Raw genomic sequence first — 144,179 nt, forward strand, 5'->3', positions numbered from 1 at the left:
GAATAGTACCTACATAAAACACACACGCGGTATCTGTCTGCAGGGGAAGTGTTAGATGAAATGAACTGAGAACGGCCAACGTGTTGCCAGGCAGATTGTTCCCGAGAGGATTGAAACAAAAGTTCAATCAGGTAAGCTATGAAGCTATAAAAAAATAAAAGTTCCAAAACGGGATTTTACAGCAATGCTATAGAAGAACCATTTGGATTTCCCCAAATAACCTTTCAGTGAATACCTCTTAAAAGAAAAAAAAATTCTTAGTGTGAACAAATATTTTAATTATCTAAATAACCCTTTTCCACTATAAAGAAATTTTTGTGGAATGGAAAAGTTCCATGGATGTTTAAGGTTCTTCATGGAACCACAGATTCCATAAAGAACTTTTTATTTTTTTAAGATACATTTTTGCAGATTTTTGCCTTTATTATGATAGGATAGTATAGAGTTGACAGAAAGCGAGTTTGGGAGAGAGAGAGGAATCCCGACAGGATCAGGAAAGGTCCACGAGCCGAGACTCAAACTCAGGTCGCTCGAAGTGCACAGGCGCTATATATGTCGGCACTCTTCCCACGAGGCTATTGGCGCCAAGCAGAACTTTTATTTTTAAGAGTGATATCATGATACCACATAATCGCAATTAATAATGAGAAATGAGAAGAATGACGAAATAAATATTGGTCTGTTCATCACACAAAATTTTGGAGCTTGATATCTTGGAAACATCTACTTTTGTGTTCCATGGGTTTGGAACCACATGTAAGTAAATAATGACAAAATGTTCATTTTAGAGTGAACTGTCCTTTAAATTCCCTCCTCTCATAGGCATAAGCACAAGCTGACATTGAGGACAGATGGTAAGAATTAGAGAGATCTCCAGTGGATGTCAAGAGACCCTTGAGTGTCGCACACAATCAACACTTCACACTGATCACCACTGGAGACTCATCCCTATAGCAAGATGAGCTGACTAATGCAGTCCTGGCACATGGTTTGCAATACAATCAACTCTCAAACTATCATATAATGTATCAGAATTATGCATTAGCCTATGACGGTTTAAAAACCCAGTACAATGCTAAATAAATAAATGTAAATGTAAACTATCATACACTGTGCTTCGGTGTTTGTCAAGGCTGTTTATGCTTTGGTACAGCTTGTTTGTCATCTTCTCACCTTTCACCTCTGCAAACTGTGACAGATCCATCCCTTCCTACACACACGCAACTAGAAGAAAAAAAAAGTTCAGCATATATTCACCACCAGATGCCAGTCAAGAGTCAAAGAACTACATTAGAATCCCAAAAAAATGAATAGACGGCAAATAGAATTGAACAGAGACTTTTAAGAGCTATTAAGCTGTTTTTCTTGATTACTTGTCATCCTAATGTTTAAGTTGGTGTGTATATTGTTGGGGACAAAGACATTTCAGTCATCATTTACTCACCATAATCTCATTCCAAATCTGCTTGACATTATTTCTTGTGTGGAACACAAAAGGAGACATTCTGAGGAATGCCCTAGTTCCTCGTTTTCATGCAATTACAATGAACGGGGACTGATATTCACAAGTGCACACCTATCCATCCATCCATTCATCCATCCATCCTGTAAATAAGCATGATAAACTCTACAGAAGTCAGCACAAGACATTCATGCTTTATTAAAAACACAACAAAGAGATATAAAACGAACATCTTTTGCCTCACACATGTCGATATACAATCGTGGCAGGAATGTTTTACATGGTAGCACTTTGGCACAAGCAGCTGTTTACTATAGCTGTCTTTACTATGGAACAAATATCATTCAAATCTACAGTTTAGCAACAGTTAGAACATTTCCGATATATTACTGTATATATAAATATGGAGAAACCGGTATTCAACATTAAAGTATCTGAGCAATATTTTGATCAAAGCAACGAAGATTATGGAGGAAATACAAACATAAATTGATGTTGAATGTTATTTAACATCACATTATGTAAAGCTGAATGAAAGAATGGAAAAATTAAAGATTCTGCTGGAATGCTCCAAACTTGCCAAACATTCAATGAGTCTACAATCATTTTTTTGAATGAAATTTGAAAACATGGCAGTGTACGCAAGGGTGAACCTCACAAAAAATGTCAAGAAACATCCAGGTCATGCGTCTACTCCAAATTCAAAAAGAAAGGGAAAAAAGCCTACTTCTAGGAACATTGCATTTTATTTTGAATTGAGACATTATTTTCATGACAGTTAGGAGCATCTTTATTTCATTATCAATACTGCAAAGAAAAATAAACTACTGAAATTAGGCACGATATTAAAACTATTATTTTTACTATTAAAACTTAATAATTTTCATGTTATGGTCGATAACCGATAAATGACTGATATTTAAATTCTAAATTCTAAAAAATAGAAACAAAACATTTTAGATACTACAAGTCATTTTAGGCATCAAAACATTGTAAACAATTATAAAGTACACTGTGGAAAAAAAATTGATATTTAGAGATTTGCTGATGATTACATTTAACAGTGTTATTAACATTTAGTGTTTAAATAGTGTTTTTAAAAAATATAACTTTTGGTAAGCATCAAAAACAATAAAGGTAAACCAATAACCGATATATAGTATAATGCATCCATAATTTAAAATTGTAAAGTATTTTTAAAGTGCAATAGTAAGTGTCGGTAATGGTAGCATTCACTACCAAAAAATAATAATAATTGGGTTCTGGGCAATTTTGTCATAAAAATAATGTAACAATGTCTTAATGGTCGATTTGGGGTAAAATATGACCCAGGCATTTCTCCATGAGATTCACCTGTAAAATCCACCTTTGTCCCAGCAGCTTCATAAAAAGAAATCCCTATCTCTTTCTGTCGTTCTGCTGATCACCTGATTTATCTTTGTCACGCCATCCGTCTGCACACTTCCTGTGCCCATTAACCTCTGTTGATTACACCCTGGATATTTCTTCCCTCAATCTTCCTCTCTCTGGTTGAATTGCACTGATTGGCACCTCAGTTTCTCCAGGTAATTAGCTGCATCCACTCGAGATGTGCGGAAGACTCCGAGTGCGCCGGTGTTCCTGCACAGGCATCTGTTTTTTCTGCCACACGTAACTACTTATTAGCTCCTTTCATAATCGGGCACAAATTAGAAAATATTTACACACTCAAAAGTGTGCCGGCGCAACTAGTTCAGCCAGTGAGAAAATGAAATATATATATATATATATTGGCCCAAGAATCTACGTGAAATACAAAGATGATGTGTGATGTTAAAGGTGACCTGTGCATGCGTGTTTGGGTATTACGGCATACAGCACAGCCTGCCAACCACTCGCTTGCTCTGTCCCTCGAGTGTGAGAGCACAGAGACTCATTTTCCTAGGTAAATTTCATTAAGAAATGTCCAGATGATGTTTCAAGACAAAATATAGAAGAAAAAACTACAGTAAGTAAAATCTGTTTTAAGGGCAATTTTTTTTCTGCATAGTGACAATCCTCAAATTCTCATTAGTCTACTCATAATTGCATTTATAAATTTACTATATAACTTCAGTAAATAAGTTAAAGTAAAGTATTTTTTAGGGTAACAAGAGATTTAGGAATGAGAAAATAATGTCTCAATGCAATAAATCTCAATTTATATTGTCTCAATTTATTTCATTTAATTCATATGAATTGTATTTTATGTAAAATTTGATGTATATTTTATTGTTTTCTCATCTTTAGATTTTTGGGTGAAAAATGACCCAGACATTTCTTTTTAGGAAATTCAACCTCTTTTTATGTCCACATCTTCCATTCCAAGCGAACAAAAACTGCTTTGAATGATCACTGGCTGATTATAAAGTATTACACCACACACTTACATTAACGCGTTCCTGATTTCATTTGATTATTATTGTAACTACATAATGTGCTACTGCTAACCGATGTGGAAAGTAAAAATGTGCATCCCCAGTGACGGAACCGGGGGGGTTCAGACGTGAACATAGAGCTGTGTTTGAGGGAGAGTATAAAATACTGCTCTGGGATCAGAGGTGGACTTTTATCTGTGGTGTAGGAGAGGGGGAGAGGGCTGGTCTGGGTTCAACGCCTCTGCTCTTCATGAACGACAGCAGCTGGTCAGGGATCTCGGCCAGGACATCTTTGGCCAGTCGAGCCATGCTGAGTACCTGGTTCCCGGATCGGTCAATGTAGTCCCGGAACGGCACAAACTAAATCAGAGAAACAGAGATGAATCTCATGAATAATGTCTTTCTGACTTCTGGAAAAAAATAAAATATATATTATATTATATAATTTAATATGATATTTAACAATCATACATATTTAACAATTTAATTATTTCACAATTTCTTTTTAATTTATCTCTAAAGCTTTAAACAGTTATGGGAACCAAAAGTGTGCCATATTTGTGGAATGTGTCGCATATCAAAACCACTTATTTTTTATTATGGTAATACTTTACAATAAGGTTCCATTTGTTAGCTACATTACTTAACACTAACTAATGATTAAAAACACTTCTAAAGCATCTTATTATTAGTCTTAGTTGAATTTAATATCGATATTTACTAATCCATTATTAAAATCAATAGTTGTATCTGTTAATATTATTAAATGGACCTGAACTAACATGAACTAACAATCAACAGTTGTATTTTTATTAAATGACGTTGTTATTATTATTTATCCTAACATGATCTAAATTATTCAAATGAGAAAAGTGTATAATGTTAAATTTACTCAGGGACAAATAGACTTTTTCAATGATGTAAATTTAAAAAATGATAATAATAATAATCTCAAATAGGTAACATTATGTACCTGGACAATGTCTCTCTCAGCAACACGTCCCCTGGAGGACACCCTAACCTCATCTCCATCCAACTCCTCCATAGCTGTTACATTAACAAGAGAATAGTTACATCACATCTCTTATTCTCGTTTTGAGACCATCTCTGTTTTTGCAGTGCCATAATCTCACCATCAAATTCAGCAGGGCCGACTCCCACGATTATGATTGACATGGGCAGGGACGCCGCCTGAAAAAAAGAGAGGTAGTATGTGATCGGTGCCCTGCTAAAAAGATTATTGTATTTACAGAACATCATGAAGGTCTAATAAGCAAAAATGACTCACGGTGACCACGGCTTCTCTAGTCTGCACCATGTCGGAAATGACACCGTCAGTGATGATCAGCAACACAAAGTACTGAGAGCCATCTGTCACCTCAGATGCGCACCTGAGGATTTAACAGTACAGTTAGACTTAAGAGCATCTATATTCAAAAAAAAATTTACTTCTCAGAAACTAAAAATGCTTCCGGAGAAAAATATTTAATATGTCTCGCTGCAATAAAACAAGTGCACTGCTACGCGGTTGCTATGGTATTATGGGTGACTGCAAACTGGACCAAGTCAAAACAAGTCCCTATGATATTCTGATTCCTTGAAATGGGTTTGAGTTACGCACACACACAAATACTATAATACTTATTATTATTAAATTATTAATAATACTTATTCATTCTTAATAATTTGGAGATAATGATTTTGTGTTACAGCATATCACTGGAAATATCCGATGAAATCCTCCTTATTTTATCTAAGTTCTTTTCTCAGGTTTTTTTTATTATTAAATCTGTCTGTTCCTTCCAGTCCATTGACCCTAATAACCGCCTCCAGATATTGTCTCATTCACGATACGCAAGAAGTGGCGAGCCCAGAGAGGAGACTCATACCAAGTTGAAAAGTTGACCACTCCAGCAGCGGGCGATCAATATCTGCCTCTTAAAGCACCTCTGCCGTTCTGGGAGTTTGATTTTCTTTAGATTGAGAGATTTAGCTGGATCTGAAGAAGCCTTGAAACTGACAAGGGCAATTAAAAGCTTCTTCACATGTGTGTGAAAAGTTTAGTTTTATTTGTCATGTTGTGTGATGACCGGTGTACTGATATGACACGATATACGTGACATTTAAAGCAGACCAGAGATTAAAGGTGCAATGTGTAATATTTCTGAGGATCTATTGACAAAAATGCAATATAAGATCCATAACTATGTTTTCAGTGGTGTATATAGACCTTGCATAATGAACCATTATGTTTTTAATACCTTAGAATGCGACATTTATATCTCCATAACCGCGGGCACCCCCTTCTATGGAGGTCGACATATTGTGTCGTCATGTTTCTACCGTAGCCGGCAGCGAAATAACAGCGCTACAGAGCGCGTTTCGTCACTACCTTGAAAAAGAAGTTTTCAGTGGTGTATTAAGACCTTAAAATATGCAGTTTCTATCTACAAACTTCGTGCAAGGAAGCAAACTTAGTTCAGCGAATAAAACACTGACACAATGATGAACAAGTAACAATAATATTCACAATAACATATAGTTTTACTGAATAATTAAGTAAACATAGTATCTTAATTTATCCTCATTCCTGAACTGGCTACTCTCTGCTGTCTCAGACGATGACATATTTTCCTGTCGGCCACTGTAACTTTTGTTGGTTGCAATTCGTAACCTCACCACTAGATCCCGCTAAAAACCACATACTCCACTTTTAAGTTTTCAACTGAAACACAACATTCTTCTGTGGCAAGTTTGAAGAATACGAATTATCTATGTTTTTCTGCTTTATTTTATCGCCCTTATTATGTCATGACTTTCAGGGCAAAACTTTTAATAAATTATCAAAATTTAAATTATTCATGTATATTTCATGAATGAGGTCCAATGTTTTTGCTAAATTTATATTATCGGACTTAATTTAATTATTAAATGAATGTTCTGTTAATGTCCTATAAGTGTATTTTATTTATAAAAAAAAAGATGTATTACTATTAATAATAATAATAATTAGTAGTATTAGTATATTCTATATAATAATATATAATATTTTGTATAATACTTTTAATAAAATTTTTGTTAAATATTGGCTTTTAATATGAAAATTCAACAATTGTCTACCACTATCAGACCCTTAGAAATAAACGGCTTGTTTTTGCTACTGTACTTTTGACACTACATATAAATGCCCTTGTTGTAAAAGGCTAACCTTTTCGTATTTGAAATAGTCTATTACATTTAAATTTAAAATGTTATGGTGCTCATGGCTTCACATCACAATAACACTGATTTTTAAATGACCCATTTTTGTAGCTCAGTTTCAATAAATAATCGGTGACTGGAGAGGCCGCTTTGTGCTGTGATCGGAGCCTGCATAGTACATCAAAGTCCCTTATTCCAAGCCAGCAAGAAAAATCCTGTTTTCCATGATAAGTCCCTTTTAAAAAGTTTCTGCGTGGTAAACATCAGACCTCGGCTGCATCTGAGCAGCAGGTACACTGTGTGAAGTGTTAGTCAAGCACAGGATTCTGGAGGAGTCTTCGGAGAGCGTGTGTGCGCGTAAGTGCATTTGTGTGGAGCGAGAGGACATGCTTTAGAGTGAATAACAAGTGGATAGCGACAGGAAGGAGTTCAGCTCATAGGGGAGACAGAAAAAAGACCAGGGCAGAGAGACAGAAAGAGAGCTCAACCTCGTGTCAATTGCAGGAGGACTGTTTAGCTTACTGTGCCACCTGGTTGATGACAGGGGCAAAGTTGGTGGGGCCGTAGAGCTGCACTTTACGAAGACAGTCATAGTACGCCTCCAGCACGCCTTCGATGCCGACGCAGTTTGCATTCTCACAGTCGGAGTTCTACGAGGTCAGAAATACACATGCATTGGAGAAAACCTCCACAAGTTCATATTTAATACATGAGGATGTATGTAGTGTATAGAAGAGAAAAAAAAACATTTTGAGAATCAATCAAAGGAAAAATAAGTCATATCGGTTTAAAACGACATGAGTGCAAGTAAATGATTTTCATCTGAATTTTCACTAATCTTGAACCATCCAACATTACTGTGGAGTTGTGTGTGCATTTTTAATGATGGCTCTTTTTGAGCCGTTACTCACCAGGGGAAAAGCATGAGAGATCTTGCCATCAGGAGGGAGTTTAGCTCCAAAGCCGTAGGCAGGGAAGAGTTTGTCACTGTCATAATCCTGGACGATTTCCCCAACGGCTTTAAGGGCCATGGCGTACGCGTTCAGCTGATACGGGTTCATGTAGTGGAGCGATGTCGGCTGTGATGGGTTTCCTGCATTCAGGTATCAATCAATACAAGTTTAGACACAAGTGCAAAGACATTGATAGCAAATTCTAAATCTAAAATGGACATGTGACCATTGCATGCCACACAAACACAAATGGTTGTATTTCAGTCAATGAAGATGGTCTTACCATTAGAGGCGGTGAAGTCTATTGCTACAGTGAAGTTCAGCTGTGTTCTGTTTTAACATTGAAGAGTCACAGTCAAAAGATGTAACCAATACAGCATATAATCATATGGGTACTTGACATGATTTGCCTAATTTACGTGTTTGAAATTTTGGGGTCAGTAAGAAATTAATACTTTTATTTAGCAAGGGTGGATTAAATTTGTATTCATCAAAGAATCTTGACATTAATCATAATACCAAATGTTTCATGAGCAGCAAATCAACATATTAGAATGATTTCAGAAGGATCATGTGACACTGAAAGTTGGAGTAATGATGCTTAAAAAAATCAGCTTTGCATCACAGGAATAAATTAAATTTAATTTTTTTTTACAAAAACAGTCGTTAAATTGCAGAAATAATTCACGATATTTCTCTTTTTACTGTATTTTTGACCAAATAAAAGCAGCCTTTGTGAGCATAAGATACTTAATATAAGAGAACTAGACCACTAGTGAAAATGCTTTTTTTTCACATTACAAATATTATTATCAGTGTAATGGAGGCCAGCTAGTAACAGCTGTGAGAGTAAACCTCCCTCTCCGGCCTCAAGAGGCACACTTGAGACTGACTCTTTAGCATCCTTGTTAGTGTGCCTTCCTCCCATGCCGGTTCGAAATCCCGCTCAGGTGTGCATTTCCCAAAAGCATTGTTAACCAACTATGGTTGCAAGATCCATCAATATCAGCATAGTTCAATGAGTCGGTGTTTCACGAAACCATAGTTCCAATGAACTTGCGCAAACAGAATCGCAAAAGTTTTGTGGTTGGAACGACAGCTCTCGACCTGTGGTTAGAAGCATAGTTTCTTGTTCGAATGACATGTGGACTTAAGTCCTTATCTTGAGCAGATGTATGAGCCCAACTGCTGGGCATTTCTGCCTGACACACCTCTCCCAGTACCACAGAGATGGCTGCAGGGTCATCAGCCGGGGACCACCCTTCACTAATGTTTCACTCCTTTAATCCCGGAACATCTCAAGGTGGCGGAACAGCGAGAAGGGACGTATCCCAACCACTCCCTGCAGCCAGCTCTAGGATCCTTGCTTTCCCCATGCTCTAATCCTTCCTTCGAAGCTAAACCCAAAAGCTCCCATGTTCTGCCTCCTCCTTTATAAGGAGCCTCCTGCCAGGTATTTGAGAGCCTTCCAAGTGACTACAGCAACCGCTGGGTAGATGTTCCAGTGTAGCCTCTACAACCCACTTCCAGCAAAATACGCAAGCTGACATCCATTACAATTCTATATCTTTTATTTCAAATATAAACAGATTTCATTTACGTATTTTAGTCTGTCAAGAGATTTAAAGCAGCTCTTTTGAAGAGTGCGCATGTGCATATATGCTCTAGTACGTAAGAACGAGCCTATGATTGAATCTGGTATCTGGATATAAAGCAAAATAACTGAGAAAAATGAGAATTTTACAACTGCTAGTTAAGCAGTGAGTCCCCCTTTTGTTTTAATAACAGCAGCAGTTGAGCTGACACGAACAAAATCTGATCCATATTATCCATGCTTCGAAGGAAGCAAGACATCTGACCTTTAGTACAAAGGAGTTCACATGCTCTATGTCACAAATTTGATTAGTAACCTAGAGATAGTTCAGAATCCAAATATTCCAGTTTTTCTGAATTGCTAAAACATATTTCTCAAAATCATCACCCACTTTCTCAAAACCTACAACACAAAACCAAATCTTCAAACTACATTCAGAGAACATCTGACAACACTCTCCACTCCAGGCTCTTTCTCGTCCTCATCCTCTTCCACCTCGTCCACCACCTCTTACACATACTTTTCCTCCTCTCCTTTTCAGATTGTTCCCATCTATTGTTCGTATCAACATTCAGTGCATCTGTGCCACCTGTGCACTCTGAACTGGCATATTTTGCACAGTTGATTTGATCACATCATTAGAAAAAAGTGAACAGTTTTGAGTCGATGTGTGTAAATGATGACAACTGTGTTTTAGTTGCATTTAACCTTTTCCTGCCTGTGTTTAGCGTTTTGCAACACAAGTGCATCACAGTGCCATATGTGAGTGAGAATAGAGTTTTGAAAAAAGAGTACATTGTACATTTGCAAATGGTGTCTAGCTGCCTGGACTTGTTGAAGGATTTACAGAAAGAGTTATTTATTCAACAAATTGGTTTAGGATATGTTGAGAATTTTGTTCAGAGAAACACGGTTTAGTGTTTTAACGAATCAGTAAAACTGTACATAGATTTCCATTCATTTGAATAATTTCTTTGTTTTAAAATGTTTAAAATTTTAATACTTTATTTATTTGCAGGTTTAAATTCAACAGATTTTCAATGGGGACTCTTTTAACTTTTGGATGCCACATATATACAATTGTATAAATGCATATTTATATTGCTAATTAAAGTACACTAGTAGAATATGCTGAAACTATGAGATAATTCAGACTTCTACTTAAACTTACATTTTTATGATGCAAAATTCTGAGCAAGTTATCAAAATGCTTCTAACCTGGACATATCAAATGAATAAATTAATAAATAAATATTCTTGTTTTTTTTTTTTTAAATATACAGTACATATGTTTTTTATTAAGTCAATGCATAATTAAAGGTTTAGTTGTAATTAAAAGGCAAGCATGTGATATTACATACTGGTATAGTGAATCATTGCCTTGATTTCAGTTGTTTTGAAATGAGTATGTGATGTTGGCTTTAGCAAAAATGTTTCTACATTTTTATTAGAGCTGTCAATTGATTAAAAATGGGCTCCTCATTTATTTTTGCTATCTGCTCTCAGTAAGCAAGGTTTGGTGATGCAGTTTTCCTTTATAAAACATGAAGGTTTTACTTCAAGCTTGAATGGCACTCCAGTTATGGAATTTAAGGGACATTGTGTGTATTTTTAGCATTTAAAAATTTAAAGCATCAAATTGACAGCCCTAATTTTTATTTGATCCGTCAAACTATTTGACTATTACTGGGTTACAGGGCACAAAAAACGTATATTCCTATAGTGCATTTCATTAACATTTGTATCAGTATTCAACACACATGCTGGTAATACCTGAAAAAAAAATGATGGTAACTAAACTGTCCTGAAAGCTCAATGACGATAAGATCCACTTCTAGTTTACTGGTATTGTCTCGAACGAAAAAATATTCAGATTGACTAACTATAAGTCCACCAATGGTTTACATGCATGCCTGATACAGCTGCTCTCTAACCAGTTAATCTGCATCTTTCTCCAGACTAATTTATCCAGGGACTTTTTAAGGGCCACTCACCCGCCCCGAATGAAGTCCACAAATGTGTACTCCGATTCCACTTTGAAGGACAAAAGTGTTACCTAGAGAGAATAAAAAAAGAAAGAGAGAGGAGAGATAATGGAAGTCATTATGAAAATAAATCAGAAGAGGAGAGCGCTTGACAGGTAATTCATTCACACGTACCGTGCCAGAGTTGACGTATTTCTTTTTCCGGCCTTTCTTCTTAGGATTCAGAACCTGAAAGAAACAAAAAGACACCCATCAAGCATGGCTGAATGGAATATGACATATTACTGAAGTGTCCTCATATGTTTGTTTTTTTTCTTTTATGATCCATTAAACATTTTTGGCACTTTCATGAATACGGCCCACGTTGCTGTCCCATTACTTGTTAAGAGCCATTAGAGGAACATGTTTAGAACTTTTAGATATGTTAGATAAAATATTATCTAACAAAAAATTATCCTGACATGAAAAGAAGCTAGTTTTCAACACATTAAATGTCTGTATTCCTCCTCTTATCCTGTCTTCACCTTTTTGGTTGTATCTAACAATGAAAATAAAATCATAAAAATGAACTCTTTTTTGTAATTAAAACAATATTAAGCTGTGTCCCACATTTTCAGCACAACCCTGTAACTGCATAATATATACATAAACAATTAAAAACAAAAAAATGCTTAATATTTTTGACACTATTTTTCACTATTTATGTTTTTTAAACCAGTCAAAATAACTAAAATGTGTTAAAGTGTTGTGTTTTGCCAGAATTCCGAAATCAATTGATCAAAATGAATTTGTAAAAAAATATGTTTTTACCTCATAAACATTGAATTGGCTCTGTCCACGAGACAGCTCTCTATAGCTGGTTGTAAACTCGCCGATGAAGTCATGACTGAAGAAAAATTAAAGTGTTTACTCATCTGAGGAATATTTAATGAACATGGCATGAGCACGCAGACAAGAAATTATTTTGGCTAATGAAAATTTGACTTGATTTATTCTTGTTATGCGGGGTAATTTATGTGTTTGAAAACTAAATATTTACTACCCACAAATGGAACACCAGCCACGAAGAACAACGTACCTTCCATCTCTGTCCCAGTCATAAACATCAATCTTCACTGTTCTGGAGAGATCACAAACAAATCAAACCTCACAGCAAGTCAATATCTAAAATTAAGAGCAGACAGCCTGAATTTTCTCAAAAGGTCAGAGTATAACAGGAGCCTGGTGAGTCCACAGAGCCAGTCCAAAATAACACGAGCACCGGCCGCTGTCTCACTCCAGCTGACTGCTGGGATTATTCCCACTGCCACAGTGACACAGCTGCCTGTTTCCACAGCTCACGGAACCAGCCGTGTTTCGTTTCAACACCTCAGAGCTCAGTACACAAGTCTGAGGGATGCTTTAAAGGTGCAACAAAAAATCTATTCCTCTCAAAAATCTGACTCCAATCAAAAAAAGTCAAAGATTATTTAAATGTTGGGGACATTGATAGAAAAGGTACTGGCTCTCAGAATGCACCCAATAATCTAATGCATAAAATCAATACTGATCTTTACTCATATCATATATTTACTGTATCAGGGTTGTCAAAATTATGCACTAACAAAAATTGAAATATGCTTAATGCTGTTTTTTTTCGAATTGTTATTCTTATGAAGACTTCGGATGCCCAAACACCTGTGAAGAGAGAACGCCAGCTGCTGCAATGACTCCAAATCAAGAAAGATCTGAATTCAATATGCACCAATGCTACATTTTTCTATAAATCCTAATCATTTGTTAACAAACATGTATTCATTACTTCAATGAGCTCTTTCTTTCTGCCTTAAATTAAAACATTGTTTAAATTAATATATTATTGGCTAACTGTGTGATTTGTATATGTACATTTCAGAAATACATAACTTGGACACAGTCACCTCTGATACTGTAACAGATCACTCTAAATTGTAATGTAGACATGCATTTTCTGTAAAGCTACTTTGAAACAATATGTATTGAGAAAAGCGCTATACAAATAAATGTGAATTGAATTTAAAAAAACTTTTTTAACATTGTTAATGAATTTATCGAATGTGGTATCATAACTGTACAGTTCTTTTCTGTGTGATTTCAACAATCTGTATTTCTCATTAAATGAAGAAAGACATTCTGTATGGTATTGATATTTATTAATCAAACCCAGATGAAAAGCTTAACTAAAAACGGGTAGAGGACCAATGCACATGAAAAAAACTTCTTAATGTCTATAAAGTGGAAAATGTATAAGGTTTTAGAATTGAATGCTTTCAGTTTTTAATGCAGTTGTATCGGAGTAAAGAGTACAAAAATTACATATTTTGTTTTCTTTCATTAAAAAGGAATTAAATGTGTTGACTAGGAAAAACATTATGAGTTTTATTACAATTAAATATTTAACTGACAGCCAAAATATTTTCATGTTTAGTGAAATGAGTGAATATTTAATAACCAGTATTCTATTTGGAATAACATGCATCAATTAGTAGTTTGGGAACAAGACCGGGAACATGTATTAAGACAGGTCAATTTTGTTTTCAAATCATCTTAAAGTAGCCATGCAGCAGGATTATACTCTTCGGTTTTAGAGAGCCTCACCTGTCATAGTCTCCATTACAGAGAGCTCGCACTGGGATGGTGAAGGGCTGCCAAACAGGGTTCAAAGTATTCTTTACCACCTCTGTTTTGTGACAGATAGTGAACCTACAAAAGAGCCAAATCAAAAAGGAAATCTTATTTAAAGACTTGCTATGACAGCTGTATGGTTTTCTTTGAAGGAATATGTTTGAAAATGAATACCAACCAACTACAGGGGAGCATCAATACAAGTGGTTAACATCAAGAGCAGCTCATGGTGGGCATGAAGAGACTCTTGGGTTTCATAAAACTACCACCCATCACCCTCTGTTATCAGTCAATTGAGCTAACACTTAGGGATCATTTTGTTTTTTATGGGTTTTTATGTTCAGTCTGGAAACATTAAGCTGAAACCATTTCCAATTCTGGCATGAAATTAAGAGGAAAGAAGAGATAAATCTTTGTTTTTACCATGCTCCTTCTAGAACAGTTTCCTAAAAAGATGCAACCTTAATTTCTGTTTTGCTGTTTATTAATCCTGAAATATGTTCTGATTGCTTTAAATTTGCTTTAACCGTCAATGACAACAACAAAAAATGCATGGGAGGCAGTGCCTCCTCAAAAAAATAGGATGAGAAAATTGGTTTTCTAAAGTAACACGTAGGTAAAGTTACAGTGGGAGTCTGCATCTCTCTTGCCTCCCCTGAGGCCATTGACTTTTCACAGCCCTCTAAAGCGTGCGGTGGGTTTAGTGGGGGGTAATTGAGAATTAATGACGGAAAGTCATGTGAGAGGAGGCAATGCCTCCATTGTGCTATGATTGGTTATGATTAGCTATGATTGGTTCACACGATAAATCCCGCCTCTTGTTTACGTGCATGTTCGCGAATCAGTCTGAATGATCAAAATGATGGTGTTAATGGGAAGACTAATTAAAAAGTAAGTAAACAGCCCGGCCACTTAGATACCACCGTTTTATGTCACGTCAAAAACAAACTCGGAATGACCTGAAAACATGATGAAAGTGTTTTTTTTAGTGCAATCAGCTTGGTGAAACTAAAGACACATCTTCGTGTCTGATACCAGTGTTTACCGAGCATGATGACTGATGATCCGAAAAAAATGTTGACTATTAAAAAGAACAGCTGTATGTAAGTTTACAAATAAAATATACAGTTCTACAGATCTGTGTACTGTTGTTATTATTCTACTGTTTTGATACCGTTTCTTATAGACAATATCATGATCAAGCTTTAGTTTGGAATATGAAAAATTTACAGAGGTCTGGACTTCAGTGACCTCGTAGCTTGCTAGGGTCATGCTTCACCGTTGGCAAAATAAGCTTTCAATAAAACTTGGCTGCCTATACAGTATAATGTCGAAATCGGTGCTACCTGACTAGAAAAAACAGAGGGGAAAAGGCTGTTGGCTTCCCTTTGGGCCAAATAGTTAGGGAAAACTTCAACAACCACAATGCAATGGTTATATTGCAGTCGAAGGCCACTCCTACCAGTCTGCTTTGGATACACTTACCAGAGTCAAATACCGCCTTGCTCTAGTAGGAAATACTTTGCAAACTTTTAGTCATAATGGTGTCGACATGTATTGTTCCCAGGTGCAAGAATTCAAAGAGTAAACTTTTAGCTGGAGTGAGTAACTTTTAGCGGGAGTGAGTTACTTTTGGTTTCCAGCGAAGGATGCGGAAAGATATAAGTAGTGGCTAAAGGCTGCAAATAATCATAAATATGGAAAGAACTACCGATAAAGAACATCGGAAAAATATCTGTGCTTGTAGTCAACATTTTAAACTGGATGACCATGGACACAGTGTTTTAGGCCAAACGGGGGTGGAAAACTGAGAAAAAAAGAAAAAAAACACTGCCATTCAGTCAGTTCTGCCCAAAGCAAAATGCCTTCGGGTACAGGTAAGAAAGCTGTTGCCATAGTGTTCCATTTTTACCGTAATGCTTTTTAAAGAGTAGACATAGTATGGTAAAGTTTTCAGTGATAATACAACACTTTCAATAAACCTACACTTGCAATTTGTTCTATTAATAACCCTCTGTTGATCCGACTGTCAGTGGGCGGGGATACAAAAATGCGGAAGTATAATCCGTAGTTTTCACGAAAGCCCTGAAGCTGTCAACATTTTTGCTGACAAATTAATGTGAATTTCTCGGTCCAGGTAACACAGAGAAAGAGTAAACATTGTTCTTTTACATTTACTATCGACATTGTAACAATACAATCTGGGATAAAGAAATGGTTATACTTTTTATCATACCTGGTAAGGACACATTGTTAAGATGATGTTCATTAGTAATAGAAAGCACACTGAATATTCCTTTAAGCACTCATACTCACGTCCCATCTTCATTGCTGCGGTAAAACACCAGGAAGGGGTCGGACTTCCCGAAGAAATCCTTTTTATCCAACTTGTTAGCACAGAGTTGCATGGTTGCAATGTCCTGTTATAAAAAACTTTGATTACTTTTGGATAGATGGGAATAGAATAATCATAGAGCTACCTAAAACAAACAAGGTGTACAAACAAGCAAACAAAGCACATGCACTCCTGACTCAGAGTCTTCGATACTGGCACTATTATATCCAACAATGCATTTTAATTGCTGGCCTCAGTTAACATCTCTCAAGAGCAGGAGTTCAGGACACAACAAAGGCAAAATACTAGGACAAGAAATCAATTCCACAGAGAGGACACACTTGTGTTAGAGGAGAACAGCAATTGATTCATACATATTAATGTTGAGCGGAGGTCTCCAGTGTTTAGCTATTTATTGGTGCTGTTCTCTTCAGAATACCAGATCTCTGGGGAGACCCTCAAGACCAGGAGGGAAGTCACACATGCAACAGATTTAATTGGATCTTGATAGAGAGAGAGAGTCTAGGGAGCACTCGAGGAACTACGGTCTGTGTGACACACTGGACAGACAGCTCATCTGCCTTTTAAAACGGCCCGTCCCTCTTGGGGAGGAAGAAGCTGTATTTGAGGTGAACTGTCACAGCTTTCTGCCAAACACTCCCTGTAGCTACATACTATTACAAGGACACAGAGGGACGAAATTGTATATATATACATAATTTGTGCCATCTGAAATGATGGTTTTAGGGACTGGCCCAAGGCACTAACAGACAATTTGTGAGTAGAATGACTGAAAAGAGATGGACGGGGTATTAACAAGGATGGGACAAAATAGTGAGCCAAATGCTGCACTTGGAATGATTTTGCGGTCTTGCCTTGATCGTCGTAAATCTTCAAGGGTGGAGGATTAAATGTGTGTGGGGGAATCTCAAAAAAATATGTCCAGGTCACTGATATCTTTTTTTCTTTCTAACTTTTTTTTTTTTTTTGGACATCGTGACATTATTTTCAGGACCATTAAGGACATTTTCCCCTCAATACCCTCGATAAAATAAAGATATTCTACCGTTCAAAAGTTTGGGCTCTGTAAAAAATGTTTTTTTTAATAACTTCTACTTTAATTAATGTTAAAATGTTATTTATTCCTGTGATGCAAAGCTGAGTATCATTTCTCCAGTCTTTAGTGCCACATGATCCTTCAGAAATCATGTTTATATGCTGATTTGCTGCTTAAGAAACATTTCTTATTATTATCAATATTGAAAACAGTTGTGCTGCTTAATATTTGTTTGTGGAAACCGTAATATATATATTTTTTAGGATTCTTCAATGAATAGAAAGTTAAAAAGAACTGCAAATATTTGAAATAGAATAAACTTATAAACTTTTGTAAACTTATAAATGTATTTAATGTAATTTAATGGATCCTTGCAGAAATCTTACTGACCACAAGCAGTGTAAACTGTATATATATGATCATTCTAATTTCTGTAAAAACATATATTTACTGTACTTTTATTTAAATTTAACATACAGTAAAATGTTATTTTATTTATTAATTTTGCATAGTACTAATGTGAATTTGGGAAAGAAATGTGCAAAATAAATATATATATATATATATGTGTATATATATATATATATATATATATATATATATATTTACATTTAATTTATTTTATTTTTTCTTAGCAGTAATGTAAATAAGGGAAGGAAATGTGCTAGTTACTATAAAAAAAATAATGTTGTAATTAAAAACAAATCTTAATGGTCATATGAGCTTCCTTTTAGTTCCTTTTCAGTTAACCAGTTCTCCCATTATGTATGAATACTTAAATATATGAAAAAATATATAATCTATTATTTTTTCAAAATATTTATTTTATTTTATTTTAGTTTAGATTTTGCATTGCAGGATTGCATTGGGAAGGGAAATCTGCTAATTACTATAAATATTCTGTAATGCAAAACAAATCTTAATGGTACTACAAGCTTTCTTTCCATTAAACAAATGAAATTATTAAGAATTTGTTTTTATCAATTTTTGTTTTGGTTTATTTCTTTAGATTTTTTTTAGATTAAATATGGCACGTTAAGAAATATGATGCATTATTGACAGGTTTCATGAGATTCACCTGCTCCTTCATGAGTGACTAGAGACATCCACAATGGATTAACTTGAAAAATCTAGATATTATTTAGCTTTTTCTGTCTCTCAGTACCCAACATTAGCAACAAAAAAAAGGCACTTCACCTCTGATATTTAAATACAATGCTTTAGGCATTCAGCTTGATGAAAGACAGTAGACGATGTGTGTGTGTGTGCATGTGCGTTAGTTTTGTACTGACCCGGCAATTGCTGAGTTCCTCAGCTGTGAAGATAATGTTCCCGCATTTCTTCCCTGGAATGCCCCTGAGAAAAGATAGATAAATGTTTTTAAACTTTCAATAAAATGTGAGCTAACGGTTTAAAGAAAAGAGTTCAAGTTAAACCCTCGTGAAGACTGGCAGAGTTATAAGCACTCTGCGAGCCCACTCAAAATCAGGACAAATAAGACGACTCCATTTTTGTGTGCTTTTCACAGAGTTGCTGGAGCTCTTTTTGCTGCTAAGAGCTTTCGGCGGAACAATTCAATTGCACTGGCGGTAATGGTGGGCCACTTCAGGCGCTGAATAGCCCACATCGAACCTCTGAAAAGAACATGATTCACCTGAAAAGAGGGAAAGTGTAGGGAATGAGGGGGAAAAGGTGATGAGGGTTAGCTAGAAAAAAGATTAAAGGCTGAGGGTGAGAACTGAAAGACTGTTTGAGGGAAAGGTGAGAGATTCTGTGAGGGGAAAGTGATGGAACATTATAAACACAAAGACAGACATTGTACGCACATTGATTTTGTATCTTAATACATGAAGTTCGCAAACTTATAAATTTTAACTGACATACTTCTGATTGAAAGAGGATATTTAATGAAAAAAATTGAGATTTTATCTATAAATTGACTGGTTTGTGCAAATGAAGCACTGAAAAATAAATGGGTTTGGTGATGTAGACAAAAGAGGAAAGTCATTTCAGAGGTAGAGAAAGTTATTATATTACACTTTGATGAAAGACATTTTTTTCTTTAGAATAGCATCGTTCAAAATTATCGTTCAATAGGGTCAATTTTGATTTCATACTGACTCTAAGTGGAAATGATGCACAAAAACGATTCAATAGCATATACTGTAGTCTGGGTAGTCTACAGTATATTTTGTCATAAAATTATAAAATGAGATGATTGAATCCAGCTCCAAAGTTCTGTCTCCATGGCCACAGACTCTCTTTCATCAATTTAAAACCCCATTCTGTGGTCTCATGTCATCTTTGCATTTAATTGGCTATAACGGGATTCCCATGGGAACAAATACCACCGCAACAGCTGAATGGCAGGTTAGTCTGATACTTTAGTGCAGCCTTTGACCCTCTATCTATTCACACATACACACTCTTGCATAAACTCACAATGGTATGCACACATCGACCTCCTGACCACCTGCAGGGAAGAAATCCAGTTAAAGCTCAATGATGCCAAATAGAAATTTTGTCTGAGGGACATGTTAGACAGGCAAGCGTCCCACCACGCTTCTCATCTCCCCCCTCCTGAGACACATGTCAGATCTAGACATGCAGGTAAGACTCAGTGAGGCGGATCTGCCATGGAGAAGGCTAGAGGTGGCATGGAGGCTGTAAATGACTCTTGCAGTGGGAAGTGTTTTATCAAGTTATCTTCAGTTGGCTGGGCAGTAATGAATACAATTATATAATAGTTTTTAAAAATACATTGCTGTATATTACTTTCTTGAAAATTTCACAGTGCATTATGAAGAAATAAAAAAAGAACTCCAAGAGTGCCATTCTAAAAAAAAAAGGGTGCCTTTTGTTTCCCTAACTATTAATGTGTACATAAGGAGATTAGCTGATGCCAACTTTGATAATGTGCCATTAAACATTTTTATAAACACACAAACAAAAATATAGTAACTTTCGTATATATTAAATTAAAAAAAAAATCAGAAAGGATGCATTCAATTGGTCAAAAGTGACAGTAAATGCTTTTACATACAGTCGTTACAAAAGTTGTACTTTTGAATTTTTTATTCATCAAAGGATCCTGAACAAAATCTATCATGGTTCCTACAAAAATGTTAGGCAGCAGCACAACTGTCTTGAACATTGATAATAAGAAATGTTTCAGAAGGATCATGTGACACTGAAGACTGAAGTAATGATGCTGAAAATTCTGCTTTTCCATCACAGGAAGAAATTGCAGTTAATGAATGTTGTGAAATAGTCTTACAATTTACATGTTTTTATTGTATTTTCTGATCAAATAAATGCAGCTTTGGTAAGAGACCGATTTATATATATATATAAAAGTATATATACATTTTAGTGGCAGAGGACTGTAAAACTGTTAAACACTATTACTATTAAGTATTATCACAACAAATAGAAAAGAAATTTCAAAAGTAGTTTTAAAATGGAACAGCTTCATAAAATGACCCAAGATCACAAATGCAACATCCAAAGTTAAGAATAAATACCAGACTCGAAAAACACAAGCTACTTAGGGGAGTTTGGGAGTCCAAGGACACCACTAGAGGATTTTTTTCTGCACAAGTACAAAGACCAAGTAGGAGAGGGTTCAGCATGTCTGAAGAGTTCACGTCTTGCCCCAGGCATCAACTCATCATGCTCAAGGTCACACGTGGCTCAGTATAACCATAGATTCTCTCATTACTCAGTACCAACCAATGTATACCTCAAGACAGCTGTCAGTGTCACTAACTCTCTGCATTCAATTTCCTGCTGCTATGGAAACAACTTATAAAGGTGAGCCGAGGAGGTTTTCAATCCCAACTTCTGCTGCGAAAGAGGGCTTCATCGCTGCTACCGAACACAAGAGAACAGGAAGTGCCACTAGTTAAGTATACTGGAGCCTACAGAGAGTAAAAGAATGAAAGAAAAAAAAAGAAAGAAAAATGATTGACAGGAGGGATATGAATGAGGGAATAAATTAATAACATTTAATGAATGACATTTAACATTTCAAGAAGAAATGTCTTTGGATTAAGAGTTATTGCACTCAAATACCTTGCTTTCATTTAAACCACATTGTGAAATGAAACTATTCATGGTCACAGGCGAAGAATACACTCTTTTCCAGCTGGGCTGTCACCTCTCTAACACAGCATATCTGACAGACAGAACAATAGCATCTCAAGATTTTATCGGAGAGCTTCAAACCCCCCACCACCCCCCATTTTACTGTGTCAGTGCCAAAAACATCCTCCCTGCATGTTTAATCAGAGTCCTCGGCAGACAGGATAAATCCGGGCGCCGTTAGAACCGAGACGCTGGAGACGTCTCTTACAGGACCCAGACATCCAACACTGCTGTATTTATGTCACAAACGCATCTTAAAAAGCACAAAAATATCATTCCACTTCAAATTAGTAATAGCTGACAAACTTGAAACTGTACCCACATATCAATTGTATTCACATTTAACATCAATATACTTGTGTTGAAAAAAATATTTATATATATTTAATATAACAAAATGTATTATTCATTAATAAAATAGTATAATTATTATTAATATGGTTATAAATGATTAAATATGTATTATATTGTTAATTATTATTATTAAATATGTATATAAGTATTATATTAAAAGTTCCTAATTATGTTTTGGAGGTGTCCTACAATAGGTTTAAATGCATCCAAGGTAAATAAAAAACACTTTCATTTTCTCATTATACATTTGCAGTATCTCCTTTCTGAGAGCCCTGCTCTGATTGGTCAGATGGCCCAGTCGGTTGTCATTGGTTTACTCTGATTAGTCAGATGGCCCAGTCTTTTGTGACTGGTCAGATGGCCAAGACTGTTGTGATTGGTCTACTCTGATTGGTCAGACAGCCCAGTCTGTTGTGATTGGTCTACTGCTTACAGCATGTGTCAGAAATCAAACTCCCATATTCTGAATTTCAGCTCCAGATGTTTTCTCAGCACTTGTGCACACAGTGCTATGAACAATAACAATGGTGTGACTCCTTATGCTTTGGAAGTGCATGCAAAGTAGATTTGTTTCCAAAGCGCAGAAAACAACATCTTCTCGACATGTTGACAACATAAACTAAATGGTATCATAAATTATACTTTAACTAGATTTTTAACTAGATTTTTACATTTTCTACGCAAAATTTGACTGTGCTTACCCATGTTAAATTCACCGCCACAATGGCTTGAACTCGCTCTCACAGTGTTTTGAACGGTTTCTTCATTGTTGCTAAATGGTTGCTATGTGGTCCAAGTCAAAAGAGCAAGACTATGATATTCTGGTCTCTAGATAGATGCAACTGGAGTATTATATTTTTCTCTATTTTATCATTCAACAGACACATATGTACTTAGAAAAGTTATAAAACACCTCTCCAAAACGAGCTCAACAATCTAAACTCTCATTTATGGCACAAACAGTACAGCACAACTTATAATACTTACATTTATTGGTTTGTTCATAGAGCATATACCGTTAATTATTTACTGAACATCAGTGTATTTTATCATATTGCTGTTGTCGCTTCGTGTCATGAATAAAAATGGCCCTCAGCTGTTATAAAAAAAAATAATAAAAAAAAAACATAGCCCTTGGGGCTTATTACTTTCATTTGTCATACAGCTCTTCCACGGGCATGTAAATGTGACAAAATCATGCAGCTAAGCTTTGTTGTTCTTGTACATAAAATGGTATCATCAATATAATGGTGCCTCATAAAGGTGAATTACATGAATTTTAAAATACTCGAGCTTCTAAAAATACAGTTCGAGAGACCAGGACGTTGTGTTGCTGAAGTACGCTGCAGGTTCAGCCGTGGGAACAGACTGTAGAGAATGAGTAAGCCGCCCAATTAGGCAATGATGGTGGGGATTTAGTGAGCATGCATTAACTGATCTCACTGTAGGAGAGATACTGTTCGGTCAGGGCAGGTTAATAGCTGTCAAAAATGCCCTGCTCCAAACAGCACTCAAAACACAGATTGTAGAAGTGCATATCAGAGCAATTAAGCAGCAGATAAATGTCTGTCGGAAAGGAAGTATTGCAGCGAAATGCAAATATATTCTGTATCTGAAGTGCCGGATCCAGATAAGGACGGTGATCATGTGACCGTTAACTTGATTATGCATAATGAATTTTAAAGGCCACACTGTGTTTACAGGTCTCTGGCTTACGGATTCGGCGCACACTCATCTGGCGTAGGAGTCAGGAACTGTGCTTAAGTTCTAAGCCCATGGTTCCCTGACTGAGCCCTCCTAATAAGCCAGAGATTCATTTGAAGGTCAAACGCAACAGCTGTGTCCACGGATAAAAAAGATCTTGAGATGCGCATAACCTCACACACTAAAATAGCATCACCAGAATACAAAGTAAACACAGATATTCATGTGATTTTGCACTTTTTTTATTTACTTATATGGGGATTTCAACCAGAAATGCAAATTCTGTCATGCATTTCTTTCTTCTGCAGAAAAGATTTTAAACTGTACTTTTCATTGTACTTTTAAAAAAAATCTTCTACATATAATACATATACAAGTTTAGACTGACATGGGGTAGAGTACATTAAAAGATGTTCATGTTTGGATGAACAATCCCTTAAAGCTGCTAAAAATATGAGGAAATTGATCTTGGTGCACCAAGTTTGAATACGCAAATAAGATTTGAACAAAAGTAGAGAGGAATATTTTTGGGGAGTGATGACTTTGTGTGGCTTTGAATATACAGTAGTGCACGAATCACATGGGCTTTTCTTAGAATATTGAATTTTGTTTTCCACCAAAAAATAGTCATACAGTTCTAAAGCAACATTAGCGTGAAGAATTCAAGACAGAATTGTAATTTTTAAGTGAACTATTTATTTACTCACAGTTACTGGTAGCAATTTACAATAAGGTCACTTGTTTACATTAGTTCATGCATTAGTTAAAATGAACTAACTATGAGCAATATATTTTATACAGCATTACTGACCTTTTAACTTAACTAATATTAACAGATACAACTTTTGATTTTTGAAAACTGATATTTTCACGACAGAACATATGTCTCAAGGTGTCAAAGTGTGTAGAGTACAAAAAATTTAATTGTTTTCAACGCAAAAATCCATTTCAGCTACTGATGTCTGTGATAGCCATCATCAGTACACTGACTGTGATGTGTTTGGCAGTTTATCTGGACACACTTCACCCTCATACATCTCAGTGTAAGCCTGTGACAGCGCTGCTACTATGATGAATGTCTCGAACGCTGAGGGTATTTTCACAGAAAATGTCATGCTTTCTTTTTAGCTAATTAGAACCTCAGTTTGTGTGTGCGCACGTGTGGCAGGGGTAGAGAGTTAAATTGCGAATTGTGTATGAAATAGATTGATCGAGTGTGTATAAAAACACATGGGCGTAACATTAGGTAATTTGTTTTTCAGCAGTGACCAATGACAAATTACCCACCTTCTGATGGAGTAATTCTTCCTACCTGTGTGGCGAGACATATTTTTGGAGCTTATTTGAAATATTTTCAATACTCATACATAGCAAACAGATTGCATTCTGCGACAATTTAAAGCCCTGAGCCGAAATATTGACACCCAGTCCTGTTATTGTACACCATTTTACATTCTCTCATCTCAAATATTCCTGGACCAAAACCAGGTTGTCTATAAATATTTTGCTCAGCCTGACAGTATATGGCTCTCTCCTATCCACGCACATTTTCTCCACAAATCCACCACGCTCACATGTGGAAATGAGGCCGGAGAAAAATCAAGCCCGAAGGGCCCCGAATGTGTGGCGGAACCTCAAATCCCCATCTCTGAGAATCCCGTGGCATCTCTTATCCTTAGGACTCCCTTGGCCTTATCTTGCGAAAACAGAGGGAATTAGATGTATTTGCCCAAATGCAGTGCTATGTAATTGAAAAGCCACTAGTCTTGGTGGGTTGCCATAGAAACCAGCAGGTAATAGAGTAGTACCTCTTCCTCCACACTTCCACCCCAGTGTGTTACAGTATCTGCCCACTAGCTCTTTAGAGAGACAGGCTGACCTACTAAAATATGCCTATTGCCGCCAACCTTTTTCCTAATCCGCAGCTCCTCGCTTACACAGCACAGCAGAAAGCGTGACACAAAGGCCAAAAGGAGATGGCCCATTTAATATTTTTTGCCCCATGCCGTGTCGCCATCAGACGCATTTGCAAAAAGCTCGCTGTCTACCATGCTGTGATACAGAGCGCGTGCACAGCGACCGCCGTGTTCTTCGAGGAAGAAAATCAGCTGTTAAAGAGGACTTACAAACTATTTTTCATGTCATTCAGGGGTTTAGTCACACAGTCTAGCCATATCTTCAATATTTTTGATTTTTCTTGTTAAAGTTGCTTAAAAAAGCTTATATTCCGATTATTAAGGAAAAGCATGTGAATTTCACATCTGAACGCACTAATCACGTGTTTTTGCTTCATATGTCATCCATTATTATTGTTAACTAAAATTAAAACTGTTATAATCGTTTTTCTAGGTAATGTAATATAAACTAAATTTAGCTTTATTTCAATGAAAAACCTAAACTTTGAGTTTAAACTATAAGTTGAAGTACTAAAATTACTGAAACTGAAATAATAGAATTATTTAAAAAAAATCTAAATAAAAATAAAATAAAAACTGCAAATATGAAAATAAAATCCAATTTAAATTATTAATACATATTATAATAGTTATTTTTCATGAGCTGAACTCCTGTGTTCGTTGTCCATAACATACGCCTGCCCATACCATAACCTCACCGCCACCATGGGCCACTCGATCCAAAACGTTGACATCAGCAAACTGCTCACCCACACGACGCCATACACGCTGTCTGCCATCTGCCCTGTACAGTGAAAACCGGGATTTATCCGTGAAGAAAACACCTCTCCAAAGTGCCAGACGCCATCGAATGTGAGCATTTGCCCACTCAAGTCGGTTACGATCACGAACTGCAGTCAGGTCGAGACCCCGATGAGGACGACGAGCATGCAGATGAGCTTCCATGAGACGGTTTCTGACAGTTTGTTCAGAAATTCTTTGGTTATGCGAACCGATTGTTGCAGAAGCTGTCCAGGTGGCTGGTCTCAGACGATCTTAGAGGTGAAGATGCTGGATGTGGAGGTCCTGGGATGGTGTGGTTACACGTGGTCTGCAGTTGAGAGGCCGGTTGGATGTACTGCCAAATTCTCTGAAACGCCTTTGGAGACGGCTTATGGTAGAGAAATGAACATTCAATTCACGGGCAACGGCTCTGGTGGACATTCCTGGAGTCAGCATGCCAATTGCACGCTCCCTCAAAACTTGCGACATCTTTGGCATTGTGGTGTGCGATAAAACATTTTATTGGACATTTTATTTAGTGCACATCTTAGAGTGGCCTTTTATTGTGGCATGCCTAAGGCACACCTGTGCAACAATCATGCTGTCTAATCAGCATCTTGATATGCCACACCTATGAGGTGGATGGATTTTCTTGGAAAAGGAGAAATGCTCACTAACACATATTTAGACAGATTTGTGAACAATATTTGAGAGAAATAGGCCTTTAGTGTACATAGAAAAAGTCTTAGATCTTTGAGTTCAGCTCATGAAAAATGGAGGCAAAAACAAAAAAGTGTTGCGTTTATAAATTTGTTCAGTATATGAATAGTTTAAAACCTTGAATTGTGTGATTGTTATATTATTAGAAAAAGATAAATGTTAAATAGACAGATTTTAGTGTGTGTGTGTGTGTGTGTGTGTGTGTGTGTGTGTGTGTGTGTGTGTGTGTGTGTGTGTGTGTGTGTGTGTGTGTGTGTGTGACAGGGTTGATCAATTTATATTTACCATAACTTAAAAAAATCTTTATTATTTTGACAGTTTAAGAAATGTATATATAAAAAATTAAACAATCAAACCTATTTTAAAATATCAATAGATACTAAGTATATAAATTATGCTAAAATGACTGCATTTGAGGATTTTTTTGACAATTGCATGTAATTCACAAAATCATATGATTCTGTAAAATTTCATATGGTTCTTCAGTAAGGCCAAATGCAAGCACAAATCCATTTGAAGGCAGCATCCAGACATCCTATTTTGTGCTGCTGAAATAGATCATTGATGTGACCCAGATATGCTGGACAGTGGTAGCCTGTAATATTAGCATTAAAATGCCACAGTCTCTAGATACAGAGTGTCATCGTTCCTTAAGTCGTAGCTTAATTAGTTTCACTTTTTAACCCCCCGCCAAAGCTTCGGGATCTATTCGTACGCAGAAATGCTCTGGATTGATATAGAAGGTTAGCTTTTGAGAGACCCCAAACAAGCACCTCGACCGCGATTAAAAGCATTGATTTTCGAAGTGGCGTTTTTCAAAGAGCTGGAGACCATAAAGGATTTTGATTCACGAGCTGCTCGAAAAAGACCAATTTATCAAGCCCTTTCTCTTATAATCGTGGTGGGAGGACTTGCTATATAAATGAGCTCAGTTGGACCATGTGGGCTAGATGAACTTATGTCTTCCATGTGGTTAAATCTGTGGCCTGAATAGAGACCCCATAGGATTTTGAGAATTTTTACAGTACTGTTTCCATGGTACTATTTCTTCTTCAACGTCGTATCAAGGGTGAAAAATAATCAAAGACTTACGAAAGCACCCGCTCGAGTCTTGACCCAGAGGACCCAATAATCTCTCCTAGAGTGCAGAAAGTCTGGCCGAGGAAGGACTGTGAGAGACAAAACAATGAAGGTACATCATAGTTATGTCGGTTCCCTGCTCCACAGACACAAATCAGCAGTGACAGTCCTGTCTGGAAAATCTCAGAAAGATGGTACGAGGACTCACCTTGGATACTGTATGTCACTGAGTATAAAGACAGGTGAGGCCTGGCTGATGAAACTCTAAGCAATGGAAGGGGTGAATCAATGACATGGAAATGCATACAAAAAAGCGAGCAAAAAAAAAAAAAAAAACAGGACGAGACTTTGAGAACTACGACAGACTGTTTTTCATGCAGTTTTAAAGGACACAGAGGGTCTGGGCTTTGAACATGACAACACTTTTTCTTTTTCAAAGAATGAGAACTGAAAAAGAAATCGCATTCCCTTTGTAACTATTTCTGACATGACGGCAAACAAGCAATGGATAAATTACACTCATTTACAGCTTGTACCTTCTGTTATCCATATCCATCGTAGCAGGAAAGAGATCAAATCAACAGAGTAAAACTAGCAGGCATTGCATCGTGGTTCTTGTCTATTCATTAGAATGCAGGAAATGACATGTGAGACAATAAAGTTTGCTTACATGTTTTGAGATGTTTGAGCTTCTTGAATCCACATTGTATCTATGTCAAATAAGCAAAATAATTGAAAATGAACTGGAAGATCATTTCTGGTATATTATCAAGGGATTTTTTCCCCGAAACTAAGGGCAGAAAAGTTCCGTCATACACTTACACGTCAAACCGAAGGTTCTGCTTTTCTTCGAAGTAGTAATCCAAGACAAACTTCCTTACAAAGTCTGGGTTGAGAGTGTTGTCAATTACTTCTGTTCGGCCAAACTAAACAAGAATAAAAGATGCATCATTAGTTAAAAAATGTTCATGGCAAGATAATGAAACAACATCTTTAGAAACAAACTACTATAATATTGCAAAGTATTGTCTATCTATCTATCTAAAAAAAAAATCAACATCCTTTCACCTTCCCAAGTACAAACATGTTACATAAAAGTCATGCTCTACAAATTGGGTAGAAGTAATTTTTTACCACCCCAAAATATTAGTGAAAGAAAATGCTTAATCATCTCAGAAGGTCAAACTTAATATTCTCATGTTATTTTTTTTGTGTGTGCAATATTTCTAACCCTGTTGCCAAAATGCCAATATGCATGCAGTTTAAAACCCTGAATTGTGTCATTTTGTTTTATTATTAGAAAAAAAGTATTTTTTTAAAGAGTACTTATTTTAAGAATATCTTATTTTGAAAAAAAATCTTCTTTACATTTAAAGAAGAATATATATTTTGCCATTTAAAAACACCACTATTCCTCCATTGAAACATGATGGTTGAGATTCTGAATAGAACAGAAAACCGTAAATGAAGTTAATATTATTCACTCATCTGCATGTAAAATCTGCACAGAAGGAATCACTGATGTACCAAAGCATAATAACAGTTGCTATGATCATATTTTCATGATCAGAAGCAAAATCAGCCCTCCTACATCCCTTCTCTCCGCAGACTCAACAGCAGCCTGAGCTCTGCATGAATGTGGGGCAGGAATAGCAGCTCAGTGTGAGCTCGTACAGCTTCCTGCCAACGTACACATCCCTGAAGCAATCAGACAGTGATTCCCATTGGGCAGGAGTCCTCGGCGGAGCTCACCGACGGCACAGAGTAATGAACTATTGATTCCTAACTCAGATTCAGACCCAAGATCATGTTCTCTACACCCCAGACACATAATCCCACCTATCAACTTAGTATCCACGCTTTCCATTATCTGCTCCTGGAGAAGTTCCTGGAGCCGATCGGTCCTTGACTAAAGGTTCAGAGACCGCTGGTCGCTGCATTATCTGTTTAGGGGAGCGGGCTGTTTATAATGCAGTTGCTATGCTTGCTTTTGGAGGTACTTGTAATGTGAGTGGGCACTTGAGTGTTGATATGCATGCAGAGAAAGCCACTGGTCCAGATACACGCTAGCTATTTAAAAGTACAGTGAATATTTCATGATGCCATCTGGAAAGCGATATATCTCTAGAGAAGTCCAGAGCGCTCGCTGCATTCCTCGAGTTTTCAATGGCAAACTACTGTTTTTTTAGACTGGCGATTCTTTGAACAATTAGTCGTTGCATTTACAATTCTGCCAAAAGGGTCATCTTAGGATGATTTTAAAACACTGAGAAGCAATCTAAAAATCACATTGAACTGTACAGAAACAGAATTGTGTTGTCATTATTTTTTTCCCCATTATTTTATAACAACTTCTTTTCAACTGAGTTTTGAAACTTTATTATTTCCATCCAGCTGAATTTACTTCTTTGGTAAATTCAAAGTGGTCAAAAAATGCAATGAACTTCAAAAAAAATGTTTTGTGTGTTTAAAGCTTATATGGTTTATATGCTTATATGGCTAAACAAACTATGTTCAAAAATTTCTCCCAGAATTAGATGTTCATTCACATTTTTAAAAGTTTTTCTTATACTGACCAAGGCTGCATTTATTTGCTCAAAAATACAAAAAAAACAGCAATATTGTGATTTATTTTATTATTGTGAAATATTTTAAAATGCAATTTATTCCTGTGATGCAAAATCAGCATCATAACTCCAGTCTTTAGTGTCACATAATCCTTCAGAAATCATTCTAATATGCTGATTTGCTGCTAATGAAGCATTCTTATTATTATGTAGAAAACAGCTGTGCTATATTTGTGGAAACCATGATACAGGTTTTTTAAGGATTATTTGATTAATAGAAAGTTCAAAAGAAAAGTATTTATTTTAAATAGAAATCTGTATATCATTACAAATGTCTTTACTGTCACATTTGATCACTTTAATGTGTCCTTCCTTTATAAAAGTAAAATCCAATTTAGTAGATAGTCCTAGTAATATTGAATGTTTGCATATTTGTTATTAAAAGGTTCTGTAAGTTTATGGATACTGTTTCTAAAAGAAATATTCTCATGAGATGTATCTGGAAGGCAAATAATAGAATGCACATCATAAAAAGAAAAGAAGAACAGAGCATCCACACAAGCGCAGACAAGAGGAGGATGGAGGAGAATATCGACTGATGGACACAACAATCTGATAATAAACCGAATTGAAAAAAAAACATGCTAGATACAAAAGTACAACAATGAATCGCATCAACAAAACTGCAAATTGTGTCCTGATTGTAGCTTGTGTAGTCGTGGCCAATGGACCATGTTAATTGATAATACAGTTTTTCAAGAGGCTAAAACACAGCATGCTGAGCACTATGTTCTGTTCATGTATAAAAAGCATACTAACCTCTCTCCACTCTTTAGTACCAATTCCTTGAACATACAACACAACCACTGTGAAGAGAAAATGGAAAAATAAAGGTCAAACACAGAAAGAAACAATCAATAAATAGATAAAAAAAGAAACAGTCTGTTTCCTTAAATGAAGCTAATGGAGGTGCTTCACTGAGAGCTTATTAGTCCCAAATCCAGGTCCTTTAACTGAAAGTGTGCAGCAGCAGCTGTGAGAATCTAATTCATCAATAACTTCCCTGACTCATTCAAGAGGAGTCCAAACAGGAAATACCCTGACCAACAAACAGACTGCAGCTCTATGGGTGGTCATTCAGAAACTGACAGACCTCATTCTCAGAGAAACTGTGATATTTGTGTCTGAATATTTCAGGATTTACTTGTTTGTTGGATGGATGGATAAATGGATGGGTGGGTGGGTGGATGGATGGATGAATGGATGGATGGATGGGTGGGTGGGTGGGTGGGTGGATGGATGGATGGGTGGATGGATGGGTGGATGGGTGGGTGGATGGATGAATGGATGGATGGATGGGTGGATGGATGGATGGGTGAATGGATGGATGGAAGGGTGGATGGGTGAATGGATGGATGGATGGATGGGTGGGTGGATGGGTGAATGGATGGATGAATGGATGGATGGATGGATGGATGGATGGATGGATGGGTGGATGGATGGATGGGTGAATGGATGGATGGAAGGGTGGATGGGTGAATGGATGGATGAATGGATGGATGGATGGATGGATGGATGGATGGATGGATGGATGGGTGAATGGATGGATGGATGGATGGATGATAACCATAAACGTATAACATTGGAAATGACCTTCTATCTATTTTGCATTACTAAATTAGGTCAAATAATGTAAACAAGTTCAGTATCCTGTTAATTATGTCACTTAACACTCATTCCACCCCAATGGATTTTTTTCCTAAGAATAGCCCTGGAATTTAATCACTCTGAAATAAGTCCAAAATAACATTTCTTGTTTTACATGATGCAAATGTTGGCATGTTGTTCGAAACAAGGCATTATGAATGCATCTCTCTGTTGCACTGAACAAGATTAGACTGACCACATTCATTATTTTCAACTCCTCGAAAAATCTGCAGTAACAACACTGGGGCGGCGATTTCACATAAATTACATGGAACAATCATCAGAGCACAAAAAACATTTCAGGAAGAGTAGAGACACCTATTCAGGTATGACCTTTGCCAGATCAACCGAGGAACTGATTTAGAATAAATCTCAGTGCAAATTATGGCAACTCAGATGTCAGTCAAGCGTTTGATTGCTGTGAGCATTAGGGTGAAGGATTAATAAATGTTATAATTTGGGCTTCTCTGACTAAGGCGGGTTTTAAAAGGCAAGTTGGAATAAGAGGTTTTTTTCTCCTTTTTCAACTTTCCTTCCGAAGTAGTCCCTTTGATACGTCTTGAAAAAGCAGAGGGGGGAAAAAGATTTGTCCTAGGGGTACAACACGTTCAGCAATGGCCTCACATACCAAATAGCCATGAATAACTCATCCGAAACCTTCACACTTGTTTTCAAGGCAACAGAAAAATAATTCATGTGAATAGCATTCACAGCTACGCTATTGACATCAGTTGGGAAGAGAAAATGCTTCGTATTTCTGCTTAGTGGTTGACCCTCTGAGAAAAAAAAAACTCTGAATAATGCAATATTAAAATACAGCCACGTTTAGATTATCATGCAGGACGACCATTTTATTACCCTTAAGAATAGTAAATACAACTCAGTCAGAATTATTATATGCTCATTAGTCAATCAAGAAGGTCTAAATGAATATGTAAATGCAGAATATTAAATGCTATCTGTATTAAAGCTTTTTGCATGCAGTCTTTTGAGCCAAATTTGAAATAAAATAGCTTCCTAAATACTGGGCAGTAAACAATGTGTTCTGTCTATTATTTCTAAAAAATAGTATGAACACATTATATCGCAGTAATAAAACCATAATAAAAACCATAATGAAATCCAATTTTGTGTAGTTATGGAAGGGATTTTAAATATACACTGATATATATACACATCGTTTGAAATCAAATACTTCCCTATAATATGCGAAAAAACAGTATGCCAAAAGAGTTGTATAAAAGTACAGGAGTAGTTCGTCCGAATTTAATTCATACTATCCATATTCATACTAAATAGAACATACTTTTTTAACAGTAAGTAAATTCAAATTCAAATGTAGCACCTACTCAGACAGTTTGCGGTTTCGGACGCACCAGTAGTTTCAGTTCATCACACTGGAAATGGAAGCGTATTGCATTGTGAAACACTGCGCCCTTTGTTGTATGCATCAATGTTTTGGCCAAAGTAATAGGTTATAAAAGGTATTCCATGCATACAGAAAAAAATGCATTCTGTCCATAATATCCAATGCAGAAATCGTAGTAGTATGATGGACTGCTTTGGACATAACAAGGACCACCACTAAGGGCCTGTTCACTCCTGGTATCAAGAAACGTTTTGAACGATCGGATGACAAGTGGACGACGCTAAATAAAGGTGTAAACTGGGTCTAAAACGTTTTGAGCTTGTCCACATTCGACCACTTCTAGAAGAAGCAGTCGAAAACGCATTCAACCAGATTACTTTCATAGAGGTTTTTCGAGCGCATTCGACCACATGAGCGTTTACAGATGTGAACATTATAGGAAGCGGGCTAGCCAGACGGGATTTAAAAACGGCCGAAGATAAAAAACGTAACAAGCACAATGTTTCTCAAGACTCCTGATTTCTAACACTCACTAACATCGTTCGACGTGGTCTTGTGGTGGTCAGAGCAGAAATAAAAAAGCTGCTGCTCTCTGTATGTTTTTTCCCCATCATCTTCTTTCACATTCATATGTAAATTGCTTGAGCTTATTTCGTCCATTAGATCGAAAGATCTGAAAAAGCACATACATTTGCCCATTCACCCATAGACACTCCCTTTGAAGAAATCAGGTTGAAAGTGGACAAGAGAGACGGATTATAACACCAGGTGTAAACAGGAATGTGACTCCCTCGTCTACTTGTGATCAGATCGACCAAAACGCATCGTCAAACCAGGTGTAAACAAGGCCTAAGATCAAGACTCACCTGGTGCTGACCTTGAGAATGTGTCGACATCCAGCAAACTCCTGGAGAAACAGAAAAACAGAGATGCTAAAGCACAAAACAGACAACAAAATAATTGCTGGCAATAAAAAGCCAAGAAAACCAATCTAGTTGATCATTTTTTGTACTGTTTTATTGAACAGATGGTTGCACAGAAACAAAAGCAGCTTCTATGTTTGTCCTATATGAACAAAGAACATATGAACTCATTGATGCTCAGGTCAGAGCAGGCTTGAATTTTCTCCTGCCGAACATCAATAATGAAGGTCATGAACATCAAAATGAGTCATCATTCAAATCAAAATTGACCCCTATTTACTTTATTATTCTTTTTAGAACACAGTTTCCTTGTGTCCATTGAGTGGAAAACCACATTTTTAATAGACATGATAATGATGGTTATCGGATACATAAATAACACACTTTTAAGACATTTTAGAGAAAATTATCATCCACAAAAATAACGAATGATAAATAATTTTTTTTGTCAGCAATAGCTTACCCTTGCTTTTTTTAATGCATGTTCCTGGTCATGCATGATTCATTGGGCATGTTATATAAAGAAAAATATGTCTTCATAATCTTTTACCAAAATGTAATAACTTGCTCTTCTTCTAAAATGACTTTACAGATAAATTCATGAATTTCTTACTTTAAACACTTGACTTCATTCTAGTACATAACAGCCAGCTTTCACAATCTTAACAATTTTCACTTGATAAAATCAAGTCTCATCCTACATTTTTCACATTGCGTATCTTGTTTTAATTCAAACTGCAACACACTACAGAAGTTAAATGGTTTGTGAAAAGAAATGTTTCACATTGACCTTATCTCTGTCAACTAAAAGATATTTCAACAAGGACTATTGATTTAAAGTAATGTTTCATAACTGCTCCGATGGCAACAACATCTATTTAAGGTTTGAGTTTCCATCTATCAGTCTGTTATTGGTCTCTGACGGTGCATTTAAATTTAAAGACCAGACTGTTTTAAGACGGGCATGATGGATGACCAGTAAAAGGAACCCATAGATATTCTCTCAATGGAGAATTGTGTTTGTGGAATAAATAGATAGAGGAATAGAAGAAAAGGCTAGGGAAGTAGAGCAGAGAGCACATTAATCCATCCGACCGAGCAGAGAATCGATTCCATCTCTAGTCTGCAGGATGCGGCTCTGAGCAACAGGAGGTATTGCCTGACATCTGGTGTGACGCCAGCTGTGACGTTTTAAGCCCGAATAAACGGGTCCTGAAGCTCTGGCATCTCAACAGGGAGCGCTTTCACGTGCGCCGTACTGAGGGGGATCCCTTGACATACCGTGTGGCTTGGGTTCTTGGACGACCTTGATCAGAATAACACCGGAATAACATACTGCAAGCTTCCTACTTTGTTTTGCATTTATGCTTCTTTATGGTTGGGCATATTAGTCGACAGTCTCGACACACGTCACATTAGTTGAACACATGAACTTTATTACTGGATGTAATAAAATCACCAAGAAATTCAGCAACCTCCAAATCAGGTTATGACGATCAGCTGATACATAATTCAAAGTTTGACACATGCAAAAAGAGCCCGGTAGACCTATATCTGTATTCTGCTCACTTCGTTTTAAACAAGACATCATGAACAGACTGACAGTACAGTACAGCATTTTCCTTTCTGATGCTGCCAGGTTTGAGTCATACGTTCAATTAAACAGAGTAAATAGTTTCCTTTGCTTCTCAAAATATGATCCCAAACATTTACAAGCTTACAAATCTACAAGGAATTTACAAGCTTTCCCTGACAAAAGCAACAGATCCTTTAAGATCTCCGGGTCTGAGAGTCTTCAACACGTTCCCTCTGGTTTCCATCCAGGCTTTCCCTTATCGAGTGACACAACGGCATCTGCTGCAATCTGTGTTGACAGTGACAAACAACCTTGATGAATTGGCTTCCCTTGTGAACAGCTTCCACAATTTGCCAGCATTATGCAGAGACAGAAAGACACTCTTTCACTAACTTGTTGCTGTGCAGAGTGGAATCCGTTTTAAATGCTCTTATGAGACTTCATAAAAGATTAAAGTTTCCCTTTGGAGTTTTGCAGATGGGTAACTAACTACTCGAAGTCATCAAAAATCTAATTGCTGGTTGCTTTCTATTGTAATTCCAAGATAGAAGAACAATTGGTATGCATAACAGTAATTAACCATGGACAGACCCGGAGTGGGTAATCGGGAGAATTCCCGGTGGGCCGCTTCACTTTTGGGCCGGTCGAGGATTTTTTAATTTTTTAACATTTGTCACGTTAGTCTATCTTCTTTTAAATTAGGCTACACACATTCCGCATTCTGACAACGCAGCACGCAGCCTCTGCAAGGGTTGTACCATATCATGGAGTTCTTCCTCTCTGATCTGTGTATGCAGTAAAATGACCTCTTAATTATTTTTTTGTAGCTTCTGAGCAGCACATAAGCCACTCCCCTGCTGAAAATGAGGAGGCCATGACTACAGGGACAGGTAAAGAGGATACCAGAGTAAACAATATGAATTAAAGTTATTTATGTAAGAAAGAGCAGTATGCTTTTGTTAATTTATTAACCTATCCTTGTGGAACAGTGGAATATAGTGGAAAGCTTAAGTGAATTATTATTTAACCTTTACATTATTTGTTGAACCATGGTATTAATAAAAACTACACAATAGTAAGAGCTGAACTGTTGCTTTTATTAATCCAATTTCCACCACCAACCATGGAAAAAGATGGCCGGTCTTAGGCCTGAAACTCCCGGGCTGAAAAGTGGCCCCACTCCGGCCCTGAACATGGACAATGTATGTGGGCACCAAAAACAAAGCGTTGATTGATACTAAAATGCACAGGGTGCGGGATACATTTTTAGGCAGCGGCTATTTGCACTAAGTGTAAACAGCAACTAGATAGGGAAAATAGATTATTTTCATAATGATAAATGCTATTTACACAGAGTACAAATAGCAATAGATTATATTTACATGGTGTAAAAATAGCAGTATTTTCTTTGCAATAAGTATGAATACTAGTTAGATGGTATTTATACTTATAAATAGTGGCACATACTATTTGCACTTCAGTTTTGATGTACATTAATGGTATGCAATAATAACAGAGTGTAAATGATTATATTTATTACAATTATTAAAACTGATGCCGCCTTATTGGGACGATACAGCCCTCCCTAAAATCTAACCCTAACAGATAACACTTTATTATTAAACAAACGTTAGACACATTATTTCCACTTTTCGAACATATTCTTCATTTGTATTGAAAATACACATAACCTTTCCGATCTGATATGTATGGAGCCCCGCACATAACATACACGAAAAAACTAAATTGTGCGCATGATTTACTATTTCGTTCCCTCGATTTGCTAAATTGTGTGGACGATTTAATAATTTGTTCCCTTGATTTATAAATCGTCCGCATGATTTAGCCTACTATTTTTTTCCTGCATGTCATGTGTGGGGCTCCGTAGATTTGTGATGGGAAAAGGAGTAGAGCGAAAAAAAGAAGAAGGAAAAAATAGGCAAAAGGTGGATTCGAACTCCACTGAATTTGAGGGCCCGTCCACACGAAGACGCTTTTCGCTGTATACGTATACATTTTTTATCGTATTGGCGTTTCGTCCACATGGATCCGGCGTTTTGGGAGAGTGAAACCGCTATTTTTTGAAACCAGGTCCCAAAGCGGATAAATCTGAAAACGACGCCCTTGCGATTTCGTGTGTACAGCCAATCCGTATATTTTGTGAAACGATGATGTCATCACCCCACGTGTCGACTAGTCAGACACGCTAAATCAGTAGCCATAACAGCAACAACTGCGACTACTTGCTTGAGTTCATGCTTCAGAAGCTACTGAGCCTCTTTTATTTATTTATTTATTTATTTATTTATTTATAATTTAGGCCTACTTTAATGTATTTTTATTTTATTTATTTATATTTCGTTCTTATGCTATGATGCTTGTATTTTGTCTGATTAAGACATTTCGTATTTTGTAGAGATGGGCATGTCAAGCAAACATAATATTCGACGATCGCTGGGAATTATTTTATTATTATTCAGAAAACGCACCTCTGCCCCTCATGCTCACCAGTGACACGGCGTTCGCTCCGACATTACATTTCTCTGTACTGTAGGCCTATGTTGTAGCCATTAAAGAAAAGTTAGTTTCATATTTATGTTTTAATGGTATTTTTTCCATTTCATATATGTTGATTAGGCCAAGTGAACAGCGTGAGTAAGATGCGCAATATCGAGACACATCAATTTGACCACTTCATTAAGTTTTGTTTTGTATAAAGCCTTTCTTTAAAGTGAATTTCGTTTTGTATAAATTGTATCTTAATTTTAATCAATGTTTCATTAACAAATTGCCTGGAAATATAGCAGACAATAGCCTATAATCAGGACATGGAGGCGCCGACGCGATATAACTTGCATCGCACTTGAACTGGAGCTCGTCTCATAAATGAACATAAACTCAGAAATATATCTAAGCTTGAAATGTCTACTTTTAAACAAAACAATTCAAAACGAAAAGAAACAGACAACTCTCTTATAATCCATATGAAGTGTGCATTTATCTCTATAGGCACCTTCACCTACTGCGAGTCAGCATCGTCACAGAAAACACTAGTTTATTAATAAACAATTAAAATGTCTCCTTGCTATATTTGACACATTCATAATGATTAGGCTATTTGCCAGTTCTTTGTGGCAAGCTTTAGCTAACTAATCGACTATCGTGACTCATCCCTATTTTGTAGCCTACCATTTATAGTTTTTCATATTGTTCAATAAAGTTCTTGGTAAAAAAGAAAAGAAAAGAAGCTACTGTGCCTAATATTACTGTATATTATTGTATACAGCGCGCAAGGTTTATGCGCAAGTCGAATTACATCGTCTCGTACTGGTCTGGCATGTATAGGCTACTACACCGTTTTCAGTCGGTTTCAGTGGTTTCGTGTGTACGCAGATATTTCTTGAGACGACGCCGTGTTTACGGAATTTTTTTTTAGAACGAGGAAAAAAAAAGATCGGATATTGAACGCACCGGCTTCGTGTGGACGTGGCCTGAGTCAAAACTTTCTGCCATGCACCTCACCCCTACACTATTGCTACTGTTGACAATCCAGCGTCTTCCATAATTTTGTCTGGCCAAACCAGTAGGCGAAGTTAGTGTAAATAGCCTCTGCCAACAAGGTGGGCTATTTGCACTAAGTGTAAAAAGACACTCCAAAATTTTGATGAGTGGGACCTCTCTTTGAGAGGTGAGTGTTTTGAGGTCATCTCAAAAAGTCTTTTAATTGACTTCCACCCTGTAATCATAATAAAAGTTGTTGTTTTTTTTACTTCCTGTAGTGTCTATTATCTGAAAACTACAGTGAATTTTAGGTATGGCCTATGTTTTTGCAAAAAGGAAATTGCAAAAATGTAGGCGAGCCTAGGTTGTAAAATTAATTATTTTACCCAAAATTAAAACTATCATATTTACTCACCCTCATTTTATTCCAAACCAGTATGATTTTCGACTATTTATGAAATTCAACTGTTTCACTTACTTTCATGTTCAATGAAAGTAAGTGGGGTCTAAAACAAAACTGGAAACTACTGACTTTCAATGTTTGGATGAAAAAAAAAAATCACATTTTGCAGAAGTCACACCAGTTTAGAACAACATGAAGCGGAATAAAATCTGACAGAATTTTAATTGTTTTGGTGAACTATCCCTTTAAGACTTCACTTAGAATCTGACCATGACACTTTTATTTACTTTCAGCCATGTAATGTATTAAGTCCACAAACTCATAGCCATTTGTACCCTGTCCTGCTCCACTTTTTTTTTTACCACAGAGATGTCATGCCACGAGGCGCTGCCTCAAAGTGAAGCAGAAACCCACTGGGCACCTAGAAGTTGTGCATATTTTGTTGCTGTATTTCGTTTTTCATAAATCCTGATCTGTTGCATTCATATCCCAGCAAGCTACAATGAAATATGTACCATGAGGTACCACTTGCTCCATTTTCTTGCACCCGTCTTCCACCTTAGCCAAATTACTGTTGAAGGCTCAGCGGGCAGAGCCTGGCGGCCACAGATGTGTCTCATGTATAAAGAGACCTCCCTAGGATATCTGGGCAAGCAGTGTCTGAAGTGAAGGCTTTATGCAAACACACAGACAGCATCAGCAGTCAACACATTCATTATTCAGGAAAGAGTCTGTGCTTTTGTTTGTTGCCAGTGGTGTCTGTCCAACAAGGAGAAAACGGTCCAGAGGGACAGTGAGGAAAGAGGTCAGCCAGGCATTAAAAAAACGTTGACCTTTATAAACACAGATTAGACTGTGTTTGATTAAGTTATTTTTTATTTATTTTTAAAGCAACAAATCATACAAGCATGTGAGTAATGCAAAATACTCAAAACATGCAGCTAAACATAACCATTTCTTAAAGACTTCATTTTTGTGTAAAAAGTATAGGTCATGTGTGTGAAGCACAAATAGACATTAAACATAGACATTTAACATAAACTAAGACTGAAAGATCAACATAATAATATCTAGATCCTTCCAGACATCACGTACGAACAAGAAAATGGTCCAACGCACCTATGATGCCCAAAAATGCTGTCTAGGCAGGGAACTCGCTTGATTTTGAGACACAAACTGCAAGTCATGAATGCTAATAGAAAACACCATAGAAGATATGAGATTTCCCCCACAACCCTTACAAAAAAGTACTGTGGTAATACCATGGTACCATGATGCTGTCAAAAAAACAATGTAGACAAAAATGATAGATGAACCAAATGTATTGTTAATGACCTGAATTTTTTTTACTGACCACTATTCTGAACATTATGAAGACTTATCCCACAGATTTGTTATGCAAAAAGTACCAAAAAGTATCATGGTAGCCTACTATTTATTTCATTTTTTTTCTGAACATGGTAGAGCCGTGTTTTAGGACATGTACCACGGTATTAACATCTCATACCATTACTAACTGTACTGCCACAGTAGTATTTAGTGGTTGTTGGTCCTCCATATATCATGATTTTTCTGACCATATTCATGTACCATGGTATTTATAGCCTACGCAACTCCACTTCGCCCCAAGCAAGAATGCTCGTCTTAAAGATGCACAGACTGCCCAACATTTTTCCAATTGTTATTTTTTTTTTATTTACTCGTTAATCGACTGTATTTGTATTAGGGCGCTTCGTTTAAAGGGACCTTCTAAATACACAACTCAATAGTTTATATTTTTACCAATTAACAAAAATATATCGGGAAGAAAGCCAGAAGATAAAAGATACAATGCTTTTAAGACTTAATCATTGAATAGTGAACATTAACAATAACCGTTTTCGCTCTTACCTGCACGAGACTGTGATTTCTATTTTGGTGGCAGGCACGCTGCTGTTTAACGGATCAAACTCCCCGATCGATGCCATTGCAGCTCCTCAGGAGTTTGAGATAAGTCTTCAAATGACTCCGAAATCTGGGTCTCACTCGTCTCTGGCGTCACACGTATAATATAACCCACCAAACTGGCGCAGAAATGTGTCTTTCCTTACAATTTAGACAGAGCGAACATCATCGGTCCGTTTGAGTCTGACCCCCTCGCGCACCTGAGGAGAACGCGCGCGCTTGATCGGCAGGTAGAGTCTGACTGGACCTCCTCTCGTCCTTCCTCAGCGCGGACACTCCGACTCCGCTTTGAAAACTTAAATTGAAAACATCAATTTTTAATAGTACAGAAGCCATTCAATATTTAAGAGATGTGGTGCCAAATATGGATCTGAAACCTTTGGGGACGTTTAATCTATTGATGTGGGGAAACGATTTTCAAACATCCAGTTTCCCAAACGCCCACGGCTTATAAAATCCGGTTGATCCGTGGTAAACGTCGATGTTGCGCAGTATAAATAGCAAAAATACTCAAGTATTTCCAATCACATTCCAACAAAAAACGAGTAATGAATCTGCTGATAAATCAGAAAGCACTAAATGCCTTTATCTCAAAATCTAGTGAGCTGCCTACACAAAATAGCATTTGGCCATCTATTGTTCGATTTTATCATCTGAAAGCATCTTTATGATGCACAAAAATGCTGCTATAACAAAAACGAAGCAAAAATATTCTTTAAAGTAGCCTACCATAGTAAAATGGTAATGGTCATTCACTATAAAATACAAAGGTGCTTAATTTGTACATTCCAATGGTTATTGTTTTGCTACTAAATCTGAAACCACGTTGATTTTGTCTCAAAATCTAGTGAACTACATACATAAATAGCATTTTTTGGGAATCAAATGTTTGATATTAAACATCTGAATGCACCAATGATGCCCTAGTCTTAAGTACAACAATAAAAAAAAGGGTACTATTCATACTATTTTACACAAAAATAGTAACTATCCACTTTTTCAAAACCATATTAAATCACTTTTTTTGTAAGCGAAATTAAATAATAATAATAAAATAAATAAACAAACAATGGAATGGCAAATAAAAAATTAGGTAATCTTTCAGTATAAGATATTACCAGATGCTTTCATTACTATGCCTGCTACAGTACTTTTTTGTTAGGAAAAATGTGCTTAATTGTGTTCAATTCAAACTTTCAAAATTCGTGATTCAAAAGAGCGATGGAATTTTTTTCTGTCCTTTTTTTGTAATTGAATCCCCTTTTGTCAATTTGATTTGAGTTTCCAGCCACCTTCGAAGTGAACAGACTTTTAACCTAAATGTTAATAAAACTCTGGTGCCCTGCGGGAAGATAGAATACTGTTATATCTTCTGGATGCTTTCCCTAACGGCTAGTGATGGGCAGTATTGTTGCGGCGCTCCTCAATTGCTTTTGGGAGATGGCACATTGAACCTCTTGGCCAAGAAAGAAAGTGAAAGAGAGAGTGCGAATGGGGACAGGGACAGGGACCGGGGGGGAGGGGGGGGGTGTTGGTGGGGGGTTCAGAGTTTGCATACGTTTCCATCTGTTTACCCAGCCAGCAAGCGAGCCCTCGGATGAGAGGAATCTCTCTAATGGAACCCATCTACAGGGAAATTTAATTGTCCTTTGAGGTGAATCTCTGCTTAGCTTTCCAGTCACAAACTCAAAGCAAGAGAAGGATAGGAAAACAGGGTGTGGGAGACTCTCATTACACCTGCATACAAAAGACCGCCTGTGTCCCGCCGTCCTTGAGATGCCAGAAACCTACAGCTTCGGAGAAGAAATAAGAATACACAGCAAGCTGCACAATATGCTCATTAGTGATGTGTCAGTCACAGTGACAGTTCTTGTATTGTTGTTCTAGAGGAGCAAAATACAGATATAAAATCATATTGAATATAAGACATGACAAAATAAATTAGACCTGCCATAAGGATGTTCCATCATTCCCTCCTCCTACATCGCTGTCCTGAATCCTGAAACCTAGGGTTCAGAATTTGAACAAACTCCTAAGCCTGAAGTATTGAACTTTGTAATGAAAATACAATCAGACAAGTGGCCGGTAAAACCGGCAAAAAAAAACACAAAAAAAACCCATGGAATTACATTAAAAGAGGGAATATCTAGAGATCGGTATATCAGCTAGTACCCGCCCATTACACCATAACAACCAAAAAGCAATGCATTTAGAAAAGCAATACACCATTAGAACCCCTAATATAGCTACACCATTCTGAAGGTGACTTTTGCAAGAGCAACACTCACTTTTCCTTCAGAAAAATCTAGTTCTCTTCTGGCGTTTGTAAGTTTTCATTGTTCAAACACTTCATTCAGACTGTCTGTTCTTCCAGATTGTGTGGATTCTCAATGCAAGCAGAAACAAATGGAGCGTCTTATCAGCAGAGGACGCAGCTCCAAATCTTCCGTCACAGATTCCTTTTCATACAATGCAGTATGAAATCAAATGTTATGTTCTTCTTGGTCTTCAAGCTTTTGTCGCAAACAAGCACACATTTTATCTCCTAATATTTACTAAAGTGGCACACATTTACATTAGTGGAAAAGCAAAGGGAATTGTAAACAACAAAAAAAAAGCTTTTTCTAAATAACAAGGCTTCATGCGCGCACACATTCAAGTTGGCATGAAATTGAAATTCACCCTATCTATTTCCTAAATGCATGTTATAGATCTTAATGTGAACAATTCATCTGTGCATGTTTAATTTAAAAACAATATGTTGACAAAAATATAGACTCAAATTATTTAATCAAATACTGTGATTATATTTCACATTCTTCTGCCTCATCTTTAGTGTAAAACCAACATCTTAAAATCCAATCAATGCAAAGAAACTAGTCTCCGCCCTTCCTTTTAATCTTCGAAAAGCCCTTACACTCTGATGTGCATCACAATACAGAAGAAATATATTCCGTTTCATTGCGTCTTTAAACCCAAGCGAGACGAAAAATCAAGCGGCCCAATGGTACTTAAGGAATACAATTCCTCAGTGGTTTAATGTAATTATGATCACAAACAGACTTAAAATGTAAATGCTTCTCCAAAACCACCATGGTAAGTAATAGCCAGTCAAATCTTTTTAAACATCAAAATCAAAAATAGGAAAACAAGGCAACAGTCCAACACATGCACACACAGAGCGAATGCAAGCTTTCATGCTGGTTTACATGGTTATCTTCTGGTTTGAAATTATGCAATAGAATCTGTAGCTACACATCTGACCGATAAGTGGAGGAATAATTCATGGGAGAGAGCAGGTTTTGAAGTATGGGAGAAAAACATGTGGACCAGGTAAAAGCATCTAAGTTTCTCCTCTAAAGATAATGGACACACACAGATACACACCACTGAGCACCAAGACTCCGTGTCTAACTCAGAGGGCTGTTTTTGAGAGAGCCTAGAAGTGTGAATAAACTGAGTTTGAAGGTTTCTCATTGAAAGCTACAGTGCCCCCTGGTGGCGAGGAGAATGTACGGCCTATGCTATGTCCCTTAGTGTGACTGTGACATATACGTGTTTTTTATTGTTGACAGTGCTGATGGATAAAGGAGAGAACGTCATCTTTAGACAGTTTGTCGGGGTTGATCCGTGTCTGGGAGTCGTGAACTCGGACGCCTTCCTCCCAAGCCCAAAACAGCCGGTCTTTATGACATGCACTGAAACAGAACAACAGAGAAACAAATGAAAAATAAGGCGGCATTTATGAATGAGAAACATCTCTATTACATTTCAGTTCAAAAGTTTGGGGTCAATAAGATTTTTTCAAGGAATTAATACTTTTATTCTGCAAGGATGCATTAAATTGATCAAAGGTGACAGTAAAAACTTTGAAATTCTATTCCAAATAAAGAAGATACCTGAAAAAAGTATCACAGTTTCCACAAAAATATTAAGCAATTATTTTAACATAACAATAAGAAATGTTTTTTGAGCATATTAGAATGATTTCACAATAATAATACTACGTGAACAGTATTTTTGATTAAATAAATGCAGCCTTGAACCTTCACCATTAAAAAATATTACCAATCCCGAACTAATTTTGAACAGTAGTGTATGCATTTAATTAAACATTAATTATTTAATTATTAACATTAAATATTAAAGGAATATTAAGCTCTACTGACTGCATCTGTGGTGCCAGAGACCTAACAGAGAATTTTGACAAGAAAAAACTGTTTACAGTAATGCTCTTACAATAGAAACCTGAGTGGTGCAGGTATGAGGTCAGAGGTCAGAGGTCAGAAGCCAGAAGACTAATTGGCCGCTCGTTCCTTTGAGATTTTCCTATTGGGTTTTAAAGTGTTTTTTGTGTGTGTGTGTGTGTGTGTGTGTGTGTGTGTGTGTGTGTGTGTGTGTGTGTGTGTGTGTGTTTGTATGTGTGTGTGTGTGTGTGTGTGTGTGTGTGTGTGTGTGTGTGTGTGTGTGTGTGTGTGTGTGTGTGTGTGTGTGTGTGTGTGTGTGTGTGTGTGTGTGTGTGAAATAAAGCCTGTGGTAAACATAACTTGACTATATTTTGAGTTTTGTTCTACAAAGTAATTTACACATTCATAGGGAAAACTCAGATTTTGAAGCAGTTATGTTTTGAAAACATATGTTTCTAATAAGTAACTAGATAAGACAGCTTGGTGTGTGAGTGTTTGCAATTAATGTTGTAGAAAGTTATGTTTACCACAGGCTTTATTTTACTCATAAATTGAAAAACCCCATAGGAAAATCTTGAAGAAACTAGCAGCAAATTATACCTGCACCACTCTATTGGGCAAGATTTTGCATGAGACTAGTGTGACAAAACCATTAACCAAACTTGTTATAAGTTAAACTCAATTTCAAAACTGTCATGACCCTGTAAAAGCAGTTAAAGCAGCTGTCATGATGACAAATATAATACAAGCATTACATTGGTAAGATTTACCGGTATAAGTCCCACTGCTAAAATAACAACCCAGAACATTCCTTTTATAAAACTGCAGAGCAATAACCAACCAAAAAGTATCTAAGAAAAATGCAACACGAATAGAAAAAGGCATTAAAAAGGATATTGAGGGTTTAGAGGGAAGCTCCTTTCTTTGAAGGTCAGATGCTACATAAAAACCAGAAATATCTGTGCAACATCCTCATGACAATTCAGACTATGTAATGGAATTTTCCTGCTAAGGGCTTCAATCCAAAACCGGCCAGTGTAGTGCCAGTTAAGCAGGATTACTTCATACACTATAATACTTACTGGAACGGTGCCACAGAACCAGGAGGCAGTGCATAAGTCGATTCTTTGGTCTGCTTATTGTAGAAAAACTTTCTTTTAGAACTTTTGCTGAACGCCATGGTCCATGGATCTGTCACAAAGAAAAAGAGAGAAAAAAATAATAATGAGAAATTCATCTTTAACAAGGCACTCCACTAATATTATCCTGTTGCTCCATCCCTCTATCTTTACCATTGACAGTTTTGATGATGTAAAGGCCGCTGGGAAGGAAGTGACGGTCATCTCTGCCTGTGTACGAAAGTCTTGGCATCCCTCCTGAGCTCTTGGTTACCTTCATTTCCAATCTGATGGGAAAAAGACAATGAGTGCAGGTGTGTGGGTATATATACACACACACACACACACACACAGTATATGGGTGCGCATATTTTTATATATATATATATATATATATATATATATATATATATATATATATATATATATATATATATAATCTACATGTATGTGATTGATGTTGTGGAACACACCTCACAAAGATCTTCTCCATCTCCTCTAACCTATAGACTTCCTTAACTCTAATAAATGAAAGAGAGAGAGAGAGAATGAATGAATGAGGCTAAAACAGCAAGCATACTGATTTGCAATATCATCATAAACATGAAAGATCCTGTCTAGGCTCTAGTAAAACACAGTATCTTCATTAATTTTACATACGGCACCCTCTGGTGTTCATAGGACTTCCTGGCCCCCAGGGTTGTCACTGACATGGCAATTAGAACAACCGCAAAGAGAAAGGAATATTACCGGATCGGGTTCATGTCTGGCCTGCTGGGTTTGGAGACAGCTTTCACAAATTTCTCGGCCATCTGGATTCTGCACCAAAAACAAGTTTTTATATATATATATATATATATACACAGATTATCAGTCAGGTTTGCATTTAGATCATAATTAACCCAAATCAACAGCAATCAAATCTGATTTATGAGGTCAAAATGAGTGATCATGGACTACTAATATTGGGATGTCAATCATATCTCTAAAACAGCATTTTCTATAAAGCTGCTATCAAACAATGTATTATGAAAAGTGCTATACAAAAAAGAAAAAATTGAGTATCTAAAGAGCAATAAAGCCAATGGGCAATATAATGCTAATAATATATTATACATATTATAAGTATTATACATGGAATAATTTAGGAATGGGCACTGCAAAAGACCTTGGGTTGAAGTGCTGATCCCTGACGTCAGTGCCGTTGAGAACAAGAGCATCGAGAATGTGCACAGCATTGATCCTTCGCTGGGCTTTTCCCTGTAAGAACATATACAACAACTCAATATATAACTTCATACTAATATGCACGTATCATTATTTTACTGGAATGACATAAGAGCTTCTTCCTCTTCCACTAATCATTTAAAGCTGTTATTCAACACTGTTCTCTCTACTCCCACTTATAAGTATAGGGATTCTCTCTGTTTACCTCTCCCTTCAGCTCCTGAACGATCTCTACACTCAGTAATGTGTCTCTGGGCAGCTCCAGTTTGAAGTTCTCCAGCTTCTTCCAGCGTAACGGGGCTTTGCCGTCCCACGTGTAGATCTGAGATCTCTGCATACACAAACAGTGTAGGTTTTTTACCCTTTAAGCAATATATAGCGATGTATGACTAAACCACAATACATATAGCTTAAATAACATATAAATAAAGCTTATATTATAAAAAATATCATATACAAAGATATATTCCTTACCCCAAGTCCCAGGAGAAAGAGTTGTTCTCCTCCTCCCACAATACACCTGTAGTCCAGTACGTGCTGCAGTTTATCCAGATTTCCTGAATTCAGTGCAGTTGGTCTAGAATTAAAACTGTCCATTTCTGACCCCTGAGATAAAAAGATAATAAGCATAGAGAAACATTTAAATTTTACAAGAAATAATATTTTGCACAAAGATTTAAAAAAAAATTCAGCTAATGAATATTCTAGAAACGTTTATTTTTTTAACTAATTGAAAACATACTGAAATAGAATAATCGTACAACTAGGGGTGTGAACCTACACTGGTCTCACGGTTCGGTTCGAGTACGATTATCATGTCATCGATTCAGTTCAGTTCGATATCTCGATGCATTACGATGCACTGCATCCTTAATTTTCGATTTTACTTCAAAAGTGATGTGTGCGTGGGCGAGCGTGTGTGTGCGCGTTCGCCTGTTCGGGAAGTCGCAGTGACAGAAACAGTGACATTCCAGTTTAAGTTTCAAGGGAGTAAAGTCTGTTTATGCCAAGAAAATGAAATTCTGTCAAATCAATTTTGTTTTAAGGAAATGTTCATTTAAAAGCAGCGCTCATTCATCAGTGTATAATCTTACCCTAGAGATGCGCGTATCAACCGTCGCCGAGTCCGCTGTAGAAGGTGACGATCATCCATTTATAATCACGTGGAACAACACAGAATAATTGTAATTTGACCATCGGGTGCGGATACTTAAATCAGAGAAAATTATTGGGACGGGTGGATGATTTGATTTTGGCTGCGGATTCGGAGCTCATCCGCTTACTCTACACCAGTCAGACTCTGCCAGGCGTCAGGTAATCAATACCTTACAATTTAAACAATATATCAATAATAAATCGCATTACATTAAAGGCTCTGGGAGGGGAAGTGCTTAACTGTAAAACTGAAAATGTCACAATATGAAAACTCTTAAATGGTTAAAAAAAGACTTTTGTTTTTGTTATTTTTCTCTTCACAAAAATATAATTTCGTTATTTTTTCCTTTTATTATCGGCTGAACTATGACCCTGACATTAGGTTGTGTGTGATTCACCCACTTAGCATTTCTTTTCTAGAACATCACATCCACAAGCACAGAGAATAGCTACATTCCCAGCTAACTCCTCAAAGCCCACACACACTCTTACCTTCATGAGCTCATAGAACTTTGCTTTCGGATCTGACGATGGATGAGTGACTCTGGCTTTATCAGGAATCTGCACAAAGATGAAGACGTTCAAGGTAACAATCATTCAAATCAACATCATCCGCTCATTCTTGGATACCTACGCGAAACAATGTTCTTTGAAATCTTTCACCACAAAGCCCTTAACTAAACTTCAGACCACTATGAAGTGTTAGGCGAGGGAGGTTAATCAATTTAGTGTTTGGAGGTTAATCAATTTAGGTTAATCAATTTAGTGTTTGGACTCACCTCCCACAGTTTGAGACATTCTTTGCGGATGTCTGCTTGCTTGGTCTCAAACAGTGTCCTAGAAAGACACACAGTCTTGTCAGTGATGCTTATACAGACGCAGACACAAATAAAAGTCAGTTTGAAATGAATGCACTGAAACACACCAGAGGAAGAATGTGTGACTCACGTATCTCTGACGAACGCGTGGATCTTAGCCAGCGCTTTGATCTGCACCGCACAATGGCTGTAAGTTCAATAAACAAACCTAAGCATGAATGAATGCATTGAAAGAGCCAGAGACAAAGAAAGGGAAAAAAGAGGGTCAGAAAGTGATGATGATACCTTTCATTGGAGTTGATCATGAATTGGAAGAAGTCAGTGTCTCCTTTAATGATGTCCAGAGGGACGACTTCAGTAACGTCTCTGTCTGAGTCTCTGAATTGATTCAGCTTCAGGTTGATGGTGAACATGTATTCTCTGACAGCATCAGTGCCTGGCTTTAAACCCTTGCACACCACATACCTGCATGAGGAGAATATTAAAAAACAGTCATTATTTTAGATAAATTTTTTACATCCTAACCCATCTTACTATGCAACTGTAGACAACTGTAAATACTACAGCTAAATTATATAAACCAGCAGCATTAGATTATAGCATTAACTATTGGCAACATTTTAAAAAAGAACACCTAGCCTCAAACAATGATTAAACAGCTATTTGGCTGTTAATCTATAGCCAGAAGGGCCTATTTGACATGAGTGAAAAAAGGAAACTTTTTTTATTTATAATAATATGCACAATGAGTCCAGGAATGTGCATGAAGCACATTTTATTTATATTTTACAAAAAAATATATTATTTTATTCTATTCTGTATTCAATCTTTTATAATTTTATTATAACTTAAAATATAAAAATGTTAGCACAAAAACTTTGCAGTTTTAATTGTTGATGATAATAATAATAATAATAATAATAATAATAATAATAATAATAATAATAATAATAATAATAATAATAATAATAACAACCATGATGGATAATTAACCAATAATAATAATAATAATTGATCATTAAGAACCAAATCAGCATATTAGAATAATTTCTGAAAGATCCAGGATTCAACTTTGCATCACATGAATATATATATATTTTTTTTTTTTTTTTTTTTACTTTAAATTTAAAAATATTTCTACAATATTAGTCTTTTTGATCACATACAGCCTTGATGAGCATAAGAGATATATTAAGGCTTGAATTCATAGACAGGGCATAGATTTAGTCAGGATTAGGCCTTAGTTCAATTAGGACATTTAAGAAGCTATTATAAACATGCCTCGGTGTTCATCTCGAGACAAAACAATGGCACTGACATATTTTAAGATTTAACTTTCAATTAAAACAGCTCAAACATGCATTTTAGTCTGGGACTAGGCTTAAGCCTTGTCTGTGAAATGTAAAAAAAAAATATATATATATATATATATATATATATATATATCTTAATTACCAGTAGTATAAAAATAAATAAAATGTAGCAGTAAAGTTTAGGCCAATTTCATATATAAGAAAAACATATATTGATATGATGAACAGAGAGACCCAGGTATACAAGTTACAATACTGACTGCCAGCAGCTCTTTCACATCCCAAAAGTCTCTCTCTGTCGCTCTTCCACAGAAAGTAACACACACCTCTCTGAATTGGCAGGTCGGCTAGTGACGGGTTTGAAGAGTGAGACCCTCTCAAAGCAAAGGTACAGCAGATAAATCAAGCCCACGCTGAACGATGTGAACAGGTCAAACGTCTTACACACAAAATGGCCTCCTGTAAAATAAATAAAAAAGTCAAGCGTTTAAATAATTACCATTAATATGCTTAAATGGTCCATGTAATGGAAAACAACCAATCAAAGAGGTAATTAACATAGGCTATTTCTGTTACTGTACCTTTAAGATTGTTTAATTGAAAGGGTAAGAGAAACAAAATGTTAAATGTACAACAAAATTACTAATGTTTAGGTGCACAAAATCTTAAAATTATAAGTGGATTTAAAAAGAATTTTAAAGCACGTCTCTTTAATGCTATGACAGAAAAAAAGTATTCCCGTTGATTTGATACCCCTAAAATTAGCTCTTTTCTCAATCACATAATTACCTTCCTAATTACAGGATTTCAGAATAAATAGTATACACTTGTGTCTTGGCACATCCCTATATAAATTCAAACAGATCTGAGACAAGGCTGTATAATAATATCAAAGCTAGAACAAGAGTCATTAAATAATCTTCAAAGCCTAGAAAAAGACATTATTAAAGAGATGGGATTGTTTAGAACTGCTGTTAAAGAACTGGCTGTCCTCCAAAAGTGAATGTCTGGGACTGAAGAAAACCATGAGTCCTTTGGTAATCCAAAAGAAGACACAGTGCTCCATGACACAGATGGAAGGATGTACTGTTGATGTCGCACATCCCCAGTGAAAATTGATCAGGCTTAAATGATACTTTTCTACATAAGGGGCATGACGACTCATGAGAGAGGAAGAAAAATTAGATTGAGCGAAACAAAAAACATCCTTGAGAAAAACAAGGATTTCACAAGAGCACTTTAATCATCTTCCAATATAGGAAAATCGTACACCAAAGGCCCAAAAAACAGTGGCTCCATTCAAGCATCAATGGGAATAAAATTTCTAATCTCAAATGGTAACAATCCCATTTGAATTACCCTCTAACATTCCCATTCAAAATGGCAACAACAACCAAATACTGAATTTGCAGTTAGAATGATTTGCAAAGAGAGAGTTTACAGTTAGTTTGTGTGCTTGAACTGAATGTGATGGAGCAAAAAGATGCAAAATAATGGCAAATTTAGTAAAGTATTTATATTGAGTTGCAACAAGCATACAGCGCAATGCAATCCGAACAAAAATTACTCTTATGAGCTGGTTATTTTTTTGAATTGTTCAAAAAGACTCACGAACTCTTCAAATCAGTAACTTTAAAGAGTTACTGATTAAAAAGTGTTCACCTCCAACTCCTTACAATATTATTTGAAAATTATTAGTATTAGTAATATTGTAAGGGGTTGGGGGTGAACACTTTTTTTATTTTGCATTCAAATCTTTTTTTATTTGAATAATTTTGCAGTCAAACAATTTATTAAATGTTGCATTTTCTTTGTGCTAATCATTGCAAAATCTAATTTCCAAGGGAGTGAATACTTTTTATAGGCGCTTTATTTATATGCACATAAACAAAAACACACACAATACCTGGTCTGACGACAGACATGGCAGTGAGGAACTGACATAGAAGGAGCTGTTTGCTCAGAATCTCCTGAATGTTCTCCTGGCCCTCCACAGAAAAACCCTGATGAACAACACAACATCAGAATCAAATCAAATCAAATCAAAGTTTATTCATAAAGCACCTTAAAAAAACACACTGTGTACCAAAGTGCTGTACAATTTTAAAAGAATTAGATAAAACACAATAAAATACAAGAAAGAATACAATGTATAAATGAAGAAGTAATAAAATACTATAGATATAAAATCAAAGTCTAGCTGACCGTCAGAATATATCGACCAATCACACAACAACAACAACATTTACATTTAAACCTATTACAGAAGAGAATGTCTTACCCCATCTGCCATTAAGAAGTGTAGGCCCCGCCCCTCAGTGCTGTCTAGGACAAAGTTACGAAACGCACTGATGTTCTCCGGCCGTGTGATGTCACCATCGCCATCAATCCCACCTTCACCTGTTATGAGAAGATAAAAAATGTATTCTCAACGATTTAATTTCTATCACTAAATTAAACATTTAGGTATTACATTAAAATGCCCCTATTATGCATTTTTCCAGATATTCCCTTTCATGCAATGTGTAATATAGCTGTTTGTGAACGTAAAACTCTGCAAAGTTTCAAAAAAAGAGCAAAGTCGGGAGCTATTGTCTCCCAAAAGCAAGAACGATTCTGAACTGACTGAAACGAGTCGTCAGTAATTCCAGTCTTACTTCCTGCACAAACCTGCAAAGGATTGTAACAAATCTGCATATTGCCCACCTATGGTTTTTATTGGCTGTCCGTGATCAATGTCTACTTTTACTCCCAAACACTGTAGTTGTAGCTGAGAGTGGAAGACGCTGTTTTCTGCGCTGTGAAAGCAAATGGTGCACACCCAAAGGATGAGGAGTCGGGCTTGAATTGATACGGTAAAACTGAAGCCATCGTCACTGTTCGTGTCACTGTGTGGACAAGTGCTGAAAAAGCCTCTGCAGCTGAAATTCAGATATGGTAATGGATGTTTCGTTTCCTAAACATTTTGTGAGCAGTAGACCAATAAAAACAGAATGGGCTGTCTGACTAATAAGAGGAGATTAGACCAATCACAACAGACTGGGCCATCTAATCAATCAGAGCAGAGTCTGGTCTGAGAATGGAGTTATTATTGCAGCATCAACTCTTTTCTCACAGTGTCTGATATAGTTTGATAAAGCATTCAGACTCTCTTAAAGCAATAGTTCACCCAAAAATGAAAATTCTGTCATTAATTATTCACCTTCATGTCGTTCGAAAACTGTAAGACTTACCTAATTTACCATATTATTTACAAAAAATTAATCTCCAACGCACAATCACGCAACAACGTCCACTCTCATCTCAACACAACACGCATGCGTTGTGGTGCTCTCATGAACACACTTTGGAGATAAATATTTTGTAAATAAAGTGGTAAATTGAATTCAATAGGGTGTTCTTCCTTTTTCACATGACTGTATATTATGAGAAAACTACCATGGAGGCATGTATGCCTATTGTTGGAGACCTTCAAATAAAATTAAGAACTTTTAATATAGAATAATAGGGGCACATTAATATTTAGCTATACTGTAAAAATGTTGGATTCTTGTTTTTGTTTTTATCATGTTTAAATGGTTAAAACTCAGGCAGCATACCGTAATAGGCCTCAAAGAGCTCGCTGGGAGCAGCATAGAAATCTTCCAGTTTGAAATCATTGGATCCTTTAAGCGTCATCCCAAAACCTTTCGCATGCCAGCCCCTTCGCCACAACACATACTCTGAGAAACCTCCCGGACCCGCACATACATCTCCAAAATACAGCAACTCGCCCTCCTTATCACGAGTCTGTGGCTTCTACACACAGAAATTCAATTCAGAAATGAAATTACAGACCATATTTCAGTCCCTGATGCCAAAGATTGTGTAACTGTGGTCTCACCCCTTGAGAATCCTTTGGGTTAGTGAACATATAGTCAAAAACGTGATCCATGTTTGCCATCTTCATAGCAGCTCTGAGGAGAAAACAGAACATTAGAAAAGTTATGCTTCTACTGTGTATGCATGTGGAGACACAACCCACCTGTTGAGAAAGAAAGCCCCTCGGATAGTTTCATAAGGGTTTGATCGAGTGCGCGCTCGCCTCATCTCCTCGCCCTCCAAGTCATCAAACACAGACTGAAAAGAATTACACATAAAAAGACGTGTTAGATTATTACAGGACACAGAGCACAATGTATGTCAAAGCACATAAAACAAATTGTCTCAAAACATCACTAATTACCATAAGAAATGTTTGAAACACTCACTTTGCAGCGGAGAAGGAGATGCAGCAGATTCTCTGAGCAAAATTCCGTTTCATCATTAATTTTTAATTTTCTCTAAGAAAATAAGCATAGGTATGCATATAGACATGAGAAGCTGACAAATAATATTACAATAACCTTGAAATGAAATGAGTTTTTACACATCAAATTATGTAAATGTATTCTAGTAGACCCCATAAACAAAATTATGAACGTGTAAATGAGCATAATAGGACCACCTTTTTACCTTGGGAAGTAAAAGAATGAGCATATGATCTTAAACTATTATCAGTTCATCAGGTAATATGTACCTGTCCCACAGCCATCCAATCCCTCAGCTCATCTGCATCTGGGATCTCTGGAGAACTTTCTGGAAACCACGAGACTTCTTCTATAGCACTTGGCTGAGAGAAAAGATGTGAAATGAGGGAGAAATAATGGTCCTGGACAGCTAAAGTCTGTGTCTCTGTTCTTATAAGAAACATTTTGGCAATGATGCCGTACCTCTGGCTCATCTTCCCAGTCTACATTGAGGTCGCCCTGGAAGCCCTTCAGGGTCAGACCCAAACCCCGCCTCCCACGCTGGGTCGATGCTTCTACGATCTCTTTCCGTCCTTGACCATACTTTCCCAAACCCTCACCTTCTCTGAAACCCATTTTGGCCTGAAGGAAAGAGAGGAAGACACCATTTTTGAATGTGTTAATGTGCGTTCAAAAGGCTGACAAGATGGTTAAAAAATGACAGGAGGTGCTGATTTTACCATGAGTTTCTGAGAGACTGTGTTGTACATAGAAAAGTTGGAAGAGGCATCGTAAGAGGGATCGCTGCCCTCAGCATTCTGGGAATCGCCGGGTCTGGAGAAACTGGGCTTGTGATCCTCAACATCACTGAGAGACTCACTCTGACTCGAGTCTGGGAGACAAACATAAATAAACATGCTTACATGAACTTACACTATAACCAAAGGTTACTAAAGTGTGAAGTGCTAGAAGGAAACTCCTCTCTAACCCTGACTGGTGGTTCGTTGAGAAGACTCCTCATCTTCATCAGAGGAGTCCTCACGGAGAGTCTTCCTCTTCTTCAGAGGCTCATCTGATGCTGGTGCCCCCCTCTTCATCTTAAATTCAAGAGGTCAAAGAACCTGCATTCATTCAAAGACATGACAGCATTACATAAAACCCAAACCAAAGATGCATAACGTGGCACTTTTTTTATTCAACAATCATCAAGATTTTAGGTTAAAAATTGTATAAAAGAAAGATTTTTTTAAGGTGTTGATGTTTTTTACCATTTAAATGACCTTTTGCCTTCCCTAGTTTATTTTCAAGGAATATATATCACCAAATATCCCCACTTGATTAATGGTTGTTTAACCTCATGGGCAACCAAACAGTTGATATGGGAAAAAATACTATGGAAGTCAATGGGGCCCATAAACTGTCTGGTAACTAACATTCTTCAAAATATCTTATTTTGTGTTCAGCAGAAGAAAGAAACTCAAACAGGTTCCGAACAACATGAGGGTGAGTAAATGATGACAAAATTTTAATTTTGGGGTGAATTATCCCTTTAATTTAAGTCAACGGCCAGAAAAACAAAATGTGTTCACCATGTTTTTAGGAATACATTTATTTATAAATCAGGTTAACCAAATATGAACAAACCCCTCATGTAAAAACAAGAATATAGAAATCAGACAGGGGTATAAATAAAACTGAATGTTTGGTGTACGTTCTACTGAAGTGGAGATTTCTGACTAAGTGAATGAGAACAAAACTCATTTTTAGAAAGCAGCCTTTAAAGATATGTACTGTAATTGAAATCTACAAATCAAACAGATAAAGTGTAATAAAATAAACACTTAGCCTAAATGTGTATTTTGGATATTTTCTATCCACTAGTCTGAAAGAAGAAACATGTTATAGAAGCAAAAGTTCTCAAAACTGGCCACTGTATAAAAAAAAATATTAGCCTGTAGTGTCATATATATATATATATATATATATATATATATATATATATATATATATATTATACACACACACAATATTTGGCCTTTTAAGTCATCTTTACATGGAGTACAGTTTGTCACATGTCAACTACTCAAATAAGTGAAGAAATAAACTCAAGCTCACGACCACTACAATTATAAAGTGAATGTTCTTTTTTTATTCTACCATTTAAAACAATATTAAAATGTGGCAAATAATAATTAATAGTGCTACATTCTTCATAATATACATTTCCTAAAACATGTCGATTTTGATGCTCAAGGAAAAACTACAGGTGCTATTAAAACGAAACCAGGTGCCAAGCAAGAATTGTATCATATATTACTTTGCTTCCATTACATATAAATTAAGCTAAAATACATTTTCAGCTGCTCAATAACACAAAACAGCCTCGTTTGTATTTATCGGTTAAAATGTCATAATGAAATCATCAAACTAAGGTTTTCTCGTCCTTGCTATCACATACCTGTAAATATTAAGATTTATTGGGGGATTGTACGATGTAAATGGTCTTGTAAACATCAGTGTGACATAAAAACAAAGTGAAAACACTCAGCTCTTTAGGTTTCGATTTCACAAGAAATGATGCTGCGACACTCGTAAACATACCTAAAAGGAAATATGCAGCTATAATCCTGAGTCACCTCCGAAATGTAAACTCATATCTGTATCCAATCTGTAAAATTTCTTGACAATTTCTGCTTTATGTTCTATTTCAAATGTCAAATCTGGCCCGCGTTCCACTTCCAGTGGGTCTTACCGTGTTGATGGCGCATGATAATTACGTCACAGATGTGGTTAAACAACAAATGCCTGAAAGATAGCTGAAAATAGTCACATAAAGAAAATAATTGATAAATGTAAAAAAGGAATAAATGTTTTAAGATGTCTGGCAGGGGTAGATTGGGGTGCAAGTCGGCAATCATTAAAAAGAATATATTGTGCAATAATCAGACCAGTAATAGATTACGGTTGCATAGTATATAGCTCAGCATCAGCATCCAGGTTAAAGACAATAAATATTATCCAGTCGCAAGCTTTACGAATAAGTTGTGGGGCATTCAGAACATCCCCTATTCCAGCAATGCAGGTAGAAATGGCAGAAATGCCTCTGGATGTTAGGAGGTTACAATTAAAAATGTCATATTGGAGTAATATAAAGGGACACAAAGAGAATCATCCAGTGAAAAAGGTCCTAGAAAAGTGCTGGGAGTATGGAAAAGGAGAAATAAAAAGTTTTGGATGGAATGTAGAAAAAGAAGCCCAGAACATAGAAATAACTAATATAAATATTAGTCCCACAGTGGTAATACCTTCTATACCACCATGGCTTTTCCCTAAACCATATGTAGATTTAACATTGAAAGAAAAGATGCAAATAAAGGAAATATACATAACAAAGAATATAGTGGTGAAACAGCATCTAAATCAGGAATATTTCAATAGTATCCAGATATTTACGGATGGCTCTAAGAACCCAGACAATGGACATACAGCAGCAGCAGTTTACATTCCTCATTTTAAATATAGTATTGAAAAGAGAATTACAGATTATGTTTCGGTATATACAACAGAAATGATTGGGATTTTAATGGCACTTCAATGGGTGGAAGAAGTTCGACCAATGGATGTAGTGATTTGTTCAGACTCCTAATCAGTTTTAATGAGTATAAATAGTGGAAAGTCAGCCTCTAGGCAGGATATTTTGTATGAAGTGTTACAAAACTTGTACAGAATATACAGAATAGGAGTAAGTATTTCATTTCTTTGGGTTCCAGCACATGTGGGAGTAGAGGGTAATGAGGAGGTGGATCAGCTGGCAAAGAGATCTTTAAAACGCAATGTAATAGACATTAATGTATCTCTGAGTAAAACTGAAGTTAAAGTATTAATAAAATCTGCTCTAAATAAGATCTGGCAAGAGAAATGGGATAAGGAGACAAAAGGTAGACATTTGTATAAAATTCAAAACAAAGTTGGGGTTGAGAGAAAGAAATACGGAAGCAGAAAGGAAGATTCTATTATATCTAGGCTTCGAATAGGGCATTCAGGACTTAATTACTCATTATTTATTATTGGGAAAAGAGAATCGGGGAATTGTGATAAATGTGGATTGTCAGAAACAGTTGAACATGTGTTGATTCAGTGTTCAGGATACAATAGAGAAAGAAGCAATTTAATAGAAACATTAGAATACTTAGGTATTAATACGTTGACATTAGATAGCATATTTCAAAACGCACAGAAAGAGAAAAGGGTGTATAGTGCTTTAATAAGATATCTAAGGGAAACAGGATTGGTTGACAGGATATAGTTAAATAGATTTTTTTTTTTTTTTTTTTTTTTTTTTTTGGATAAGTTGCTTAACGCTATTGACGCTTCACACTCCTGTCCAGTTGGTGGCGGTAAATGCACCTTTTTAGCTGGTTTGCCAACCGCCATAAAACTCTTAAAGAAGAAGAAGAAGATAGCTGAAAATAGTAATTATGTCGTGCTGACACAAACTTCCAATGGTGAAAAATTGGATCATGAATATTAATAAGACTATGCAGTTGTCGCTTGATAATCTACCTACGATGTAGCGTAGGCTTGGCTTAAATATACAGTCGTGGTCAAAACTTTACATAACCTACACCTTGCAGAATCTGCTAAATGTAAATTAATAAAAAAAGGTTTACACATTCTCTGATGCTCCAGAAGGAAACACGACGCATTAAGAGCCATTCAAACTTTTCAAATTTGAAGATCAAGGTATATTGTATTATTTTGTCTTCCATGAAACATGTAAAGTAGGCAATCTTCTGTTGCTTCCGAAGGGCAGTTAACGTTAGGCTACTAAATGAAAAAATATGATATGTAAGTTATATAAAATAAGAAAAATTTAAAACGTTTTCACCTCCGGGTTGTCTTAATGCATAATGTTTCCTTCTGGAGCATCAGATCAGTTAATGTTTTAACCTTTTTTAATAATGTGAGTAAAAAAAAAAGGATCTCAAAATCATACAGTCACTGCTGGAAAGGGTTCAAATATGGAAAAGATGCTGGAAAACTGAAGGATTTGCAGGACCTGAAGGATTTTTCTGAAGAACATTGGAGAGTTTAACTGCTCAGGACAAACAAGACCAACCATCACAAAACAAAAAAAACAGTTGTGTATCATCCAGGTTACAGGTAACGACACAGTATTAAGAATCAAGGGGATGCAAACATTTAAACGGAGTAATTTTTATATTATTCAGCTATTTGTTGTCTTGTGGACTATATATTAACATCCTTTATGTACAATATCTTATTCAGGACGGTACTAAATAAAAAGTAACTTGCATTTTGTATGATTCCTCTTATTTTGTTAAAATAATTAACATTTTGCAAATTCTGCAAAGTGTATGTAAACTTTTAAACATGACTGTATATCTTATATATTCTTCCTCCTGTTCCTCTCTTCAGTGGTCCAGCAGGTCAGTTTTTATGACATCCCGGGCATTGTTTTCTAGTCCACATGACACAAACATCACTTACGAGGTCACTTCTAAGCTGATCTGTTTGCAGTATCATGTTGCCTTTGGGTAGTTCAAGGGTTGTTTAACCCTTATTAAGGTGGGACATTATATGTGTCATGAAGGGCAGATCTGTCCTGAACTCATTAGTCGCATCAATTGTCCTGAAAGCAGCCGAAGCTTTAAACGAGCTGTTCAAGCGCTCTGTTCTTTATTTTCTTAAGAACCTTTGATTACTGGGTCGCGTCATCCGTTACAACAAACAAGGAAACAATTAGAATGTGACCTAATCCAATGTTCTGCATCCTAAATGTCAATCAGGAAAGTACATTTGTTCAAGTTCTTTTTTTGAGTCGAGAACACCTGCAATAGCATCAGACCAATTCGCGAATGAATCGCAATCTGTGAATCGATTCAACAGATTCTTTAAAGACACCATGAAATCAAAACAGGGCGGGACAACCTGTCACTCACATGAGATCACACCAATATCAAACCACAATGGTCCAACAATCCAATCACTTTCCCATGGACAAAATCAAGTCCCGCCCTACATTTATTCTTGTTTGGGAATCCGTTTTTAAAAGAATTGGCTCGTTCACAAATCGGACATCGCATCTCAGTCTGAGCAAGTCTCGATTTCTTCGGTTTGAACATGGAGCGATATGTTAATAAAATGTAGTAAAGTAAAAGTTTCCCAAAATGAAAATAATATGATAAAGTATAGATACTTGAAAAATGTATGCGACTCAAGTACACTAGTCATTTTATACAATTCATTAATCGCTATTAGCATTGGCCAAAACAACAGACTATAATAGACTTAAATATCTGCCCTGGATTCCAGCAAACAAACACACACCGTCCCTTCACAAAAAGATAGACAGGATTTTATGCAGACATGTGACCGGTTATATAAGGACCCAAAGCTTTATAAGTCTGCAGGTGTCTGAAGAGCAATTACAGATCCGTCTGGTGTGAGTGTGTGTGTGGACGACGGGAACTTCGTTTTTCCTTTTTGGTTCTCTGGCCAGAGAGAGTCCAAGAGCTGCTGCTGAGATGTTCTTCCGCATTCCTCTCCTGACACCTGGATACATCCGATACCTGCAGGTATGTGTCCTGTTTCTATTATCTAAAACAAACTAAAAAAGCCTTCTCTAAACAGTGGCTTATTTTCTTTATGTTTGAGATCCCGGAGATGACTTTAAATGTAAACAGAATAATGTTCATTCCAAAACAAACTTTATAACTAACTAATATTTTCTTCTGACCTAATCAAAGCCAAGTATATATATATATATATATATATATATATATATATATATATATACACCAAACAAGGAATATATTTTTATCATATTATTCAGCATAGTAACATTAGTTCTAATAAAAAAAGAATGAAACCCTAGCAAAATTATTTTGTATAAAATACTAAACAACAGATATACATGAACAACTAGCATGGAACTTTTACAGTGTATACCAATCAGAGTCTTAGTATGTAATATTTCATGATCCATGTTAAACATACTGTATATCAAACATTTTCAGATGTACTCCTCCATGCAAAATTTTGTAAATGTTTACACACACACACACACACACACACACATATATATATATATATATATATATATATATATATATATAATTCAGACCCAAACAAACAGCATTTATATGTTGTATTTTTGTAATGATTATAGTTTGGTATATAATTAAGCATCATTATTAAATAATACAATCTTAATAAAATAATCAAAGTGGCTGAGCATATAACGTCTCTGGTTACTGATGTAACCTATGTTCTCTGAATAGGGAACGAGACGCTGCGTAGCTTAGACGCAGTGGGAACGCCCTCCGGGTGTGCCGATTGTCTGAAGCCCTTATAGAATCACGCCAATTCATTGGCTGATGGCGCGGGCGCCGTCATGAAGCTCCTGCGTCATCATATTATACTAGCGCGCACGCCATCTGCTCCTCAGATTTCTCTGCCGAAAAAGGAAGCTTGTCGGCAGCGCAAGGAGCTTGGCAGCGAACGCAGCGTCTCGTTCCCTATTCAGAGAACATAGGTTACATCAGTAACCAGAGACGTTCTCTTTCATAGGTTCACTCAACGCTGCGTAGCTTAGACGCAGTGGGAACGAAATACCAAACTTGCCAAGCTAAGCGCTGCCGCAACTAGTACAAGACCAGATAACTCACACGACTGGTTCAGGCAGACAAAACCTGGGAACCTGGAGTCGTATCAAGATCCAAACTGTAGAATCTGACAAAAGTGTGCGGAGAGGACCATCCTGCCGGCACACAAATGTCCTCCAGGAGGGCACCTCTAAAAAGGGCTTGAGAGGAAGCCACGCCCCTGGTGGAATGTGCTCTGATGCTAAGAGGTGAAGGTAGACCGCGCACCTCATAAGCCAGTGAAATAGCTTCTGTAACCCTGTGGGAAATTCTCTGCTTTGAAGCGGCAAGCCCACGGCGGCCAGCACTAAAACATACCAAGAGCTGGTTGGATTTTCTCCAACCACTAGAGCGATCCACATATAACTTCAATGCCCGGACCGGGCAGAGCAAGTTAAGCTTTCTGTCCTCCTCAGAGACAAAAGGAGGAGGATGGAAAGAGCGAAGGCTAACAACCTGAGACCGGAAAGCCGTGGACAAAACTTTGGGCACATAACCTGGTTTCGGTCTCAAAGTCACTCTGACCAAGCCAGGAGCGAAATCAATACATGACTCGCTAACAGAAAGAGCTTGCAAATCCCCCACCCGCTTCAGAGAGGCCAAGGCTAACAAAAGAGTAATCTTGAGAGTCAAAATGGAGCTGGCTCTAAGGGCTCAAAGGGGGCCTCCGTTAAGCCCTCCAGGACGACCGACAGGTCCGAGGAGGGTATTCCAGGGGAGCGTACTGGCTTCAGGCGCCTAACCCCACGCATATTAGCTGAGACTAACCTCAACTTGCCCAGGGGGATCTCATCCAATTCTCTATGAGCAGCAATAGCGGCAACATACACTCTCAAAGTAGTAGCGGCCGCTCCAGAAGCAAACTTCTCCTGCAGGAATTCCAGCACTGAACCGACTGGGCAGTTGACTGGGTCTATAGCGTGTGCCGAACACCACGATTCCTGGGGGGAGTTCCAGGAAAGGCACCAACTCTGAGAACCAAGGCTGGGACGGCCAGAAAGGGGCTACCAGTAGGAGACGAGCTCCACTCTCCCTTACTCTGGACAGAACTGCCTGTATCAATTTGACAGGCGGGAATGCATAAAGCCTCCGCATTGGCCATGGGTGGGCGAATGCATCTATCCCCAGTGGCGCTGGGGGGCTCAGGGAGAACCAAAGTGGGCATTGGGATGACTCCTTTGATGCAAAAAGGTCCACTTCTGCCTTTCCGAACCCTTCCCAGATCAGGGCTACTGTTCGGCGGTTCAACATCCATTCCCCCGACTCGAGTTTCTGCCTCGACAGAAAATCTGCTGCGAGGTTCAGGACCCCCGGAACATGGACTGCCCTCAGTGACAGGAATTTGTCTTGAGACCATAGGAGAAGGCGGCGCGCATGCCTGTCCATGACCTTGCTCGACTTCCTTCGGAGGAACCTCTTCTATTGCTCCCTTGAGGAGAAGGGACGAAATCTCCCGCTGTAGAACAGAAGCCTCTGGGGCGCTGTTGACTACAGTAGGACAGACCCCGTTGAAGCAAGGGGGCGGGCGACAGAACTGAAGTGTGTAGCCGAGCCGAACCGTGCGGAGGATCCAGGGCGATACCCCTGGCAGACGCCTCCATTCTGGAAAGAAGTGAGATAGAGGAGGTGGAGTGCAATGCGGCGGAAATACCTGAGTTCGCTGTCTCCCGTGGTGTGGCGCGGTCCAGCGTGAAGGAAAGCACTTGACATCCTGACACGTAGTGGGAGGCACCACTGCCTGTTTGACCAAGGCCAGAGGGTCTGCCTGCTCCTGAGAGAAAACGAAAGTGTCTCCGATTCGAGCGGCTGGTATCAAACGCGTCGAGTGCAAGGGGAGAAAGCTGAATGCGTCTCCTTCCACCTGCGCCAGACGGCTTGAACAAAGTTGAGGGGTAACTGCACTTCGAAACACGCTGGGTGGCGAAGGTGACAGGTTTGGAGAAGGAGAGCAAGTGAGAGGTGGGCAGAAACGCTTGCGCGGTCTGTCCCAACCTCGTAGATCGAGGGAGGCTCTCCTTTTTCTGACCTGCGGATCAGGAACGATTCGAGGAGGCTGGGGTGAAGGGTTTGTTAGACCGCTTCAGCTCCAGACGCTTATGGGGCCGCTGGCGGGGGAACGGGGGCGACCGCGGGCTCCCCAGACCGTAGCGGGTGGGGGATGAGCCGAGTCACTTCTCCTAGTGGCAAAATCCGGCCTATGAGAAGGACGTTCTCTGGGCTGGGATTGGGAGGAGTTGGAGGATTCCCTAGCTCTCCTGGGCATAAATTGCCTGAGGGCAGCTGACTGGGATTTTGCGGCCCGAAATTTTTCAACCACAGTGTTGACTGCCTCCCCAAACAGACCAGATTGAGACACTGGGGCATCTAAGAGGAAAACCTTCTCTTTATCACGGATTTCCGTGAGATTGAGCCATAGGTGGCGCTCTGCAGCGATCGCCCCTGCCATAGAACGCCCTATAGCGCGCGCAGTGTGCTTGGTGGCCCTTAAGGCCAGATCCGTGGCCTTTCGAAGCTCCTTGACAGCTTCCGGTGTGATCCCTGTTCCCTCATCCATTTCTTTTAAAACATCCACCTGGTAGGCTTGGAGGATGGCCATAGTGTGTAGGGCCATGCCTGCCTGACCAGCTGCCATGTAGGACTTTCCGATAAGGGCGGAAGTAGTCCTGCACGGTTTAGAGGGAAGGAGGGGCAGAGATTTTCACGACGGAGCAGATGACGGGGAAAGGTGAGTAGCTAGCGTGTCCTCGATCGCTGGAATAGAGGAATAGCCCTGCTCCACAAAACCAACGAGGTTGGTGAAGTCAGCGGCTGCCGCGTTCGTTAGGCGCGCGGAGAAAGGCTGCTTCCAGGATCTGGTGATCTGGTGATGCAGATCGGTGAAAAAGGGCAGCTTTCTCCGCTCAGGCCTAGAATTAGGGCCACTAAAAAATCTTTCGTCGAGTTTAGATGATTGTGACTCGCGGGGCTCATCGGGCCAGTCGATGGAAGCTTTTCAGTAGCGCGCAAAAGCACGTCGATAAGCTCCGTGTAGGCCGCAGTAGGCCGCGCCTCCTGGCCGCTAGGCGGGAGAGCGTCAGAAGCTAAAACAGGCCCGAAATCCTCGGAGTCGGACGCTGTAGTGTAAATAATATCTTCCAGCCCGAAAGAAACCGACTCGCGTGCTCTCGGGCTGGGGCATAAATAATCATGGGAAAACTCGACTGGCCTAACACCGCGTGCGTGCTCGGGAGAGGGAGGGAGAGAAAGGGCCTGGCCCGTCTGCTCGTATTCTATATCCTCAAGCTCTACATCCGAGCCCCAGGTCGCAGAATCCAATGAGGCCTCGGCAGCCTCGGGAGCGCAACGGGGGGGAACGAATGACTCCTTCTCAAAAACCGCGAGCCGAGAGCGGAGGGTTTTGAGAAGGAGGTTGTCACAGAATTTACATTTAGACAAGCCTAAAACAGCCTCGCGCGCATGCGAAAAACCCAAACACTTGATACACTTACTGTGTGGGTCGTCGTTCGCAATAAAGCGAACGCATGGCGGCGGGCAACGACGAAACTCCATGGCACTTCACCGCAAGGAGAACAGAGTTCCACTAATCGCAGTCGCTGAAGTGCAGATGAAGAATCAGATGAAGAAGCTGGTGATAATCCGAATATACGGGCTCAGAAAAAACGAAATCGAAAGGCCCAGATGGCCGCTTCGTGAAGGCAGAGAAATCTGAGGAGCAGATGGCGCACGCCCTAGTATAATATGATGACGCAGGAGCGTCATGACGGCGCCCGCGCCATCAGCCAATGAATTGGCGTGATTCTATAAGGGCTTCAGACAATCGGCACACCCGGAGGGCGTTCCCACTGCGTCTAACCTATGAAAGAGAACAGATACATTAGGGCACGAAAACACATGACAGTAAAGTAGTTAAAGATCAGACCAAATTAGACCAAAAAATATATTTTTTATTAAAAAAATATACATATATTTTAATAAACGTGTATAGCAAATCTATTTATATAGCAAATGTTTAAATATTTTTAATTTGAAATCATTTCATCAAGTTAAATGACACTTAAACAACATGAATATTTACAGTAATCTGATAATATTCTGCCGGTTGTTTATCTGTGAGAGAAAAGCCTTTCTGGATCAGAATCACGGCCTGTCTGGTTCTGGTTAATTGGATACAATGACATGAGGCGCTTGCTGCAAATCTCTAAAACTCTCTTCAGCTATTTTAGGAAACAGATTCAGCATTAATTAACTTTGATGCTAATGGTGTTTGTTTCCAATAATGATGTTTTTACATGATATAAATGATTCTCCACTGTGGTTTTTGAGGGAAGATTCAAATTGAAAGCAGTGTATGTACGCCATAATATACTTGACTGTTTACAAAACACCTTAAATCGTATTCAAGGAAACTGACTAATTATATTTGTTCATGTTGATAAGCTTAATCTTCTTATCAGTCTTAATATTGATAGTTCAGTAATACTTCTGAAACTTGTCTGATATAACAAGCTTCTGAGAACTAAATCCTTGATCGATTCTCTCGTAGAAGGGCCATAAACACTGACCGTAGACCTTTTTCTTTTAGACTCAGGCGGCACGGACCGGTCTGCAGAGGGAAGGGCCCATTGTGCCCCGCTTTGCCATGCTGCTAGGCCTTCTGGGTATTGGGATGTCAGGATACAGCTCTCGACAACTGACTCTATACCACAAGCCATCGCCACATCTCCTGCGGTGAAACGCAAAGCAGAAAGCAAAGAGAATACGCATCTATTTTGTTTAAAGGTGCGTTCTTTCTTAAACCGGCATCCTTTTTCTGTTTTCGAACAATCCAAATATCATCATTAGAGTTTTACCACATCATGCTGAAGCTCATAGTCTTGCTTTGGTTGCGAGGATGGCCGATCCTCAACCAAGCCCTTCCAAACTTGTTCTTTAGCAACATCAACTGAGTGAATTAAACGCTTTTACTCTTTTTAAAGTGCCCCTATTATACTTTTCAGCTATTAGATTTCATGCAGTGTGTATATATAGCTGTTAGTGAATGTGAAAGGTCTGCAAAGATCCAAGTGCACTATAAATGGAGTTATTATCTCCCAAAAGAAAGAAACAATTGCCTGAAACGAGTCGCTACTTAAGGAAATTTATTTTAATATAAAATGTGATTTGTACCTACTAGCATGTTGCTTAGTTTATTATATTTAGCAGACTGAATAGGTTCTGTTGAGTGAATATGCTTCATTGTATCACTCGAACCTGGGTGAATCACTGATAGCTTATTGCAATTTAAAATGTTATCATCAAATGTAATGGCAAATAGGCTTTCCAACTAATGTAAATCAATATTTACAAAGTATAATAGTATGAAATGTATCTCTCTCTCACACTTGTCCCATGTTGTCCTACAAAATCAGATCTACTGTTCTGCAACCAGGTGGTCACCCTATGCTGTAATGTATATTATGAGGGGAAAAAAGTGTTTTTGACCATGGATGCATGTAAGCCTTCAAAACTAAATAAGGAACCTTTAAAATGGCATAATAGGGGCGCTATAATCTAGTTGAAAATGCATTGAGGGTACATGGCAGCACCCTTCTGAATCATAAAATGACAAATGGGACATTCAATGGTCTTGTGGACCTCATGGATATCCTTCAATCCACCATTTGGGACTTCAATCCACCATTTAGCCCTGGAATACATTTTTGACAATAATATGTCATGAATTTTTTTGCTATCCCGAATATGTTTGTGCACCTAAAGTTCCTAAAGAAGACCACCAGTTTCAACAGTAATTACAATCCAGCCAAAAGCCATGCAGCAGTCAGACTAGCACAAGCATTAATGCTGAAGTATGACTTCCGTTTTTATTGATTTCTGAAAGTAACTATGAGAGGCATAATGCTGTAATTTCACAATTTACAGGATGGGGCTTTATCCTTAAAATACATTGAACATGTAATGTTGCTAATTTCTCTCTGGCTGTCAGGATGTGATTTATTCTATTTATATAAAAAGAAAAACACTTAAAAGTTATTTATATATAATTATTTATATATTCTTACATTATATATTGACATACTTGTGTTTTTGAGTTCTAATGTATATATCATGTCAATGTAAATACCTTTATTTAATGCATGTATTTAAAATGTAATTGTGTTATATAAACTGCAAAGTACTGTATGTATTTATGAATTCTTTAGTGTTGAGAGTAGGACAGTGTTTCTATGACGGGCCTCCAGCTTTCCTTCACAATTGTGATCCGCACCTGGCTTTGTTCTTCACATTTGGTCTTGGCACTCTGGTTTGCCATCCTCGGTGTCACCCAGAAAGCAAACGCCAATGTGCAACCCCCCTGAAATGCCCATGAAGGACACTGACCTAGCAGAAACTCTCTCCTAACTAGGAATCTGATCAATACGATCTCTTAAAGAGTGTTTATTTATGGAAAAATGTTTGCCACTGACGTATGTACTTGATGTCTCACCGACAGCAAAATGTCATTGTTATTGTGAATTGTGTGAACTTGAACGCTGAGTCATGTAATGATATCATGACGTCTCAGACGGGCATTGAAGAAGAAGAGCTTATGTTCTTAAAACGGTCTAATCTGCTCCTTCTTATCCAATTACACCTGGCTGCTAATAAAAGGTCAAAGACCTTCATTTAGAGAAGTCGCCAGCAAATGACCAACCATTTCAATTGGGGACATTGTTTTGAGTCTTTGCGCGCGCTCTGGCAGATTGCAGTGGGTTTTTTTATTGTTGACTTTATTGACTGTAATGACTGTTGCCATTGTGACCATTTTAAGGCTCTTTGCACTTTGATGGCAGGAATCATTGTATTTTCAAAGCTCTTTTTGAATAAAGAGAGAGTTGTAATATATCTTGATTGTGTACTTATTTACAGAATAAAATATTCAAGCACGTATTTGTTTGAAACGACCCTACAAGTTCGATTAAACCATCAATAATTTGAGATAAAAAAATATTAATATTTTAAATATAAGGGAAGAACAAAATATTACACTTGGTTAAGGTATTTTTCTGGCAAAAGTATTTCTACAGCTACTGGTTTTATTTTACTATGCAAAAAAATGCAGAGAAAAACAATCTCACAGGAAAAAGCATACTTTGACTACATTATCATTTATTAATATTCCGTTGGTTCTCTCTTGTTGTTGCCTGTGTTCATAATGCCTTTGTATTACAGCCTGGCAAAAAAAGTATGTCCGCACAATTTGCCATGTTTCATTGCATTAATAGAACTATTGACTCCATGTGCAACTATGCAATATTTTTACAAAATCTTTTAATAATATTTCAATAAAGGGTGAAGATGTCAATTTTCCTTTTGGCCATTACTGGACCTATTTAAATGAACACATACCATGGATTTCTATTGATTTAATATAACGCAAACTAAAAAAGAGGAATTTAAGAATTATTCAAATAATTATTTTAAATTTTAAGTAAACATATTTTACTTGAACAATATTGTACGCGCAAAAATTATGACTGAAACTTCAACGCTCCAAAATGATTTGGTTTTGAAGTCATACAGTAGAGGGCATCACTGCACCAAAACCTCACAAAATAGCTTGAACTTTAAAAGTAGCCTAAACATTTCATCCACCAAAATCTGATTACAACCTACTAAACAGTTTATGTTTGTGGTTATGTAAGACAGGGAAACGCTAAATAAGAGTCGTTTATGAGTGTCTGATCTTCCAGACCGTCACATGTGGTCTTTAGTGCCTATGTTGCAAATGCATTGACCCAATTCAGCTATTAAGCTCTGCAAATCCTTACCAGAACCAACCTGTCGGAATTACTCCCTCTTATTCGACCAATCAAAAACATACATTCAAGCAGCAAATAAATACAGTACACAAACCTACAATCTACCAGCTTTGCACTCACATATTTGTTGTGTTAAGTTAATAATCTGCAACTTTAACAAAGGCAAACTGCTTATGTTTGCCTCCCGGTCATTACAGATAATCGTTCTTTTGCCATTGCGCTTTATGTGTGTGTAAATAAACAGATGTGTACGCAGAAAGAGAGAATAGGGGTAATATCCTCAGGATGAGTCAGCGTGTGACCAGACTGTCTTAAGTCCTTGATATATTGAGGGCTTTTATAAAAGGAGATTTATGAATGAACGGTGCTCTTTCTCACAACTCACACAAAAATGATGTTGAAACATTATGTATCTTGTTAGAAGCTCAGAAGGAGACATGCATCCAATATACAATACATGTAGCCTCAGTTATTGTACATTTATTTATTTGATATCTTCATGATCCAATCAATTGACAATGAATGAAATCAAATCCAGTCCTATACCTTTTTCTTGTTGAACACCTTGTTTCAAACTATGGAAGCAAATGTTTCACGTTGGTTATACTGACTGGAAAACAAAATTCTAAATGTTTTTGAAAGAACGCTCTTGCTTAGCGAGGCATTTATTAAATCAAAATGCAGTAAAAAAAAAAAAAACAGTACATTGTGAAATAGTGAAATACAGTATATACTTGTGTGTGTGCGCGTGCGTGCGTGCGTGTGTGTGTGTGTGTTTGTGTGTGTGTGTGAACAGTTGTGCTGCTTAATATTTTTGTGTAAAGCATAATACTTTTTTAAAGGATGCTTTAATGAATAGAAAATTCAAAAGCACAGCATTCTTATGAAACCGCAACCTTTTGGAACATTAAAAAGTCTTTACTGTCACTTCAAATAAATGCATCCTTGCTGAATAAAAGTATTCATTTTTTTAAGAATTATTTATAAAATTCTCACGGACCACAAACTTTTGAATGGTCAGCCCATGCATCTTTGGTTTATGCATAGTCTCACAGATCATATTTGTGCACATCATAATATGACCAGACTCTAATCACACCATAGCTCAACATAGGTTCTGTGTTTATGTATTTACTGTAAACATGCCTGTATAAAGATGATGTCTGATCTGACCCTTCTGATCTGTAGTGTGTGTGTGTGTGTGTGTGTGTGTGTGTGTGTGTGTGTGTGTGTGTGTGTGTGTGTGTGTGTGTGTGTGTGTGTGTGTGTGTGTGTGTGTGTGTGTGTGTGTGTGTGTGTGTGTGTGTGTGTGTGTTTTCTCAGATAAGGTCAGTTTATCTGTCTTGTTTAGAAGCAGTGTAAGCTGCTGTTTCCAAGCTAGCAGTCTCGATGTACACCAGAACCCAAAGTGGGAAACAGTAGGCTACTTCAAAAAACTTCAAAAACGTGTTCATAACTTTCTATTTCATAGTCTCCTTAATAAAGGCCCATGGGAGGCTTTTAAAGTACTCTGCATGTGTTTTTAAGACATAAACTCTCCATGCGTATAAACTCTTTAAGAAGTTAACAAAGAATATATTCTTAAAGCATGGGAACATTTACATCACATGAACATGTATGCATTATATACCTTAGATCCAACTAATACACCAAGACTAATACAGATTAAACACACTTATTAAATGGAAACCTTTACACTGAAAGTCAAATGGACATGCTTCTTAGCACTTCACACAGTATTATTCACATTGAAAGAGAACACAATCAAAGTATAAACAGCACATTTGGTTGTTTCTTGAATTTTGGCCACCTTTATTGTCCCAAGAGTTGATTTTTATGAAAATGTACAGATTTCAAATCTATAAATGTCAAATTAAAACTGTTAGTTTTAACACAGAGATGCATTGTGTGTGTGTGTGTGTGTGTGTGTGTGTGTGTGTGTGTGTGTGTGTGTGTGTGTGTGTGTGTGTGTGTGTGTGTGTGTGTGTGTGTGTGTGTGTGTGTGTGTGTGTGTGTGTGTGGATATATGCACACACATATGTGTATATATAATATGAAATTATTATAGTGGGGTCAGCAATTCCATTTCAAAAATGTTCCAAAAAATGTATTTAAAAAAAATACATGAGAAGAAACACCCATAAAGTTCCCTAAAAAGTATCTGGTAGCCAATTTTAAGTATTAATTATAAAAAGTATTTTTATTTTACGTCAATCCAAGTTGCAGATTACAAATTAATCAACTAAAGTGATTTTAGTGGAAGTATATGAAATTAGTTTAAAACGTGTAGTTTGTAGGTTATGTTTTATTAATTAGCTAATTTTTTAATTAGTTTTTCTTGCCACCTGGTTTGATCATTTGACATAGGTAGCCTAGATTTTTAAAGGTGGGTTAAGTGTCCATTTTTTGGGAATCACTAAAGTCTGCTTAGAGTAAATGAAAAACTTCTGCACTATAGACTAAAACTCAGGAGACATAATTTGACTGTTCATAAGACATAAGGTCTGAGGGGGTCATCGCCCCGCCCCCGTAACCATGACAACCAGTTGATCAGCGGCAATCTGATCCATAATGGGAGGAGCGGCTGTCCAGGTGATGTAGCCCAACAGAACCGAACTGACTGAGGGCTCAGACGATCATCAAGAGGAGATGGTGGCCGGAGGAAAGTAGCGAGCGTGCGAGTGCAGGGCGCGTTCAAAGTCGGGTTATTGTTCTGATTTAACCGTGATCTTCTCACGAAGAGTCTCCACTTGCATCTAATGGGTTTGGGTTTGGAAATACTGCGCTTTTGATATACCGCGGATATAATGTTCAAGAAGAGCAAGAGCAGAGTTCTGGTGGATGAAGCGTCAGAGGAGGACGACGTGGCGTGGCATCACGAGCACGCGAGGAAGGTGAGGTGGGATGTTGCCTGTGGGCTTCAGTTCAAACTTGAGAGATTAGATGTGATCGTGTCTCATAGTTTGTTTTTTTCTTATTTCTGCATGTGTAGTAAGTTAACTAACGTTACTGTTTATAAAGCGTATGCTCCCCCGAGTGAGTCGTAAAGTCAGATTATGACAACAGGAGCGAAGCCATTAGTTTTAAAATATCTATACTTTAATCGACTTGTTTTGAATATCGCTCTTTTATGACAATATGAAGTTTTTGAGGACGATAAAAAGGTTATTTCAGTGTATGGATAATACTATTACCGGAAAATTGTGTGCATGCAAGTATGGGGGAAAAAAGAGCATTTTAGAATTAGCTTAAAAGTACCGAGTAAGTGTGTTACAGTGTGTTTACTTGCTTTTTTGCGTCATAACTCGGTTATTTAAATGTCATATTTAATAGGATTGCCATTGGCACATTGGGCCATATTTTGGTTTAAAAATCAAAATGGAATCAGTTGGTCTGTATTAATCGGAATTTTGGCTCATGGAAACATCATATTTAGAATTCTACATCATAACTGAATGTTTCTTTGTAATCTTACTGTCAACTGGGAATATGAGTACTGTCAATATGGAATGAGGTAATGGGATATGAATATAGCCAAATGTGCATATGAGTATGATATTATAGAACATTAGTAGAGTCCACATTCTCAAGGATGCGTGACAGTATGCCAATGTAGAGTAGTATTTCTCCAACAGAAGAAAAACAAATCATGCTTCTTTTGTAAGTCATTTGCATCACATACTGCCATATTCATGAGGTTAAAAGATGACATTATGACTTAAAAAGACATAATTATGACTTATCTTATAATTATTCTTTTATCTCAAAATTATAACTTTGTCATATTAAAACTTAACTTAAGTTGAAAGTTAAAAAGACAGAATTATGACATACTAAGTCATAATTATGATTTAAGTCATATCTATGAGATTTAAACATTTAAATTATGAGATAAAGACTGAGACTGTCATCATTTTGATTTAATATAATATTGACTTTTTATGTCATAATTTTGATTTACCAAAGCATGATTTTTTTTGTCTTATGTGGTGGAACTGGGATTCCATAGTCATAAGTGAGCACATAACATATCATGCATGATGTTGTGTATTCCTGCATGTTCTGATTTTCACGGATAAGAACATAAATTGATCTTAATTAAATGTGGTTCTGCTGTGGCTGAGTTTCAATACAGATTCATGGCATTCAGTGCCGTCCACCCTTTCAGATGTAATGTTCTGTCAGCTGTTAGACTGCAGGAGTCCGATAAGGTCCCTACAGCGTAACAGCAGGAGACGGTTACAGATAAGCTTTCTTTCTCTCCCCCTCAAACTCTTTTTAAAAAAAAATTTTTTTTAATGTTATTTCAGAAGCTTGCCGTGAAAAGTTAAAGCTTCTCACTGTGTTCTGTGGCTAGTGTGATGGCCTTGACTAGGCCTCAGTCACATTCTTCCCGACAGAATCTGTTCCACAAACATGTTTTTGATCTGAGGGTACATTTAAATGACAAGATGTACTAAAAACAGAAAAGTTTTTCCTTCGCGTTTTTCGCATACAGACGGCAACGAGGTCAAAATGATCCCTGTTCACACTGATCTGTGAAAACAACTAAAAACGCTGTATTATTCATGTCACTTTGTAAAGAAACACTATAGACTGAACACGTAATACGGTATGCGCATGACGTCCCCATTTTCACAAATTTGCGCTTTTTTAGTTAACACGTCGGAGACGATAACGGTACTGTTTTCAAATGCTTGCACTTTGAAACACGTTTTCTAAAGTGTGTGCTTTCAGGCCATTAAAACGCTGTTGTCATGTAAATGAACAGCCAAAACGCATAAGTTTTCCGTTTATAGTTTCCTTTTTCCTTGTAAATGGCCCTTCACCTTAGAGATGGGAAAGAGAGCAGTCAACAGCTCTGATACCCTTGTCTGATAGAGAGAGACATTGACACACTAACCTTACTGCTAGACCAAACTGTCTGATGGTTTTTGATCAGGTTGGTCCACTTCTCCTACTTTGCGAAAGTAGTCATTTGATAGAAGATCAGAACTTTTGAGAATCCAGATTTTTTTTAATAGGCCTACTATATGCAGCAAACAAATACATTTCTCTAACTGCTGTTTAAGTTAATTTATGTGACAATTGAGGTGATGAGGGAAATGATTATCAGGTGTACAAAAAACTACCACGGTATTTTGAACCATGGTATTACTATGGTGTTCTCAGAAGTGCCATGCATGGATTACCAAGCAAATACCATGGTTTATTTCAAAGTACCATAGTATTTAATATAGTAAGTTCATATGTATTTCCAAATACCATACTGCTGCAGTTCTTTTAAAAAAGAGAAAAGTAAACACCATGGTAATTTATAGTTTTAATTAATGTATTGAAAAGATAAAGGAGATTTCAGTAATGTTAAACAGATTGAATGACCAAAAACACAGTATTACCATATATATATATATATATATATATATATATATATTTATTTAAAAAAACATTGTACTATGTCCAAAAACATGGAAATACCATGGTACTTTGGTGTATATCGTGGTACTGACTGTTTACATTGGGATTTACAAAAAAGCCCCAACACGCCTATGGTGTTACCATAATTTTTGGATGTACCATGGTTTTCTTAGTTACCTTGGAGCACCATCATGTAAATACCATGGTATATGAATTTCTGGACCATAATATATTTCATAATAGTAGTAACATGGTATTACCATCTGTACTTTTTCTAAGTTACTTTAAAGAAAACCATGGTACTACTATCATAGTACATGTCCACAAAATTCAGTATTGTTTAAATATCCTAATAACCATTATTGCCGTAGCACCATGTGCAAAACCACTGTACTGTGCTTAAAAACATTAAAAAACTGGCTACCATTTGTATTTACACACTTTTTTCGACCATGGAATTTCCTTGGACTACCATAGTATTTCCATTTGATACTACATTTATAAAGGCATGCAAGGTACAGAGAGTATGCCATGAAATCGCACTATTGCTATGGTAAATAACCATTATTTCCATAGTACCATTTCCAAAAACATGGTAGTACTTTTGTTATTCACGCTTCTTGCTCATGCAGTGGTGGTACTAGGCTTGTGGTCGTGGAAGAGGGGAAGTAATGTTGTAATGTTGTTCAGTCTACAAAGGGATATTTCAGTGAGATCCGCTTCCTTCGGCAGCTAGTGAGTTTGTTCACCCAGAACTTGGTATGTAAAGCAGGAAGCCCAACGGATGAGGACAAACGAAACCCTAAACTTCCATACAGCTCCAGTTCAGTTCAGGTCCTCTACTAGAGTTTTGATTTTCCTCCTATAAACAGGTTTTCATCGAGATGAATGTCCTCTCTGTTCCAGCAGTTTATATCAAGCTATTTCATGAGTGTTGATTTTATTTTAAACCATGTCAGGTTGCCAGTTGGTAAACATCATTATTTTGAGGTGCCGTCTTGTTGATACTGTGGTTAGTGTTCCATCATAAATCAGTTGAAGGCGGACTCCTCTACTCTGACCCCATGTTCTTCAATCATAAGCTTTTTTTCAGTCAAGTTAGGCCTGAGCTGTCCCTAATATGCCACGATCATAAGAAATGACAAAGTCCAGAGGGTAAAGAACTTAAAATATCCGAAACATTCCTCACTCCTTCATTTATAAATGAGCACTCGGGAGAGTATTCGCACTGTAATCAGGCCAAGTGCTTTGGTAAGTTGGGGTGGAGGGATGTGGCATTAATACAATGAGTCAGAGGGAGTAAAATGGAGGCAGAGGATTGTGGGTAGTGGGAGGAATGACATGGACATTGCAGAACAGGTTGATCTTTCTCTTTCTTCGAATGAATAATATTCTGCCTTCAAGTCATATCAGAATTATGTTTGCTATTTGAGCTCTGACTTTTTGTGTTGGCGCAATTTATACACTCCCAGCCTAAAAAAAAAAAGTAGCTTTTCATTTTTTTAACCCTTAAATGTATGAATGTTTTGCCAACCATGGTTTTTGCAATCTGGATCTCAAACATGTTCTCAAAACTGTAATTTTCAACTTAAAAATCAATATGTTGACCATATATAATTTTTACAAAGCTGAATTTTCACCATCTTTTTTTCAAAAAGTCTTACTGACCTGACTCCCAAGGCAAAGATGGCATATTCTCCAGTATTTATAGACCTCTGAATAATAGACCTCTATAAACCACTGATTTATTAGACTGGCAGCCTTGATTGACAAACCTACATTTCCCATATTTCATTATGGCAGATGAAGCATCAAAATTACTGTGCTCTTCTTGATGAAGTATAGCACTGATTTATAAGGGTGACAGTTTTGGGTGACAAACCTACATTTCCCATAATTCCTTATGGCAGATAAAGCATCAGTTACACACCTAATGTGCATCCTTTGCTCTTCACTTTGTTGCACTAGTGCTAAAAGTTTCTTTGTGGGGAAGTGGAGAAAGAGAGGTGATTAGGAACTTTCCAGGAGCCGGCACTAGTGCAGGTGGAGCAGGAAGGAAGGGGAAAATGCCAGAGCAGTTCTGATAGATCTCCCAAAATAGATATGGATTATATTTATTAATGGTAGATCTGATTATCACCTCAGAATTGAGGGATATTTGCGGAGTCTTCTACTACTTAACATTATGATGGTGTTTGATTTTTTCATTTTCAAGACCTCCCCAAATAAGACCTTGTTAGCATGCTAAAAATATTCCTTGCATTTGTGTGTTCGTTACATTACATTAGCATGTGTTTAAGTGTGTGCGTATGTTCTCATTGTTTTTTGCTCCTCGGCCTTTGCTTTTCAGGATAAAGACTCCGAGGGAACAGAGGAAGTTCTGAGCCCCTCGACAAAGGTAAACACACGCACACCAATGAACACACGCATGACGCCTTGTTGCTTTCAACAGAAATGCTCAAATTTGTTGACAGTGTCTGAAACAATACCATAGCAACACTGTCAGGATGTGACGCAAAAAGCCCGATATAAAACACTGAATTGCTGTTTTCTTTTGCTTTTTGTTAGTTCTTTGTGAATGGATGCAATTAAAGGCAATATTTATAGTTTGATGGTACAGTGTAGAGTAGAAAGTGTGTGTGTGTGTGTGTTGCGCATAATCTGTTAAATGTACAGAGAGGATGTGACACATTCTTTCAGAACAATCTGGACAATAGCAGAACAGTCTTGACTCTTGAGACTAGCAAACATTCAGTGGCCTGCTTTCCTTCAGTGGACTGCTGTTAAATGTCATGTCATATTTTATATTATCAAATAAACTATTCTGTGTAATCATGGGTTAACGTTTTTTTGATGTTAGCATGAGCAGCTGGTAAATGCAATAAATAAAATATTAGTTTATCCATTGACGGGTATTCAAAAGTAACTGTATTATGATGAAATTGTAAATAATTTTTTCCCAAGTAACATAAATCACAAATATTTCATTTCTGTAAGTAAAATTCCCATACATTTTCTCTATAGAAAGATTGATTTAATAATTCCATATTTAAGTATTTAATACTTTTATAAAAAGTATTTTAATTACCAAATTCCAGGAGGATAACTATTTATGTATGTGTATTTTTGCAATGGCAGAATATAAAACTATTCCGAGAGTTGGAATATATAGTACATGTCAAAAGTTTGGAAAATGTATGTTTTTAAAATAAGTTTATGCTCACAAAGGCTGCATTTATTTAATCAAAAATACAGTAAAAGCAATAATATTGTGATATATTATTTCTGTATTTTAAAATGTAATTCATTCCTGTGATGCAAAGCTGAATTTTCAGCATCATTACTCCAGTCTTCAGTTTCACATGATCCTTCAGAAATCATTCTGATATGCTGATTCGCTGCTCAAGAAACATTTATTATTATCAATGTTGAAAACAGATTTTGCTATGCTTAACATTTTTGTGGATACCATTTATACTATTCAAACATTTGTGGTAAGGTTAAAATTTTTTTAAAGGACACATTAAATTGATCAAAAGTGACAGTGAAAACATTTAAAAGGTTACAAAGGATTTCTATTTAATAAATGTAATAAATAATCCAAATAAATGCTGTTCATTGAACTTTCTATTCATCAGAGAATCCTGAAAAAGTATCACCTCTCCACAAAAATATTAAGCAGCAGAACTAACTTCAACATATTGATAAATAAGAAATGTTACCTGAGCAGCAAATCAGGATCTGAAGGATCATGTGACGCTGAATTACTTGCGTAAAAATGCTGAAAATTCAGCTTTGCCATCATAGGAATAAATTTAATTTAAAATATATTCAAATAGAAAACGGTTCTTTTAATTTGTAATAATATTTAGAAATATTACTGTATTTATAATAATTTACTGTATTTGATTAAATAAATGCAGCATTGATGAGCATAAAAGACTTAGAAATGTGTATTGTTTCCAAACTTTTGACAGGTACTGTATATTTCATGATTACTTCATTTGCTAGTCTTAATAGGATTGTGGTTTCATATTCCTTTTTGCTGCAAATCAATGGTTATGATTTCTGCTTGGAATTAGAACTCTTTATTGAGTTCAACGGCGGCCCTGGATATAGAGAGGTTTTGCCATTGAAGATTTGTAGGAACTTTAAAGGACAATTCCGGCCAAAAATGAACCTAGGGCAAAATAACACATCGGTACCGAGTCGACCGTTCTCTGGGATACGTTTTCATGATAATCGAGTGTACTCAGGTTTAACATTAGTTTTAGTTTAACCACAGATTAGCTTATAACACGTGTATGGGGCATAGAATAAGTAAAAATTAGCCCTAGCCCATGTTTTATTTAGCCCTAGGTTCATTTTTGGCCGGAATTGTCCTTTAATTTTGTCTTATTTTTGGAATTGACGATTTAGGTGATTGGTTTAAAGAATTGCTTATGAAACTTGAGTGCCCAGGAGCAAAACTGCCAGCATTTAATGTGCACTTTACATTAGTTCAAATAAATGCTCTGTTTGGACTTGGATGTTTTGTCTTCTGAAAGTTACAGTATGTTTTCATAGCACAATGAACTCTTTTAATCTCAAAGGATCATGAAAAATCAATTTTCCTTGATATGACCCCTTTAAAGAGGCTAACCGAAAGGGAATTTCACAGAAAGTTTTGCTGTGTGCTCCAGCGACGGCAGGAGCTCAACCTCAAGTTAAAGCGACAGTTGTTTATTTCCACTGCGTGCTTTAACAAACTAAGCCGAGATGGGGAGGATGAGACAGATGAAGCGATAGACGGAAGCCAAAAGAGAGTTTTGTGTTTTATTTGAGGTCAAAGACGAGCCCGATCCTAACATCTGTTTATCCGATGGAATGAGTAATGTGCTCTAAGACGCCTAATGCTCATAAACGCTAAATAAATGTGCTGGAACTCCTAATAAGAGCCGGTCCCGACATAACAAGCGTTTATGTGTTAGCGCATAATCAGATGGCATGTTTTAGCACAGTGGAGTGACCGAACACAAAGGTCTTTGGTTTGAAACAAGACAGGGAGTGGCGAATAAAATGAACCACATGCTTTTACCTTTTTTAGTGTTTGGTAATTTTGTGGTGAGTTTAATTCCTTCAGACATGCAGCAACAAATATTGAATATCTGTATAACACACACAAATGAATACGACTGAACTTGTAGATTCTTTACATACTAAGAAAAGATGCTTTTGGATGAATCTCACAGAGGAATTCCTGTCATATTTCACCCTAAAATAAAAATTAAAAAATGAGAAATTATGTTTTCATTATTAAAATGAATCCCGTTTTAGAACCATTAACATTATTTGCATTACAAAGTTTTCATGACGGTAAAGTCATTCCCATTACAGTAATAAGGTAATGAAAATCATCCTATCTGGATTGTATACAATAATAAAGTTTACTTGTTAAAACATTCTTCATTGGATGTTTTTCAGCAGATGGTTTTTGCCATTTAGAATTTACCATGTAAGCAAGCACATTTTACACTTGGTTTTTAAATGTTTAGCAGATATTTCCCCCAAAATCCAATTCGATTACTCTAATGAAAACAATCCAGTGCAACAATAACAACATGAACCACTTAGAAATTTTAATGAGTACTTTTTTGTGGATTACAGTAATGAGCAGGGTTACCAAAACCTAAGCTAAAAAATAAATGTGTTACTTAAAATAAATGTTAACTGAAATAATATAAAATGTAGAAAACGTCAACTTATTTTATTTCAGCTATTTGCCAAGGCAACATTTCTCATTTTAACTTAGTTTAACTTGATGTATAAAAAAACTAAAACTGAAGTGAACTTAATAAAACTATATAGAAAATTAAAAATGACAACTGATTTAAAATATTAATAAAGACTATAATAGTGTAACACTGGTAATAAGATTTTTTTGTTTTTGTGCTTTATTGTCATTGAAATAATGTAAATGTTATCTCTTATATTTTTTCATCCAAAATGTAATTTCTTTAAAAAATTATTTCCGATTTTGCTGTGAAATATGACCCAATAGTATGACGATAAAATTGTTTTTTTGTTTGTGTTTTGGTCAAAGGGAAGGACATTCTGTACAAGTCATAAAAACGAGAAAGTTGTGAAAGAGAGCTAGAAATTGTGTCAAAGGCTCTTTCCTATATAATAAGCTGCAAATCCAGGCCGGTATTTCAAATCCTGAGGGTCATTCTGGACGCAGGCAGGAGGGAGCCTGAAAGAATGTGTCAGATCACCAAATGACCCAAAACACACACACACACACACACACACACACGCTTCTGCTCAGATATCCGTCCCTGCCGCCCACTGTAATCAACATAGGCCTTTCCTGTTTTTACTGCGTGATGCCTTCTGTCCGTCAGATCCAGCTTTCTGCTCCCTGATTCAAGATGAAGTGTGTCTTTGTGATTAGTTGTCTTTGTGCCAGGCCTAAACCTGCAATCATCCCTTACCATCTGTATTTCCGTCTCACTGAGAAACCAAAGCTGAGGCTTGCTGACACATCACACACAAGCAGTCATTTTACTGTTCTCTATGGTTTGTGACTATGTTTTTGAATTTTGTAGGATTCAAAGTTAAAGAAGGTTAAGTCAAAGCGAGAAAAAGGAGACAAAAAGTTGTTTCCGTCTCAGGACGATGAACACATCTTGCTGACAGGAGTCAATGTCTCTCACAGAAGAGGGTAAGACTAGCTTTATTTACTGTTGTTAGATGAAATTGGTGAATGTTTTTGGTAACACTTTAGTTTAGGGTCCAATTTTTTCTGTTAACTAGTTGCTTATTAGCAAGCATATCACTAGGATTTTGGCTGTTTATTGGTACATATAAAGCACATATTAATGCCTTATTCTAGATGACCATATTCTACATCCCTTAATCCTACCAATAACTAAACGTAAAGGGATTTTTCAGCTCTGGGAAGATGAATGTGTATTTAATAGTGGTCATTTATATAATAGAAATGTGAAATTATTTTTGAAATTGAAGCATTCTAGACTGAGAAAAGGCAGAAAATGTATTTTTTACTCATGTGGCTGAAAGACAACAACTCCCAGAATGCACTTGCTTTGTTGCCCTTACAAGGCCAGGCCACTCCCAAACCACGCCTACCGGTTACAGGCGGCAGTATCCGAAATTTCTCCACACATTCTCTAGACTAATACATACTCTAGTAACAGTAAAGGTTTATAAAAAGAACCGCAACCAATGTGAATTATAACTTTTAATTAAAAAATGTATTAATATTAACACTTTTACAATCAAAGCTCAGAGCTTCAGCTGTTTCCTTATATTCATTCACAGTATTGTCGGTCAGGAGCTGGATATCTCCGTCTGATATCCTGGACAACATAAAGTTCCATAAAGTGACGGTAGGCTGTTAGGCGATATTGTCTACAAAACGGTAACGTTAAGCACAACGTTAGCAAAGCGAACTATTTGCACATACAGTATGCAAATATAGATGTAAATATAACAACAATAGCTCAGCTGACTACACGTGAAGAACATTGTGATAATGCCAAGTGTCCAAACTCTGTTCATTACGTCTTAGTAAAAAAAAAGAAAAACAAATCAAATACTCACTTTACACTAAGCCGTCCGTTTGTCCCTGCGGGCTTTGGCTGACGTTTCCAATTGATCTCATCCAGAAGAAAATGGCATCGCTGGAATTCGCGAAAGCAATAGGACTCTCTATCTGTTTCCATAGGTGCACAGCGAGAACACTGACTCCAGCTGGAGTCTGGCGGGGCTCGAGTCAGGTCTTGCTGCTCTGCTGCCTCTTGTTCCTCCATCTCCAGCAACTGTTTATCGCTGTATTGCGGTTCGTACAGGTAGCCGCGAGCATCAGATTCGCGCAACAGATATTCGAAATCCCCTTCTGCCATTTCAACTTCAAAACTCGTAAATCGTGATTAGACTACTATACAAACTTTCTACACAGAGCAAGTGCTGTAAGCTTAGCTTCTACAGAAAGATGGCTGACACTATCTTTACTTTCTGTGAGGGAGATCCCGCCCCATATCGGCGTGGTGAAAACATGCGGAACTAGCTACTAGTACTGGCTGTAGTTTTAAGCCTCTGGCCCAAAAATCCTCAATTCGCGTCATCGGAGGATTTTTCCCAGACTAAAAATACATAAATCTCTCATATCAGGGGGATATGGGGGGGGGGGGGGGGGGGGGGGGGGAGCACGGTAATTCGAAAATACTCCTGGTTTTCTACTGATCCAAAGCTTAATGCTAAATCCTGAAGTATCCCTTTAACTACCTTACTAACTATTAATAAGCAGTAATTAGGAGTTTATTGAAGGAAAAGTTGTAGTTAATAGTGAGAATTGGACCCTAATCTAAAGTGTGACCATGTTTTGAGAGCATCAAAGTTGAAATCTAAAGAAAATCTAAATATGTTGGTCTGCCTTTTATTCTTGCTGTTTGTTGAGCCAGAAATTGACACGTTGGACAGCTGAAGCAAACAAAGCCATGTTGTTAAAGCCCCACAGAGTCGCAGTGTTCACAGTCTTTGGGGAAATGAACCAGTGGCTTACTTATTGACTCTGCATATTTAAGTTGGATTAAATGTATCTTAACGGTAAAGTTGTACACACAGCACCTTTGAGTGCCTAGAAATCTAGATATTCATACTATGAAATAAAAGTAGAAATGAATACATCTTTAGATAGCAATGGAAAATTTGACATGTATGGTTTCATGCATAAACATAGTGTAACTTTAGCTCAAAATACAGTAAAAAAGCTATATTGTGAAGTATGATTGTAATTTAAAATAACTTATATTATTTTCAAACTTAATATATTTTTAAATGTATAAATTACTCCAGTCTCCATGTGTCACATGATCCTTCAGAAATCGTTCTAATATTTAATGTTCAATGTTTATTATCAATGTTGAAGACAGTTGCTTAATATTTTTTCAGGATTCTTTGATAAATAGTAAGTTTAAAAACAGCAATTACCTTTTCTTTCATAATAAAGGTATTATTGTCACTTTTGATCAATTTTAGCCTGGCAAGCCAACCCTATCAAGATGTTTAGGTCTGGGAACTCAATCCGAGGGGCGGGATAAACAGTTGTCTTTAAAATTCCCTCTGCACGCAATATGACAGCGCTACAACCAAGCAGAGCAACGGACGCCGTTCTCTGAAGCATATGTGTATATATAGTGTATAGTGTGCATACTGTATATACAGTTTTACTGTGTTTTTGATCAGATAAATGCAGCTTTGATGGACATAAGCGGCTTCAGAAAACATTAAAAATATATAATTATTATTTGTGTATACATGTGTATACTCTCTCTCTTTCTCTCTAGCCCCTTTCACACAGCTATTCCGGAAAATACACGGATAAAGTGACCCGCGATTTGATTTTGGTTCATTCACACTGCCAGTGATTTTCCGGAATCAGAGAGTGCGTTCACACACAACCCGTAAAAATCCCGTAAAGACACGTGACATCGATGTGACATGTAATGTGTCAGCAGCGTCCATAGTTTGCGTATATGAGCTGCGATTTCTTTCCCGAGAAACCACGCTTGTGCATTTTGTTTCTCTGATTTGATCATAAACTAGCGCATTACGTACCATTTCAATAGCCTGCTTTCACTTCACTTCAGTGTCATCATTATGACACGGCATTGGTTACGGCTTTTGTTCACACAGCCCGCGTTCCGGGACTGATCCCAGACATCCCAAGTCTTCCGGGAGTCTCCCGCATATTGATAGCTCTCTCTCTCTCTCTCTCTCTCTCTCTCTCTCTCTCTCTCTCTCTCTCTCTCTCTCTCTCTCTCTCTCTCTCTCTCTCTCTCTCTCTCTCTCTCTCTCTCTCTCTCTCTCTCTCTCTCTCTCTCTCTCTCTCTCTCTCTCTCTCTCTCTCTCTCTCTCTCAGTTTTGAGAAAATGTTGACTTGGGCTGAAAATTTGAACAAGCACAACTTACAGGTCAAACCCCGTCGCTCTCTGCTGCGCTACAGCCCTCCCTCCACAGCTCCTCCCCCACAGCGGAGCCTGCCGTGAACGCGCAGACTAGTAATGTTATGTAAACAGTAGTGATAGTAAACCGTTATGGAACGTTCACTAATAGGGACGAAACATCAACAATATGCTTTACATTGACTATGGCCTGCCCATACTTTGACTACAAACTTGGTCCTCAAATCATTATGTATTTTGCAATACATGTAACTTTATAACGTTGCACTCTTTCTATAAGTTATAAATAGCTAGTAAGATAACGTTAAAGGATTAGTTCACTTTAAAAAAACTTTGCTGATAATTTACTCACCCCCATGTCATCCAAGATGTCCATGTCTTTCTTTCTTCAGTCGAAAAGAAATGAAGGTTTTTGATAAAAACATTCCAGGCTTTTTCTCCATATAATGGACTTCAATAGGACACACTCGTTTCAAGGACCAAATTACAGTTTCATTGCAGCTTCAAAGGGCTTTAAACGATACCAGACGATGAATAAGGGTCTTATCCAGCGAAACGATCGGTCATTTCAAAAATAAATACAAAACTTTAAGTTTTATAAGCACAAATGCTCGCCTTGCTCTGTTCTGTGATGCACGTTCGTAATCCTGTTCGAACTCGTTCATCAAAATGAACAAATCTTTTTTCGAGTCATTTCGTTTGTTGAATGAACGAAATGACTCGAAAAAAGATTCGTTCATTTGGATGAACGAGTTCGAACAGGAGAGTCACGAACGACGGTACGCGCTCGCGCTGTGCAAGAGAGGGGTGATCAGCGCGTACACGAGCGTGATTGAAACTGCTAAGGCATTCCTCCTGGCTCTGATTGGTTGTTTCTGACCGGGAGCGGTGTACTTCTGCAAACGGCAATAGGACCACAGTGAGGAGCCAGACGAGCTTGATTTTTTCACAGATTATCTGTCTCATATTCTACTGTCAGGACATAATGACAGTTTTAACAAAAATTTGTTTACAAAAGTGACCTACTGGAGCTTTAATGTATTCAATGTGTATGTATAATCAGAGGCTTCATAAGAGACTTCTTATGCAATGCATAAGAGGCTTCATCTGAAAACATAAATATATCTGTTATTATTAATAATAATTATTACTTTATATTACATTTAATATCTGCTCTGAGATCTATTGAAATTTGAATAATTTGTTTGCTCAGCTATTGAGTTTTTTTCAGTTATGCAAGGAGTAGCAACAACAAGTTGTCTAAGTACTTTTTCAGTTTACAATAAATCATGCTCCTTCGTTCTCTTTCTCAGGTCTGCTAAGAAAACCTGGGAGGACGACAAGAGCAAACCGCACACAGAAAAAGACAAAGCACACTGTCTATGGGACAGCATCACCATGACGATGAAGCAAATCACTCCTACGAGGAAGATTGATAAGATGGAGGGCTGGGAACCACCTCAGCTGAATGATGGAAAGGAGGAGGAAAAACATGAGCCGGAGAAGAAGAGGAGTGACTCGTCCCCGCTGTCTTCCCCTTTGTCATTGTCTTTGCCGCATTCTCTAGGTTTGCCGTCCTGGGTCGGCTTGGGTTTGGAGGAGGACTCGTCTCGCTACGCTAGTCTGACTGAGTCACAGAATGGCGGCCCTGCCCAGTGGGCGGCGCGGGCAAGAGATAAATTAGCTGCCGTTCGTCGCAGAAGTCCCGCCAGCCAATCAGAGAGCACTTGGGAGGGGCTTAAATGATTTATTATTCATGTTTTTTAGAATGGCCACGCCCCATTGTATACAACTCAAATTGGACAGCCCACAGATGGGAAAAGTAGGACCCTCAGACCAAGAGTGCCTGCTCAAAATGGCCGTCAATCAAAAATATTTTCACTTTTATAATTTGATATAAAATGCTTTTCCAACTTTTGAATGAAGCTCCTTCAGAGAAATCACTGGATGTATTTGCAGTCTGACATCACTGACTGAATGTGAAATGAAGTAGAAACGCATTCCACAGAGTATACTTAGAATCGCTACTGCCTGCTGATTCACAATCATAATGTACTGTAGTAACGTTAGGCCTAGGCTACTTACTCTATGCAATAATTTCCTCCTCGCTAAAATCCCAAACTACTTGCTATATTGATCATGCCAACAATGCGTTCAGTGCCACTTTTCTGTCTCGAGGAAAATAACTTACTGTGGCTTTATACAACATACAGGGTTTTAAAGGGGTAGTTCACCCAAAAATGAAAAGTATCCCATCATTTACTCACCCTCAAGCCGTCTAGATGGTTTGAGGGTGAGTAAATTATGTGATAATTAAACATTTTTGGGTGAACTAACCCTTTTAATTAAATGTGTATAGTCCTGCCTCTGGAGATGTTGACTAATCAAACGTACTTAAACCAGCTAATCATTAGTCTTTTGATTCATTTGAGAAAATCAAACTCTGAAGTAGGTTGGATCTCCAGGAATGGGATGAGCATCCAGATCCTGTTAATGCTAACTGTAATGATTACTGTTACAAACCTTATTTTCAAGCCTTCCAAAGACTTCAAGAGCTGTGCCGTTTTATTGTGGAGTAGGCTACATTTTTCTTTGCTGTGCCTCGATTTAAAATTTCTAACTCCCTCAACATGGTAAAAATGACTATCATCATTTATAAGTCTAATATGAAATGTATTTTATATATCAACCTTTTACCAATGCCATTAAACAGCCTATAATATATTTGGTTTGCTAGAAGAATGTGTCATTGCTGATTTTAGGAGATTTATTTAAAATCTAATTTTGAGAGTAAATGGGTTTGCTGCTCTCAGCTGTTCATGTTAGCTTTATATAATTAGTCCACAAATGTGATTACATATTGTTAGTTTCAGATTTTTCTATTTCTATTTGGGGCCTTTGCAAGAGTCTTGTTTTGATTTTATCTTTATACTACTGAATGGTTTTCTTTTTCTGGATTATTATGATTTAAATGACAATATCAATATGTTGTAGTTCCAAGGGTTCACATAAGCTTGTGAATCTAAATAAAGAGTTACACTTTATACTTGGGTCTTGTTTTCAGTTTTTTTCTCCAATGTTCACTACTGTGCAAAAGTTTGGAGTTGGTAAGATTTTTTTCAATGTTTTTGAATGAAGTCTGTTATGCTCACCAAAGCTGCTTTTATTTGCTCAAAATACTGTAATTTAAAATAACTTATATTATTTTCAAACTTAATATCATTTTAAATGTATAAATTACTCCAGTCTCCACGTGTCACATGATCCTTCAGAAATCGTTCTAATATTTAATGTTCAATGTTTATTATCAATGTTGAAGACAGTTGCTTAATATTTTTTCAGGATTCTTTGATAAATAGTAAGTTTAAAAACAGCAATTACCTTTTCTTTCATAATAAAGGTATTATTGTCACTTTTGATCAATTTTAGCCTGGCAAGCCACCCTATCAAGATGTTTAGGTCTGGGAACTCAATCCGAGGGGCGGGATAAACAGTTGTCTTTCAAATTCCCTCTGCACGCAATAGGACAGCGCTACAACCAAGCAGAGCAACGGACGCCGTTCTCTTAACTCCATGTCATCCAGAGTCGCGGCCAAAGCCGATTCGAAAGACCGCTGTTCGACAGCAGCATCTTCTTTGTTTTCAAGTAGCAGATCACCTATGGAAATCACGCGGAATCGTCACAACTCTGCCGTCATTATGTTAAGCCCGCCCACTAACTCTATACACGATGTGATATACACGATGTGATTGGCCTGACCAGAAGCCATGTTTCCATCCTCTTGTCAACCGAATTATCTGAAGTTCGGTAAAAAAAAAACGCATGCGAATAAAGCTGGTGAAAGTGTGTTTCCATCCAACGGCTTTAAAGCGAATAAAAACCTGTACGTAATGACGTCACATGATGTTTTGCGATCAAATTGGTATATCGAATTGATTTGAGAAATTTTAAGGTGTTTCCATTAATTTTCGCACTGAATCGAACAACATTCAAGCAAACTTTTGCGAACAAAGTTTTGCTAGACAAAACGGAGCCTAATAGTGCTTATGTGCCAGCTGATAGCGACATATGTAAGGGAAAATGTATATGCCAGGCGGTTGTTAGCCTGAAGGGGTTGTATTCGCTAACAACCGCCTCGCTATACATTATCCTGCTTATTACATGGCTAGCTGCTACCTACCAAATAAATCAATAATTTGACACAAAATATTAACTTAAAAAGGAGTTTATTGATTTAAAACGAGTAGTGCTTCTGCTAAAGAAAATAGTCTGTTCCGTCTCTGAACTGCGTCCATGGCAACGGTGTGTTATACTTAGCAGCTCCGCAGTCTGTTAACAAGAAATAACACACCGCATTCTACATTAGAATTCAACCAAGCCACGTAATAAAAAGCAAACCTAACATAAGAAAACAACGACGCTATAAACACATTGCTATGATGATGCAGATGCACGTAAATGCCCGACGACAACGGAGGCAGCCTGTGGTGTGGGAACGACAGCGCTCCATCAGTTCTGGGAGATCGTGGTTCAGAGACACTTCACGGAAACCCTTTGGTTGAAGCATTTTTTTTGCTTTGTCCACTTACATCTGTCTTTGTTGACATCCGCCATGTGTGCGCAAACAGAGCGGGAATACTGGCCGGAAATGAACTCGTCTTCTTCTATGTTTTGTGGCGTGTTGCAACCATAAAAGGGCCTAAAACTTAATCGCAATTCATTATTTATTCGGCAAATAACGTTTCCATCAGCTTTTATCGCATTTGCCGTATATCGATCAAGATAAAATCCGATGAGACCGAACGTATTTCATTTGAGTCGATATTCATGAAATTTAATCGTATTTTACTGTTTCCATAAGGCATTTTTCATTCGATATCACTTAATTCGGATAAAAAGGTGTGGATGGAAACATGGCTAGAGTTTGGTTTTTCCAGTTCGAATGCCAACGGAGAGTTGCTAGATAATGCAAAATATTATTTTTGCTGCCGCAAGGCTGCGTCTAGATTTACAGGCTAGATCAATTAAGCTTTTCTGAATAAAGGTATTCATTTATTTCAAGTAGACCCCAAACTTAACATTTTTGTCTGTTTGAACCACCCTCATAATCTCACAACCAGTTGCACCTTTTGTAGCTTCAAAAAACACAGTTGTTAAATTTGAGGTTCATTCTTGTCTAGTGCGTTAAAAATGAGGTTCATTCTCGTCTTACGCAGCACAATTGAGCTTTAGGAAGAACCAATGAGGTTCATTCTCGTGTGTCAAGCAGGTTCGGTTGAGCTTAATAAAAGCCTAATTAAATCTTTTGAGTGTAAAGTGACCGTGTCTCTTCAGAAATTGTGGACTAAACCGCTCAATTCAAATGGATTCCATGCTAATTTGTGAACTAAAATAGCTGATTTAATTATTTTAAACATTTTTACAGGAGCTGAGGAGACTGCTTTCAGATAGATGGAAACAAACAAATGTTTTTGTTTCAAAAGTTTTAATTGTTTTAGATAATATTTCTGGCAAATGCTTTATAGTACCAAACACATCCTACAGTTCAGCCATTTCAATAACATTTATATTACAGTAATAGTAAAGGAATATTACAAAGTTCAGAGAAAGGATATAAAATACATTTGTTCATAAATAGCAAAGCTTACATTAGATTTCTCGTCTGCCCTCACGACAGACTTAACAAAAGTGTATCGTAAAAAGTTGTTTTGTGCAGCAAATGCAAATGTAGACTTTAGTGTTGACGCATCAAATACATACGCACAGCACAAGACAACACAAGAACTCACATAAACATTAACCTACGACTATTTCTGAAGTGCATTCCATCGGTACAGCAATGAAAATACATCCACGAAAAGACAAGATAACCTTCGCTTAGGATCTCCCACGCTTTTCCCTTCAGTTCGTCTTTCCCAAAATCAAGTTAGGTTTGTTTTGCTCTTTTGCATTTAACACACAATCCTTCCCATATCCCACCTCTTTTCGCGTCCTCGAAGAACAGATAAACACAACGGGGAACGAGAAAAATAAATTAACATTAATATTATGACATCTTTCCAAGGTAAGCCCTTAAAATTTGAGCGAGGCAAGAGAAATTTCAATCATTCGTTACATTGTACTTTCACACTTTTTAATAATAAAACAACCGTCTGGAAAACGTCAAAGAGAAGAAGAAACATGGTTGGAGCACAGAGTGGAAAAGGTTCAGAGTCTTGGTTAGAAGTGTTTGTTTGCAGGTGTTCCAGAGGAGATGGGAAGGCGAGAGGTCCGAGAACATTCTGAATTTCAGAACTTGAAGAGGTCTATGAAGTGCTGGGGAGAGACGGGGGTGAGGCAGCTGTCGGGATCGTTGGCCGTGCAAGGATGTCCCGAGTCCTGCGATCGAAAGAGAGGGCGAACAAAATCAGATTTCAACATTTTTGGAGGAAAACGTCAGTGCTTTTTGTCCATGCAAAAGTTGCAGCCACGTTAGCTATGTTTCCATACAAAGTTGCACATTTAACTTATGCACAAAATGGGAATATCGCATAAAACATTTGCGAATAAAGCACCGTTTCCATCCCATGTGATCAAGAGAACAAAGTCACAACTTACTGGCGCAAAATATCAGTAATAAAAATGAAAGTTGCTGCGGCTCTTTTATCGTATATCATAAATCACCTGCTGAAAAGCCATAAACACTGTCATGTTATTTTGCGTAAAGATGCCTGATGTTTGGGAATGCAATCATGTGACCGTTTTGGGAGTGAATTAAACCAAATCCTTCTGATGACAGACTTTGGATCAGGCAATGAAATCGGTCCACTGGTTAGTCCAGTTATCGATCAGATCCTCAGTCAAAGTCACATGGGTTTTTATGTTGCGCATCAAGGGAATTATTCAATAAATGTGTTTTCCATCATACTTTATGAGCATGTCTTCTTATCGGATTAAAATATTGTTTAATTCAGCGCATAACATTTTTTGAATTTATGCTCATCTTGGCGTTCTCATTCCAGCATTTTTTTTCTATTAAATCCGCAAAAAATAGGTGGATGAAAACATAGCTACTGTTAGGTTGCTAGGGTCCCTCTATCGATGCAAGTCATTGTTATTTTGTTGCCCCTTTTATCATCCGTCAGACAGAAATTCTGATATTCTCATTCGTAATTCTAATAGATTGGAAAAGGTCAAAAACACCTGAAGTGTAATACTCAGTGTTAGTGATTTTTTCGAATTCCTAACAAAAATAGTACAAAAATTATAGTTACTGACACTGTAAGCATGTTAATCAGCAGAGATGGGCATTAACGCATGTGTCCACCAAAGCATTTTTTTGAAAACTGGCTCTTCTGAAAATGCCTTGCTGTGTTTTTTTCAGTTGAGATAATATATGTGCTGATGCGTAAAGTCTGTGGAACTGTTACTAGTATCTGATTTCGCAAATAGTTTGTTTCTGAATATAAAAATGCTGACACAATGTAACACACCTGTGCTGGCACTAGTTTTGGATGAAGAGATGTGCTTGTTGTTGTCATTTTTTATCATTGAACAAGCAGAATATGACAGTTGGTCAGTGTGGTATTTGTCCCACACCTCCTCCACTGTGATTGGACGGCTGGGTAAAAATTGACAGCGATGAGAACTGCGTTTTACCAAAAGTTGAACTTTCTTCAACTCTCTGCGACCGAGAGAAGAAGAAAAAAGAGAAAAAAAAGCACTCATCACACTGCTGCCGTTTTAAAAACGCAGTGCTCCCATAAAAAAAAAAAACAGGAAAAATACGCTAGCCTTGGGAAAAAAACGCTTTGGTGGACACCGCCTTAATGTATAACGTTGATGTGAAACACACAAGAAAGCAAATGGGGAAAAATAGACATTCTACAAAAAAGAGAAATACATCTTACTCAAACATTAAGAATACAAACAAGACGGATCAAGTCCAGTTGATTTGAATGGATTGAAGTGTAAGAAAGAATGACGGGCAGAAACAGAAAAAGACGACAGGTGAAGAGAAAAAGAGAAAAGGACTGATGAAACAAAACAAATTTTATTAACAATGATTTCAAAAAGCTGGCACATTAATATCAGATTCAGCATGTACCTTAAAGATCAAAGCCAGGTGTCTGTCCTTTGGGAGAGAAGGGACCAGGAGGAGAACAGGAAAATAATCAAAGGGTACAAGAAGAGGGCTGATATCACAGAGGGCAAAATTAGAAGATGTAACCTAAAACTGTTGAAATGAAACTTTTTGAAGTGAAAATATGTATGTTAGAACTAACACTTCAACATCTGTCATCATTTATTTAACTGAGTGTATTGTCATTTTTAGGTGAACTATACATAATAACTATTCATAATTATAGAACCGCTGAAATGTTTCGGGATTGTGGGGGTTTGGTAATTTTTGTATAAAGATATTTATACTTTTATTCAGCAAGGATGCATTAAATTGATCAAAAGTGACAGTAAAGACATTTACAATGTAACAAAAGATTTATATTTCAAATAAATGAATAAATACGTTTTATATTCATCAAAGGATGCTAAAAAACATTTCCTAAAAACTGAACTAGTTTTTCCATGAAAATAAGCAGAAAAACTGTTTTCAACCATGGTAATAATAAGAAATGCTTCTGGAGCTGTAAATCAGCGTATTAGAATTTCTAGCACTGAATTCATCACAGGAATAAATTACATTTATTTATGTTTTAAATAAAATAAAATAAAAATCACTGAAACAAACCGATGCTTATCTATTAATATGTGGGTCTATAAGGGGTTTCTGACAAAACACTACAGTTCTAGAAGATCACAACACTGGGCTTCAGCAAGGGAAACATTTGAGAAGTGCACTTATATCTAAATAGACACAAAATCCGGATGGATGTCCTACTGTTTATTCACAGACCAGAATGTTTGACATTTAAAAAGGATTTCTTACGTTCCAGAAGAGGATGCTACAGTGCCTGCAGAACTGCAGAGTGTCTCCGTACTGTTCTTTCTGAGGGTAGTATTTCTGAAGTGTGAAAAACATCAGCTTCCAGTCCACATGGCCCTTCTCTGACAGAATCAAGTGCCTGCAGAACTGAACACACAAACACAGAGACCTCTGTGACTTCTGCTGAGGAACAGATACCGCTCTCACACCAGTGGAGTATAGGCCTGTGTGCATGACGCATATACTGTGAAAAAAGAGGGAGAGTGCATCTCTGCTTCCTTTCACTGTAGAAAAATGAAGCCAAAATATCCCAGAAACGGCATCCCAGTTGCCGATTGTGTCGTTGGTGAGAAATCAGGTCTCCCTTTAGGACCCTGAGAGATCCCATTGGTTTAACTGACTTTTAAGGGGTAGTTTTTTTAGCACCTGATTACAATTCCTGCAAAATCACATTATAATCTATATCGTTTAAAATGCGTTATAACGACCATTAATGTAATGCAAATTACATGGTTCATTTACTAGCATATAACTGAAGCTATAGGTTGTGAAATCAAGCATTTCTCATTCTTGCTGGTTTTTAGTTAGTGTATGTACTAGCATAACGATTAGCCTGCTAGCTTAGCTTATATTAGGTATGTTTTTTTGCTTCCAATATATTTCCCAAATGCATGTTTCAAATTAATGTTTGTGTGACCTTAGCATGACAATTAATTTATTAAAAATGTATTATAGTATTATTATATACTATACCACATTACAATTATTGTGTAAAATTAATATTAAATTACTTTTACAGAACATATTATGTGACATTTAGAGCATCAAATAACTAACTAAAAGCAAACTTTCTGGGAAAATGAAGACTTGAACATCATCTGTGTGATGAGAACTACCTAAAATGGCACAAACCATCTTTGGAATTTTTTTTTAGCTTGGCTCAAGTCTCATTAGGTTACATTGAGAGGGCGGGTTTCAGACATATACTGCAGCCAGCCATCAGGGGGCGATCAAAATCCTTTGGCTTCTCTTTTCAGTTGGCATGATGCCTCTGTACTGCCATCTTGTGCTCAAATTAAGCCGCTGACTCAATTTTCAGCCATTCTGAATCTCCAAAACGATTCATTAAAGAATTTCAGACAAAACCTCATTCATAAGTGCCTGGACAGAAATTCCTATCTGGGTGATACTTCAATTGGGGCCACCTTTGACCACTTGTAATCTTGAAAAAAGAAATATTGATATAGTATTTGTGATGCTGTGTGTGATGGTAATGATGATATTCTCTAATTGACTAAACATCCAATCATGAGTGACTTAATAAATCTTATTCCTCACCTGTTTCTCAGCAAAATGAAACTGGCACAGTTTCTTCCACAGTTGCCGGTCCTCACTGAGCATGTGCAGTGTTGGTGTGGCTTGTCCCAGATTGATGATGTCACAGGCATCAGTAAACTTGTACAAAATGTTGTTTTGCATGAGCAAAGGGAGGTCGCTCAGTGTCGTCCCATTTAAAACTTGCTGCAAAGAAACATATTTAGCATTATGTATGTAAATACAAACAGAAGGTTGTTGTCAAGTACAACCACAAGAAATACAACGGATTAACAGCTCACTTTGGTCCTAAAAGTTAATCAGACAGCAATCAAATATACTTTATACATATATAATTGAATAATATAATTATTATTAAATTATACAAATAAAGTATATTTAAGATTGCTGTCTGATATATCACATATATGATAAATGATATTCTATATACTGTATATATATATATAGGATTAGTCATCCCACAACCAACTACATGTGACAGAAATTGACTACACCATTTATAAAAATGTATTTTTTATCTTTAATTTTTTTTATTTTTTTTTTGATAAAATAGATATAGGTCGATTTTTTACAAATATTTGTGCACTTCCCTAACCCATATAAAGAGTGTGAAAAAGACTACCTTTGGAATTTGCAAATTGTTGAGCTGCTGTTGCCAGATTAAGATGGTTTCTAAACGGCAGACCCAAATGTTGATGTTGCCGACCAGCACAGACTTCCCAACTTCTCGGATGAGGATGCAGAGGGTGGAGCTTAGATCCTGCAGCAACGCCTTGATCAGTCGAGGGTTCTGATGGTCATCCAGAACTGCCAAACAAACCAATAGCGAATCATTGCCCATTTTTAATATCAACTTGTAGATGCACATATTTCAGGCCAGTATGGCTTCTGCATGAAAGTGTTCATTCTGTAAATAATGCTAAAAAACCAGCTCACCTTTTCTCACAATCTTCTCCAGGACATTAAAATAGTTTTTCTGAGCAGCTCCACTCAAAGACGTGAGCTGGGACTTGGCGATCAACTGCAGAAGCTAAGAGGGAAAGATACAGTGGGAGAAAAGAGGCCTTTATCACAGTCTGTGTGTCATCACATCTGGCTCCGATTAGTAGCATAAACTAATTTCCGCCTGCATTGTTGTCAATGGACGGACGCCAGTTTTGAGAAGAAAATTAAACTACAGGTAGTTTAGTTGAACTTTACAATAAACGTCAATACTTAAAAACAGTTTATCTAGACTTACATTATACCCTACTATGCATGTCATGGAACATTTTGTCAGCGCTGCCAGTCAAGGTACTGCCAAAGTAGTAATCGGACTGATTTCATTTTATTTTTAATGTTATTTTGTTTATTTTTGCATTTTATTACCACACTTTTTTGTCAACAGTATGTTATTCAATCATTGCCCTTAAACATGGAGGATATGACACATGTACGATAATTAAACCAGTTATTTTTGAATAATTGTGTATGGGCTGGAAATATTCCTTTATTTAAACAACTTCAATCCAATCAAATTATTGATGATTGCATCGTAAAGTAATAGCATGAAAAAATTTGAACATTATTGCTTAATACAATAAGTTTAACAAACCTTTAATTGAAAATAGACTTTGTAATTAATATTGTAAACTTTGTCTAATTGTAATGATCTTTAATCTGATCTGTTGTTTGTATTATATAATTTCGATATAATTTCGTCGAGTTTGTATTATATATAATTGCAGTTCTGTAATAAAATAAGGTGATCAGACTCTGATACAGTATGGCTTGTGCACTCTCCTTTGGTGTTTTTAGAAGAAGTATCTGTGCTGAATTTTATGTTTAAAAATCCCCAAAAAACAGTGCTATGATCCGTTGATACAGGCTTCAGCAGACGTTTTTTTCCGCTTTTCTGACACGGAAGTGTTATAAAGGCCTGTGATTTAAATAGAGAGAGGTATTCAATTGTACTCCGCAATTGTTCAGCAGAGATCAGAACATCTTACTTTGACTACATAGTTGAATCGCCGCACATCCTGAATGGCACTGGAAAAGTCCAGACGATTGAAGGCCTCACCAAGCGTACAGTAACCATGTCTCTGGAACAACAAACACATGGTGCGCATTTAAAGAGAATGAAAAAGACTAATGGCAGAACTGTCAAATATAAACAATGATGTATAACTTTGTGTGACTCGTGTTGTTTATTTGCTACTTTTTGAGTCTTGTACGTGTTGATAGTATGACATAATTCCTCTCACCTCTCTCGTACTCTCCTTCTGAACGTAGATCCACCTCTCCTGGAACAAAACTAAGAAAAAGGATAAAATGTATTTAACCCATATATTACATCCTTAAAGGGATAGTTCATCCAAAAATGTAAATTATGTCATCATGTATGTCTTTCCTCCTTCTGCGGAACAAAAAAAAACATTTTGTATAATGACCACTAAACTGTATAATTGCCCATTGTGCCAAAAAACACCAGTTTACTTTTAAAATTTGAGATCATTGTTGTGATAATGAAGTATGAAGTAAGTATTAAGCATTATGTAAAAATATATACTAATTAGCAATTATTACACAGCTCTGGAAAACTTAATTCTGATGTGCATTGTGTATAATGACACTGAACATTATATTGGACCGATGTTCCAAAAATTCTAGCTCCTTGTAAGAGAGATAGTTCACCCAAAAATTTAAATTCTGTCATCATTTACTCACCCTCATGTTGTTCCAAACCTGTATGAGTTTCTTTCATCTGTTGAAGATGTTTTGAAGAATGTTGGGAACCAGACAGTTTATGGTATCCATTGACTTCCATAGTATTTTTTCCAACTATGGAAGTCATTAGCTAACGTCAACTGTTTGGAACAACTTAATGACAAAATGTTCATTTTTGGATAAACAACCCCTTTAAATTTGAGATCATTGTTGTGTGATATATTTTTGTATAATGACGTCTAAACTGCATAATTGCCTATTGTCCAAAGAAACTCTAATTCACTTTGAAATTTGAGATCAGTGTTGTAATTAAGTGTGAGGGTGATGCAATTAAATATGATGTAATTTTTACACTGTGACTTAGTGTTGTTGTTGAAAAAGTCCTTTTTTCTCTTCTTGGCAGCTACTTCACAGACATCTCCCACGTAGACGTTCTCCTTGTTGTCGTTGTCCAATCTGGAGAGTTAATAAGGTAAAGTTAATCATGACATTCCCAAAATAAGCTTTAGGCATTACGTTTACATTAAAGGCATCTAGCAGAGGCTCCTATTCAGAACGATCTACAAAATGTGATCAACAGATGGCATGCAATTTATACTGTTAGACTCTGCAATTTAGATGCTGCAAGGAGTACTATATAGTAGACATAAACCTGACAGTGAATGCAATAAAACCTAGTGCAAATAAACAAGCCAATGCAAGTTATTTTTAATGATTAATCCAAGTATTGCTGAATTAGGCGAGTCCTTAAAGGAGTAGTTCACTTTTTAAAAAACTTTTGCTGATAATTTACTCACCCCCATGTCATCCAAGATGTCCATGTCTTTCTTTCTTCAGTCGAAAAGAAATTAAGGTTTTTGATGAAAACATTCTAGGATTTTTCTCCATATAATGGACTTCATGGGGTACCAAACGGTCCAAGGTCCAAATGAAAGTTTCAGTGCAGCTTCAAATGGCTTTAAACGACACCAGACGATGCATAAGGGTCTTATCTTGTGAAACGATCGGTCATTTCAAAAATAAATAAAAAAGTTTAAGTTTTATAAGCACAGATGCTCGCCTTGCTCTGTTCTGTGATGCACGTTCGTGACTCTCCTGTTCGAACTCATTCATCAAAATTAACAAATCTTTTTTCGAGTCATTTCCTTTGTTGAATGAACGAAATGACTCGAAAAAAGACTCGTTCAAAATTAACAAATCTTTTTTCGGGTCATTTCGTTCTCTTATGCATCGTCTGGTGTCATTTAAAGCCATTTGAAGCTGCATTGAAACTGTCATTTGGACCTTGGACCGTTTGGTACCCAATGACGTGAATTATATGGAGAAAAATCCTAGAATGTTTTCATCAAAAACCTTAATTTCTTTTCGACTGAAGAAAGAAAGACATGAACATCTTGGATGGCATGGGGGTGAGTAAATTATCAGCAAAAGTTTTTTAAAAAGTGAACTACTCCTTTAAGATCTGAAGACGTTTTAGCTTACAAAACGCACACAGGGAAGTGTTCGGTCTATTGTCTAGTGAAATTTAACACACAGACATAGGATGCAGATTCACACTAAAGCTATCCAAACAACTACTTGCATCCCCACATAGCAGAAACCAGACAACCACGTTTCCTCAGTCTGACCAACCTCAGGTCTGTTTCCATGACAGCACGGTCAGACTAATGATCAGGTCAGTATTTTGTGTCTGAATACACACAAAGCCAGTTCGGGGATGTTTGTTCTACGCTACTCCAGACAATAACCACAGGCGGTAACAATAACACATTTCTAAACACGGATACCTGACTTCCCACACATGACACATACACTTCCTTTTTAGTTTGTTCCTCAATGCTTTCTTTGGGTGGTGTAGCCTTTGTGGTTAAAGCTCAGAGGTGGTAACTGAAATGTTGCAGGTTTGAACGCCAAAACTATCACCCTAGATCAAGATCCAACAATCAATCCACATTATATTGATATAATTCATAGCATTTCTTACTCTTCCAAGCCCAGTTCATTGATGTTATCTCCCAAGTTGTGATTGAAATATTCAAAGCGTTTCCAGCCATCCTCAGTTTTGATCCAGCTCCAGCCTGGTGATCTCCAGTCTTGGCCCAAGAAAGGCATCTTCTTCCACCTGCTCCAAAAACCGGAATACAATAGACTCTTATCTAAAACCAATATAACACGTCAAAGGCTTATCAAGTATCATTATGATCTGATCAGACAACACACAATAACAGTCATTCAAAGCTTAAAAATACTTATTTCACAATCTTGATGTAAAACATTATCTTTGAAAAAACAAACATTTTGCATTTTTATATTAATTTTTAAATTGCATTTAAACTCTGGCGTCTGTACCAACTACGTTACTGTCAACAAATTTGCTCAAATGCAAAGCCTGCCAAGAACCTTATCTTTCTGAACGTCGACAAAACACTAAAGACAGCTTAAATCTCTACCTCTATTGTTGTTTTACGCGCAAAGTCCTTTATTTGCATTGATAACGGACGTATATTTAACTTTACTTACAGCGATTCCTTTGTTATGATGATAATTTTATGCTCTTCTTTGAATATTGACGGAAGTAAACAGTCAGAAAAGCGGAATGTAAGACGCGCCTCCCGTCGATTGCGATTGGCCATCGTACTTGTATTTGTTGTGTTGCTACCCGGAATTCCCAAGCTGATTGGTTCGTGACGCTGTCGATCACTCGCCGAGTTATCCCGAGCTCTCTGTGTCTGCAGCTTCCTACACGTGACACAGACGCTGCACATGTTGTCATGTTTTGATTTTGTAATGGGGGAAGGGAAATGGATAGAATGAGCGATGGAATAGACTGACCAATCATGTTGGATAATAACATCCCAAAATGAACATTTCCACTGCTTAGTTTTGGATATAAGTACAATATAGGCTAGGTTTATTCGTAACCCCCTCGGCCTGCAGTGAGTACAGAGCTTTATGAGAGAAAATAGAAAAAGAAAAATCAATTTAAAAATAAAATTATTTAAATGCACAGCAGCTAGAAAAAGTAAAAATGTTCATCGTCTTATGTCTAAGTTGTAAGGTGTTTTATTCCATTTTATTTGTTAAATTTAATCTTTATTGTATTTTAATACTTATTTACTTATATTTCTTTTTTATAATATATATTGTACTTATATTCTATTTATTTACTTATGTAGCCCATTTATTTTTTGAGTTTCATTTATCTTGAAGTCTTACCCAAAAATTACAGTAAGCTAGTCAACGTTTGAAGGGGATCAAAAACATTTATCTAAGTTGTGACCGAATGGGTATTGTTTAAAATTCATGTATAACTTTGATGAGAGGTTTTGATCCACTTCAAATTTTGAATACTGTTTTCAACACCTGGCACATAGACAAAAAAACTTGTCCTGAGAACACATTGCAAATAGAACCTCCCTTCATTATACTGTAGAGTTGACACTTGTCAAAGTGCTTTCTTTGTGTTCACTTGTTTACTCTATTACCAATAAATGGTAGTAGGCCTATTGGATATGTATTTATGTTTATATTATATAAAAACCCCACCTAGATTAAAGTCCAAACCGAGCTGAGAAGTCTTGCCATAAGAAAAGTTACAGTCCATCCATGCATAAATAATCATTTGCATGCATATAGCAAGTAACTTGTTTGTGTGGTTTGTCGCCAATGAAGAATTATATAATTTTTAACTGTACCAATAAGGCTGACTCCTTAAAGGGACATTGTGTAGGAATTTCTCCCATCTAGCGGTGAAATTGTATTTTGCATTCAAACGAATTGTGCTCGCAGCGCCTCGCTTTTTCAAATGCGTGTTGCATCTACTGTAGCTGTTATGTACATAGACAGTAAAAGAAATGGACACAGCGACCCCATTGATTTCAACCCTATGATTTCAACGGAGAAGACTGAAGCCCGATTATTGCACTTCCTGTCTGATGGCTGAGCGACTGCGCAGGCTCAAACTGAGCTTGTTGACAGTCTGACAGTTGTAAATCTTCTAGTAGCTGTGCCAAGATAAATCTGAATCACCTAATTCCTCAAAAACGTTGTTGAAATATTTTGTCCTGTTGCTTTTATGGACTCTATCTATGGGCTTCTCCCTTGACTTTATGCCTCAATGTCCCCCCGATTGCCTCATAGACAGTAAAAGATTGATGTGAGCTTCTCCTCCTGTCTATACGGTAATGTCTCTATTGTGCGACAGAAAGTCGTGTGGTTATGACGCAATCGTTAGCCTATTTTTACAAAAACGGCTTCTACGGGGCCATAACGTAAGATACAAAGTAATGGAGCCTTTTATACATTGTCGTGTTTCTTTAGAAATAAACAATGGACAAATTAAGTCTTTGGACGCCTCAGATGTAAAGTAATTTGCTGTCAAAGTGACGCCAATATGAATGGGAGTTAATGGAATGCTAACAGCAGGTTAAGTTCTGCTACAATGGTTTCTCCCGCGAGGCTTCAGTTTCCGGCTGATGGATTACCCCCTTGCTTATGTACCAAAAAGCTATGACAGGATGTCTTCTAATAGCACTTTGTCGAGTTTTCCTTGGTTTGTTATTTCAGACAAACTGCAACCTGACACAACGAACAAACAAATGTTACAGTATGAATAATAACAGTGCAATGCAGCCTCCTCCGTTTCTGCTGCTTTTAGTTACGCTGGCTCTGAACGAAAACGCGTTGGCCTAGTACTTTTGGACCTAGTGTTAATTTCGTCAGACGAGACGAGATTAAATAGGCTTGTTTGAGATGCGCCTTGCCTCGCCTGAAATGTAGGCGAGAGTAGGCGGCTGCAGTGAGAGGAGGAGTGAAAAAAACGCAGACAAGCCGGACAGTTCTCGCTTCTCGCAGTGGATTTGACACCTGCGAGATCAATGATGGATATCACGGGATTCACGCTCGTGCACGGTGTGGCTAATAAACTGGATGTAATTGAAGTTCTGTTGCTTTTATATGAAAATAAATATAATGAACAAGACACCCAAAGTAGGCCTACTTGTTATTTAATTCCATTCCAAATAAGTGTTTATCAATCATTTTTTCTTTAATACAGACATACAGGTGGGCTATGTGTTTTTATATATATATATATAAAATGACATTGCATAACCAATAGAGATCGCACTGTCCGAGATTTGGGGAATATTCACACCGAACATACAGTATACACATAAAACATGATATCCGAGTTTTAAAATCAAACATTTTAAAAGAGAACATACATCACGGTTGTTTAAACCAATCAACATAAAGCTGTGTCGTCAGCAAGTCGTTTCCCATCATGCTTTTGATCAGAGCAGTCGGTGGAGAACAACTGCGCGCGACTGCAGAATCCGACACGTGCGCCTTGCGCTCGCGAGAGTATTTTGACACACGTCAGCATGACATCAGAGCAAGGCGGACCGCAGTCGGACACATTTCTAACCGGCATGCATTACGCGCCGATCACCGGTGATCGGTTCTGCGCAGATTTTGCTCATCTCAAACATATGTTCGTCAACGACCTTTTTCCATGACTAATGCCTGGCTCACACTACAGGAGTTTTAGGCCGATTTATGCCCGATTTCCCCCTCCCGACAATCGGAGAAAATATCTTGCCGAGGACCTCGATCGGTTCCGATGTTCGGTGACGATTATCTGGTAATGTGAGGCGTTCACAGATTGAGTCTTGCACCTCCCGATCTGCTCTCACACAAATCGGGCTCGCCCCGATCATATCAAACATGTTTGATATTTATCGGGATGAGCAAGATTGTGATTACGTCAGTACTGTCACAATAGCCAATAAGAAACAAGTAGGGCTGTCGTGGTGAAGGAATGGGGTAATTTTGAGTGACTCATCAGCGTGATATGCGCATAGACTGTAAAAAAGGATATGCGGTATTATCTTTATTTATTTATTTATTGCTAAATAAAAGTGTTACACTGTTGTCAGCCGGCACGAAGACTAGTACATGTTCAGTAATGAAACCGAAACAAAAGAAAGTGGAGTAAACAGAAGATACAGTGTCAAAATAAGGGTCCCACATAGTATAACAGAACATAAACCTGACACAAGCTTGTTAGATCATTATGTTCTGTTATGCAACGCTGAAGCTGACACGTCACCTCATAGAGATGACGCCATTCATTAGAAATATCCTTAAATGTTAAAAGGATGATTTTTTTTTTTAAAGATTTCACTTTCCTTGGTCACGGAATATTTTTCAAATATGACGTGATCTGAAGGACAGATATTTAGTTTACATCCACTTTTCCGCTTCCGATCTGTTGCGTGAGATCACGTGATCATGGTGGAATCATATCTGGCATGATAATCTTATTAACATTTTGTAGTGTGTGATGCGCCACGAATTTCAAATCTTGTAGTGTGAGCATGTTTAAGATTTGAGGGAAGAAAATCTGCAAAGATTCTCCTTAAGTGTGTGGTGCAACCAGATTTCAAAATCGGTTAGGATTTTAAAACTCCTGTAGTGTGAGCCAGGCATAAGACGAGACGATGACGAGACTGCACCAATGTCCAAAAACGATGACTAAGACTAAATTAACATGCATTATTGTTGACGAAAAAAGACGAGACTAAAATGTTTTGCATAAAATAAAAACTAAGATAAAATCTCTCTTCATTCGTCTCTACTTTTTCATCATGAGATATAATATTCAGCGGTTACTAGGGATGAGTCACAATTTTCGAATATTCCATTAGTTGATTTTATTATAGAATATCGAATAGGTTGTGCAATTGTTGTCTATAAAAAATCCCCATGTTTTTGGTTCTGATGCGGTGACACGTTCATGTAACCAGAGGGTGACGATGCCAATAATGCATCTAAAAGCTGTCAATCAACTCTCAGACAAAAGAAGAAGATACACATTGTCTCACAGCAGAGCATGTGAGCGGAGTGCTAATATTTCCTCCAGAGCGGAGAGCGTCTTTCTGAAGATTGCGCGCCGCTCGCTCAGAACGCCAGCAGTGACGCGCTGGTTAGAAAATATGTGAAATAAGTAGGGCTGCCCGTGCACTACTAAAGTTTTTTTTTCTAGTCAACTAGTAGCCTATTTAATTTAAGCCATTAGTCTTATCACATACTTATATTGATTTAATTACTTATATATATGTATATATGTATTACTTATATCTATATATATGGGACTGTGAGAGAATGATATACCATAATGAACGTTTTCGTTATGCTATATATTGCCTATTCCGCATCTCAACGGCCGCATAAAGCTTGCCACAAAAAACGGCAAAAGTAATGATTATGCATTAAACATTTGATTTGTTTATTAATAAACTATTGGTTTATGTCAGTGTTGGCTGCAAAGATAAAGTTGACGATGCTAACTCGAAATCTTCGCAGTAGTGAACGCGCCTGGAGAAATGCACACTTCATTCGAATTAGCCTACATAAGCAGAGAGCAGCCCATTTCTTTTCGTTTTGAATTGTTTTGTTTAAAAGTACACATTTCGGGCTTTCTATAGATATTCTTCTCAGGTCTGTGAGGCAAGTATCTTATACGCTGAGTTTGGGTTCATTTATGAGACGCGCTCCAGTTCACGCGCCCCCGCCTTCGTGTCCGGATTATATTGTGTATTATATTTGCTTCTCGTTTATTAATCCAGATGATGTAACATTGTTTGTGTAATGTAACATTGTTTGTTGATGTAACATTGATTAAATGTTTGTTGATGTAACATTGATTAAAATGAAGATACAATTTATAAAAAACGAAATTCACTTTAAAGAAAGGCTTTCTACAAAACAAAACTTAATAAGTGATCAAAATCATGTGTCATTATAACTGACGGGAAGCACTGCGGACAAAAAATATCGGGGAAAGACATCTACGCTGTAAATCAACCAGTTACCTTGCAGAAATATTAATTGTTAAGCCTTGTAAAATCTAATTTGTTTATTATTTCTCAAGACCAACCTAGAATGTAAATAGGTTGTATTTTAGGCCTACAGTAGCCTACAGTAGGCCTATCTTTTCAGTTTTTCTGGGTATATACTTATTTTATTTCTGCTCTGAACAGAAAAATGAGACACAAGGCAACCAAAAACAGTTTTAAAAACCTTTGTAACTTGTCAATCGGAGTCTGTTGGGCCCCAGCTTTTGAATTGTATAAGTTCAAAATAAAATACTTTTCAGAACAACTTCAGAAAACCAGACACGTTTAACAAAGTTGCATTCAACAAAAATCATTCAACAAGTGTATTTTGTCAGGTAATTATGACATTTAACCAATATTTGAGAAGCGAGAAACACTATTTGACTGAAGTGGTTATCAGAAATAATCTCAGAAATAATTTGTTATTTTAAAAAAAGACTAAAATGTTTTGACTAAAACTTGACTAAGATATATTGAGTTTTCTTTTGACTAAAACTAGCCTAAAATAACGAGACTTTTAGTCGACTAAAACTTGACTAACAAAAAAAAAGATATGTGAATGACTAAATATGACTAAAACTAACAAGGACATTTGGCACAAGACTAAGATAAGACTAAATTAAAAATCGGTGACAAAATTAACACTATTTTGACCCTCTCTGTTATTATAGTTTTTCAAGATGGCGCAACGACATGGAAGCCTCCGTGGACCTACCTTAGGGACCTACCCCTCATGTAAAGTAAGTCACATAAGTCAGATAATTGGCAGAGGTATTTGTACACCATTGAGGACATATTTATGAATACGAATATTGATTTTAGATAATAAAATACCTAAAAAACTACACATAGTCCCTTTAATCATTTGCACAGAATGGACAACAGCTAAATTGTAACCCTATTTGAAGAGTATTTCGTAATTCATAATTATCTCAACAGAGACAAATTCCAAAAACTCATAGGACAGTCGTACATCTTCGTTTTTCATGCAGTTTCAGACAAACTTGTCCGTTTGGATTACAGTTGAATGAGTGAGCTAAAAAAAATAGCATAATTCTCACATCACATGCAATTACAGCTTTTCCAAAATCATTTAAAGTAGTGTAAAGGCCAGGAACACTCCCTCTGCAAGATCTAACCTGCAAGTCTGCTTTTGGAGGCCAGGGGGGACGTTTTTGTGATAACATTGGATTCAACAGAAGACTTTTTTTTTCAAATGTTCAGTCATGTGCAAAATGACGAAAAGGTTCAGTTAGTTAACATTCATAAAATGGATTTTAAAGGTTTTTTTTATCATTATTAATATGCATTTATGATCATTACATTACTATAGATCTGCATTATCTAAACTATAACTAATCCAAAAGTAAACTGCATATCAGTGCTAGAAAAGTAAGAAAGTACGATTTTACTGACTGGTATTCATATTTATTCAGCATTTTTACATAAGGTTGTTTGACTCAACAGTGCACACACCTTACAAGTCATTTTATGCCAAGGCATAGTGAGTCAGGGAAGACATGAGTAGACTGTAAGTATTAAAGTCAGTATTAGGTTAGGATAAACAGGCACCTAATCTTTGTACTTGGGTGACAGTGCGGCACAAATGATACACACCCACATTGGATGTGAATGTACTTGCTTTTTGCCCATCGCTTCCGCTGTTACGCAACAATGGACAAAACTGCTTGTTTGAAGCAATATCTCAGGATCAGGTGCTCGCTTCTGCATTCCTGAGAGGCTTGTATCATGGCCTGTTTGACTTGCACAACAATTGTATCTGTAAACTAGATTTATGTGCAAAGGCAGTTTTCACAGATTTCAACGAAAATAAACTGCAATGGAATATAAAAACACAACTTTTAATATATTATAAAATCAAGTAACATGACATGTAGATAAATTATAATAATTAACCAGGATCAAGTACTGGTACATACAGTACAAATGGTTTAGCATTTAATAAATGTTCATGTCAACAGAAATGACACACAGTCTGCTAACAAGCTGCTAAATAAAGAATACAACTACAAAGTTGTGTAAATGCTTGACAAAAACGTTCTAGTCCTTATCTAGCAATTTATTATCAACTTATGTTTTCAAAGAGCAGTGGCTTTAAATTGTGTGTAATTTATGTAGTAAAATAAAATGTTAATCAGACCTTATTTTACCCACTCACAAATGAAAAAAAACACACCATCCTAAAACCCTTTAAGAAATTTTAGGATTGGAGAATTAGCCGATTAGAACATGAATGGAATGAACATGTCAGCCAAATCAGCCAGGCACTCCTAAACATAAAGGTTCCGTGTAGGCATTGATGGTTCCATGAAGAACCTTTATCATCCAAGGAACCTTTCAATTACACAAAATGTTCTTTATAGTGAAAAAATTGTTCTTTAGGTTATTAAAATGTTCTGCATAGCCTACTAAAAAATAGTTATTTTAAGAAATGATCACAGAAAGGTTCTTTAGGGAACCCAAAATGGTTCTTATATGGCATCTCTGCAACAACCCTTTTGGAACCTTTATTTTTAGAACGTGCCTGGTTGCTAGCTTTCTGGTTGGCTGAAACGTTCTAAAACTATTTTTTTCTAATGGTAACAGTTAAGGGATGTCACATAGGCCAATAGGTTAGTATTTTTTGTTAAATCAAGTAGCCGTGACATTATACGTTGTTGAGCAAAAAAAATCGATTACAGTCATGACCCATTAATCCAGATCTCGAAGAACCTTTCCCGACTCCGCTGCATTTCTGCAGCTGTAAAGCCACTTGATGATCCGAGCGTTGCGCTCAACAACTGACAACCCTTGACGGACAGTCTCCTGCAATTCCTCCTCATGCAGGCCGTCGCTGCTCCTCGAGAATGCGTCATTTGACGTCGAGACGCTGATGCTCCGCATTCTGGAGCTGAGGTCGTCCGAGCGCGCGGAAAAGTTATCTTTGCCCATGGAATCAATCACGTCACCCTCGAGCCCGCAGTATTTGAAGAATACGTCGAAGTCCGCGAAGTTTTTCGAATAGCGTGAGCTGATGTCAGAGCTGGAGCGCGCCACCCCTCTCCGGCTCTTGCGCTCCTGCTCTTGAGTTCTAGTGACTCTCCTGTGAGGAGGAGGTCCTGGCTGCCCTGTTGAGATTGGTAAAGTTACCTGAGTGGACTCTTTCACGCAGTCCTCACGTGTGGCGCAAAGCGCACGCTCTTTTCTGTCGTTTATCACAACGTCAGATTCACGCGCTTCAGAAAATGCGTTTGTCTTGTCTTTAAGAGAGAATAATGACTTTTTATTCAATCTCCTCCCGCCAGGCAACCCTCTCATTAGTTCACACTTCTGTCTGTATAATAAAATCGAGTCCGGTCGTTTCTTCGAGCTGCTACGTCTTACCACGTTGTCTTCTTCAGGCGACGGTATGTCCTTAACACCAACATTTGCGGCGTTCCTTACGGAACCGTGTCCGTTTGAAGACCCTTGACTGCTTACGGAGGCAGACCCAATGCTGACCACTTGTTGGCTTTTTACATATTGAGGTTTAGTGGCTGCCAGCCTCTCCACCGCACTGACGCGTCCTTTATTCGCCTCGCTTTCTCGCTCCATCTGTCTTCTCAAAAACTCGGGCCCCTTCACAAGAATGCGCGACGCGTCCACGTCGGCCGTGCCTTGCGTTTTCTTCAGCATTATCCAGTCTAGATAAGTAGCCTATTGTGTTAAATCCACAACAGATATGTCGCAACTGCTGAACAATGTGTTGAGGGGTCCGATATAGTAGGTTGACGAAAACGCACAGTACTGACGCACACCTTTACCTGTTCATACTCACCTACTCCACCCACTAACAGGTCAAGACAGCGTGAGCTCGGCACGAGTGATTTAAAGGTGAGGAATACTGTCAGGAAACGTTAAATGTAACTTAATTGCTCCAAATAAGGGCTGGCGAATATTTTTTCTCAATTCTCTTTAGGAATATTGTATGAGAATAAATTAAAAAATTAACGAATTAGGGAAGGCTGGAACTAGTCTGCTGTAAAAAAGTCGCTGCATTAATTTTTTAAGTAGCCTATACAATCAACTTAAGTCATTTCAACTTGAATTACATTAAACTTAATAAAACGTTTGAAAAAAAACATTTTGTCATAACTTAGGCCTAATCAAATAATTTTTTTGGAGCTGTACAGGGAATATTTCCCAAGGAGGGAAAAAATACAGTTCATCGATCCTTTGTGACAACACATCTTTTTAAAGGATATCATACTTGACTTGATTCTTGTTTTTTCCTCAACATCTGTTTATTGTGTGGCCTGATTCAATCATATTTCTTCCTTTTGTGCGGGGTTGTAGAGTCAAAGTCAAACAATGGAAAACGTTTTTTGACAGATCTGGCTTGCTAAACTTTTGTTTAGTGTATCCTTGTGTGTGGGACTGAAGTCATATAAGTGTTATATCATGTGTCAGTATATTGAAAAGAATCAACACATGCACTTACACATAAAATGTATCTGGCTTACACACTCATACTCTAAAACATTCTACAAAATAAATGGCAGAGAGACATTGGGAGATCTAGATGAATGCAGGATCTCTATGAAACCAGTAGATGGCAGCAGACTAGTGGAGACTATGTAGCCTACTGTGTGTGTGTGTGTGTGTGTGTGTGTGTGCGCGCGCGCGCGTGAGAGAGAGAGAGAGAGAGAGAGAGAGATCATGCATGATGTGCACTTAATGATCTGCTGTTAATTTCTGAATCAATAAAATAACTTATTTGCTCTGACTTAAGCCATCAGTCTAATAATTTTCGCCTGGCAAACAATAAAACAACTAAAACAACTCATGGCCAAGCAACCACCCAAAACGCCCTAGCAACCGCATAGCAACACATCAAAAACCACTGTAACAACCTCATATCAACACCTTGGCAAGACTTTTTCCCGGCTGGTTTCCTGTGGAGTTTTTGTGCATTGCTCAATGTGAAAAATGCACTGAAATGCTGACTTCTGAAAGCAACTTAAGTGAAGCCCAGAATTCATTTCTTAACCTAACCATGTCAGAACCAGGAATTTGTGCGGATGTAATTTATGTGTTTCAAGGGGCCTGCTGTGCAGTAAGCTGGAAAGTACCCAAGGTAATAGCAGTACACTAAAACCAATATATGGCTTCTCTGACCTCAGAGCTTCCAAAATTCTGGATCCAGATGAGAAATGGATTGAGACTCATTATCATGTCTGGTCTGAAACACATGGACATTTTTAAATATTCATGCATGCTGCATCACATTCAACCCTTAATAACAATAATTGTATACAGACTCAATCAACACATTGATAGTGGTATGCAAATCCTAAAGCCCACAATGAGAGTTACTCTAAAATATGATATGATATATCAATATATTAATTTTAACATGTGAACAGGACAAATTACAACCAAAACCACAAACTTCTAACTTTGTTTACACATCTCACAAAGCAAAATGTCGTTTCCACACCTATGGATCGTTCAGGGTTTTTCTGAACCAATATGAATGATTCCAGACATTATTTCTGATAGGAAACAGCAATGTGGTTGCATGACCTCCAAGGTTAATCATTTAGGTCTGGAGTGATTTATGAGTTATGTCTCTCAACACACAACCTTACAATTTATGTCTTGAATAATGCGTCAGTGATGTGCACATGACCATATGATGATCTTTTTTTTGTTTCTTTTTTTTTTGTTAGAGTTCACTTACAATTTAAGTGAATGAAGTGCAGACAAGGAAAGTTTAAATTGGCAATTTACTCAAATCTGACAGGCATTTCCTGAAGACAGCATATTGTGTCCGTATGCAAGGCTAAGAATGTTAACGTGAAGACATAATTAATGAAAGTTCATTAACGATAAGTAAACTTTAAGAAGATTTGTGTGTGGAGCAGCTGCAAACCAGCTGAATTTGAATTAGTGAATACAGCATGTATACACTGCAGATATCAAGATGTATATCAATATCTGCATGGCTTGTGTGTTAACACTAAAAGTTTGGGGGAAAGTAGTTGTGCATAATAATTCTGTTCAGTCAAAACAGAATGACTATGTCAATGGATATCAATTTTGTTGTTGTACAGAGAAGCTGTGCTGGATTTCTCAGTAAGTTGGATTCATCACCTCCCTTAAAGTTTGGCACTGCTTGAGTCACTGACCCTGGAATATGGTTTTCATTATATCTCTCACCGATCATTCTCTTTGACAGTGTTATGCATCAAACCCAAAGGAGGAAAGATGATATACCTGTAAAAATCTATGACATTTATTTACATACTGAAATTTATGGGAATCTCCAAATTGTTACCTTTTTACTATGCATTGGAATCCCACTCACCTGATCAGTTTTGGGGTTTATAATGTTTATAAAGTCTCTTATGATCATCACAGCATTTATCTGATCAAAAATACAGTAAAACATATTGTGAAATTTGATTACAATTTTAAATAAAGTGCCCCTATTATGCTATTTTCAGTCCTTCAGTCTAGGGGTCAAACAACTAAAAATCAAGTCAGGAATCTGGGTGTGTCTCTAGAGTCAGACCTTAGTTTCAGTAGTCATGTCAAAGCAATAACTAAATCAGCATACTATCACCTGAAAAATATTGCAAGAATTAGATGCTTTGTTTCCAGTCAAGACTTAGAAAAACTTGTGCATGCTTTCATCACCAGCAGGGTGGATTATTGTAATGGACTTCTCACTGGCCTTCCCAAAAAGACCATAAGACAGTTGCAGCTCATACAGAACGCTGCTGCTAGGATTCTGAGCAGAACCAGATAATATGAACATATCACACCAGTCCTCAGGTCTTTACACTGGCTGCCAGTTACATTTAGGATTGATTTTAAAGTATTATTACTGGTATATAAATCATTCAATGGCCTAGGAGCTCAATACATTGCAGATATGCTCACTGAATACAAACCCAACAGATCACTAGGATCACATCAGCTAGAAATACCAAGGGTTCACTCTAAGCATGGCGAGTCCGCTTTTAGCTACTATGCCAGCCGCAGCTGGAACCAGCTTCCAGAAGAGATCAGATGTGCTCCTACATTAGTCACATTCAAATCCAGACTCAAAACACATCTGTTTAACTGTGCATTTACTGAATGAGCACTGTGCCACTGTTCGTTTGACTGTTTGTACTGTATTTTATTTTATGTTTTAATTATTCTGATTTCATTTGATTATTTCTGTATTTTATATTTTATTCTAAACTGTTTTAATTATTCTGATTTCTTTTGATTATTTTAATTTCTTCTATGTAAAGCACTTTGAATTACCATTGTGTATGAAATGTGCTATATAAATAAACTTGCCTTGCCTTCCCTTGCCTTGCCTATTTTAAAGTTACCTAATGTTGTTTTGGAGTCTCCTACAACTGGTTTACATGCATCAAAGGTCAAACAACTTTTTCATTTTCTCATAAAATACATTTGGACATCACCATGAATGAAACATTGAAACTACTAGTTATTCAACCCGAACCTCCATCGCAAGGACAACTCCAGCAGGACGTTTCTTGGAGATACACTAACTTACTCAGTTTGAGGTACATTATGAGATGATGCTACTGTATTTCCTGACCATCAGCAATAAGTGCATGTCCATCATAGACACAGTTTTAGGTAATGGTGGCCCACAGCTGCTTAGCAGAAGTATTTCCGTAAGAATAATGTGAGTAAACGAGTTAGCAGGACAATATACAACTCAAAACTAAGTATTTTGAACACAATCTTTCAAGAGCAAGCATTTTGCGAATCCTGCATTGAACTCCGAGATTTGAGAAGTCGTCAGTAAAATAAAGGGAACACAGCAAAAGTTTAGGATCATACTGCTGTGGTATCATGGTAAAGATTATTTTTAATCACTGATTCTTCACATGCTCGTCCTTGGGCCGAGAAACAGTGGCTTTACCTTCACATTGTAGAGCACAGCATCTTCTCGACATGATGCTATCCAGTATCCACAGGAATCGGCTGCAGGTTTGAGGGGGTTTCAAGTTTTCCCTGGTGTCTGCGCGCGCAATAAGTGGGCACAATATGCTAATGTTTCGTCTTGACGTCACAAGGAAACGGCTTATGACTCGTTTGAAAAACGATTCATTTTATTGACTCAGTCGAATCTTACTTTTGAAAGACAATAACCTTATATACGCTGCTCTTTCAGATTTAAAACTTTGCAGGGTGTTTTCATACACTTAGAGCTATGTTACACACTACATGAAAGGTCATTTTCATAATATGGGCACTTTCTATGTAATGCAATTTTATTTCTTCTTGTGATGAAAATGTGATTAAAAAATCAGGATTCTCTGATGGATAGGAAGTTCAAAAGAATATAATTTATTTGAAATATTTTTTGCAACATTATTAAAGTCACTTTTGACCAATTTAATGTGTAGTTGCTGAAAAAAAAATTCTTTCAGAAAAAAAAATATAGGCCTATATTTTGAATCGGTAGTGTAGGCTATAAAAATAATTTATATTTAAAAACAATTGATCACATTTTCCATACAACACATTTAACACAGAGAATTATTTTTACATTCCTTTTTTATTTTTACTGTATGTTCATAAATGAAAGGACTTATACATATCTTTTTTTCATGAAGCACTTGTGTCAAAAAAAACCTTAATGTATTATTTCCTAGGGTAGACTTTCTTACTGTGAATGTAGGCTACTAGTGTTTATGTTTATATATATATATATGTGTGTGTGTGTGTGTGTGTGTGTGTGTGTGTGTGTGTGTGTGTGTGTGTGTGTGTGTGTGTGTGTGTGTGTGTGTGTGTGTGTGTGTGTGTGTGTGTGTGTGTGTATACTACATTGATGTCGATAAAGTCATGTATTTAATTAGGTACTGATAAAATGTATATATTGAATGCACTGTGTGGTGCTTTGATTAAAAGTGTCTAACAAATGAACGTATGTAAAATAACAATGTAAAAAAACTCATTGTATGCTTATAACATAACTCCATATATTTATGTTACATTTCTGCATAGATCCTATTGGCCGAACTCCATAGCCTATAGGCTCTCTGAGTTTCTACATATCAGAAACATATATTTTGCTTTGTAGTAAATTCACTCATCTGGTGTTCACGATCAATACACTTAAGTATAATCTGGTTTTATAACAGAGAAAGTATGGCTAAGCAGGCCGGGCAGCTGAGTGAAAAATAGTTCAATCTAAACTTGCTCTAAATATGGTCTGGAAAACAGGACTTACAACCATGACCACCTAGATCTGTAAACGCCATTCCTTGGGATAGTGATACCAATAATAGAATCGGGACTGATTAAGCTTATGCAAGCCTGAAAAGACACCAGGGAAAAGTTTCTTAATCATTATTGTGCAGCTTAGGCATACTGGAAAACCATAAAACAAGACATTTCCTCAGAACTACTATGCTCTGGAACCTTTGTGTGATACTATATGGCACATAGATGCAACATTTGTGGTGCCTTTATTGTGTAAATATAGGCTGCAAAAATAGGCCTACATGATCAGCCACTTTTTATCATCCACTATTAAACTGAACAGAGTGATTATCGTCGGTGACGCACAATAAGGGACATACGCTCGATATAGTTCTCTCTTATGGTCTAAATACTAGCAATATTTGTATTGAAGATGTATGTGTTAGTGATCACAAGTGCATTTTATTTGATCTTGCTTATAACGAGGACCCTCTGCCTGTTACGCGAGTGTCTTGCTCTGGTTAACGAGCTTTCTGTTGAGAATTTCTCAGCTGGTTTTAACTCAAGCTCGGTTTTTATCTCAGATTACATTGACGTTTCTGTACAGTCTTTTAATTAACATTGCATCCTGCTGCTGGTTGGAGTGGCTCCTCTTAAGACTCGACTAATTCGTGGAGGTTAAAGCAACACCAAGGAACATTTCCTCTGCGGTCGCCCTACAGGTTGGAAGCGGAATTGTCCATTACAGATGTCGTAAATAATTTAGCCTACCGCAGCCTACTGTCGCACAAGCACGCTCGCTGTTTATCCAGCACCGGCTTTGGAATCAACAATGGCCACAGACAAGGTACAGTATGATGCATGATTTTATGAAAGACATCACAAACGAAGAAAAACTATGTATGCCGTAAAGCAGTCGAATTTTGTAGGACTTTTTGTGCTCCGGTTACTACTCGAAACCCGAAGTTACATAGTGCCAGTAAAAGTGATACAGACCACGTCAGGCTATGGCAGACGAGTCATTTAACCTATTGTAAGTCGATGTACTATCACAGGGGTTATAGTCCAATACTGGACTCCTTTTGCCCCATTTTCCTGGAGGACATTATTAGGTTAATGAGTACAATGAAGCCTTCCCAAAGCTCTGTTGATATTTTGCCTATATTTTTGTTCATGAAATCCATTACATCTATTGGCCTGTGTTTGGTTTCAATTATAAATCTATCTCTTAGGCTGGGCCAGATCCCTAGGTGTTTCAAACATGCTGTTGTTCAGCCTCTTTTGAAAAAGAGTAATCTTGATGCTGCATCTTTTAAAAACTATAGGCCTATTTCTAAATTGCCCTTTATTTCTAATATCCTAGAAAAGGTTGTGGCAATGCAGTTAAATAATGTGTTGGAGGCTCATAGTATCTGTGATAAATTCCAGTCTGGCTTTTGTAAAAAACATTCAACTGAAACTGCCCTCCTTAGGGTTTCAAATTAAATTTTGATGGCTGCTGATGCAGGAGAATGTTCTGTGCTGGTCTTGTTAGATCTCAGTGCAGCGTTTGATACTGTTGATCACTGCATTCTGATTGATAGACTGAACTCTCTAGTGGGCATCCCTGGATCTGCTCTGGATTGTTACCTCCTATCTTTCTGACAGGAGTTTTTCAGTGTCCACAGGATCTTTTATGTCACATTCTGTTCCTCTGTCCTGTGGTGTGCTGCAAGGTTCTGTGCTTGGAATGATTATAAGTAGTTTTAAAACAGTATCTTATCATTCTTATGCAGATGATATCTAGTTATTTATTTCATTTAGTCCAGATAGACTAGACAAACTCTCTCTTCTGCAGAACTGTTTAGTCTCCATTAATAAATGGATGGCTGAGAACTTTCTGCAACTTAATACGGATAAAACAGAGGTGATGATTTTTGCCCCAGCCAACACAACCCTTAAGATTAGGCAGGCCCTCGGGGGTCTATCATCCTCTGATCGCAGTGACATAAGAAATCTGGGTGACATTTTTGACAGGTCGATGTGTTTTAACAGTCATGTTAAGTCTGTGGTTCGCACCTGTTTTTCCATCTCAGGAACATTGCTAGATCTATGGTTTCAAAAAAAGAGATGGAGATGTTTGTTCACGCTTTTATTTCTTCACGATCGGAGAATTGCAATGTGGTGTTCAGTTGTTTGAATAAATCTTCTATAGATCGACTGCAAGTTGTACAAAATGCAGCTGCTAGGCTTTTGACTAGGACCAGCAGGAGGTCACACATTACTCCTTTGTTGAAGGCCCTTCATTGGCTTCCTGTGGGTTTTAGAGTACATTTTAAAATTTTGGTTATTACTTTCAGAGCCTTGCATGGTCAAGCACCCTCTTACGGCCAGGATCTATTACATATGCATACCCCATGTCGGTCTTTGAGGTCCTCAGGCCAAGATCTTTTAACTGTTCCCAAAACACGCCTTAAGACAAGAGGTGAGCATGCTTTTTTTGTTGTGGCTCCAAAGCTCTGGAACTCGCTCCCTTTAGCTCTGAGAACTATGAGTTCTGAATCTTTTAAAGGGGTGGTTTACACCTTTTTTTCTTTGCATGATTGTGTTTATGGGGTGCAATATAACATGTCTAAGTGTGTGTGTGTTTTTTTAAAAAGCCTTATTTTGCATAAATTTCACCTTTATTGTAAGCCGCTTTCTCCTCTGTCATTTGAACGACCGGTTGACTTCCTGATTCTATGAAACACTCCCTCAGAAACAGGCAATAGACTCAGATTGGTTAGTTGGGCCGGTGTGTTGTAATTGGCTAAACTGCGTAGTGCACGTAGTCCGGAAACTTCACGCCCATTACCTTTACAGGCCAAAGCTGCATGTGCTCCGGTCAAATGTAAATAGTGTCAATAGCCTACTGCCGTATCAGTTTGAGCCAGAATCAGACCCAATGAAGAGAAATGAAGAGAGCCAAGCAGAACCTCCCCATGGCTCTTACAAAACGTTTCTGAATGGTACATTTTATTATTATTATTATTATTATTATTATTATTATTATTATATTATTATTTTATTCTATTCTGTATTATATAAATTATTATATAATTTCGATACACTGTTACTTGAAAATGCTACTGCTGCTTATAGCTTTTGAGATACGGTTTTCTCCTGATTAAACATATAACTGAATAAATGACAGATTAATACCGTTTTTTAAAGATATTGTTTTATCGATATAATGAACAACCGTTTATCTATTCACAAAACTTAGTTTACTCAGTGTATCGTTTTCTTTAGGTACACATTTGTCTTACACACACAAAATAGCATCGAACTAACTGGCTTCTATAAACAAACAGCGTTAGCATTGGTTTACGTTCTTGATCAAATCGAAACATTACATCATAAAGTATACATGGATACATTTACAAAATTAGTACATAATTACAAATTCAGGTCCAAAATGTTTGTACACGTTTGTCATAGACACACGAAATAGCATATCTTTAAGTGGCTACTAAAGCCAGCGCTGGCATTTGTTCACGTCCTTGATAAATCTAAAACATTACGTCTGAAATTATACATGCAAATTCTTTTAAAATGATTAAGTCTTACAGGTTGTGGCCCAACAACTGCTGCCTCTGGTTTTAAAGTTGGAACTGCTTCATGCTTTAGTAACAGTTTTTTGTTGAATCCGGTGTTGTGCCGAATTTTGACCCCCGCCAAATTACTACCCTCCTAGCATTTGCTTACAGAGCAAACAGGTCTGTGGATGATGCAGTCAACATGGGACTGCATAATATCCTGCAACATCTCGACAGACCTGGGACTTATGCAAGGATCCTCTTTGTGGACTTCAGTTCGACCTTCAATAACATCATGCCTGATCTTCTCACAGCCAAACTGACCCAGCTCTCTATACCATACTCGATCTGTCAGTGGATCTCCAGCTTCCTGACGGACCGGCAGCAGCGAGTGAGACTGGGGAAACACACATCCAGGACTCTCACCACCAGCACTGGCGCACCTCAAGGCTGCGTTCTCTCCCCACTGCTCTTCTCCCTGTACACTAATGACTGCACTTCTAAAGACCCCACTGTCAAGCTCCTGAAATTTGCAGACGACACCACTGTCATCGGTCTCATCCGAAGCGGTGACGAGTCTGCTTACAGACTGGAGGTTGAACAGCTCGCTGTCTGGTGCAGTCATAACAACCTTGAGCTGAACACGCTCAAAATAGTGGAGATGATCGTGGACTTCAGGAGGAACAGCTCAGCACTCCCCCCACTCACCATCATGAACAGCACTGTGGAAGCAGTGGAGTCATTCAGGTTCCTGGGCACTATCATCTCTCAGGATCTGAAGTGGGACAATCACCTTGACTCCATTGTAAAAAAAGCCCAGCAGAGACTGTACTGCCTTCGCCAGCTGAGGAAGTTCAACTGGCCACAGGAGCTGCTGATTCAGTTCTACTCAGCCGTCATTGAGTCTGTCTTATGCACTTCCATCACTGTCTGGTTTGGTTCAGCTACCAAATCAGACATCAGGAGACTACAACGGACAGTCCGGACTGCGGAGAGGATCATTGGTGCCCCCTGCCATCCCTCCAGGACCAGGAAATGCGCAGCACAGAGGGCTAAATTACGATTGTAATTTTCTGGAACATAATCAAACATAAATTGTAGCCATTGTTGACGAACTACAGCGTTCGTAGGAAGCCCGAACACAGAAGACCTGACAGCTGGGTGAAAATAACACACTTTCGACGGCATGGCTACTGCTCTCCACTATAACTCTTCGACAAAGCAGCAGAAATATGGCCATGCCCCCTTTTTTGCATATTCCGGAGGGAGGGTTGATTATGGGTTAGTTACGTATAAAACCCGGGAGTTTCTCGTTGTAGTCCAATTCGAGTCGTTTTTGTAGGCATTAAACTTCCTGATTTTTAAAAGACGACATCTCTGCTTACATTGAACTTTCAGTGCAGCAACTTTGCAGATACTTTTCATGCACAAACAGCAACATTATTTAAAATGAAAAAAGTGAAATCGCAATCAACCACCCCTTTAAAAAACAAAAAACACTTACAGACTCATCTTTTTGGACAAGCTTTTAACTAACAATATGAATTGTTAGTTATTGAATTTTTATGGATATTGATGATAGTAGTACAGTTGTGGAGTTGTACTAGGTTTGTACTTGTACAGTTGCCATTTTATTTTATTTTATTTTTTATTTTATTACTGTACAGCACTTTGTGACCCCTCCTTGTCTGTGAAAGGTGCTATACAAATAAATGTTAGCTACTTACTTACATAGCTATGTTTTATGATGTATAAGAGAGAATACAAGTATGTGTATGTAGGTCAGGTTTTCACCTTATTAATGAGATATCCTGTACACTACCAATATCTTAAAAATACTTTTTAAAAACAACTCTTTATTTTCAAGACTTTCATGTATGTCCTCAGAAATCTACAAACTTCTTTTGTTTGTGAATTTGCTACAGGCGGAAATTCGGGCAACCCTCAAGTAACCAATATGGCGGCTCCCGGTGGAAGGTCGGTGTTATTCGTGTGCTTGGGTAAGAAAGATGATAAAATATCGCCAGATCTTCTCTAACTTGTGATGTTTAGACGGAAAGCTGATAAAGTAACATTTCAGCTGGAGGAAACCGTCATACCTTCATCGCCGTTTCCAATCGATGATCACTCTTTCACTGGCCTCGTTCAGTGAATAAATCGTGAGCTGTATGGGATCTGAATACTGATGCAATCACACGCAATTCTCATCCATTCAGACAATAATAAACATAAACTTCGTGTTAATATTTGGCGCTTTAAAGCTATACTGCATGTATATTTTGTATATTTTATTCTCTTAAACAGTTTAGGCATCTTTTTTTTTACTTGCCCGGGGTGAGTCATAACTCAACACAAAAACTAATCCCATTTACTAAAGTTTACAGTTTCATAACGTTATGAGGGCAATTTTTATTATCCACTTTAACTTACATAAGATTGTATGCTTTACTCTCTATGAATTTTATTCATTTATTTATGTATTTATTTGCCTATTTTTATTTTACGGCAAGTAATCAAGGAAAGTAGCCTACATAAAAATATACAATACTGTCAAAAGATTTGTGTCAGAAATATATATATATATATTTTTTAAAGAAATGAATACAAAAATGTGTTAAATTGTGTTTAAGTAAAGATTAGCCTAATATTTCTGTTCTTTTGCTCTTTCTAATTATCGAAGAATCCTGAAAAAGAAATGTATCATGGTTTCCACAAAAATATAAAACAGCACAACTGTGTTCAACATTGATGATAATAAGAAATGTTTATTGAGCATCAAATCAGCATATTGGAATGATTTCTGAAGGATCGTGACACTGAAGAGTGGATTAATGATGATGATTGGATAAGTTTTGTACATGTTTGTGTATATGGAATTTGGTCGCATGTAATACACATGGCTACTACTAATGCAATAAAATTCTTCCCTTTCCTCAATACCCAGGGAATATTTGCAGATCCCCAATCGCTGAGGCTGTTTTCAGGAAGATGGCCACAGACAGTGGGGTGGGGGACAAGGTATGTCGCTGCTTGTGATGCTTCTTTTATTGAATGATGTATATATCAATATTTGGTCTTAGCTTACAAAGACTATAAATAATCGCATGTGCTTCAGTGAATAGATTGCAACAGTGCATCATCTTCTGGATGATTGTATGTATCTATCTGGTCTTGAAGTTCTAGCAGGTATGTAACAAAGTGACATTGGCACTCCAGAGCAAAATCTCTGAAGTACTTTTAGCCTAACACCTCATCTACCCTTTGGATGAGTGTATCAGTGTCATGATTATTTTTGTTTGCCAGATACACTTGCTCTTATGGAGATTTGACTTTAATACTGAGATTGCACAAGGGACAATTGACATTTTGCTGTTCAAAAGAGTTTGACAGGAGTCAAAAGAAGAAATACAAAGAAATGGTTCCAGATTCATTCCAGCCTTAAAGTTTAAGGCCAGAAATATTCAAGGCCAACATGATCCGATTGTTCATGTAGTAACATACAGTATGGACCTAATCATTCAGATAAATGCTCTTCTTCTGTTCTGTTCTGTTTGCGTGTGTAATTTCATCATCATCATCATCATCAATGCTGTGTGTATGTGTGTCTTCAGTGGAGAATAGACAGTGCCGCCACGTCCACCTATGAGATCGGAAACCCCCCGGATCACCGTGGCCAGGCCTGCATGAAGAATCACGGCGTGTCAATGAGGCATGTGGCACGGCAGGTACGGCGGGGTCCTGATTAGCACTTAGAACCGTGTTCTCTGTGTGTTACAGTGGGTTATAGACTCTGGTGCCACCTCAGATTGGAATATTGGCAGCACTCCTGATGCCCGTGGTCTGGCCTGCCTCAGGAAACATGACATAGAGACAGATCACAGGGCACGACAGGTACTGCAGTTGTGGGATTTTGTTTGTACATGTGATATCCACCTTATTTTGCAACACGGAAGTATGCTGTTTTCTTTGAATGTGTGAGATTTCCGGTATATGTAAATAACTAGAGGAATAACATAGAATTATTTGCACTACAAACCAGTGTGTTAATGAGAACGACAACAAGAAAAAATACCATGCTAACAAATAAAGTTTGCAATATAAAGCAGCATAACAGACGTTTTTGTACACCCAATATAACTGGAAGTGAATGACACTGGAAGCCTTGCACATTTAGGTTAACGCTCTTACATTAAAAATAAGGTGGATAGATGGAGGAGAAAAAGTGCAAGAAGCTTTCAGCACAGTACGACGTTAATAACACACTTATCAATTTTGCTAACTTCAGTCAGGAAACCTTGCAGATACACAAATAAAGCCAGTTTTGGCAGGAGAACTGGTGTGAGCATTCTCTAATCGTAATTTTCTGCCAAAAGCACTTTATCTCTTTCACACACCATAGATCGTTTATATTTCTTCTTTATTTTTAACTTCTTGCCTATAAATTGGTTTTGACAGACATCCGTGACTGTCTATCTGCTGTTGACCCCTCTTCTACATCTCCCTCTGTGTTTTCTCCCATTTTTCATCTATCTTGTACATTTCTTGAGGAAATTCTCCACAGAGTTTGTTGTTTTGAATTGGCTTCCAAAATATTGTCTGGTGTGTATTGTGATAAAACGCGTATCTTTCATTACATAAATCAAAAAGAGATCGATTAAAAATAACGAACCTTCTTTCCAGGGAAGCGGTACTGCTGCTGTTGCTGGGCGGGTCCCACAAACAAACATAAACTCACGTCTTCACAGGCTTAAGCTTAGTTATAGACTAAAATGCATGTTTGAGCTGTTTTAAATGCATGTTTGAGCAGTTTTAACTGAAAGAAACTTGCTCTGACATATGTTAAAAAAATGTCAGTGCCATTGTTTTGTCTCGAGATGCACACACAAGTAATGTTTTTTTTTCTAAGGCATGTTTATAAAAGCTACTTATATCTCCTAATTGAACTAAGACCTAATCTTGTCTTAATCTAAGCCCTCTCTTTAAAACCAGGCCAAAGGGTTTTTTTTCTCAAGTGGTGGGGATTTTTCTGTTACTATGTGTGGCGTGCATGTTACTAAGTTACGACAGTAGGTGGCAACAAGTGTTTCTCTAAAGGTGATGATACACAGGGCAACTTTTTGAGCAATTTTGCTGGGCAATGTTGCCGTCAACAGGCAACCAGATGAGACACAGGGCCCACGGCCGATCTAAATAATCCAGATAAAAATGTATTGCCCATTTTCAATGGGAAAGTGCCCCAGCAACAATAGCTCGGCAAGATTGCCCAGCAACATTGCTCAAAAAGTTCCCCTGTGTATCATCACCTTTCGAAATATTGACTAAAACGTAAGTTACTCGATGTTAACTTATTTATTGAACTGTTGTATAAAAACGTCACACTTGCAGTTGGTCTTACTTATTATATGAAATTCCTTGTTGCTATTTGGAACTACAGCGCTTTTGCTCGTGTGATAGTCTATGGCTTAAATGGAAATTACATAATTTAGTTTCAGGCAGATAGAGCAAATTAAGAAAAATTGCGCAATCACAGATTTCTCTAGGTCTCTGATTTCGCCACTGGTGCTAGGCGTGTAAGCATATTTGTTGATACTATTGGCCTTTATTCCACTAGTTTTTCATTTAGTTTTGTGTTGCTGGTCATCACAACCTATATGTCTTCTTTGAAACCTGTCATACATAAGTTGGCTGCTGTATCACTTTGCCTGAAATATACATGGTCTGGCCTATTACTGACCTATTACTAAGAAACTGCAAACTCACGTGCTTTGCACCCACATATTCCAGCCGTCAGTCAGATATTCCAGTCATGTGGGCAAGCTTTAGCTCGGCCTTTAGAGGTCAGGTTCATACGGGGCTGTACAGAGCTGAGCTCACACTAAAGACATCTTTGTCCCATTGACCTCACACAAATCAACAGCCCCCAATTATACAAGGAAACACATGTAGCCAAACAGGCGTTTCTAGTCGCCCCCCACACACGCACACACATATGTGTTCATGATTTTAAGTTTTTGCTCTTTGTTGTTTTTGTAAATTGGAAACATAGATTTCTATTATGGCTCATTCTGTGCCGTGGCGTCCCAGATGAATAATGTGTTCTTGCTCAATATATGCACACATATATATGCAGCCACAGATGTGCTTTGATCCATTTCTTACCTCCATGTCTTGAGTGATGGGAGCGAATGTTCGAACAGGAAAAGACGGCACGTCTACTCGCTCTCTGGCCTTTTGCTTATGTTCCCTGGAACTTGTCCAAGCCAGCAACATGCTCTTTTGGTGAAAGACTGGAAGAATTAGAGAGGAAAATGGGGGGGGGGGGGGGGGTTGGCTGTGGGCCAAAACCACTGGCCCGTGCTTAGTGGGTCACTGCATGGACAATGTGAATTAAGTGTTACATACGTTACTTATACAGTATTTCTGTTTGTTAGGTCACCAAAGATGACTTCATGACTTTTGACCACATCCTCTGCATGGACGATAGCAACCTGAGGTATGTGCAGGGGCTCAATGGGATTTTGGTGGTGGGATCCTAAATCTGGCTATTCTGATACCTTGTGTAAGATATGACACCCTCACCCCACCCTCAAAAAAACATTACCTATGAATGTATATGTTATGTATGTGTGTGTGCATTTTTAAAGTTAGATATGTGCGTGTGTGTGTATGTATGTATGTATGTATGTGTGCGTGTATGTATGTATGTGTGTGTATATATATATATATATATACATGCATACATACGCACATATCTAACAGTAATATATATATATATATATATATATATATAACTGTATATTATACAGTTACAGTATAAGATCACACTATCTGGGTTCTGCTTAATCAGTTTCTTTTGTCCTCTTTCGACCTCATCTGTACTGATTTCTTCAAGGTAAGGGTCTATGTATGGGATTTTTTAAATCTTTCCATCTAATGGACGAAATAAGATTGCACAATTTACATATGAACGTGCCCAGAGACGACGGGAAAACAAACAGAGCAGAAACTAGCTTTTCTGCTCTGACAGCCACTGCGTGAGTGTGTGTTAGAAATCAGGAATGGTGAGAGAAAATCGTGCTTGGTATATTTTTCCTCTTCAAACCAAACTCGGGTCTTCAGCCGACTAAGTTTAAATCTGTCTGGCTAGCACACTTCCCATAATGTTTATGCATTGGGTCAGTAGGTGGACAGCAGGTGGTATTTTGCAGCTGTTCGTATGCATTCGACCGCATGAGCGTTTACACTGCGAAAGAAATCTTAGCGATTGCGTTTTTACTACCTCTGGAAGTAGTCGAAAGTGGACAAACTCAAAATGTTTTAGACCCCGATTATTTATATTCAGAGGTGGACAGTAACAAAGTGCATTTACTTAAGTACTGTACTTATGTATACTTTTTGAGTATCTGTACTTTACTTGAGTATTATTTTTTCTGGAAACCTTTTACTTTAACTTCCCTACATTTGAAAGACAAATATGGTATTTTTTACTCCACTACATTTCTGTCAAGGTCCTTGAGTAGAAAGTAGTCAGTAAGGTATGGATTTTTTTTCCATCTCTGAAACATGATTGTTTTTTAGCTGGTGACAGCCTATCAGTAATCACTCTTGTAGGGTCACATGTTGCGAAGTTCAGCGATTTCCCTATCATTTTCTTTGAAAACTAATCAACTGGTGTCAATATGGATAAAAACAGATCCTCGGCGCATGCGCGCAAATAGGTCTTTCTGTTTTACTGTTTGTTAAAACAGTATTGCTGTTGGGCAGTTAAACAGCTATGGTTGTGTAGCTGGGTTTTTACAGTTTTACAGACCACTTGATTCAAATGTGTATGAATGGATACACAATGTGTACTTCTTTTGTTGGGGTGGTTGGAGTTTTAAATAAAAAAATGAAGATGATTATGGCTTACATAATGGCTTACATGACCATAAAGATTAAGGTCTTTTTTTGTCAATTCAGTTGTTTAATTTCTATAGTTTTTATAACATTGTAAAAGCTTTTAATTCCACATTTACTATTTACTCCAGTATTTACTAGGTTGCTTCAGAGGCATAAGGTACTGTAAGTATTACATACTACAATAATAAAACAATGCATTGACATTTACTTTTAACTTTTGATACTTAAATATTTTTAAAACAAGTTCTGTACTTTTACTTGTAACAGAGTAATATTTGACCAGTAGTATCTGTACTTTCACTCAAGTAAGGAAGTTGTGTATTTTGTCCACCTCTGTTTATATTACTTGCTGCCATGTGTTACTGTTTCTGCCAACAACAGTTTCTTGTTTTATTGGTCTCAACTCAACAGTTTCAGGGAACATTTGCTGAGCATTTGAGGAAAGTGTGCTTCTCTTTGAGTTTACAAGCACAAAAGTGATGAGCAGCAATGAGGCCCTTGGCATTTGCCTTTCTGACATGAGAATGATGTTTGATGTCGAGCAACACTAAGTGAATGAATTATATCATGGATCTGTCAGCAGTCTCTGGGCATACCATGAGTGGTATTATAAAGTAAAGGGTGCAGGAAGGTCTTTTTTATGGGGGCGGGGTAGTATTGTCGGAATCACATGTTTCTGCTAGATCCAGTGCCTATTAAGAAGATTACTGAGTTCTTTAGATTCCTTGTCTTTTCTCTGTGGTGGTTCCAGGTCTCTGCTTTTTCTCCATTGCTCAGCACGACAGACTGACGCGATCTCACAGTCATGATTTAGCGATGATTATCTTTCTTGGGTTAATCAAGATTGAAAATATACATGTGAGGTCATCAATTGTTGTATTTTTCTTGCTATATTTTGACATTATTATGTGAACGGGTGGTGTGCCTTAAAGGTCTGAGCTGGTAATCCTACATAAAGGTCATAGGTTCAAACCTTGAAGGGATGATCTCTGAACTGGAGAGTTAATGAGACTCTTGGTCAAGATGCTGAACCTCAGCTCGTGTGTGTGTGTGTGGTTTTTTTTTTTTTTTTAAGTTCTTTGAGATTCCTGAGTTTTGTTATGCTTTGTCTAGTTGTTTTTAAATGCAATACTGTTAAATGAAGTCTTATGTGAATATCTCTTAAGAAACTCATCCAATCACTGTCAGGTGAATCTGAAACCAGCCTAGTTATACAGACCCTCCTTTAAAGACCAATTAGTTTAAGTTTAATAATCTTTCAAACTTTTTGATGCCACTGACCCCCAAATATCGTGATCATCTTGTGAGGTTAGGTACTCCCTTCCTAAAATTTAAAGGCAACTATATATTTTAACGTAGGCCTACTACCATTCAAAAGTTTGGGGTCGGTAAGATTTTTTAAAAAGTCTCTTATGCTCACCGAAGCTTTTTTTTTCTTTTTTTTATAAAAAAGAAAAAATTGGTGCATTTGATGCACTTTTTAAATATATCTATCTATATTATTTTATTTTGTCTTCACTTTGAAAAACCCTATTTCAAACAACCCACAGACTAGTTTGAAGATATATAGTTTTTTTTTTACATTCCTATTGATTATTGTTTGTTTTTAATAGTCTCGTCGTTCATGATTAACCACAACAGTTATCAGTAACCTGGCGTTGTTGTGTGTTATGAATCATTTATTTAGATTTTTTTGTGTGTGTCTTTGTGTGTATGTGTGCGTGTTGCAACATCTTGGTCCTGGGAGACTTGCAAAAAGAACAAACAGATCCTGTCAAGTTTCATTTGCGCTTAAATCATATTCCTGAATTAACCTGGAAGAATTTAAGAAATCGCACCATTGATATGATTATGCACCAGTTCCCTGGCTGCACAGGATCTAAGCTATGTGTATGGTTTTCTTACAGAGATCTGAACAAGAAGGCAAGCAGCATAAAAAACAGCAAAGCCAAGATTGAGCTGCTCGGCTCCTACGATCCTGAAAAACAGCTTATTATCCAAGATCCGTACTATGTAAGTGTACACACACACAGCAAGATTAGTGCCAAACCCTGGTCACTTATTGGCAAATACTCAATGAAAGTGGCAAAAGGCCCAGAATAAAATGAAGAAACCTGTTTTTATATATTATTATTTTATTATTTATATATATATAATATATCCCAGATATTATGAAAGATCCAGTCAATGAGACATGCCTCAGATCCTATGGTCTAAGAACATATGGTGAGTTTATATGATGTCTTAGGGTTCATGTTCATCCTATAATCGCTATTCCAGCTGAGTCCGACTCCAGCTGTTTACTAGTGTGGGAACCGTTTCAAATCAACATAGCCATGTTTGATAATTTTGATGTTTCCCACAACCATCACTTCCTATTCACATTCATCTTAAAAATTTAATCATTGTTTGGAAGGAGGATTCTTGTGATTCATGATGATCCATAATTTCACGTTTTGTACGTTGCTTTTTTGGATATTGAAATGCTTCTATCCCTGCTTAATAGGCAAAGAGAACTGAAGGTAAGGTTAATTTATTTAGAAAACACTGTGGCACTATCGAAACATTGCTCTGTTTGTGCATCCTGACCAGTCCGACATTGACAGACAGCAGTGGCTCGACTAATGGTGTGAGTTTGTGTCCAGGACTATTGCTAATATGTCATTATTTTTGATGATTATATTTTTATAGGACTTATTAAAAAATGTAATCGCACCTTTTTGTGTGATTAATTGCGATTAATTGGACACTTGTCGTAAAATTAGACATACACCATCTTGTTTAACACGTTCATTTTGCAATTATTTGCTCTATCCAGCAAAGTAAACAATCAGATTGAAGGGTGATTCATAAGGTAAATTTAAGTGTCTTTCCAAAAAAAAAAAAAGACATTTGGAGACTCCAAAAGGACACCAAATAACCAAATGTAATAAGGAGTCCATATAATTCATAAATGCATGCACACATGAAGAACTTTTTTTTTTTAGTTCAATGTATAGTATTTGTACAGTGCATCACCAAAGAGCTTGTCTACATTTTAGTCAAGTTACAATACTGAACAAAACCACATGGAAATGCCCAAAAACATCTAATCCAACCGCCTTGACCTGACCGACCTGACCTGCGTACTACAATACACATATCCATTCAGAATTACTAAACATAGCAACATACATCAACATACATAACATACATATCATCTGACTTAGGATGTTTTGACGTTCCATTCAGTCTGTATTTCAGACAGCGCGATGCATGAGGGCTTGTGCACTTCAGAAACAATCACAGAACATGACAGAGAATGTGTTTTAAAGCGAAACACACTTTAATGAATAATTCACTGAAAACTGGCTGCGAGTCAGTTCTCTCTGCCATCTCTGATGTAGTCAGCCTGGTTTTCTTTACATTAGCGCAATGTGATAAACTCCCGACTTCTAAGATCATGAATGTGCAAGCCACGTTAATGACACAATTTCACGTGCTTCAGTAAATTACTTGTGTTATTTGCTTTAATTTAACACGTTAAGGGTTTTAAATTAATCGCATATGTTAACCTTTAAGATTACTACAGGAGAGTTTATTTGTGTGTGTGTGTGTGTGTGTGTGTGTGTGTGTGTGTGTGTGTGTGTGTGTGTGTGTGTGTGTGTGTGTGTGTGTGTGTGTGTGTGTGTGTGTGTGTGTTGTGGTTGGTTGAGGGTTGTTGATCGTGTAGAGAAAACGTTTTTGGAATGCTGCAAGCTGCTTATTTGGTTGTGGTGTGCTTGGATAAAGGCCTAATCATGTACTTACCCAATAAATTAGCCAATAAATCATGTCCTCTGTCTAGATCTTTTCAGAAAAAATGAGAATTTGATGCATTGTGTGGTCCTGGCCCCCGACTGATGTTTAAGAATGAGGATTCCTCAGTGGATATCTGTGTGTGTTAAAGGCGTACTCCATTTGCAGAGTTTCTGCAAACTGTCAACACTTACTCAATATTAATGTTTTGCAGGTGAGGACAGCTTTTAAGGAATACTTCGCTCAAAAATGAAAATTCGGTCCTTGTGTCATTCAAAGCCTGTATTTCTTCCTTGGATCACAAAAAGAGGATTTCTTTTAAGGAAGCTCTTGCTCATAGTTTCAGTGATTTGGGCTGAGGCTTTCAAACTTATAATACAAATAAACTTTACAAATAATTCCTTGTGACTCATGTAATATTACAAGTATTCTGAAGTCTTAAAATAGATTTGCTTGAGGAACAGACAAATAAAATTATGTACTTCTGATACACAGGGATTGAATGCAGTTGAATTGGAGAGCCAGATCAGTCTGATTCGTGAACGATAGATTCGGCTGAAAAGTTTTCATTGAAAAGATCAAACTCAGATGAATGGCTTACGTTGAAGTGTCTTAAACCAGATCAAGGAAAAGAGTGTCCACATTATCCGATAATCTCATTTTGTGTTTTATGGAGGAAAGAGTAACATGGCTTTGGAACAGCATGCAGTGAATAGATTATGATAAAGCTGCAGCTTGTTTTGGGTGATGTATCTCTTTAACAATTAGGCCAAAAAACTCTGGATGAATCTGTTTGCGTTCGTTGTCTGTTGAAATAAAGCCAATGTAAGAGTATTATTAAGTGTATTAAAGAGGTGTTTAGTGTCACAACATGTCATAAACACCCAAATATGACATAAAAGTTTATTAGCCAACAGATAAAACCTCAAAACCGATGTTTGGAGGGGAGCAGTGTCCGATTATGAGTGATGATATGGAGGGAACGGGGGAGTGTGTTGAGAATAGAAATGGGAAAGTCCCTAACGGGCCACCCCAAGTGAGATCGTTAGCATTCCCCCTCCAGACACTGTCAGGTCATCCCACTCTCTCCACCAGCTCTCCAAGCCACATCTGTGAAGGTCAGCAAACTCGCTTTTAGGTGAGAAGGTGTCTAAGGGCTGATTAAGGACACACTGTGAAGATGTTTCAGTGGGCTGAAGGCTTCCAGAACATGTGGGTCACAGCCATTCTGAGGTTGTTGAAGATTATCATTGGCATGCTGAAAGGTGTAATGTTGTGTATTTCCTTTCTTGTATTTCTTCATGGCAGACATCCAGCTGGCTGAAGTGTGTAGGCCTCTCTGCCAGTGCAGAATAGGAAACTGGCCTCTACGCTCTACTATGTTTGCTAGGGGTGGGAATCTCTAGGCAACTCATGATTCGATTAGATTACGATTCAGAGGGCTGCGATGCTAAAACGATTATTGATGTGTCTTTTTTTTTTTGTGTGACTACTTTGTACTTTTACAAAGTATTTATAATGACCCATGAAGAATTTACTTCCAATATATTTTATTAATAATACAAATGGAAGGGATTTGGCAAGTCAACTGTAAGGTTGCATTTGCCAGCGTATGTCCCAACATTGCAAAGAACCAACAGGAAGAGAAATGTGTGCCTGTACTAGCAGCATACTTGTAGTCAATGAATACAAGCTTCAGCATATTCTGAATCTCTACCATAAAATAATAGACTTCAAACCAACATCCTCCTGTCATGTGCAATTAGCAATATAATCCGTCACACAAAAAAATAATAAACATTTTGCTGTAGCAAAATTAAACAGCTTTCATACAAAAATAATACTTGTGGACTTACGCATATTCTGAATAATTAGTAACATACAAGGCCGCTCTTATACACAAATAAATAATAAAGAGTCTAAGACATATGACTTGAATTGGTTGCTGTATACCACAATCAAAAACAGCTTGTACAAAAAAAGTAAATTAACATCTGCAGAGAGCACAGTCAAAATGTAACTTTTTGTGACTTTTTGCATTGCAATGATAAACACAGTGACTGTGGAGGGCAGTAGGCTACAGTATAACGTACATATAACAGATCGGTTTACAGCATATTGATGTGAAAACAAAACAATACAGAAAACAATATGCCAATTTTCCATATGTTAGCTTTTAACGAAGAGGGTGCCGTTTGGATTTCGCGCTCAGCCATCATTCGTCTCTGTTATGTGCACGCCACAGACTGTCCGTGTCCAGCACTGCACTTCCGCGCTTCAGAGTTCCACCTTTTGCGTTCCGTCAATATTACGTTATTAGAATTTTTTTTTTTTTTTTAATCGATTTGTGACATTTGTGAATCGATTCAGTATCGTCCATGTCCGCATCGCGATGCATCTAAGAGTCAGTTTTTCCCCTACCCATAATGTTTGCTGTGCGCTCCAATTTGCCAGCCAAATGCTAAGGGCTGCCCCCGACCACAAAATTTTCTAATCGACTAGTAGTCGCTTATTTAAGCTATAAGTCAACTAGTCGGACGTTTAGGATATTCATTTAAAGGAGAACTCCGGCGCAAAATGAACCTGGGGTGTAATATCACATTGGTAACGAGTCGACTGTTCTCAGGGATTTGTTTTCATGATAATCAAGTATAAAGAGTTTTATCTCTAAAAACTGTTTAGCTTATAACGCTATGTGGGGCATATAATAAGTAAAAAGAGATCGCTAGTTAATACCACTAACAAGGCTCAAAATAGCCCCACACTAACACGGTAGCTTAATGAGGGTCTCTACACCCTGTGAATCTCACAGTTCAGCTCACTTAGCACGGCGTTAGTGGTTCGACTGGTCAAGGCTGTTTCCCAAAGATGGCTCCTGCCTGTATACGTGATGGTACTGTCTTTATAAAGTATATTATTATTAAACTGTCTGTTCACTTACAAAGTTCTCAGTGCTTCGGTTTGTATGTAGAGACCCTCATTAAGCTACCGTGTTAGTGTGGGGCTATTTTGAGCCTTGTTAGTGGTATTAACTAGCGATCTCTTTTTACTTATTATATGCCCCATATACTAGCGTTATAAGCTAAACAGTTTTTAGAGATAAAACTCTTTACACTCGATTATCATGAAAACAAATCCCAGAGAACAGTCGACTCGGTACCAATGTGTTATTACACCCAGGTTCATTTTGCGCCGGAGTTCTTCTTTAATCAGAAATACTAAACCATTATGATGACCATTTAAAATATAAAGTAAGCGCTCAAGCAGAATGATTATGAATGTGTCAGTAAAAACAGTTGAACATTAAGAACATTTTAAAGTCCCCCTGTGGTGAAAATCAAGTTTTTAATGTTGTTTATGTCTATCTTATGAATTTGCACATGGTTTTTCTTAAAGCATATTAAAAACATCACCATTGCTGAGTATTTTCTCCTTAAAACTGCAGTGAACCAAAGACAGTCTCAAAAACACGGTTTGAAATCACTGGTGTTTCTGACGTCACAAACTACCTTGTAACCAGTCAGGTCAACGTGTGATCATCATAGAGTGGTTCTTTGAGCTGGTGTGAGTGAGTGGAGATGGGGCTAATTTACATATTCATAGAATCATGAATACTAAATAAGGCAAGGGTGTAGTGTTATATTCAAGCTATTTTAAAGCATTAAGATTTTTTTTTCAATGAAAAAACGTTTAAATATGTAATTTCGGTGATCAAAGATGAGTTTTAATGGGTACAATTGAATTACTACAGGAGGACTTTAACAATATATTAATAAACTAGTGTTTTCTGAGTCAGTGTCCGCTGCAAAGATGTTGACAATTCTGACTTGCCATTTCTTTAGAGAGAAATGCGCGTTAAAGGGATAGTTCACCCAAAAATGAAAATTACCCCATGATTTACTCACCCTCAAGCCATCCTAGGTGTATATGACATTTTTCTTTCAGACGAATACAATCTGAGTTATATAAAAAAAATGTCCTGGCTCTTCCAAGCTTTATAATGACAGTGGCTGGTTTCTGTCTATAAAGTGCATCCATCCATGATAAAGTAATCCACATGGCTCTGGGGGATTAATAAAGGATTTCCGAAGTGATTTGATGCGTTTGTCTAAGAAAAACATCCACATTTAAAACTTTATCGACTAAAATAACTAGCTTCCGGCAGACAGATGTACGCATCGATTTACGGCGAAAGAGTAACCCTTGACCTGACTCATTGGCGAACCCGGGAGTGGAGAGGATAGAGCAAAACAAAACACCATTCACGAATTAGAAGTCTAAAACGAGAATTTTTAAAGAGAAATGTCGGAGGAGCTTGGGTTTGTTACCCAGCCCTGTTTGTTTGAACCGCGAGAAGCGTCAAAGCTTACACTACTCCTACATCATACATCGTCAAGTGTTACTCTTTCGGCGCAAGTCGACTTGCGCAGGCCGTCTCCCAGAAGCTAGTTATTTTAGTCGATAAAGTTTTAAATGTGGATATTTTTCTTACACAAAAACTCATCGCTTTACTTCAGAAGGCCTTTATTAACCCCCCCAGAGCCATGCGGAGCACTTTTTTTATCATGGGTGGATGCACTTTATAGAATTCAAAACAGAAACCGACCATTCACTGGCATTATAAAGCTTGGAAGAGCCAGCATTTTTTGAGAAACTGTTGATTGTATTCAACTGAAAGAAGAATGCCATATACACCTAGGATGACTCGAGGGTGAGTAAATCATTTCCTAATTTTCATTTTTGGGTAAATATCCCATTAAGTTAAACTACTTATTTAGCTTCCACACTCCTCACGAACACTTGGATATGCGCCTAATACTAGCACACATTTATTTAGGTTAACGTTAAGGGAGCGGCCATGTAAAGCGGCTACTACTTGCATGTTTTAAAATGACAAGCAAATTACTAAAACTAAAAACATTAACATAAAAGCCAATTTTAAAATATGACTAAATACTATAACAGTATTATAATACTATAACAGCCTTTATTATATTTTAAGTGTTCTCGATATTATTATTATTATTATTATTATTATTATTATTCCATATTGCAGTCTATAGCAGCCTATAGAAATCTAATTTCCTCTATTTTTACATGTACATTTAGATTTAGCTTTGCTGTCATCAAACACTCAAACTTAATCTTTAAAAATGCTAATAATTTAATAACACTGTTAACTGTCATCCCCCTTTTGATAATTGACATTAAAATGCAGTATACAAACCTAAATGGTTGTAATTCAAGAATGCTTTGGAATATAGACCTAAGTTTGGTCTTGTTTTAAAGAAAACAATCAGCAGATTATTACTGAAGTGAAAGCACTTCAAAAAATTAAAGTATGAAAAAGTTATGGAAGTTAAAATCTACAGTAAATCAAATATACTTTATTAATATTTTTTTTTAATATAAAATAAATATTTTACAAAATATTTTTTACTTTAAAATTACTATAAAATGTAAGCTATATATCTAACCAAGTTGTGTTCCAAATTTAAAGTTGGTATCACAAAAATTGAAGTTCCCATGAGATTTTGTTTAGGCGTTATACCAAAAATAGCCACCGGGTGCCATTGCATTCCATTGAATTTAATTGTATGCATTCTGCCATAACAAATTAATACATTTCTATCCAAATATCACTTCTGTCACTAAATATGGAACCTTGAGACTCAGACCTTTCTGACAATATGTGTTTTGTCAAGATTAGAACATTTTTGATAATAAATTATGAAAGATGATGCCCAAAAGGGGAGGGGCCTAATAAAAAAATACCGTTTCTATGGTAACGCAACGTCCAATTTCAAAACGTTTTTTACAGGATGAATTCTGAGTTCGTAAGCTTTCAAATGATACCTAATTTATGATAACTACTAAAATATGTGATATAATAATAATAAAAAATTATATATATATATATATAATATATAATATACTTTTTAGGGGACTTTTAAAATATAATTTTATCTTTTTTTATTGACAAATACTAGATTTTGTTTTATTATGAACTTTTAGCATTAAAAAAACAAAGTTTCAATTATTAAAAGTGTGTACGTCGACTTTTTGTGACAAAGGTCAGAAACTCCTGTAATGACGTCGATTTTTTGAGGTGCACTCTTGTCATAAATTCATATATTACTGTTCATACAAAATTTGTAAGAAAAAAACAGGGCTAAAATATCTATTCAGGAGTCTTAGACCATTCCAACGATATATAGTTTGTCATGATTAAATTAGAATTTAATAGTAATATTTTGAAGTAAATTTCGGTTGCCCGTATACGGGCAAGTGACAGTTAAGGGGTTAAATATATTCTGTAGCAAATCTCAGAATGAATATATATTGTTCATACATTATAACGTTGTTATGTCTAAGTACATTTGTAGCATTTAAAACAATTGATTTTAGTTTTTTAGTGTTATTTATATAGATGGATTAATTCTATTGGGCAGTATTGTAATACTTGTACAGCTCTACTGTTTGCCAATAATAAAACAATCTGACAACAGTAGTTCATTTGTATTATTTTTAAGCTCAAATTAGGCAAAAAGTAGTATTGTTTCAGTTCAGTCATACTAATGCACATAAGAATTCTAGAGAAAAAACACAGACAGTAAATTAGGGCTAAATCTGCTCATAACCAATTATCAAATATTTCAGCTGTGCTGTCTTTGATCTGGTATATTTAATGGTTTCTGTTTGTTTTCGCTTGCAGGGGAGTGATAAAGACTTTGAGACGGTGTATGAACAGTGTGTGAGGTGCTGCAAAGTCTTCCTTGAGCAGCACTCATAACACACACACACACCCAACGACCATCTTCTGGAACCCTTCGACGCCTCATCATGAGATATTCAAATATAAATATCTGATTGAAACATTCTTTAAGTGTCTTCATTAGCTAAACACTGAAGCCAAATGATAGCAGCGTATAGAGAGGCACTTTGTCTTAATTGTAAAAAAAAAGTTGTATGATGCTTGTTTGAGCAGTGGTAAACTGCTTCTGTTGACCACACTCTCTGAAGATTAAATTCACCAAAATAAACCGGCAAAAAATGCTGAATCACTTTCACATGAAATTATTTTTCCTCTTCTTAGACCAACACTTTTTAGCTAAATTTTTGTACATTTCTATGACCGTTTTATGGCTTTTCCCCTCATTTCTTTGAATATGATTGTGGTTGTGCCACTTGTTTTGATTAATTATGATCTAGATGATTTAGATGAGGAAAGATAGATGCCACATGACCGACTTGTGCCATTTTTTTTTCACCACCTTTCCCCCCTTTATCCTCCTCTCTCATTCATCCTCTTCATATTTTTGGGAACTCTGGAGAATTTTTTGCAGATGAGCAAAGATATTTAGCAATAGAAGTTGACCGTTATCTTTGGTGTGGTTACAGAAAAAAAAATGCAATTTCTCAAATGCATGCAAAGCATCCACCATGAGTGATAAGAGTGATTCATGAACTCCCTAAAAAAATATTTTCTGATGCAGAGATAAGCTGTTACAGTACATGGAGAGACTGGCTTGGAGTTTTATGCTGCAAAAGATTAACCTAAATATTTTTGCTGTACTTTTATATTAAAGACAACAATGTTTAAACAATCATAATTTATTTAAATATATTGTCTTTTAAATATACATATCCCAACGAAGCAGTCGTACGTCAGACGCTGATATGTTTGTTATAGGTCTCATTTGTACAATATTTACATATCAAAATATACTGAATATATTCCATAGTCATACACTCAGTCTCACACAAAAACTAAAATCTTTTGGTCACGGTTTTACTGCAAAGATCAACCTGTCTGCTGGCAAACAGAAGCGAAAGGAAACGATCATGCAGTTAACTGGTTTTCAGTTCTAGCACAGAGAAAAGGAAAGCTCTCTCTTTGCAATGAACCATAATGGACAATTTCTCGTCATAGCTCTGAATTGTAAACCCATCGAGGGATGTCGCACGAAATAAATCACTGGCTGGGACGAGTCTTGTTATCTGATGAGAACAAACTGTGAAAACCACAGCAATCCCTTTTTTCATGATGAAACAATGGAAAAATGGTTTTCTTTTTTGGTTCAGAGCCCAATACGCCAGATGCGTTTTCTGCTTTCTTTCTCTGACGTCCTGTATTTTAACATCGGCTCCGTGCAGAGTCCATCACACCGTCCTTGGGCAAGTGCATCCCATTACTCTGTGTCCATTTACTGCTCTATCAATTCTCCGGATTCTCTCCAATTCTCGCATCTATTCTCCGGAGATGCAGAGCAGTGTTCTGGACGTGTTATGCTGATTATGTGGAATGTTTCGTGTTGGTTTAAATTCTCTTCTCTTATCCAAAGGCACTTGACTGCTGTTTTTTTTTTCTCCTTCTTGGGGTCACTCTGGTTTGGCTTCAACCTGCTTGATAAAGGATGTGAAGTTCAGTGATGTTTCAGACTTGGCTGTGTTCATATACATGTGTGCACTTGGATGCATCTGAAAATGTTTTTCCCTTCGGTGAAAAATTGGGAAATATGGTTTGTTACATGCACTCCCTCTACAGTGGTCTCCAAAGCATTGATGTAAAGTTTGTATACATGCTTAAATCACAGCCAAGAGATTTTAACGCTAAGACACAGAGGTTTATCTGTAATAGGTTTGATAAGTCATCTAATCCTGGAATGTGTTCTCAGTCTTAAAACCTTTAACTGCATGCATCCTGTCTGAAAGTGTGGAATAAATCCCTTTTTTTGTTGTACTTTTGTAATTTACCTACATATGTAACATCATTTTTTTTGGTTTTGAATCTGTGAAGTATCCAGAGTTCAAACAAATTCTGACAAATGTGAAATTAAAACTTACTAATTAAAATTAGTTATTTATATATTTATAATTTTAAATCAATGCATATAGATGTAATTATTTTAATTTAGGCTTTTTAATGACTTAAGACATTTTCATAACTTTTCCAGGATCATGGGAACCCTGCATACCCCATTCCCCATCTCTTCTCCAATTTCTTGTAACTCATAATTTTCCTTCATTCAGTGATGAAAGAAGGGAAACACTTCATATTGATGGTCCACTTTAGTCATTCTACTACCTATAAGCAACTTTGCAACTACATGTCAACTGCCATTATAGTATTATTAGACTGTCTACTTAATATCTGCTAACACTCTATTTTGATGCTCCCTCTACAGATATTTTACTGACCATAGTCACGTTTCGACCGCAGGAACTTTCCCCAGGAACTAGGAACTTTGGGGTGGTACTCTGTGTGCTTTGTCCGCAGGAACCAGGGTCTAAATGAAGTTCCGGGTAAAAATTTTCCCCTTAGAAAGTTCCTGCTTGTGAGGTACTACTTTTTCAAAGTTCAGGAAATTTCGGGGATGGGACTTGGGCACTGAACATACTGATTGGTAGCCGCATATTGATTGGTTGACTCCATGCAGGATTTCATATCAAGCACCTTTTGTAAACATCTGTTGCGGTGTGTGCAGTCCTACGTCACCAGACTAATATGTCTAATCTTCAATGTACTTGGAAACGCCGAAACAGGTCTGAGGGAAAAAGGTTCCTGGGACAAATTGTTCTGGGTAATTTCGGTGGAAACGCGGCTTAGAAGTATCTTTGCAAGTACATGTCGACTTATTCTACTAACCTGAACCTAACGGTCTACTAATACTCTAAAGAGAGTTAGTTGACATGTAGTTGCAAAGATACTTGTAGTTAGTAGAATGTGTAAAGTGGGCTATCAAAATAAAGTGTAACCAAAAAAGGAATTAAAAGTGTCTTACCTGGTAAAGTTAACCCTCTTGACATCTTGGACTCCCCGCCAGTCGCGTCAGGAGTCGCGCGCACCTTTTGTAGTCTGAGGACAGGAGTAAAGCCTGATGAGTTGGATAATCAGCTGGATGAGTCCTGAATTTGTAGCCTATACTGTTTCTGTGTTAAAACTCCGTGTGGAGGGGTAAATCAGGGCCACCTAGCTGACATGAGACTGTCATGAATATAAAGACAGGTTGTACAGGGTCGTGGTGCATGTGGGCAGAGGTGTAACCTGTCTGTGGGGTCTGAAGAGATGGGAAAGCTTGACTGTACTCACATGCGGGGATGGTGCAGTCTCTGGTGTTATGGTAAAGCCTGTAGACATGCTTCCTGCATTTTGGACTGAAATAAAGAGGACCTGATAGAAGGAAAACAACCCAGTTAAAATTCTCAAACATTTGTTTTCCTATGTTGCTTTGAGGTCACAGAAAACACAAAAGTATCTCACCTGTTAAGTGTTTTATAACCTTCTCTTTCTTTCTGAGGTCTCTGGGAAAGATTTCTACAAAGAGAAAGAAACATACAAAGGTCAAATCCTGAATATCCGCTGATCCTTCAAGAGGGACGAGTCTGAAGCTCAGACAAATACTCAGCTCAACATTCCCCAGCAATGAACTTGCTCTGACTAAGCGGTTTAGACCCCAAAAACAAGATTTCTGTACAGACCATGATCACCTATTCTTAGTATTCATTTGACACACTCACCAATATTATAACTATTTGTTCAACACTAATGTATCTACAGTACTTGTTTAGGTACATGTAGCTAAATGTCTCTCTTATATGATAAAATCCTAGGCCAGAGACCACTGATATTACCGGGAGTCGCTGATCACCAATACCTCATGTCTGATTAGTACAGCACACAACAGGTGCAATGCAACACTGTTTCACCCAATGCTTTGAGAGTTAAGATTTTGGCTAGTGCCCTTGTGGGTAAGTCATATCTTTCCTAAATATAGGTCAAGGGAAAAATAAGGCATATAGAGTGTGATTTCATTTCATTGCATTACATAAAAAAAATATCAAACCAAGTGGCAACATTATAGACTGAAATGGTTCCGAAAAGTGAAGTTAGTTCAGAGAAAGCTCTAGCAGCTATAACTATTTTTGCAATGACTTTTATGTAACTGGTCTCTATGTGATTTATGGTGGAAGCATTAAGCCAGTTTCTTGGTAAGAACATGGACATATTCCACTATAACGTTTGACAATCAGTAAGTGTCATTTCATCTTAATTTAAAACCAAAAATTTTGGTTGAAAAGTGTGCTATCCTTTTTTAAAGTAAATACAACTTGCCACATTTAATTATCCAATGCATTGACATGTTACATTTTTAGTTTTGTGGACATGTAATGCTCTGCTCACCTAAAATAGTTTCCCCACTTTCCGTTTTGAGATTATGGGCATCCTTTGGCTCGAGTGCGCGCTCCGTCTTCAGCGCGCTCGTGTCGTCAGATCTGTTTTCCACCTGTCTCATGATGTCCATTATCCGTCTGAATGTTTTTTCGACCTTGTTTGCCCTGGCATCGCTTTGTGCGGAGGTACAGATTAACATTACGAGCCCGATTAGCATCACCGGAGCCCGCAGCGCGCACATCGCTCCCGCAACCAGAGTGCGCGCAAGTTCCGCACTGCCCAGGTCCTGGTAAAGAAGTCACAGGGTTTATAAGATGCAAAAGTCCATTTACTTTAAAAATAAACTTTGGAGGCTTTTACGATTTCTTAAAAAATAAGTGTTATTTCACTTTCACTACCAGTCAGTTTGGACACACCTATTTATACTTTTGTCATAAAGTCGTTTTTAA

General features: G+C 37.2%; 7 protein-coding genes and 1 long non-coding RNA gene across 17 annotated transcripts in view; 3 read left to right on the plus strand and 5 right to left on the minus strand.

The window, feature by feature from the left end:
• Window positions 1-1,635: 1,635 nt before the first annotated feature.
• On the minus strand, window positions 1,636-42,523 carry cpne9 (copine family member IX). The gene is made up of 20 exons (XM_077217934.1): window positions 42,245-42,523; window positions 34,818-34,858; window positions 31,695-31,741; window positions 29,131-29,234; window positions 28,979-29,018; window positions 28,321-28,397; window positions 18,919-18,982; window positions 16,551-16,654; window positions 14,208-14,312; window positions 12,670-12,711; window positions 12,402-12,477; window positions 11,766-11,819; window positions 11,601-11,662; window positions 8,296-8,342; window positions 7,971-8,152; window positions 7,582-7,709; window positions 5,147-5,249; window positions 4,992-5,049; window positions 4,832-4,905; window positions 1,636-4,218 (listed from the first exon to the last, which is right to left on the minus strand). The coding sequence occupies exons 1-20, from the start codon at window positions 42,319-42,321 to the stop codon at window positions 4,036-4,038; spliced, it is 1,668 nt and encodes a 555-aa protein (XP_077074049.1). The 5' UTR covers window positions 42,322-42,523; the 3' UTR covers window positions 1,636-4,035.
• A 2,652-nt stretch (window positions 42,524-45,175) lies between these two features.
• Window positions 45,176-59,170, minus strand: cmtr1 (cap methyltransferase 1). 2 transcript variants are annotated; one of them, XM_077218560.1, is made up of 24 exons: window positions 58,986-59,170; window positions 57,373-57,505; window positions 57,125-57,276; window positions 56,868-57,026; window positions 56,675-56,767; window positions 56,367-56,438; window positions 56,141-56,235; window positions 56,000-56,072; window positions 55,716-55,914; window positions 54,398-54,516; window positions 54,023-54,119; window positions 52,443-52,575; window positions 51,089-51,268; window positions 50,934-50,990; window positions 50,765-50,822; window positions 50,478-50,546; window positions 49,305-49,436; window positions 49,036-49,161; window positions 48,772-48,863; window positions 48,354-48,422; window positions 48,077-48,124; window positions 47,778-47,890; window positions 47,568-47,676; window positions 45,176-45,996 (listed from the first exon to the last, which is right to left on the minus strand). In XM_077218560.1, the coding sequence occupies exons 2-24, from the start codon at window positions 57,479-57,481 to the stop codon at window positions 45,861-45,863; spliced, it is 2,490 nt and encodes an 829-aa protein (XP_077074675.1). In that variant the 5' UTR covers window positions 57,482-57,505; window positions 58,986-59,170; the 3' UTR covers window positions 45,176-45,860. The 2 variants fall into 2 exon arrangements, with proteins under 2 accessions (XP_077074675.1, XP_077074677.1); XM_077218562.1 differs by having other exon boundaries at window positions 59,137-59,156.
• Window positions 59,171-62,458: 3,288 nt separating this feature from the next.
• On the plus strand, window positions 62,459-70,978 carry LOC143725477 (uncharacterized). Its single transcript, XR_013198235.1, has 2 exons — window positions 62,459-62,983; window positions 68,634-70,978. It is a non-coding gene; the product is annotated as an uncharacterized LOC143725477 (long non-coding RNA).
• A 3,343-nt stretch (window positions 70,979-74,321) lies between these two features.
• Window positions 74,322-90,280, plus strand: LOC143726118 (testis development-related protein). The gene is made up of 4 exons (XM_077219169.1): window positions 74,322-74,744; window positions 79,619-79,666; window positions 83,856-83,971; window positions 88,550-90,280. The coding sequence occupies exons 1-4, from the start codon at window positions 74,658-74,660 to the stop codon at window positions 88,980-88,982; spliced, it is 684 nt and encodes a 227-aa protein (XP_077075284.1). The 5' UTR covers window positions 74,322-74,657; the 3' UTR covers window positions 88,983-90,280.
• A 2,425-nt stretch (window positions 90,281-92,705) lies between these two features.
• fbxo25 (F-box protein 25) lies at window positions 92,706-102,850 on the minus strand. Of its 7 annotated transcripts, none has more exons than XM_077219119.1 (11): window positions 102,722-102,850; window positions 102,186-102,326; window positions 100,554-100,657; window positions 99,739-99,788; window positions 99,484-99,576; window positions 98,432-98,525; window positions 98,118-98,302; window positions 97,499-97,681; window positions 96,164-96,307; window positions 95,324-95,350; window positions 92,706-93,615 (listed from the first exon to the last, which is right to left on the minus strand). In XM_077219119.1, exons 1-11 carry the CDS (start codon window positions 102,832-102,834, stop codon window positions 93,526-93,528), a joined length of 1,224 nt encoding a protein of 407 aa, XP_077075234.1. In that variant the 5' UTR covers window positions 102,835-102,850; the 3' UTR covers window positions 92,706-93,525. The 7 variants fall into 7 exon arrangements, with proteins under 7 accessions (XP_077075234.1, XP_077075236.1, XP_077075237.1 ...); XM_077219121.1 differs by having other exon boundaries at window positions 102,186-102,323; window positions 102,722-102,834; XM_077219124.1 differs by lacking the exons at window positions 92,706-93,615; window positions 102,722-102,850 and adding exons at window positions 94,660-94,900; window positions 102,652-102,712.
• Window positions 102,851-109,508: 6,658 nt separating this feature from the next.
• fam110c (family with sequence similarity 110 member C) lies at window positions 109,509-111,936 on the minus strand. The gene has a single exon (XM_077217960.1). It carries the CDS (start codon window positions 111,775-111,777, stop codon window positions 110,815-110,817), a length of 963 nt encoding a protein of 320 aa, XP_077074075.1. The 5' UTR covers window positions 111,778-111,936; the 3' UTR covers window positions 109,509-110,814.
• A 10,871-nt stretch (window positions 111,937-122,807) lies between these two features.
• acp1 (acid phosphatase 1) lies at window positions 122,808-139,615 on the plus strand. 2 transcript variants are annotated; one of them, XM_077219126.1, is made up of 6 exons: window positions 122,808-122,878; window positions 123,823-123,896; window positions 124,490-124,603; window positions 127,310-127,371; window positions 130,685-130,790; window positions 139,270-139,615. In XM_077219126.1, exons 1-6 carry the CDS (start codon window positions 122,836-122,838, stop codon window positions 139,345-139,347), a joined length of 477 nt encoding a protein of 158 aa, XP_077075241.1. In that variant the 5' UTR covers window positions 122,808-122,835; the 3' UTR covers window positions 139,348-139,615. The 2 variants fall into 2 exon arrangements, with proteins under 2 accessions (XP_077075241.1, XP_077075240.1); XM_077219125.1 differs by lacking the exon at window positions 124,490-124,603 and adding an exon at window positions 124,656-124,769.
• Window positions 139,616-140,152: 537 nt separating this feature from the next.
• alkal2a (ALK and LTK ligand 2a) overlaps window positions 140,153-144,179 on the minus strand; it is a 5,491-nt gene continuing 1,464 nt past the window's right edge. The window contains exons 2-6 of one of the 2 annotated variants that reach the window (XM_077219128.1): window positions 143,740-144,016; window positions 142,819-142,872; window positions 142,648-142,728; window positions 142,340-142,413; window positions 140,153-140,960 (exon numbers count right to left, since the gene is read on the minus strand). In XM_077219128.1, coding sequence (XP_077075243.1) covers window positions 142,349-142,413; window positions 142,648-142,728; window positions 142,819-142,872; window positions 143,740-143,971 — 432 coding nt within the window. In that variant the 5' untranslated portion in view covers window positions 143,972-144,016 and the 3' untranslated portion in view covers window positions 140,153-140,960; window positions 142,340-142,348. The remainder of the gene's footprint in view (window positions 140,961-142,339; window positions 142,414-142,647; window positions 142,729-142,818; window positions 142,873-143,739; window positions 144,017-144,179) is intronic. The other variant, XM_077219127.1, reaches the window with a different exon arrangement.

The sequence above is a fragment of the Siphateles boraxobius genome, unplaced genomic scaffold (genome assembly GCF_051911475.1).
Source record: "Siphateles boraxobius isolate OS27281-9 unplaced genomic scaffold, OSU_SipBor_1 77, whole genome shotgun sequence".
In the NCBI taxonomy this organism is placed as follows: Eukaryota; Metazoa; Chordata; class Actinopteri; order Cypriniformes; family Leuciscidae; genus Siphateles; species Siphateles boraxobius.

What these genes read in the sequence shown, in the direction of transcription:
- cpne9 (XM_077217934.1), bottom strand. Translation starts at nt 42,321, where the DNA reads ATGGCATCGATCGGGGAGTTTGATCCGTTAAACAGCAGCGTGCCTGCC. An exon ending in GAAATCACAGTCTCGTGCAG is followed by an intron (nt 34,859 to 42,244) that starts GTAAGAGCGAAA and finishes CTGTTTCTCCAG; the next exon opens with GAGTTTGCTGGATGTCGACA. An exon ending in CGCAGCAATGAAGATGGGAC is followed by an intron (nt 14,313 to 16,550) that starts GTGAGTATGAGT and finishes GCTCTTTTGTAG; the next exon opens with GTTCACTATCTGTCACAAAA.
- cmtr1 (XM_077218560.1), bottom strand. Translation starts at nt 57,481, where the DNA reads ATGAAGAGGGGGGCACCAGCATCAGATGAGCCTCTGAAGAAGAGGAAG. An exon ending in CGACCTGCCAATTCAGAGAG is followed by an intron (nt 51,269 to 52,442) that starts GTGTGTGTTACT and finishes CTCCTCATGCAG; the next exon opens with GTATGTGGTGTGCAAGGGTT. An exon ending in CATCATCAAAACTGTCAATG is followed by an intron (nt 47,677 to 47,777) that starts GTAAAGATAGAG and finishes TCTTTGTGACAG; the next exon opens with ATCCATGGACCATGGCGTTC.
- LOC143726118 (XM_077219169.1), top strand. Translation starts at nt 74,658, where the DNA reads ATGTTCAAGAAGAGCAAGAGCAGAGTTCTGGTGGATGAAGCGTCAGAG. An exon ending in TTCTGAGCCCCTCGACAAAG is followed by an intron (nt 79,667 to 83,855) that starts GTAAACACACGC and finishes TGAATTTTGTAG; the next exon opens with GATTCAAAGTTAAAGAAGGT. An exon ending in AATGTCTCTCACAGAAGAGG is followed by an intron (nt 83,972 to 88,549) that starts GTAAGACTAGCT and finishes TCTCTTTCTCAG; the next exon opens with GTCTGCTAAGAAAACCTGGG.
- fbxo25 (XM_077219117.1), bottom strand. Translation starts at nt 102,834, where the DNA reads ATGGCCAATCGCAATCGACGGGAGGCGCGTCTTACATTCCGCTTTTCT. An exon ending in ATCATAACAAAGGAATCGCT is followed by an intron (nt 102,327 to 102,721) that starts GTAAGTAAAGTT and finishes CGGTTTTTGGAG; the next exon opens with CAGGTGGAAGAAGATGCCTT. An exon ending in ACAATTTGCAAATTCCAAAG is followed by an intron (nt 97,682 to 98,117) that starts GTAGTCTTTTTC and finishes GTTTCTTTGCAG; the next exon opens with CAAGTTTTAAATGGGACGAC.
- fam110c (XM_077217960.1), bottom strand. Translation starts at nt 111,777, where the DNA reads ATGCTGAAGAAAACGCAAGGCACGGCCGACGTGGACGCGTCGCGCATT.
- acp1 (XM_077219126.1), top strand. Translation starts at nt 122,836, where the DNA reads ATGGCGGCTCCCGGTGGAAGGTCGGTGTTATTCGTGTGCTTGG. An exon ending in GGTGTTATTCGTGTGCTTGG is followed by an intron (nt 122,879 to 123,822) that starts GTAAGAAAGATG and finishes CTCAATACCCAG; the next exon opens with GGAATATTTGCAGATCCCCA. An exon ending in TGAGGCATGTGGCACGGCAG is followed by an intron (nt 124,604 to 127,309) that starts GTACGGCGGGGT and finishes TCTGTTTGTTAG; the next exon opens with GTCACCAAAGATGACTTCAT.